Genomic DNA, 144,179 nt, shown 5'->3' with positions numbered 1-144,179 from the left:
TATGTTTGGTTTTTATAATAATGGGGTTTTAACTGTTTTTAGTATTGGATTATTATTATGTGCTGTTTTATTATTGCTGTTAGCCACCCCGAGTCTCCGGAGATGGGTGGCATACAAATCCAATAAATAAATAAATAAATGAATGAATGAATGAATGAATAAATAAATAAACAAATAAATAAATTAAAGTTTTGAGTTTTGCAGGGAGAACTCAACCAATCACCCACACATCCCCCAAATGAGCTACACTTTGAAATGTAATGTACCCAATGTGATGATTTTGAGAATAACAGTTATGCATATACATTTTGCGATGACTATTCTGCTAAGCAAGCAAAAGGCACTAGAGTGAGGAATAGTCATTTCTGCTGCTTGAATTATTGAAGTGTACGAAAGAATTAATTCCCAAGGAGCCCAAGAGAGTTTCACAAAACAGATGTGCTAAACCAGGTGAGATAAGCAATAGCTCTTCAACTCTCAAGGAGATGGGGTTTTGTCCTTCCCAGTACAGTGGTACCTCTACTCAAGAACTTAATTCGTTCCGTGACCAAGTTCTTAAGTAGAAAAGTTTGTAAGTAGAAGCAAATTTTCCCATTGGAATCAATGTAAAAGCAAATAATGCGTGCAAACCCATTAGGAAAGAAATAAAAGCTTGGAATTTAGGTGGGAGGAGGAGGAGGAAGAAGAAGAGGAAGAGGACAATTGCTGCTGAAGGAAGAAGATGAGGTGAGGGGAATAAAAAAAATCCAAAACTTTAAGGCTTAAAAAAAAAGAGGGACTCCTATATACCTAGCGTGAGGCTGCCTCTCATACACTGCACCAGAGAGAGAAACCCAGGTGGGTTTTTTTCTTCTCCCAAAGGAACATGAATCAAAGACAAATGTATTTTTAAATACCCATGCATGCTGTATGCAAAAATTCACATAGCAACACCACTTAGACTTATATATCGCTTTTACAGGCCTCTCTAAGTGGTTTACAGAATCAGCATATCGCCCCCAACAATCTGGGTCCTCATTTTACCCACCTTGAAAAGATAGAAGCCTGAGTCAACCTGGTGACTTGAGCCTGGTGAGATTTGAACTGGTAAACTATCTCCAGCAGTCAGCAGAAGCAGCTTGTAGTACTGCACTCTAACCACTGTGCCACCAAGGCTTTTACATATATATAGCTATATATTCACATATATAGTCCATATCAAGAGTTGTGGAGGATGACCAACATCAAGCGGCAAAATTCACATATCAACTTGCATTTATTGCAGAAACTTTCATATAGCAACACGTCTGGATTTACTTTTTGAAGTTGATTAAAAAAAAATCCCAATACATCTGAATTAAAGAAATATATGTCATACTAACATTGACCAAATTTAGACTGATCTGTACATCCTTGATAGCACAATTGTTTTGAGAATAACCACTGATGAAAATATAGCTACCACTTTTTTTCTTTATTATGCAATAGATCCCTTGGTTTTTTGCTTCTGATCTAGTAATATCAACACTTTGATATTCATTAGCAACCGATTCATTAGTAAGGATTTTTATTAAGCCGGTAGCTTCTGCTTTACGTAGTTATTTTTTAATCATCAGCCTAAAATCAGCAGATCTGGCTTTATCAGTATCTCTATCTCTGTATTTCAAATATCAGCCTGAAAATCAGCAGATCTGATTTTATCAACAAAGGTTGGTTCCTCTTGGTTCGGACCGGTTCACCTGAACCACTAGCAAACCGCTGGTGAAGTAACAATGACATAGAACTGGTTTGGTTGGTGATGGTCTGTGGGTTCTGTCATCTTTTTCCCCCTGATTTTTTCCCACCATTAAAAAGAAAATCCATTTTTTGTCTTCTGCACATGTGCAGAAGATGAGTTTCCAGGACTGCACGTGTGTTGCCATCTTGTTTTTGGCTTTTAATTTTTAAAAAATTCATACTGATCTATACATCCTTGAGAGCACAATTGTTTTGAGAATAACCACTGATGAAAATATAGCTACCACTTTTTTCTTTATTATGCAATAGATCCCTTGGTTTTTTGCTTCTGTTCGAGCAATATCAACCTTCCAGCCTGATTCATTAGTGTGGGAGGAGTGCACATACTTACTTACTTACTTATTTATTTATTTATTGATTGATTGATTGTTAGAGTTGAAAGGGACTATGAAGGCCATCGAGTTCAACCCAAGCAAGAACCCTATAGTACACCAGTCAAGTGGCAGTTCAATCTTCTCTTAAAAATGTCCAGCGTGTTGGAGTTCACAACGTCCGCTGGTAGGTTGTTCCATTGGATGATCGCTCTGATCGTCAGGAAGTTCCTCCTTATCTCCATGTTGAATCTCTCCTTGGTCAGCTTCCAGCCATTGTTCCTCGTCCGGCCCTCTGGTGCCCTCCTCTCTGTGACATCCCCTCGTATACTTGTAGACTGCTATCATGTCCGCTCTGGCCCTCCTTTTCTCTAGGCTATCCATGCCCAGTTCCCTCAGTCTCTCTTCATAAGTCTTGGTTTCCAATCCCTTAATCATCTTGGTTGCTCTCCAGAGTTTCAATGTCTCTTTTGAAGTGTGGTGACCAGAACTGAATACAGGCTCCAGGTGTGGTCGGACCAGGGTGTAGTAGAGTTGTATTAAGACTTCCCTGGTCTTGGAGTGTATTCCCCTGTTGATGCAGCTTAGGATTGTGTTGGCTTTTTTAGCTGCTGCTGCACATTGTTGGCTCATGTTTAGTTGATTGTCCACCAAGACTCCAAGGTCTCTTTCGCAGTCACTACTGCTAAGAGGGGGTTTCTCCCAGGTTGTATGTGTGTCCAGGGTTTTTTCTTCCTAGTTGAAGGACTTTGCTCTTGTTGATGTTAAACATCATTTTGTTGGTGTGGGCCCACTGTGTTGATGTGGGCCCACTGTCTGTCTAGGTCTTTCTGTAATTTGAGCCTGTCTTCTAGGGTATTGGCTACCCCCACCAGCTTGGTGTCGTCTGCGAATTTGATCAGTTGCCCATGAGGCACAGCCAGGCAGTATGGGAGGAAGCAAACTGGCAGCGAGGTAAGTTAAAACCCACCCCTGTTTAACTGTATCTATATTCCACACTTTTTAAAATGTCTCTTTTTTAAAATACATAAGTTATTTAAAAACATAACGTTTAAATTAAAATGTTTGTAAGATATTTCAGGCCAATCTTGCAAAACTGGAAAAAAATAAAATAAAAAGGTTATTCTGGAAGCCAATTAAGCTCATTAAGCTTAGGTTAGACCCATAGAATAGCTTTCCTTTTACTTCCCTTGGGAATAAGTTATTTGTTTGCTAGCAGACGTTATTCTGCAAACACCACATGTTGCAAAGCTGTGATGGACCAAAGAATTTAACATAAGAATATTGATACTCCTGGTTTATATTCTTGATAATTAATACAAGATGACGACGATTTCTACGAAGACTTTTCTTGAAGGATCACATGATGCCTGAACTATCCAAACGCTCTATATTTTGTTGCGTGTCTCTCTCTCTTCCCTCCCCCTCCCCCTCATCTCTCTCTCTCTTCCCTCCCCCTCCCCCTCATCTCTCTCTCTCTTTCTGAACGAAAACCTGAAATGAATTAATACCATTTGTTTCATTCATTTTTCCATTACCTAATATACAAAAGGGAAAGTTCCCAACGGCCATATATTCATGTGGAATTCATCTGTTTTCATTTTTTGAATGGATCAGGTGGGTAAGGGGGCATAATTGTTTGTTGGGCACAATTAAGTGAAGTTTATCCTGAGGACAAAAAAATGCACAAACTTTTAAAGAGAAGTTAGATGTGCCGCTCTGTGGTTTTTAAAAATTGCTAACAAAGACCTCCATATCCCATTCCTGAGAAACTGATTGGTCAGACCCTTTGGAGTAGAAAGCCATATTATTTCATGAGTATTGAATGAGAAACACAAACACTGCATGGATTGGAACAACAGTTGGGTTTCCAATCAAAATCACTGGCAACAACAATAAAACCACACACAAACAATAAAGATAAATAAATGTTAATAAACCAATAGCTGAACATCATTATAATAGAAACATAGAAGATTGACAGCAGAAAAAGACCTCATAGTCCATCTAGTCTGCCCTTATACTATTTCCTGTATTTCATCTTAGGATGGATATATGTTTATCCCAGGCAATATTATGCTGGGCACAATTAAGTGAGTTTATCGCGAGGACAAAAATGTATGAATTGCAAAATAAATAATGTATGAATTGCAAAATAAATAATGTATGAATTGCAAAATAAATAAAATTGGTAAGACCCACATCCATGTGTGTGCAAGCATTATAGTATCAAAGGCAAAAAAAGGGGGTTCTGGAACAGAGATGCAAGCATAGCATCTCTCTGCCATTTATTAAATCCAATGGCCCTCATCCCTAGACCAAACAACAGGTGTGAAGGTCAGCTGTGAGATTCCAGGAGATTCCACACTGTGCAGTCCTTCCTTCCTTCCTTCCTTCCTTCCTTCCTTCCTTCCTTCCTTCCTCCCTCCCTCCCTCCCTCCCTCCCTCCTGTCCAGAGACTCAGTGGCTCACAGTAAACCAAATATAAGCAGATTTAAAACACTTGTAAACTTAAAATGAAAGATAACAAATAATCTTAAATACTTTTATATTCCCAAACTAATGGGATTTTAAAATGATAATCAGATTTGTTGATTATTGTTTCTGTGATAGAACTATATAAAGAACATTATCATGTCAGAAACTGATGCTGTTTCAGTTGCTGCAATGATTAATATTGGTGTAAATATTGAATAGCATTTAGTTACAAAGCTCCGTGGTGATCTGGGGTCAATTACTTAGTTGTATCTCAAATGCTTCCTTGCTAGCAGTTATATCTATGAAGCGTCATGTTACTACAGTATAAGCTACAAACCTTTAAGGCAGGGGTCCCCAAACCAGGCAACTTTAAAACTTGTGGACTTCAACTTCCAGAATTCTGGGAGCTGAAGTCCACAAGTCTTATAGTTGCCACGTTTGAAGACTTCAGCTTTAATGTATTGCAAGATTTTTTCTCTTTCCTCCTCCTCCTTCCACCTTCCTACTCTTTCCATTTTATTCACACAGCATATTTGAAAAAAGAATGACGGTTTTGGACATTGGGAAACAGTCCAAGTCATGTAATCACAAATACGTCAGTACTGAATGTTTAAAAAGACCAAACTGATTTGGAGGTTCTTGAGAAAGCCTGACCTATAAATGTCAATGCAGAGGATAATGTTGTGCCCTATATCCAAACACAACATATTGAAATAAATTGAGTAGTTCCTATTCAATTGTTTAAAGGCACAATTTGCTTTTTTCATTTTTTTTTCCATTGGAAAAAAAAGAATGTTAAAAATAAAATGAAGTAATGAATTAATGGATGGAAGTAAGTGCCATTAGGCATTGTAGGGAAATTTTATTTTATAGAAGTTTCATAACTTCTGCCACCTTCTTCCTTTTTTTTGAAGCAGATAAATTATTGAGAGAATGCTTAAAATCACATCAGGACACTATCTTTATTTGAACTAACCAAACTGTCACAAATTACTGATAACTTCCAAAGGACAGTTGTTAAGGAAAAGTGATCAGAGTTACCCCTGAGTTACCAGGGACATGCGTTTAGGAATGTGGGATTGCAGTAGATGTCCAGTAAATGATGAGTAATTATTCAGTCACAAACAAATTTGTTAGTGCATAAAATAGTTTACTTTTAGATAAATAGCACAGTCCAATTAAACAGTCAGTCATGTTTAGTCAATCAATATCAAGACGTACTATAATTTTCTTACCAGCCTGCCTTCGTCTTAAATATCCAACAAAGATTACAGCTAATGAACACTTCAATACTTTTAGAGAATAACAGAGTTTCACACAGAGCTCTTTAACAGACACACATCAATCATGCATGAATCAGCATTCATCCTCCAACTAAGATCTCTGCCTCCTTCTTATTGCAAACTTAAAACACCATACCCAATCATCATTGCATTCCTGCATTGGCTGCCGATCAGTTTCCGGTCACAATTCACAGTGTTGGTTATGACCTTTAAAGCCCTACATGGCATTGGACCAGAGTACCTCCGGAACCGGTACTATCGCATGAATCCCAGCGACCGATAAGGTCCCACAGAGTTGGCCTTCTCTGGGTCCCGTCGACTAAACAATGTCGTTTGGCGGGCCCTAAGGGAAGAGCCTCTGGAATCAACTCCCCCCGGAGATTAGAACTGCCCCCACCCTCCTTGTCTTTCGTAAACTACTCAAGACCCACCTATATCGCCAGGCATGGGGGAGTTGAGACACCTTCCCCCAGGCTCTTTATATTTATATCATTTATATTTTATGTTTGGTATGTATGTGTTGTTTGGTTTTAAATATGATAGGGTTTTATATGCTTCTTTTAAAATATTAGATTTGTTTCGCTATAACATTGTTTTTTTATTATTGTTGTGAGATGCCCCGAGTCTTTGGAGAGGGGCGGCATGCAAATCTAATAAATTATTATTATTATTATTATTATTATTATTATTATTATTATCATACAGCAGTAAAGTTAAAGTACTCAAATATATACAAACATAAATTGATAGCTTGTTTATATATTAACAAATCAACCGTTTGGACATAGTCCTAACAACAGTTATGTTAATCCGTGCAGCAAAAATTGATTGTTAGCTTTAGTCAAATATATTGAGATTTAAAACCCTCAGAATTATGGACCTCATCAATCTCTGCATCACTACCTGTTTTTAGTTTGATGGTCGGATGTACCAACAAATCATAGAAATACTTCATTCTGGAATCACCATTCTCAGGACTTAGGGGCCATAATGCAGCATCTTATAAACTATGCACTCCCTCACATGCAACCAAAACTAGGGATCTGGTATGTAGGCAACACTATCATAGTAAAAAAAGGAAAAGCAGCAAAGACCCATGAAATAATAACTTATTCAAGGAAATAATATTACACAAGGGAAGAAGAAAACAACCAAATGCTGCCCTTTCTGGATTGTCTCCTCAGCAGACAAAACAACAGCATATTAGAAAAACAACTCAGTTGAAAAACTACCCACATTAACTAAACGCTCAATTGCTAAAGTAAAAACTCAAATTCCCACAAGACGAACTGTGTAAGAATTTTATTTAGATTTGCACAAATGTACCGCAGGGACTCAGAAGACCAGAACAAGGAAGCAGACTGCCTGTACATCTTCCAATGTACCCTCATAGCTTTATCAAAAAATGTCAGACCACTTACCGTATCTTTGGAGTATAAGACGCACCGGAGTATAAGACACACCTTAATTTTTGGGGAAGAAAATAGGGAAAAGAATCTGCTTACCAGATATTCATCTGGCTAGCGTCCTTAGTCTGGTCAGCTTCAGCACATTATTTTATCCCCTGGTTAGGGCTTTAAAAAAACTTTATTCAGGGAGAGTAACAATGAAAGAGCTTGCAAGCCAGTAAGAGCTGGGGAAATCATTACCACCTGGTTAGAAACATTCAGAGCAAGTAGAGCAATAAAAAAAACCCTGCAAAGATTTAGGGCTTGGAAAACATTCTTCACAAAGAGTAACAATGAAAGAGCTTGCAAGCGGTAAGAGCTGGGAACATTGTTACCACCTGGTTAGGGCTGGAAAGAAACATTCAGAGCAAGTAGAGCAATGAAAAACCCTACAAAGACAGGTTTTGGAAAACATTCTTGACCGAGAGTAACAATGAAAGAGCTTGCAAGGCAAGAGCTGGGAAGATCTTCAGCACCTAGTTAGGGCTGGAAAAAAAAAGCTTCGAAAAAGCTACATTCAGAGTACAGTGATCCCTCGATTTTCGCAGGGGTTGCATTCCCAGACTGCCCATGAAAGTCGAATTTCCGCGAAGTAGAGATGCGGAAGTAAAACACCATTTTTGGCTATTGACAGCCAAAAACTACCCCCGCGCACCCTTTTCCAAGGCTGCGCAAGGAGCCAGGCTTGAAGTTGGGGACAGGAAGCGACGAAAGTGTGGAGGCCGGCAAAGATTGTTTTGAATGTTGGCCGCCCCTGCCCCCCCAGCGCCTCCGGCCCCCTCACCACTACCCCCCACCCGCCCGATCCGCCCCTCTCACCGGCTTTCTTGGGGCACGGGTCCTCCTGCAGCAGCGCTGGCTGCTATGGCTTCTCGTCCACCTCATTCGGCCACTAGCCGCTCTGAGCGCTTTGACAATGCCCGCCCCATCCCTCTCGCAGTCCCTTAGCTGAGAGCGCTTTCATCCCAACTGTCAGCGAGGGGGCTGCAGGAGAGGCGGGGCAGGCGTTCTCACAGAGAGAGAGCAACAGACAAAGCGAGATAGAAAGGAGAGAGGGAGAGAGAGAGGGAGAAAGAGAGAGAGAGAGAGCAAGAGGGGGGGAAAGTGGAAGGTAGAGAGAGAAAGAGAAATGATAGAAAAAAGGGGAGAAAAAAGAGAAATGAGAAAATGATTGAAGCAGAGAATGACAGGAAAGAGAGAGAAAGAGAGAGAGAAGTGACTCTTGATGATGACATATGATGTCATCGGGTGGGAAAAACCGTGGTATAGAAAAAAACCAGTGGAGTATTTTTTAATTAATATTTTTTGAAAAACCGTGGTATAGCCGTTTCGCGAAGTTTGAACCCGTGAAAATCGAGGGATCACTGTATAAGATGCACCTGAATTTTCAGCCTCTTTTACGGAGGAAAAAGGTGCGTCTTATATTCTGAAAAATATGGTGACCATTACACAACCAATGCAAACTATGCAAAGCATAAAACTATCTTACCTCAAAAAACATTTAGGAAATAACCTACAAACTATTACAACCACATGGTATCACTACTGCACACTAACCAACCAAAGGCCTTCAAAACTTCCTAAGAAAACCAAAATAACCAGTAGCCCAAGAAGAAAAAAGTCATCTAAAACATACAACATACTGACTGTAACAGCCATTGTGTAGGACAAACATGCAGAAGACTAGCCAGGTGAGTCAGAAACATCAACTAGCAAAAGAGAAAATGAAAACTTCTTATTCTCACAACACGTGAACAGACTCAACTATAGTTGCAAATGGGGAATTCGTAGACCAAGAGAAGCAGGAATTGACATCAGACAATCAAGGAGGGAAAAAGTTATAATCAAGGAACTACCAAGTAGAAACATACCCCCACCTACTCTGACAAGAAAAGCTACAGTATATAAATACAGAGAAAATCGCACACTCACCAACACTGATGACATAACCTAGTTGGGTAATTAAATATCTATAATCAGCCAAGCTCAGAAAGCACCATATATTCCACAGTTCAAACCTAAGCTATATATACAGTATTTACTTCTAGTGGAATAGATACAATATCAGAGTAGTTATGAAATAGTTTATCCTGAACCATAGATACAAACATCTGGTTATTATATTCTATAATCTGACAAAATAGATTATAGTTTTAAAAAACCTTCACTATAATAAATTTGTTAGGATTTAATGTACCTAGGACATTTCTTAAATCAATTTTTTGCAACAAGTACTTGAATGTTTTTATAAAATAATAATGTTATTATGCTAATGATGTTTGAGTTCCCTAGACAATCATCTAAGCTAATTATTCAATAAAACTAGGTTGGTAGAATGTGTGATAATGATTATAATGAAAATTCATCATTTATCTTTACCAATGTACAGTATAAATTAAAACATATGCATGATTGCACAATTCCACCCAATAAAATTAATTTACAGCTTAATAACCAAAACAATAAATATTCACAATTAAAACATATAAAGCCCACCTTTGTTATTTAAGGAAGAAGTACACAGTTTTGCAGAATAAATGTAGATCCATGATTATATTTTTAAAGCAAAACACCAATCTGGACAGTGTCAATATTACATCAAAGAGAAAAAAAGCAGCACATTAAGTCCCACAGCACCCACTAGTGAAATAGGAGATCTTTAAACCCCTTTTCAATGACAGTCAGCTGTTCATATAGTTGAAGAGGATTAGTGAGCTAATTTAGATGGTGGTGGGGGTTGAGAGATGGTGAAAGGGGATTATAATCAGAAGGATGGAAACATATGAAGGAAATATAAGTTTGGTAGTTTGAACTGGGTTCTGGGTTCCAGTAGTCATCAAAGAGCCTTTTAAGGTTACAAAGCATGGAAATGTTGAAGATCCAGAAAATCCTCAATTGCATTATTCTGCATTCACATCAGGATCAGGTGGAGGAATTTAGAACATTTGCCAGGGCACTATTGCTTTCATGTAAGTATGAAATGGCCAAATCATCCATAAACCCCATGTCCTCCATTAGCCACCACTACATCTTAAGAACAATGATGTTCATCCATCATGTTTGAAGATGAACTTGACATCTAAGAGGACCTTGACATCTAACAGGTTGCCCATGATGTTGGCAGGTGGCTGGTAAGACTTATATGGGCATGAAATGTTCTACCACATGTTGGCCTGACATGTGTAGGCACCATTGTTGCAGCATTTGCAGATACAGTATAGCTTTGCGAAGTCCCTTCTCTTGTGCTATGATTAGTCTTCTGTCCTTAGATGTCTGGCAGCCTTTCTTTCTTTCTTTCTTTCTTTCTTTCTTTCTTTCTTTCTTTCTTTCTTTCTTACTTACTTACTTACTTACTTATTTATTTATTTATTTATTTATTCAGTCCAATACACTATGAGGGTTTTAATGGGTGTGTATATATATACACACATAGTAAAATACATGATGAAGGTTATAGAGGAGATACTCATAGTAAAATATATCTATGATAGAATAGAAGAGAAGATATAGTAATAGAACATATCAATGAAAGAATAGAAGAATATAGGAATAGAAGAAAGGTATAGGAGATATAGGTGAGCAATAGGACAGGGGACGGAAGGCACTCTAGTGCACTTGTACTCGCCCCTTACTGACCTCTTAGGAATCTGGATAGGTCAACCATAGATAATCTAAGGGTAAAGTGTTGGGGGTTAGGGGATGACACTATGGAGTCCGGTAATGACTTGGTGCATCAGAATGTGCCACGTTGATTGATCTTGTGCCAGGGTTTCCCAGGAGGTGGAGTTGATATCCAGGGACTTGAAGGAGGCCTTCAGCATACTTTTGTATCACTTCCTTTGTCCCCCATGGGATCACTTTCCTTGAGACAACTCACCATAGAGGAGCTGTTTGGGGATATGATGGTCTGGCATCCTTGCAACAGGGTCTGCCCAGCAAGTTATGAACTGATGTCAGGCCTGCTTTAGAGAGGACTTTGTGTCTGGCACCTTATCCTGCCACTGGATCCTAAGAATTCTAGGGAGACAGGTCATGTGGAAGTGGTTCAAGTGTCTAGGGTGCTTCCTGTATACAGGCATACACCAGGGTAGTTAGCACTACTGCTCAGTAGACTTTGAGATTTGTAGCGAGGCTTATTCCACGGCAGTCCCACATAATGGTCAGTAGTCTGCTAAATGCAGAACTTGCCTTTCCTCTTGTAGAGGTGTATGATGGACCCCTCTTTCAGTTCCTGAGGAATGGATCCTTGATTCCAGAAAAGCTGGAACAGCTAATTGAATTTGTCAACAAGCACTGCACTTCCATCCTTATAGACCTCCACTGGGATCACTTCAGATCAAGGGGCCTTTCCACTGGACAGCTGGCTGATGACTTGTAGGGATTCAGGCTTTGATGGTGGGGAATCTATGCTGTGGTTGATACCCACCTTTGGCATCTATCAATCACCTCATTGTTGAAGGAAGATGGTGGTCAAATGAATGTCCTTGACATAAGATCAGTAAATGGGAGCAAAGCCAGTGAATCGCTTATGAAGATTTGGAGTTTACACAGGAAGGATAAACCAAGAATGTTGGAGACACGTAGGGTAAAAAAAATACAACAGAGGCTGGGAAAAGTGATCAAGCCAAAGGACAACATTCTCCATTTTACCTTCATCTTTATGTGATGAGAAGTCATCTAATTTGAAGTCTACGTTGGTCACACATCATCATCAAGGATGACAAAAGACCAATGGATCTGAGGAGCATCAATATCAGTATCAATGACAATACTGAAAGCCTCTCACCATAAAATCAGGGGCACCCAAAAGACAATAAAAGATGAGCAAATTAGGACCTGGAACTGTTCTTTGATGGATGCTCATTATAAAGGGACGCGGAGGGGAATCCAAGGCTGCAATATACCATGAGGTTCCAATGAATAGGGTAAAAAGGGCTTGATCCAAAGACAGGTGATTTTGCCCCACCCTTAAGATTTCTCTCATCTCACTTTTTGGACTCAGCACTGCCCATTTCCAGCACATCTTTCCACAACAAGAAATATGGATCTTGATAGAAAAAATTACTTGCATGCAAACCAGTACGGTTTTTTGCCTCTATAGTTTTCTCCCTTACAGGCTGGAGTAATGTATTCTGGCTTCTGCTGACATTATTCCTTTACAAAATTATTTTAATATATCACCTGACTAAACTGTTAAAATTCAGAATAAGCTTTCAGTGATGTAAATCTAAATATTCAGTGATCTAAAATTAATCTATCTTTAATTTAAATCCCTCGCCCAGCAAGTCATCTATGAAATTATGGAAATAAATACCTAGTTTAAGAATTACATATTCAATTATATCTTACACGTGTGGGTGGGGAAATGTTTCAGAAAAAATGTTATTTTTCCTTCTCCCATTAAAAGAAAATATCTGCATATGTTATGCCGTACAGCTTCCGTGTCCACCAACATATTACAGTATTAGATAACATTGTCAACATCAATCTGACTTGAATGATATAAACGGAAAAGTAGTAAATGTTGCTTTCAGATAAAATGGTGTTGTGATTCAGCCTGAGGCTCCTCAGGGGACCGGCTGCATCTCTGCTGGATCCATGCCCAGAGGAGGAGGACAGTGAACAGGAGGGGGGGGACCAGGCAAGACGGGGGAGAGGAAAGTCAGGAAGAGGAGGAGGGAGAGCAGCCTGAGAGCCCCCGGGGGGGGGGGGGGGGGCTCTCCCCCAGCTAGTAGCCCTGGACTCATTGGATGAAGAAGCACAGGCTATAATTGACATTGAGACAGCGACGTGCAGCTCAGAGAAGGGACCAATTAGAAAGGTATTTGCATCACTGAATTGGCCAACAGCTGGATTTGGGTGTGGTTCTCCTCAGCAGGGTTTAAAAAGGCAGACCCGCCCTTGCAGCCTTGTGGGAGCGTTATCAACTGGAAGTTTTGGGTGTGGTTCTCCTCAGCAGGGTTTAAAAGGCAGACCCGCCCTTGCAGCCTTGTGGAGCGTTATCAACTGGAAGTTCTGTGACCCTGCTTCGCTTCTCGGCGTCTCTGATCTTGGCTTGTGGCCTAGAAGTCTGGAAGACTTTGGGGAGGCGTGGGTTTGTTATCTCCAGCGTTGTTTTTGACAGCAAGAATCCTGTTTTATTTCATGGCCTTCGTGAAACCTCTGTGAAGTTCCAGCATGTTCCTGTCTGTAAGAACATTTTCTGTTACCTGTGTTTGCTTTGAATTATATAAACTGCCTTTGCTTTTTACCAGTGTGTCTGGATTCTCTTTTTGGTTGGTGTTGGCTTCTGGAGGGACCCAGACAGAACAAATGGTAAAGTTATTCATGATATTTTTACAAACAGATGTAAGTGTGGGCTAAAGGAGACTATAGTCATATAAATGTGTTGAACAATCATATTTCCCATAGATGGTTGCCCAGTGAATCTAGAGCAGTGGTTCTCAACCTGGGGGTTGGGACCCCTTTGGGGGTCGAACGGCCATTTCACAGGGATCGCCTAAGACAATGGGAACAAATTTCCCATGAGATTAGGAACTATAGCTTCTATTCTGGCACCTTGGAACATATTTTTACAATCCAACCAATCAGGTGTTTACAGTGGGGGTATCCCTCTGACCTTCCTACCAATCAGCTTACAGCTCTGTTGGGAGAATTGGCACTAGACTTATGGTTGGGAGTCACAACAACATGAGGGGTTGTGGCATTAGAAATGTTGAGAACCACTAGAGGAAGGAGCCCAGGGCTCCATCCTTCAGCCAGTACTGTTCTCCAACTTTATAAGTGACCTAGAGCAGCGTTTCCCAACCGGTGTGCCGCGGCACACTGGTGTGCCGCGAGACATGGCCAGGTGTGCCGCCAAGCTCCAGCTGGGCGGGGCGCTGCCGGTACTTCCGTCCTGGGGCTCCCGCTCACAGCTGTCCCCCGCCTCCTGCTCGATGCCGCGGTTTTCGGCGCTCTCCTGCTGGGCCCCAAAGAAGGAAGGCAGGAAGAAGGAGAGCTCCGTTCTTCGCACCTTTTTCCCGCCTTCTTTCTTTGGGGCCCAGCAGGAGAGTGCTGAAAACCGCGGCATCAAGCAGGAGGCGGGGGGACAGCTGCGAGCGGGAGCCCCAGGATGGAAGTACCGGCAGCGCCCCGCCCAGCTGGAGCTCCTCTGGCGTCGACGGCAAGTGTCCGATGGGAGTGCGGGGGGGGGGGGGGCGCAGCGGCCGCAGGCAGTTGGGGGAGATGGCGGCAGCGATAGGGATCGCTCGCTCGCTCTCTCTCTCGACGGCAAGTGTCCGATGGGAGCGGGGGGGATGGCCGCAGCGGCCGCAGGCAGTCGGGGGAGATGGCGGCAGCGAGAGGGATCGCTCTCTCTCTCTCTTCGACGGCAAGTGTCCGATGGAGCGGGGGGGTGGCTGCAGCGGCCGCAGGCAGTCGGGGGAGATGGCGGCGGCGAGAGGGATCGCTCTCTCTCTCTCTCTCAGCTGACTGCAAGTGGGAGCCCTGACGGTGGCGGTTGGACGTGCTGCTGGACATCGTACATGCTGGCGCTGCGTGCCTGGCATATACGGTGTCCAGCACCACGTCCAGCTGCCGCCGTCAGGGCTCTCACTTGCAGTCAGCTGAGAGAGAGAGAGAAAGAGAGACATATAAGAGGCAGAGAGAGAGAGAAAGAGAGACATAGCAAGTGAGGCAGAGAAAGAGAGATAGAGAAAGAGAGAGAGAAAGAGAGACATAGCAAGAGAGGCAGAGAGAGAGAAAAAGAAAGAGAGACATAGCAAGAGAAAAGGAGAGACTTAGCAAGAGAGGCACAGAGAGAGAGAGAAAGAGAAAGAAAGAGAGACATAGCAAGAGAGACAGAAAGAGAAAGAGAGATAGGAAGAGAGGCAAAGAGAAAGAAAGAGACATATAGCAAGACAGTGAAAGAGAGAGAGAGAGCAAGAGAGAGAGAAAAAAGCAAGAAAGAGATAGCAAGAGAGACAGAGAGAGAGAGCAAGGAGAGAGAAAGACATAGAGGAAGGGAAGGAGGGAGAGAGAAAGAGCAAAAAAGAGAGGAAGAAAGAAAGAAAGGGATGGAGAGAGAGAATGAAGGGAAGGAAGGAAAAGAGAGAAAGAGGGAGAAATAGAGCGAAAGGGAGGAAGAGAGAGGGTTTTTTTGTCCAAACTTTTCTTTAGCCCGCCCCCCCCTTTTCAGTGTTCCCCAGGATTTTGAAAATACGAATAATGTGCCGCGGCTCAAAAAAGGTTGGGAAAACACTGACCTAGAGGATGGAATGGAAGGATTATTCATAATTTCTGATGCCAAACTATGAGGCTTGGCTAAAACTCTAGGCACAATAATTATAATTCAAAAAGATTTTGGCACATTTGAATAATGGGCCCAATCTAAAAGGATGAAGTACAATTGTGATCGGGGAAATTTTCCCAGTTGGATGGGGGAATCAAATGTGTGTATGCAAGATTGAGGCTACCTGGTTGAATGACCATTCATATGAAGAGGATTTAGGGATTCCAGTGAATGGTCAGTTGAACATTCATCAGGAATGTGATTCAAAGCATGCAGGTCATAAGAGTTAATAGTTGCATTAGTTGTATTTTATTAGGGGCACCACTCTTTTAAAAAGGCATGGAGAAGCTAAAATGAAGTAACAGGAGAGCCCTTGGGAAATTTAAGCTAAAAGGCAGGTGGGGATAGCAAATCCCATTCAAAAAAGTTAAAATGAAAATTATTTTGCCACAATTTACTTCCGAATAAATTAGGGCACAAATCAGACCTAAACTATTCCACCGTAGTTGGTTAACAAAATTGAGGGCTGACTCTAAATAGGCTGTCCTAGCAACTAATCACTATGGTATGATCAGTAATGGGCTGCTGCTCCCACAGACGGGGGGGGGGGGCACAGTGGAGGTAGTAAGTTTATGCGCTATTTATTGAATATTTAATAGTTTTTAAAATTGTCCTTCCTTCTCTAGTACCTTAGTATGGTCCTTAATTACTTTTAAAATAGGAAATAATTAAATAGAATGTTTTTACCCATAAAGGCTTTAATCATTTTAATCATTATCTAGAACTGAACTTTTATAGCAATTAAAGAAAATTGAGCTACTTGCCTAATCTGTTATCATCCTGAACCTTGTGGGTTCAGTACAAAACCTTAAAATGTTACTGTGCTCCTCAACATATAATGCTGTCTATCATTTGTCCTTGTGGCTATTCAAATAATGTGACTTAATCAACTGAAAAAGAGTCCAAGCACCTATTTGAAAACTTACCTTGGTTGGTAAGGCACTCCCACCCAGTCACGTGACCTTTAAGCCACCCCCTGGTCACATGACTGTCAATTAACTCCCAACTGGTCACATGGCCGGCAAGCCACTCCTACCCGGTCACATGATCATCAAGCCTCACCCAAAAAATAAGCCACAGTGTGGTAGTAAAAATTTTGGCAACCCATCACTGGGAATGATTCAAATGGAACTATCCATGATTTGGTGTCTTTATCCTATAGTGCATAAGGAGAGGCTGCTATGAATAGGAAGATCTTAAAAATTGGAATAAATTATTATTTTTTGGAGGGGGGGGGGATACTGTCCAGTTTTGAAAAATAATGTTGTTCAGGATTAATTTAAGGAATCTGGTCATTTTTCATATGAACACTACAGATAGCCCTTAACTTTAAAGAGTTAATTTAATGACCATTCAAAATTACAAAGGCACTGGAAAAAGTGACTCATAACCATTTTTCACCTTTGCAATCACTGAAGCATCCCATTGTCACAAGTCAAAATTTGGATGCTTTGGGCAACTGGTTCATATTTATGTTGATTGCATTCTCTCAGGGTCATGCCATTCCCTTCTGTAACTTTTGGACAAGCAATGTCAATGGGGAAGCCAGATTTACTTACCTTTAAAAAAAAAAAAGTTATTTACATTTAAAAACAACACACAAAACCCCCATATAAACAGAAAATAAACAAAACCAAACAATACATTAATATACATTCAACTAGAAGTCACTACAGCTTTGATATTAAGATTATAAGATGTGAAAGATATTGATTTTATCAATAGTTTATGGAATATTAATTATGGACTTAATTAGAGATTAATGGAGATTTATCTGGATGACGAAATTAGAAAGAATGGAATAAGGGGAGTGTGATGATAAATGAAATTAAATAGATGGGATTTAAGAATGTATAATTTGATTATGTAAGATTTACTAATCCAAAACTATTTTATTGTAATGAAATAGAAGGTATATTGTTTTTTGTATGTTATGATGTGGAGAAAACATTTAAAAAAAATATTTTGCAAACATACATTCAACTACATTATGTAACGTCTCTAGGGTTATCATACAGCCATTTATATCAATGGTACATTCCGGCTTATATATTTTCCATAATTAACATAATTCTAAATCTTTTTTGTTAACATTCTTCATTTTTTATTTTATCAGTACAATTATATTAACTATATATTATATATTATAATATATATTAATTTAAAATAGTTAAGAGTAATACATACACCACAAGGTTAAATGCTTACAAATTTATTTTGTTTCCTCTTTTCAAGCCAATCATAAAATATGTTCCAAATTTCGTAGTACAGTATTCCGAATTCTCCTTTTCATTTAATTCCATTGTTATTTTGTTTAGTTCAGTACAATTTTTTTTCTTATTATATTTTCATTTGGTACATCCTTTTGTTTCCAATATTGTGCGAGACTGATTCTGGCTGCAGTAAGAATGTGCAATATAATATAATAATGTTTTTCTCCACTTTCTGGTCTAGTGTTCCCAGTAGAAATGTTTACTTATCAACTATGTGAGTAACTTGAAAACTACAGTGATTCTCTTAACAACTGTGAAACTCTGTTTCACTTGGCAACAGAAATTTGGGGCTCAATTGGTGGTTGTAAGCTGTATTAACAGAAACTTAAAGTCTTGGTCAACTTTTGGCAATTGGACAGATGCATCCATTGAAGGATTTTGATTAAGTGGAGTATTTTTCTAGGCAGACCAAAGGAACAGGGATGTGTTGTCACTGCTAATGACACTGCTCTGAAAACACATTTTGGGTTTAGATAGGACCCTAATGAAATAAGAGTGGAACAGAGTATTATTTTCCCCACTCTAAGAAGAAATTGCAAAGAAAATAGGACACGCAAGAAAGGTTGCTTTTGTAAACATATATCTTTGCACCAAAGAAACAAACACAAAATAATAAATTCCAAAGACAAGTTAAGGAAAGAGGAAATTTGAAAAGGAAGTTATACGATAAAAATAAACTTTAAAGAGACTAGAAGCAGGAGAGTAGGTAGAAAAGTCTAGGATCATTTCATGGTATAGTTTTGTCATCTTTTTACACGGCCGCTCCCTTCCTCCAAAGAATGATTTTCTCAGCAATAAATAAAATTATAAATTTGAAGAGAGTTTTAAAATTAGCCTCATAGATGCTGGGGTTTTTTGTTCATTCCCAGCTAGCACAGAGCACATGGTGGTTAATTAGAATCCTGTCCTGAGTATTGGATAGATTATTGTCTTTGGGGGTTGCTCTGTTATATTCTTTTTGTATGCCTTTTTTAATCATATAGGTAGTTCTTTTTTAATTATCTTTTTCTCATTTTGGTTATGTATCTGAAAGAACTCCATATCAGTGTTCCTAGGAACAAATTATACAAGTGAGAATCATGACAAATGGTGCTGTATGGAGAATGAAAACCTCAAATAAAAGGCAACACTTTCCCTTTATTCAATATCCAGCAATAATCTATTTACTTTAACATAAGAACGAATTCTTTATCAGTGGCATCAAACTTCAGCGAAGTGGTACAAAATGTATAAACATGGACTATATCAACCTTACAAGGGCACATATACAGATTTTTGTCAGCAGTGGTAATGTCAGAAATGACATTTTCTTAAATGGTTCAGTGAAACTATCTTTCAGTATATGATGTTTTTTTAAGGATATAAAGGTTTTTGGAGGCATTGAGAAGTTTGGGACTATACTTTGCATTATCTGTTTTTATTGGCTTAGGATGATGGGTCTTGGTAGTCTGCATAACTGTGAACATTCAATCTACCTATCTCTGTATCATGGGCTTCCCTGGTTCCAAGCCTCCCAAAATTATAAAAGCAATACTGCATTGGTTGCCGATCAGTTTTCGGTCACAATTCAAAGTGTTGCTTATGACCTATAAAGCCCTTCACGGCATTGGACCAGATTATCTCAGGGACTGCCTTCTGCCGCACGAATCCCAACAACCAGTTAGGTCCCACAGAGTGGGCCTTCTCTGGGTCCCGTCAACCAAACAATGTCGCTTGGCGGGACCCAGAGGAAGAGCCTTCTCTGTGGCGGCCCCGACCCTCTGGAACCAACTCCTCCCAGAGATTAGAATTGCCCCCACCCTACCTCGCCTTTCGTAAGCTTCTTAAAACCCACCTCTGCCACCAGGCATGGGGGAACTGAGATATTCTTTCCCCCTAGGCCTTTACAATTTACGCATGGCATTTTTGTATGTATATTTGGTTTTATAATAAGGGTTTTTTTTAAAAGTTGTTTTAGTATTGGATTGTTACATGCTGTTTTTTATCACTGTTGTTAGCCGCCCTGAGTCTACGGAGAGGGGTGGCATACAAATCCAATCAATCAATCAATCAATCAATCAATAAACAAATAAATAAATACTGTTGGATGTGCAATATCATGATATAGGTACAATAGAAGGAAATTCTGTTATTCTGATTTTCCTGACTGTGGCTACTGCAGTTTGGTTCAAATACTTCTATAATACTGGAATGTTTAATATTATGCCAACATGACATTCCATAAATCAGCCTATTTTTTCTTTTTTTTGAAATACAAAAAAAATGTTGCTTTGGAAGTAATAATCTCATAGCAGCATTAAAACACAGTTAGCAATAATTGGCTAAATTACTGTACATATTAAATTAAGAGATGGAACTGAAAAGGAAATGTTATGACAATTGGAATCTTTTCATTCAGTTTAGGAAGATTAGGTATAACATGGATATTAACTGATACGATTCATTTATAATAACATAATGAAATAATTTGGGTCTCATTTCTAAGAGTACATAGATTGCTATGTATAAATTGTTTAATAAAACAGATTATCCTTTTGCAAAGCTAGTGACAGTTTGTGCACATTTGAAAAATGATGATCTATTATGATTTAATAATAATACAGACATATTTATTGATAATTTGTTGAGTAGTGTATTTTTGTTAAATATTTCTCTATTTTAAAGATTGTTATTCCCTTGGCAATAACTTAAGTCGTTACATTTCAAATACAAAGAGGAGGAGGTAGAGGAGGAGGGGAAAGAGATAGCTTCACAGGGAAAATCAGCATGATTTTGAGTGACTTGTGTTCGGTCACAATTTCCAATTATGTTTTCAGGCAATGAACCATTTCCTTCCACAGGAAAGGGCATTTAATTTAATTTATCAGCATGTAATCAACCTTCTTGAAGATACAACCAACAGACAGATTGGGACTTGATTGATGTGCCATCAAGTCATTGTCAATCTCTTAGCAATCACGCACACACACACACACACACACACACAAATCCATGATGATCTGATCCCAACCTCGTGTTTCAGATATTCCAATTGTCCATTGATTGCCACGATAACTGAAGATCATCCACTTGCTGCTGGTTATTTTCTCTTTTCTTCCATATTTTCCAGCATCAGAGCCTTCTCTAGGAAGTTAGGCAGTAATGGGCAGCCAAATCTTTTACTGCCACACTGTGGGTGTGGCTTATTTTGTGGGTGTGGCTTAATGGTCATGTCACTGGGTAGGAGTGGTTTGCTGGCCATGTGACCGGGTGGGAGTGGCTTGAACGACCATCATCGTTCAAGTGAACTGTTAAGTCCTCCACTTACAACCTTAGCAGTGTCGCTCGCTGGAGTGACAATTTGTTTCGCGTTTCCCACGCTCTCCTTCCTGGGTCACCTCCACCCCGACTCAGGCTGCATAGCTAGGCGAACAGGCGCTGCCAGAAGCATAAATGCTGCCAGTGCCGCTTCCACCCACGCCTTCTGCTTGTACCTCAGGTGGGAAGGGGCCATGTGATGCTGGAGGGGAGCCGGGCAGGAGAGAGGGAAGCTCGTCCGAGGCCAGGAAGGAGGAAAGAGGAAAAAAGCAAGGAAAACAGATGCTGCAGCAGCAGCAGGGAAAAAAAGAGAGCCAAACTGAGACCAGTAATCCAGGAAGTGACAGCTGCCGATCAGCTGGAGCTATGCATGCATCTTCATTTCCGTTGGTAGAACTGCTTTCCACCCCGTCCTGCCTGCTGCCCACCTCTGGAGTTAGGTCTTTGCATAGGGTGCCTAACAATAGGATGATTTGAGAGCATGGTCATTTGTGACCTGGGTGAGAACTCTGGGTTATTTGATGGGTCCTCTTGTCTGTCTACAGTATTCTCAGAAGCCTTTTCCAATACCAGTGTTCAAAGGCATTAAAACTCTTCCTATCCTAAAACCTCTCCATTGTGTTGGAAATGTAAGAAAGAAATAGGAACCTACTACCATCAATGGTGGACTTGTGGTAAAGCTAAAATATATTGGAAGATGATAGAGAAAATAATAAAAGCAATAGTAAAGCAGGACATAGAAAATACCCCAGAATTCTATTTATTAGGAATTACCAATCAGACTTATAAGAAATAAATTTTATATTTAATTATACACATATTAACTGCGGCTAGAATTACATATGCGCAAAATTGGAAGGGGGAGGGAATCCCCAAAGAAGAAGAAGTTATAGTAAAATTATTAGATTGCGCGGAAATGGATATGATGACAAGACGTTTAAATGATCAAGAAGATACTAAGTTTTATGAAGCATGGAACAATGTTTATAAATGGATAGATAAGAAAAAATAAGATATATAATCTATTTTTAGTTAACTTGTTGTACTTGTTTTTACTTGGGTAATAATAATACTAATATTAGTTTAAATTTATTGTTTAATGACTAAGGTAGAATTAGTTTATATACTGTATAAGAATTAGTTTATATACAAGTAATATAGTAAGAATTTTGGTTTTATATATATATTAGTAACAATGTGAAAAACCTTAACTCAAATTTAGTAAATTTTTTAACATTCAATATATATCTAATTATGTATTCTTTTTCTGTATTTGAACTTATACTTTCAAGATAAGCGGGGGAAATGTATCCCCATTTTGTGTTCAATGTTTGTTTGTGTGTCTGTCTATTTTAAGAAAATTAATAAAAATATTTTTTTTAAAAAACTCTTCCTATCCTCAGAATTTCCAGCCAGATCTGTTTGAAGTAGTTGAGCTTCCGAGTTGCCTGGGGAAATATGTTCTAGAGCAGGGGTCCCCAACCTTGGCAACTTTAAGACTTGTGGACTTCAACTCCCAGAATTCCTCAGCCTGCAAAGTCTTAAAGTTGCCAAGGTTGGAGTCCTCTGCTGTAGAGGACATCTCTAGAACTTTTAGATTCAATTTTTTACCTCCCTTTGTTGCTAGATGATGGGATCACCACCACCACCATCAATCATATTTATCCTATCTCAAGGAGCCTAACAAATTATGAATTTGGTTTAAACCAACAAGGCAGTTCTTACAATTGCTCAAGGATTAGGATGTGGACCTATAACTCTCCAGATGTTGCAGAGCTTTATTCCCTATAACTTTCCTCACTGTTGATACTTTCTAGGGTTTTGGAGTCACACAGCAACATCCAGGATGTTATAGGTTTCCCTACACTTGCTAAGCATTTTATCCAAGGGACTGTATCATAAATACATAGTTTGTGTAGGTATGTACTTAATGCAGGTACAGGTTACCAAATTAGTCCCCTTTAGTTCAGTTTTTGACTTTTGATGGCTTTGTGAGTGGAACTTCCCATGACCACCTTATATACGGAAGTGCTTTCTTTTGAATGAGCCTGGGTGGCACAGTGGTTAGAGGGCAGCACTGCAGGTTACTTCAGCTAACTGCTAGCTGTAGTTCAGCAGTTCAAGTCTCACCACCATCTCAAGGTTGACTCAGCTTTCCATCCTTCCCAGGCGAGTAAAATGAAGCCCCAGATTGTTGGGTGCAATATGCTGATTCTGTAAACTACTTAGAGAGGGCTGTAAAATCACTACGAAGCGATATATAAGTCTAAATGCTATCCTCACTATTTCTGGAGTTTTTCTGTCATCCAGGTCATGGTTGTCCCAAAGGTGCTTTTTCAAGAGGCAACTGGATTTTCTTTCTTTTTCTTTGAAGACCTTTCGCTTCTCATCTAAGAAGCTTCAGAGCTGAAGAAGCTTCTTGAATGAGAAGCAAAACATCTTCAAAGGAAAGAAAGAAAGTCCAGTTGCCTCTCAGAAAAAGCATCTTTTAGAGTTTCATCCTTACCATTTAGCTGACAAGCTCGGGGGGTTTCAAGATGGCATCCTAACCCGAGTAAAAACTGGTGGAAGCCCATCTGAGGGGTGTTTTTTTTTAGGTTTAGGTGATTCTCTCTCCTAGTGTAACAGACAGGGCACTTTTTAACGGAACCACAGTCTAGTCAATCTCAAATGTCAAATGTCAATCTCAAATGTCAATCTCAAACATTGCATAACTGACACCAACACAATTCAGAGAGTCCACAAATACTTCACAAGAAGAGTCTCCTTCACTCCTCCTCTCAAAACAAAGTACCGTACTCTTCCAGACTTCAAATACTACGGCTAGACAATTTACAACTACTGCTCCTCCGAACTGATTTAACTGTTGTTCATAAGATCATACATCATAATGTCCTTCCAGTTAGTGACTACTTCACCTTCAACAACAACACAAGAGAACGTACTAGATACAAACTAAAAATCCTGCCTTTCAACGACTACTTCAGCTTCAACCGCAATAACACAAGAGCATGCAACAGGTTCAAACTTAGTATCAACCGCTCCAAACTTGACTGTAAAAAATATGACTTTAGTAATCGAGTTGTCGAAGCATGGAACTCATTACCGGACTCTGTGGTGTCAACCTACAATCCCCAATATTTTTCCCTTAGATTATCCACGATTGACCTCACCAGGTTCCTTAGAGGTCAGTAAGGGGCGAGCATAAGTGCACTAGTGTGCCTTCCGTCCCCTGTTCAATTGCCCCTCCTATATTTTATATATCTTTTCTTCCATTCATATATCTTTTCCTCTATTCTTCATTGACGTATTCTATTCTCATGTCTTTTCTTCTCTCCTTTCTCTGATATTTGCTACTACATGTTTTTATTCTCTTTAACTTTCAATTTGTATTGGACAAAATAAATAACTAAAATAAAATAAAATAAATAAGTAAACAAACAAACAAACAAACAAACAAACAGACAAACAGACAGACAGACAAACAAACAAACAAATAAATAAATATAAATCGCTCCAAACATGACTGCAGAAAATATGACTTCAGCAACAGAGTGATCAATGCCTGGAACCCACTACCTGACTCTGTTGTTTCTTCCCCCAAGCCCAAAATCTTCAACCTTAAATTATCTACTCTCCCCTTTTCTAAGAGGTCTGTAAGGGGTGTGCATAAGCGTACTATTGTGCCTACCATCCCTGTCCTTCTGTCCTATTATCCTTTTTATCACTTCTTTATACTTTGTTATGTTAATACAAACTATAATTCTATACTTGTTGGACAAATATAATAAATAAATAAAAATAAATAAAATCTCAAATTGGTCCAGGGAAGCTCTTCGCTGCGTTGCAATCCCTCCAACGAGAGGGTGTGTGTGTTCCCCAAGCCCTGAGTCCGGGGCGGGGCGGGGCGGGGCGCAGAAGACTCGGTCTGCCGAAGCCACCCAGTCGGGGGATTCCCAAGTTTTGCCGAGAGGCCCACGGAGCTTCTTCTCCCCAAGGTCCGCCTGCCTCTGGGGTCGCGGTCTAAAAGCGCCATCCTGGACCACATTGCTGGATGGCTGGGACAAAGAGACGAGGATCCCAGTCTGGTTACTATGGCAACAACAGAGGAATAGTTTTTTTTAAAAAAAAAGGAAAAAAAAGAAAAAGAATAAAAGAGGAGGGTTTCCAAACGCCCCCTCCGTCCCTTGTCCAATTGCTGCGCAAGAAGCCTCTTTTAAAAATAAAAATAAAAAAAACAAAAATCCCCAACGTGCAAAAAAACGCGTTTCATGCAAGCCTGTCAAAACGCCACGATTATTTTTATTATTATTATTATTTTGCATTTAGTTTAGGACAACGGAAGAATACAGAACCCGCGCGCGGGCCACCCTTTCTGCACGTCGAGTGCGTGTGTGTGTGATTGTGACTGTGTGTCTGTGTGTTTTCTTTAAAAAAAAATCCAGTGGTTGGCTGTGTGTGTGTGTGTGGTTTTTGTTTTTTTTAAAAAAAAGCCCGGACATGATGTGCTGGTAGGAAACTGCCGCCGTAATGGAAATGCATCGCTGTAGCTATGGTAAATCGAGTTTTCTGCCCGGTGCTTGAATTGCATTAGTCTAATGAGACGGCTGCAGCTGGGGAGGGAAGCTTGGCGCGCTAAAAACACCGAGGCGGGGAGGGCAAAGATGACTTGTGGCGGGGGCGCTGCACACGTGCTACGACTCCGCTCTGGGGCAGAGAAACGGCAGGCCCGCTTGTAAAAGGAGCTGATCCAGCATTAAAACCTGAGCCGCCAGGTAAGGGGAGGCGGTGATATGCAGTTTCCCCCCCCCCACCTCCCTCCGCTGGCTCGGCGCAATTGCGCTGCCCTGCTCTGCTTGCAAAGCAACCGAGACGCGTGTGCACGGCTCTCGCCTGTCACCTCCCCTCGCGCGCTCAGCTTCACGCGTGTGCGTCCTGGGCACGCGAGCATCCGTGGCACGGGTGTGTGTGTGTGTGCTTCGAGCCACGGCTGAAGTTTCTCCAGCTTTCGAGCTAATTGACAGCGTCTTCTTTTTGGAACTGTTGGTGCCAAGCAATTTCCAAAAAAAACCCAACAACAGACCTTCCGCGGTTTTTTTTTACACGTGTCCGGGGAGATTGACACTCTGTGGGCGTGTGGTGAGTTCCATGGTTTGTTTGGTTTTTTTTCTCCTTTGGAGTTCTTTAAATGCTTTAGAGATTGCGCGGGTCCGTGGAAGTCCACTTTCCTTATTTTATTTTTTTTTGAGAGGTTGGCGAGGGCATCCGTTTAATGCAGGAAATATATATAGTGCCTTCTCATTGATTCTCTTCCTAAAGACTTAATTTCCTTGGAGCTGTTCTTTCTCATCTGTTTTATATACCTGAAACGTTTGGGTGCTGGTTTACCAACGTTGCGAGAAGCTCTGGTTGAATTTGGGTTGGAAAGCTTGCTGGTTTTCCGCCGAGAGAATATGAAGCGGAGAACTTCTATTTTTTTAAAAAAATATCTGTGATTTAATTTAGCAAATGATGTGCTTGCTGCCTTTTTGTTGTTGTTGTCTTTTGCAAATGTTTATCTCAATGTATGTTTTTCTTTAAACCGCTGTTTCATTTTATCTCTTGGAATGAAGAGAGCTTTTTAACAGTTTTCTTTTGTGAGCAGTGAAAAGCCTCTGTTGTTTAATAAAGCACATTATGTACCTTTATTACTTATACCGAAGAGATAATGTGAGTAATTGAATAATGAGCATCTTTAGAAGTTGGCTTTCATTTCTCTCCCACCCACCCCTTGTCATAATAGTTTGTAAATAAGCACCCATGAATGGATTTTTAGGTGTCAGTACTGTATAGATATTTCCCCCCTCTTTGTGTGTGACGTTTTTCTGGAAATGCAGATTTTAGTTTTGAACAAAATGCTTTTAGGTTCGTAATTAAATAATCTGGAGAAGCAGATGCTTTTAAGATGTGTGTGAGTATTTGTGTGTGTTTGTCTGTGTGTGTGTGTGTGAGAGAGAGAGAGAGAGACAGAGACAGAGAGAGAGAGAGAAATCTATCTAGTTTCTCAGACTGAATTTGGAGGAAAAGCAAGGCTAGGAAAGACATAAACAAGAATCTCATGTAGTGAGTTGGAGTGTACGGAGACAATCTTGAGGGGAAAAAACACCTTGGATTAAAATATTCCCACTGTTCCTAGATTTATAGTTGTGGCTATTTCTAATATAGAAAAGCCTTTGGAGCCAAAATACCACATAAAGGGCAGTTGTGGTCTCTAACCAGTGAAACTACTACATGGTTTGGATTTAGATCCAATTCATATATATATATTATTCATTAGTTTTCTTCCAAATTGTTTTGATATAACCTGTCTGGGAATCAAAGACTGACATTTAAAATTTCTGCTTTGAGGAATGCATTGTTTAATATACTGTATTTCTGTTCTATTTATTTGAGTGTGCATGTATTTTTAAGAAGAATTTTTTGGAGATTTCACTTTTCTTAAATATCTTTTCATATTACTTATTCATTGCTGGGAAAAGGACTAGGGCAGCAGTTTAATTTCCATATCTGGAACCAAAAAATGTAAACATGTCTGGATTAGATCAAAAAATCAAAATGAATCTCCCATTAGAATCAATTCTAAGTCAGAGCTTTGTATGAATGTAGCAGATGGATGCACTTGGTATTTTCAGAAACTTATTTGAAACATTTGTAAGCTGAATACTTTTTACTACACAGGTGGATGCCCTGGAGAACAGGATAAAAACGACAAATGGATATATGAGTTTGAGCAGCCTACAGCAAGAGTTTATATTGTGAATGAGCAGATAATGACTGCCCAGCATAAAAGTGAGAATTTATTTGAGGCACTTCCTAGTTTAACTAATACATTTCCCCAGAGACAGTTCCCAGTTAATTTTCACCCTTGTTTTTCTTTGCTGCTTCTGTCTCTGGGTAGACAAAATAGATGATTGAAAATGAAATAGCATGCTGTCCTTTGCAAATCCTTTTCTTTTCCTCTTAGAGATGGAGCTTACTGAGTTTATGTTGAAAATGAAGTAATAAAAAGTGTCTTTTTCCTAATCAGTCATGCTTGAAAATGGGTGTTCTTCAATAATTTAAACTTTTGAATAATGGTATATTGGACTTGAAAGATACTAACATTTTTAGCTTCTGAACACCTTTCTTCCCTCAACCTACCCAGGTAATCATGATACTATTCATCATCATCATCACCACCACCACCATCATCAATCACCTTTATCATTAATTACAGGTAGGATTTTTTTTAAAAATCTTCATTTGGACAAAGTTCTTTTTCTTACCTTGTGCCTTAATTTCTTTAGCATGGTATTTCATACTTTTTTGTGTACTAATCTTTATGCTTTGCCTAATAGGGCTTACCTTGAAAGTGAACTGTGCAATAAAGATGCTGTACACACAAACAAATACCCACACCCCTGTGTACTGCAATACAATTTTCCCTCTCATGTATTGATTTTAATATAGTTTCCAAAGGATTGGTGCAAATTACAAATCATGCTTCTATCACGCCATGATAACTTGTGATAACTTCCACGTTTTGAGACAGTTTACCAGATGAGAGGGGCAGAAACTTTGATTCACATGCCAATGTTGGCAAGATTTGGTTTGGCCTCTGTCAGAGGTAAGATGCTGGGTGAAGCAGTTATTTAAGTGAGGTTTTTCCCCCTAATGGAGGCATGTGCCTTTCCTTTCTTATCAAATGAATTATGTACCCCTGTTTTGTTATATCTGCAAATTGAATGCAATTGGACAAGAACAAAAGCATGCTTTTTAAAATATACACTGCTCCCAAAAATAAAGGGAAAACTCAAATAATACATCCTAGATCTGAATGAATGAAATATTCTAATTGAATACTTTGTTCTGTACAAAGTTGAGTGTGCTGACAACCAAATGAAATTGATTGTCAATCAGTGTTGCTTCCTAAGTGGACAGTTTGAAGGTTGATTTACTAAGAAGGTTGATTTACTTGGAGTTATATTCTGTTGTTTAAATATTCCCTTTATATATTTTTTTTGAGCAGTATAGTTGTTAAATGTAACAGGTAAGCCCATCCTGGGTTATACAAGGGTGCTCCTTCTCTGTTCTTTCCTTTGATGGCATGAATTGCTACAGGGCAGTTTTCTTTCCTGCCACCCAATCCGGTGAAGTTGTAATTGAGGAACTTATGCCACAGCTTGAATTAGGGTATTTTTTTTAAAGTCATGCTTTGTTTCATTATTGTATTAGCTTCCACTTCTGCATAGCATACACAAGGGTCCCTTCGCAATGGTCCCTTTTGCTTTCATAGGTACTTTCTTTTTTGAGTAGATTTCTCTGGCTTTCCCCCCAAGAATTTCCACTTCATGGGCTTTTTTTTTGTTTGTTTCCCGATTATTTTCATAACAGCCTTAGGAGTTTTATTAGACTGCCACTGAAACAGAGTAACTGCCCCGAGGTGAAGAGATAAGCTTCAAACATGGTTGAGGATCTAACCACAGCATTAATTTGGTTCACTGGGAAATCAGTTAGATGCACATTTATATATGCACATACAGAGCAGAGAAATAAGAGAAACCATTTAAATTTTCAAAGGGATTCACTGCAGAACTTTATCTACATCTCCCCCCATTCCCATTATTAATTACAGCAAGAGTGATTTATAAGGAAGTCAGAAGCCAGTGACACTGAAAACTCTTTTAAACCTTCTGGCTGATTAGTAACACTTACAATTCTGCCTATGGAAATCCACTAAATTCTGCAACTAATCATTCAAAATTTTATTTTTCCTTCCTTAGGATGAACATGGTATGTAAAAGAAAATCTGGTTTAATTATACATTAACAAACTAAAACATTATCTTCATGGTCTGAACATTAAAATACTAAATACCCTTGGAGTTACAGTATAATGTAAACATATCACTGTTTCTCTTGCTGTATTCACTGGTTGGCTCAACCCACATTCTCAAGTTAATTATTTTATTCAATGTACTATTATTGCACTTTTGCACTGTGTAAAATGCACAGGGACCAATAAATTGGTACAGATCACCTGAAAATTTATATTATGGAAATCCCAATCAAGAGTCAAGAGGAAGATACCATCTGGGCCATGTAGCCGTTTCAACAGGCCAATTAGTGTCCTCTCAAACCATGTTGTTACTTAGTCCTCCAACAAAAATATACGTAACAAGGATTTATAATATTTGCCGTCAATAAGTTCCAACCATAGAACACTCTTGCAGATTTCTCTTTTTGCATCTATATATTTTAAAGCTGCAGATAGAGAGAAGATACAGTCCTTTACAAGTATTCATTCCTGAACAAAATGCTATTTATTTTTATATCCTTACAAGCCCAAGATACACATTAATGCCTAATATTCATAAATCATACATATATAAACTTATTTTTCCATTGTCAGATCTGAAAGTTACGTGCATGGCTAACGATTGAGAATCATTGTAGCTACAGTTATGTATATATGTAGGTAAATCAGAAAGTACCTGATATGCATACCTTAGAATTTAAGGATATTTTCTCTATGTACTTCATGAAAAAGCAGAACAAAATATGAAATTGTAGATGAAATATCTCAGCAGCATAAAAAGATCCCACTGAAATGTTAAGTGGGCAGTATGTCAACAAAAACATTGCAATTTTCACTGAAGACTGAAATATCCAATAAATATTTTAAGTCATTTATTTAACGCATCAGTAAAAAGCAGAATAAATTGATTATGTAATGATATAAAAATTAAAAACTTAATAAAATGGAATTAAAATGTATAAATTATGGGCAGAAGGAATCATCCCCACTGCAGGTAATATTACTACCTTACAATTGGAAGCTAATTGTGATGTAGGTTTTTTTTTTAAAAAACCCTTAAAATGATGCAGAAGACCTTTTTTCCCTGAACAAATTACATCACTTTATTTTGGTCATTGGACCAGTGATCATGACTTTGTTTACACAATCATGTTTTACTATGTGTGATCTAACTGTAGTTAAAAATAACTTCCCTTTTTGTGGACTGATAGATAATAATTCCAGGGATCATGAGCATGTTTTATTGTTTTATCACTTGTTGTGAGCCGCCCCGAGTCTTCGGAGAGGGGCGGCATACAAATCTAATAAATTATTATTATTATTATTATTATTATTATTATTATTATTATTATTATAGATTCAAATTCAAATATTTTTTTTCAAAACAGCTGGCCTTTTAAGGAATTTCATCTGTTAAGAAAACAGACCAAAGGAGCTTTAAAGAAAATACAATCTTTAATACATGCACATCCCCCTTTGGGCTATATGTTAGAACTTTATATTTATTAAAACCTATAGTGTTTTCATATAATAGATACCAAATTGCCAGTTTTCAACACCACCACTGGATATTTCCCTGAGGATAAATGTTATGTGAGAGAAACATAGTCAAGTCCATACCATTGTGCTACAAAATGGACTTACACTATTGGAAAATGCTAATGCGATGAAAAATGTTCTAATCACAGGTATCACCTAGGTAACCAGAGATTGTAAAGAAACTTTAAAAAGATTAGCTATTGCTATGTTAATTAGTTCATGAAAGATGACGGACGTATCTTTATTGCATTCTGAAGCCGGCAGGATATGAAGCCAGATTCTGTGACTCTGCTATAGAATGCAGGTTGTTATGTCAATATCAGGTGAATAATTCATTTTGTAGTTCTTCTAGCCTCCAAACACAATTCATGCATTCAATTGGAAAGATTGCCTGCAAGTGATTCCTACCTCTCAGATGGGGAAATCAGCCACTCAAATGCTGGGACAATTCCTTTTTTTCCCAAAGGGCCAAAGGGAGAAGCAGGTGACCAAAATGCCCTAAGCAAGTGTAACAGTTATACCGAGTATAACTCGGTTAAAAACCTCGGTATACTAATAGCAAAAGATTTAAGTGCCAAAGCCCACTGCAACATAACCAAGAAGGCTTCAAGAGTTGTAAACCTAATCCTACATAGCTTCTGCTCTGGCAATCTCACACTACTTATCAGAGCTTACAAAACATTTGCCAGACCCATCCTCGAATACAACTCATCTGTTGGGAACCCATATCGCATCTCAGATATGAACACCCTTGAAAATGTCCAAAGATACTTCACCAGAAGAGCCCTTCACTCCTCCACTCGAAACAGAATACCCTACAAGACTAGACTTTCAATCCTGGGCCTTGAAAGCTTAGAACTAAGACTCCTTAAACAAGATCTAAGTATTGCCCACAAGATCATATGCTGCAACGCCCTGCCTGTCGGCGACTACTTCAGCTTCAACCACAACAACACAAGAGCACACAACAGATTTAAACTTAATATTAACCGCTCCAAACTTGACTTCAGTAACCGAGTTGTCGAAGCGTGGAACTCATTACCGGACTCCATAGTGTCATCCCCAAACCCCCAACACTTTACCCTTAGATTATCTACAGTTGACCTATCCAGATTCCTAAGAGGTCAGTACACTAGAGTGCCTTCCGTCCCCTGTCCTATTGCTCTCCTATATCTTTCTTCTATTCCTATATCTCTTCTTCTATTCTTTCAATGATATGTTCTATTACTATACCTTCTTTTCTATTCTTTCTTAGATATATTTTACTATGAGTATCTCCTCTATAACCTTCATCATATATTTCACTATGTCCTATATATATATATACCCACTAAAACCTATATATATATACCCACTAAAACCCTCATTGTGTATTGGAAAGAAAGAAAGAATGAATGAATGAATGAATAAATAAATAAATAAATAAATAAATAAATAAATAAAGTTTCCCCCAACCATCTTCCATAGCAGAAACATTTGCATGGAGAGCCTAGCTTCTTTTTCACCACTCCTCTATCTTTGCAGGCACATTTACCCTAAGTATAGATATCTCCAATCCTACCCTCCTGGCTTGCCATAAGTCATACAATAGCTCTGTTGGTCTGGTCACAACTTAAACTTCCAAGTAGAATCGATCCTTGGTTTCCTTTGTTGAGAAAGGCATAGTTTATTAGAGATCAAGAGTATTGCAGCATTGCGAACCCAGGACTGAGAATCACGTGCCAAAATCCTTAAGTTCTATTTTTCCCTCCCTTAATGATTTCTCATTGTCTGCCCCAGTGTAAGCAATCAGGCAAGATGTTTTCATAATAGTCAGTCCCAATGTAGTTTGGTATGTGGTTCTCTCCTCTTTCAGCTGGGGTGACTTTGAGGCAGCATCTTGAGGAGATATAGCACTTCCTTCATCCCTTCTCCCCACAGTTCATAGTAGTGAAGCACAAGCCAGCATAAGGTGGCAACTGACAAGCTCTTTTCTTACTATAAATTGCATTAGTGTCCAAATATGGCTAATGTTAGACCAGATTTGCTGTGGTCTGGATAAGCCAAAATATATGGGGTAACAGATATATACTGCTCAAAAAAATAAAGGGGATACTCCTAGATCTGAATGAATGAAATATTCTCATTGAATACTTTGTTCTGTACAAAGTTGAATGTGCACAACAGCGTGTGAAATTGATGGTCAATCAGTGTTGCTTCCTAAGTGGACAGTTTGATTTCACAGAAGTTTGATTTACTTGGAGTTATATTGTGTTGTTTAAATGTTCCCTTTATTTTTTTGAGCAGTGTGTTTGTATGCAACACTGTGACATAAAAATGAAAGGGCTGAGTTTATTATTATTTTATTTATTTATATTTATTTAATTGTCATACAAATATAGTATTGTATTGTAGTATGTTTAACATAATATAAGTATAAAGTAGAGATAGAAAAGATAAAAAAGACATTAGGACAGGAACGGTAGGCACAAAGGTGCACTTATGCACGCCCCTTACAGACCTCTTAGAAAAGGGGAGAGGTCTATTGTAGACAACCTAAGGTTGAAGATTTTGGGATTGGGGGAAGAAACAACAGAGTCTGGTGGTGAATTCCAGGCGTTGACCACTCTATTGCTGAAATCGTATTTTCTGCAGTCTAGTTTGAAGCGATTTACATTTACTTTGTATCTATTGCATGCTCTTGTGTTGTTGTTGTTAAAGGTGAAGTAGTTGCTAACGGAGTACATTGTGATGTATGATTTTATGAACAACAGTTAAATTACTTGTGTAAGTCCTCATTTGGGTCTCATCATGATTAGGAATAACGCCTGAGATGACAGTATTTTTTTCTAGACTGCATCCCACAAATGATCTTTAGCTTGACAGCATGTACACTGGGTTCATTTTTAGCTGGCTTTTAGATATAATATCTTTATTATTTTTCAAAAGACATACATTACAGACACAACACATAACATAAAAAGGAGCTACATTCACTCCACTCAAAATAGAAGTCTTCATTGTACAGCGGGAAAAAACCCTTATTATTGTTTTCAGAGAATTATAGAAATACCTATTACAATTTGCTATTTGAAAACAAATCCAATAATATATTGAACTATATATATTTTCTAAAAATAAAACTGATTATAAGTTAAATCAAATCAAAGAAATACGTTCTGTTATAAAACATCACTACCTAACTTATTTTTTCTAGTAAATTTAACTTTTTGAATTAATATTTCAACATCCTTATACATATTTTTATATCCCACCAGATATATACCATATGCCAAATATTATAAAATTCCAATTCTTCTTGGTTATTTAACCACCTTGTCATTATATTGAGCACTGCACATTCTATAATTTTCCTAAGTACTTCTTCTTTCGATGTCTCCGTTTCTTTCCATATTTGTGCAAAATGTTTTATTTGACTTGAGTGTCCATGTATATTTATTTTTAGTTCATTTCCTGGATGCATACCTCATTTTTCCTTCCTGAAGTATACAGTACTTCCTCCACTTGTACATACTAAAATGCACATGTTTATCATTAATGTTATTGTAACTCTGCACTAGCCATAGCAGGAGAGGAGTATTTTGCATATGTTCTGATTCCATCTGATAACCTTCATGCATTTTCCTCAATTAGTGACAATTGAGAGGCATCCCTAGTATGCTCCGTCATGGCTCAGTAAATATTGGAATCTATTTGCATATTAAGTTAGCTGAAAAAGAAAATGTATCATTTTTAAAAAACTTCATAATGTGTCTAGTTCACCATCTGTGTGAAGAATTACGTTTCTGAGAGCCTATAGCATTTGCAAAAGATAACTATATAATATTAAAAATCTGTTAAGCATGCACACACACACACACACACACACACACACACACACGTATAAATATAATTTTTAATTGGGTTTTTTATCCAAAGATTTTAAACTAAATGTTAGCTAAAAGCTAAAAGGGAGAAGATCTCACCTTTGGGTGTATAAGAAGCCTGAAATCTTCTCTTTAGTGAGGATCTCATAAACTAACTGCACAACTCATGCTAAATCATAGTTTGCTTATAATGTAATATATTGGGGGGGAAATGGCTTGGATCATCTATAGCAGTGTTTTTCAACCAGTGTGCCGCGGCATACTAGTGTGCTGTGAGACATAGTCAGGTGTGCCGTGGGGAAATTAAACATGGGTCCCCAAATTACCATTCCTGCCAGGATATCCCTTTTGTGTTCATTGAAACAGGCCCAGGTTTCACACTGAGTATAAATACATTTAGAAACTATATTATTAACTATATGTATAATATGTACTGCGTTAGAGTATCATTTTGTGTCATTTTGGTTGGTGGTCTGCCCCAGGATTTTGTAAATGTAAAAAATGTGCTGCGGCTCAAAAAAGGTTGAAAATCTATAGTACTGAGGCATAAACTTATAGTGAGTGGTTGGGTTGACCCACTGCATAAATCTAAAATTAAATGACATTATGTCCCAATGTTTAAACCCAGTAAGTAGATGTTTGAATCCAACAATGGAACAGCTCCAAAACTGTTAAATTTGAAATTATTTTACATTATTGATACAGCAGGAAATATGTATAGATACATATTTATCCCTTTTCTCAGCTGAGCACCAAGGACGTGATAAACAACTTCCAAGACTTATCAAAGTCTGATTTTGAAAATTATCTACTGCTCTCATCCATGTGGGAACAAATAACTATGTAACAAATTACCGTATACTGCCACAATATTGAAGCAGAAGCTAGAAAACTATTGATGCTTTAATCTGGATTCTTGAACTGAATCAGGACTCCATTTGATAGATGCGACGCCTTTCCCTTTTTCTAGGATTATACAATAATAAATCTGGGCTACTAGTTTAGAAATACACCTTCAATCCGAAATATATATCTTCATTGAATAAAACAGATCCATCACTAGGATTAGTACATCTAGGGGAGATAAAACAAATATTCACATCCATTCCAACAAAGGATATGTAGACTGAAACATAAATTGATGGAAATTAAACCAGGATATACTGGAAAGTAAAAAATTATTTGCAGTAGATCTGTAAAAGCCTTTGTCTCTTAATTATGTGAAAATAGAAGCAACAAAGTGGCTCCTCACTCCAACCTAAATTATACCCTTGATATGAAGAAAACTTGACAAAACTAAGAATGGACTTTAAATTTATTCAGACATTTTAGTTCTGGTGGTGGAAAATTTAGTTCTGGGTTCAACATTCTTGAATTCTACTGCTTATTTTTTCAGATATTCACTGGTGAATATCTGAAAACATGACTAGCCTTAACTAGGATATGCCATTTTATACTTAAACTCAACTTTGTTTTTATTGAATGTTTGAGGGATTATGTAGTCCAACCCATTCAGAGGCACTTAATTGAAGATGGTTACATTAATGTGTAGCATATGAAGGATACCCTGAATTAAACCACATTAAATATAATTGTTCTGAAAGGATGAAATTGTTTCTTTAAAATGGGAAAAGAAAATTGAAAAAAAAGACATCAAGAAATGAAAACCTGCTTCTTCTGCATACTGTATGTAAATACCCAAGATGACTATAAAATGCTGGATTTAAGAGTCTGCGGAGATGGGTGGCATACAAATCAAATCAAATATAAATAAATAGATAGATAGATAAACAAACAAATAAACAAATAAAAGAAGGATGTTCTCTGATGTCAAATAAGTGCTTATATCCATAGAAATGAGAAGATAGGGGATTATGCATATAATGTAGATTTAATCATATGTTAAAGCGTGAGCTCTTAACTTGTCCATTGATAGATTTAGATAAATTTCAGGGAGTTCATGGATTTGAATAGGAAAAAGACACCTTTTATATTTATTAAATTCTGAAACTGAATAGTAGCTTTTCATTCAATAATTTAAATTGGTCAGGAAGTAATTTATGGTGTTCAAGCATCCAAAAATGTTTATTAAATTCAATAAATCTCACTATCTAAAATTATTATATCTTATAAAAGCATGTTGTTATTGTTATCGATTTTGGCTGTGGAGAATGATGACCTGTCAAAAGAATTGAAGCTTTTCAGCATGGGAACATTCTGTACCTGAAACATCAGAGCAGTTAATCGCATTTGCTCACAATAGTTTGCATTTTATGTTTCTTTCATATGGCCCTGTTTTTATGTTGGGGCAAAATAAAAAATTAAAGTAATCTCGTCTTGATAGCAATAATCTCTTTTGCATCTTCCACCATTCACCCTCATGGTTTTCATCTTAATTGATGTTATTTTTTGTGAAACATTTTAAACAAGAGAAATGATTTCTGTTAAAAGATATTTAAATATAAGACTTGGAGAAGACATTTGTGGACACTCATCCAGGCCAGTGTAAAGCAAACTTTTGCTTCAAAGCCGTGGTATCATTTATTTCAGAGCTTGAAACTAGAAAGAGTTGGCACGAGGATCAAACCACTAGTCCAGCCTCCCCTGAGATTGTATTACACAACTGTTCTTCCTTACAAGTCTCTTTTATTGCTTGTGCTACAGTTACAGTCTTGCAAGGCTTTAATCACATTTGCCCCATTGGCTGTTTGTATTTTCTGTTTATATTCTGTGCGCTGGCTTTCATTTTATTTCAGAATAAAAAACGGATGTGGTACATTCTTAAATGCTATGCTCCAGACAATTATCGTCTGTCTGAATAAGCAGAAAAGCAATGAGTACATAAATTTGCAACACAGTTAACAATGATGTGTTAGATTGCAAATTAAATTTGATCTCTTACAAATTTCAGTGAGATCCTTCAACCCCTTTTGTGTCCCTTTCTTGTCAGAATGGCTTCGTTCATCTGCCAGATATATCTGCAAATAGCTGGGTTGTATTCCCAAGTTTCCCTATGGAAGACTTCTTAAGATTAGATGGTCTCCTGCTCCTGTTTGCTCTTTATAGTGGCAATTACGATGGTTGTTCCAGGAGAATTCTCATGCTTGAAAGGATTTGTCGTGTATTTTTAACAAGAGGCTTTTGTGTTTTACCTTACTTGTTTTCCCCTCTGGCAGAAAGTTTGATTGCATCTGAATTAATCCCATGTCTTTTCAAAGTGACAGGAAATATATTAATTGTTGTGAATGTTACATGTCTGAGGTAAAACAAAACTCCAGCGTGATCTAAAGCAATGTCACCTATTATATAAATCTTTGGACTGGAAGAGAAATATGGGACAGCAGTTCTATTCTTCACATTGCTCTTGAAATTATTCTGTGACCTTGAAAAATGTCCTTGAAAATGGAGCATCTTCTGCTCATGAAATGTTGCTAGCTCATCTGGTCTGGTGTCCACTTGGTCCTGCATTTTGTCTGATCTCCAAATCACTGAGTTATTTTTGGTCTCCTATGCACAGTTGGAGAATCTCTCTTTGATGTATATCTCATTCCATTGCCTGTTGATTTACAAGTGTGGTGACTTTGGATGCACTTTTACTTAGTAAACCAGGTTATTAAGCTGTTCAACTTTTAAAATTAAGATATTTTAGTTTATTTATTTATTTATTTACTTACTTACTTACTTACCTACCTACCTACCTACCTACCTACCTACCTACCTACCTACCTACTTACTTACTTATTTATTTATTAGATTTATATGCCACCCCACTCCGTAGACTTGGGGTGGCTCACAACAGCAATAGAACAATTCATAACAAATCTAATAATTTAAAAACATTTTAAAAACCCCCATTATTAATCAGACATGTATACAAACATACCATACATAAATTGTATAGGCCTGGGGGAGATATCTCAATTCCACCATGCCTGGCTGCAATTTAGAATAAGATTCATAAGATTATTTTGTTAATAAAGTACAATTTTCTTATTATCCAGTTATTAATAAAATTAGTATTTCTATTTTCCCCCCGAAACAATTGAGCAAGTATAGATACTTCTTGTGGCTTCTTGAGAAGCATGGGCTCCAATGATGTTTGGTTAGTTCGAGCTAATTTTCTGTTCTTACATAAAGCAATATTTATTTATTTTTAAAAAGTATGGTTGTCTGCTTGAAATCTGAAATGGCTGCAACCTTTTTCTATCTCTTAAGCCATTCATTACTGTAGCATTTGAATCAATCCTAGCACTTAAATGAGAAGGCACTTTTCTTACTGAAGTACAGTACTTCCAGGTATTTCCAGAGGAAATGTTATGGATGCTACAAATACATTTTACTGGGGAGGTGGCAAGAAGAGTCCAGATGTCATCATCTTCTTGTAATCCTTTAATATTTTCCACCCTTTCTTCCCCTAGGAATACGTGAAGGAGGGAAAGATGGATTAACTGCATAGTGCTTTCTGAATGGTGATACCCAGAATTGCTTGTCTGGAATATCTCTTAATCCCTGTCCCCTTCTTTGAGCTTTGCCTCAGATGATGTACTATCTGGACTCTGCTGAGACCTGATTAATCTATTTTGTTTAAAGAACTTGGCACAAAATTTAATTTTAACTATTTCTGTGAATTAGAGACCATGTTCCCCATCTGAGAATATTCCCTAATTAGCCATTTCTTTTCTGTTTTTATAGGTAGACAGGTTCCTTAGATCAGTGTTTCCCAACCTTGGCAACTTGAAGATATCTGGACTTCAACTCCCAGAATTCACCAGCCAGCATTTGCTGGCTGGGGAATTCTGGGAGTTGAAGTCCAAATATCTTCAAGTTGCCACGGTTGGGAAACACTGCCTTAGATGTTCACAAGGAAATTGCCATTGGATGGAGTAAGCAGCCAGGTAGTGAATTAGTGTTAACAGTTTTAAACAGGTGTTTTAGCTTGCCTTTTTTTTATTAACAGAAGTGATACAGATGGTGACATTTGTGTAAAGTCAAGCAATCAGCATATCTGTGCGAAATTTATTTTCTGTGAGTGTCATACACCACTTTTACTGGACAAGGTTCTGCAGTTTGAAGACAATATTGCAAAATGAATGTCTTTCTTTGTGTATCTTTCTGTCTCTCGGTATATATTGCCAGCAATGTTTACCCAGTTAAGAGTTTCTTTATGGCCAGAACCATCAGCTGTATGAACGCTACCCAACACATCAAATTATGGATACTAAATTGTTACTAAAATGCATGTCCACTCAGCGCTGCTTCAATTAATCTGTGTATGTCAAGCTTTTAGAAGTTATAGTATTAAAAAAAATCCATAAAATCACCAGCTGAGCTCCCCTGAATGAGACTTATCTTTATATAAAGAAAAATAATAGTCAATAAAGTATAATGTTATGAAGGTAGGATAAAAAAGCAAATAAATTATTTCTTTCCTTAATTTTACCTTTAGTAAAGCATCAACTAAAAGTACATCTCATAGGTTTTTCTGATGTCCTTTCCTATATGCTTTCCCCCACCATCCACTTTTCAATTCAATCGATTTATTATGGTCTTAGACCAGAGACCAGAACAAATAAAAACAATAAATATACAATTAAAAATTCTAGTATAAAATAATAACAGCTAAAATCTATAATGCACATCCATATTAAGCATTTAGCAGTTTGCCACTAGGCTGATGGACTAAATTGCTTCCATCTAAATTCGACAGTTATTTTTATGCTTATTTCACCATCCATCATCTTACATATGCATAAAATAATAGTTATGCATCTACGTATGTATTTGGATAGAATGAAATCTGAAAAACTATGGATTAAAAAAAAAAGATAAATGATTTTTAACCAAGCCCTTTGACTTACATTTGTTTTTTTTTCATTTCATGGAAGTAAACCTCTTGCTTTCAAGAGCTTGTCTGATGTTTTCGTCACATATGACAAAAATGTGAAAAATAAACTCCAATCACTCTTTGAATAGTAAACAAATGCAAATTAGGGCTAAGGAAATAAAAGAACATAAACTAGTAAATATTTGAACCCCTGCAATTGGTGGTGGTGGTGGTGGGTATTGTCAGTCGGGTGATGGGCACATGAACTATGCACTGTTTTATGTTTGTTTTATGTTATTTTCAAATGTGCAAAGCCAATAAATATATATATATATAAAAAGAGCTTGTCTGATGGATGCAACAAGTTGTATTTTTTAGCTTGGTTTTATTTTTAAAGGAGTGGTTTTTATCTGCTGATTTCAACAGCAGTGGATTTGATGACCTGCTGAACAAAGTTCTTATGCTTTTTGGTATGCCTGGAAAGACATATTCAATTAACTAGTAAAAGCAGGAATCATAAATGTCAATCCAGCAGTTGTTCCATCAAGTGCTCAGTAGGCCTTATCTAAGAGACCTCTCCTCCCCACCTCTGTTTGTGGTCAGTGTTGCAAAGGACAGTTCACTCTTTCGGCAGCCTCTCTTTTAATTTACCTTAACTTTGTTAAAGTTGGAATAAAAGCACTTTACTTCTACTTTCCAAAGTTGGCTTTTGTCCTTGGGTGCAAAAGTCAAGTGCTGCCCTGCTGTTAGTAAGAGACAAAGTATTTTGTGCTGTGGGAAAAGTCACTTAGTTACATTCTATAGATAGCTGTGTGCTTTCCCTTAGTATGGATCCCTTATTTGAAGGGCTCTCCAGTTCAGCTTTAGATTGAAGTAATAGAGAGGGGTAATAGAACAGTGTCTTGAAACTGCTCGTTCACAATTAACACCTGATACTAGCATGAGGCTAAATGTGTAACCAGTTTGGTCATAATCTTCCCTGCAATAATGAGATACACCTTTCTATTTATATTGTAGCCACTCTTCCTAAATTTGCAATTATGCCTGTCAATTAACATTCATGCATAATGTAAACTTTTATTTTATTTTATTTTTTGAACGATGCTTTTTCTTTTTAAAATTCAGTTGTCTGAATGATTGAATCTCACTGTAATAACATCCTCAGCTAATCAGTCCTTCTGCAGAGATACAGATGTATTCTTACAAGGCTGTTACCAAAATAGAGTGCTTTTGAGTTACACACTGGGCTAATGGATACAATTCCTCAACTGTAAATTATCTGTGTGTAATAATAGCATAATCAGCTAGTTCATAAAAGCAAAAAAAAAAAAAAAATTAAAATGATGACTTTTCAATTAAATGATAGAGAAACTGTTCTTACCTTCTGTGTGATCAACCTACAAATTTGGAGAGTACAGTATGTAGAAGTATGGACAGGGGGCAGGGGTAAAATGCTCCCCGTTTGCTCATCCTGTCAGTCATCGGAGAGCTGGTCATGAAGGGAGTATGAGGCTCCACATGCACAGAGGGCAAAAGAGCCCAAATGGTGGCATCCGGGCAGATAGGCGGAGCCTCGCTCTCTCTCTTCACGATCGGTTCTCCAACGACCAATAGGCATGAGCCAACTGGGAGCATTTCACCCCTGGGACATCGGTGTGGTGCAGGCATACAGTCCCCTTCAAGAGAATTGAGAAGCGTTAGGTAGAGTGGTACCTCTACCTACAGACACCTCTACTTATGAACTTTTCTAGATAAGGATCGTGTGTTCAAGGGCTTTTTGCCTCTTCTCGAGAACCATTTTCCACTTACAAACCCAAGCCTCTGAAACTGTAACCGGAAAAGGCAGGGAGAAGCCTCCATGGGGCCTCTCTAGGAATCTCCTGGGAGGAAACAGGGCCGGAAAAGGTGGGGAGAAGCTTCCGTGGGACCTCTCTAGGAATCTCCTGGGAGGAAACAGGGCCGGAAAAGGTGGGGAGAAGCTTCCGTGGGACCTCTCTAGGAATCTCCTGGGAGGAAACAGGGCCAGAAAAGGTGGGGAGAAGCCTTTGTGGGGCCTCTCTAGGAATCTCCTGGGAGGAAACAGGGCCAGAAAAGGTGGGGAGAAGCCTCCGGGGGGCCTCTCTAGGAATCTCCTGGGAGGAAGCAGGGCCTCCACCCTTCCTGTGGTTTCCCCAATCGCACACATTATTTGCCTTTACATTGATTCCTATGGGAAAAATTGCTTCTTCTTACAAACTTTTCTACTTAAGAACCTGGTCACGGAACTAATTAAGTTCGTAAGTAGAGGTACCACCGTATTTCCATGTTACCTAAGGTTTACTTTTTTTTGGAAAGAAAGTAACAAGCTAGAGAAGTGCTCCTGGGCTCATTTTTTACACTTTTTAAAGGTAGTGACTGGTTAGGTGAGCACTGTGCTTTATTGTTCAGGCTTGGAGCCTCTGAGGAGTAATTCAAGCTTGGAATCCAGCAACAAAAAGCATCTCTTGTTTACCAGGTGGTAGCAATAATGCTGGTAAAGTAGCTTGGTTGATAACTTAAGTAGCTTGCCATCCAGAAACTCAGTTGCAGCCTTACTTTGTCTCAGTTGATGTCGTTTGTGCCATCGGGGACAAAAGAAAGAAAGTGTGTAGCATTTGAAAAGTTAAAGAGCATTGCCGTTTCTTCATCTTTTCCCTCTCAAGGAGACCAGCATGTGGTCATGCTTCTTGCTAATAAAGACCAAGCTTATGTTGGGCATTCAAAGAGTGAAAAGAGAGCTGCCCTCTGGGTTACTGTTTTATCAAAGGTTGATTTAAGCGTCTCCAATTCCAGGCATGTTTTTTCAGAGCATTGTGTTTCCAGATTAGATTAAACACTTAATCTTGTTTCAAGGTCAAGGAGGGTTTGATTAAGTTTTCTGGTCTGACTTTATGAGATTAGAAACCACAACTGCACCTTTTCCCTTCCGGAAAAAGCACTGGTTGTATTTCACTCGCTACTGGTCTGGAGTGGTGGTGAGGGAATGCTTTTGATTTCAGAGAAGACAAGGATGGAGATGGGCACTAACTACACTTTAAGAGATGAGCTGTGATTTTCATCTTCATTTTAGGGAGAAAAATACTTTGAATTTGTTCTTTGAAAAACTATTTTTAGATTTATTTATTTATTTTTAAATAACCTCACTGGTTTGATTTCTAATTCAGCAGAATAGTTTAACAACATAGTTGAATTCATTTCTATCCAGAATTTTTTTTGTGTGTGTGAACCTGTTCAGGAAATTGAGGATATGATTACAGCCTAATTTTGAACAGCAAAAGGCTGCATTTGATTTTACAAAGAGTTCTTGGCATGAATTTTCAAACAGTGGTTCTACTTTGTAATATCTAATGGGGATCTGATTTTTACCAAGAAAAAGAGGAAATGAAAGAAAAAAGGGAATGTAGAAGTCATTTTCTAGGTTTTGAATCTGTCTTTAAAGGTTGCCTTCAATTATTTTGGTACTGAAAATAGTAAAGCATGATCCAATTTGATTGGTTTTTAATAAAGGCATTGTACACTATGTAGTTTCATTGTTGTATGTTTGTGATTTTTGATGCTCAAATAAAATTAGTCAAAACCAGGGAAATTTACAATTTAGCAGCACAATTGATCAAAGCTATTTTATTTCTGTAGTGGGAAGCAACTGGCCTTTTAAATCACAAGCCAGCCTTAGATGCCCAGAGAGAAATCACTTATTATTATTATTATTATTATTATTATTATTATTATTATTATTATTTAGATTTGTATGCCGCCCGTCTCCTAAGACCTAGCCCCTAAGCATCAATAAAGGGAAAGCAGGAGGTTCGGTCAGATTTTGGGGGCCAGGAAGACTTTTGGGGTTTGGAGAGAGTTGGCTGAAGTTTTGGAGGATTCAACAATTGAGTTTGGGTGTGGCTAACCTGGCATCATTTAAAAGAAAATAATTTCTTTTTAGCGGTGTGTTGTGTATGTTACATCTTATCCTCTTTTGACTCCTTTAATAAACTTTATTTTTGTTTAAAACCTGAAGTTGGCTCTTCTGGCACCCACCTCCACTGGGTTGAGCTGTAGAATGATAAAGTTATGTTTTGATTTCTCTTTCAATATTTAGCCAAACTCAATGTGGAGTGAGGGTTCCTGTTTCAACCATCTCTTGGCTCACAGAGGGCAAAACTGGTTTATAATGAAAGTTCCCTAGCTGTAGGTCACCCCGGAACTGAAGTACATTGATCCCTCATTTTTTATGGGGGATGCGTTCCAAGACCACCCGTGAAAAATGAATTTCCGTGAAGTAGAGGAAAGATATTTTTTTATGTATTTAACGAGTATTTGGACTTTTAAAACCCACCCTTTGTATTAAATAGTTATTCTATAATGTTTCTCAGCTGGAACAACATGTGATATCCTACCAGTTTCTTTAATAGAGTACAGTAGTACTGTAGAAGAATTTTAATGGATTTAAAATTTTCAATGGATTTAATGGATTTAAGCCCCCTTTGAAAACCCGTGAAGTAGCGAGAGATTACTGTATTGCAGAGGAAGGAGTTGGTTTAACCCTAAAGGTATCTTTTCCCTTATTATAGTTGTCCAAAAAGTTGCCTGACTTATTAAGAATTGTGCTTAGGTTAGGATAAGACAGGGCAGGACAGAGCTGGAAGAGTCTTTGGAGAGGGGCGGCATACAAATCTAATAAATAATAATAATAATAATAATAATAATAATAATAATAATAATAATAATAATAATTATTATTATTATTATTATATTTAAGCTTCAGATTGTGAAGGGCCTGTTAGCTGAGAACATTTGCAAGCTATATCCTAGGTCAGTGATGACGAACCTACGGCACGAGTGTCACAGGTGGCACGCGGAGCCGTATCTGAGGGCACCCGAGGCTTTGCCCTATTTCAACTCCAGCGTGCATGTACATGCTGGCCAGCTGATTTTCATCCTTCCGGAGGGCAGGAGAAGACCGTTTTTACCCCTGGGCTGTTTTTGTCCTCTCAAGACTTCAGGAAAGCCTCTGGAGCCTATGGGTGGTGAAAAATGGGCAAACAGGCCAACCGGAGGTTCAGAAACCTGGGGGCAGTACGAGAGTTGTGTGTGCATGCACAAGGGGAGACCACTGCATTATGGGAATGGGAAATGTGCCATTGCACCATCATGTGTATATGTGCACCATTTTGACACCCGAGCAAAAAAATGTTTGCCGTCACTGTCCTAGGTTCTTCTGCCTTGCAGCAAGAAGTCCTGACTCCAAATACCTTGGAGAATGAGTGTGCTGTACCTCTTTTTTTTTAAATATTATTATTATTATTATTATTATTATTATTATTATTATTATTAATTAGATTTGTATGCCGCCTCTCGGGGTGGCTCACAACAGTAATAAAAAACAGTATAACAATGGAACAAATCTAATAATAAAAATTATATAAAACCCCCAACAATTAAAAACCATACAACACATACATACCAAACATAAAATATAAGAAAGCCTGGGGGAGATGTCTTAGTTCCCCCATGCCTGGTGATATAGGTGGGTCTTGAGTAACTTGCGAAAGACAAGGAGGGTGGGGGCGGTTCTAATGTCCGGAGGGAGTTGATTCCAGAGGTCCGGGGCCACCACAGAGAAGACTCTTCCCCTGGGGTCCGCCAGATGACATTGTTTAGTCAACAGGACCCGGAGAAGGCCCACTCTGTGGGACCTAATCAGCCTCTGGGATTCGTGCGGTAGAAGGCAGTTCCGGAGGTATTCTGGTCCAATGCCATGAAGGGCTTTAAAGGTAATTACCAACACTCTGAATTGTGACCGGAAACCGATCGGCAGCCAGTGCAGGCCACGGAGTGTTGTAGAAATATGGGTGAATCTAGGAAACCCCACAATAGGTCTTGTGGCCGTATTCTGCACAATCTGAAGTTTCTGAACACTTTTCAAATGTAGCCCCATGTAGAGAGCTGTATGAGTGTGCTGTACCTCTTTTCCTGGATCTACGGATATGTTTAGATGCTGAAGTTGTGGTCTTTGTCTTTTAAAAAAAAATATTATTTGTAAATACTTTTGGGTTGCACATCATATAGGCCAGTGAGGTCGAACCTTTTTTTCCTTGAGTGCTGAAAGAGCCTGCGTGCGCATTATTGCGCATGTGTGAGTGCCCACACCCGTAATTCAATGCTTGGGGAGGGCAAAAACAGCTTCCCCTGCCCCTCGGAGGCCCTCTGGAGGCTGGAAACGGCCTGTCTCCCAATTTCTGGTGCACCTAGTAGTCTTGTGTTTTGCCCTCCCGAGGCTCCAAAGGCTTCCCTGGAGCCGGGGGAGGGTAAAAACACCCTCCCCATCCCCCTGGAGTCTCTCTGGAAACAAAAAATGCCCTCCCAGAGCCTCTGTGTCAGTCAAAAATCAGCTGGCCTGCACACACATGCATGTTGGACCTGAGCTAGGGCAACGGCTCATGTGCTAGCAGATATGGTTCTGCGTGCTACCTGTGTGCCACCACATGCTTTGATTGCCATCACTGATATAGGCAATTAAGGCATGTGGCTAGAAACATAGAAGACTGACGGCAGAAAAAGACCTCATGATCCATCAAGTCTGCCCTTATACTAGGGCAGGGGTCAGTAAGCTGTGGCTCTAGAGCTGCACGTGGCTCTTTCACCTTTCTGCTGTGGCTCCCTGTCGCTGGTCAGTTCCACAACTGATAGGGCTTTTGGTTAAGACAGGTAGAGGAAAAAGGATGCTGCGCTAGGAGGAGGTTGTATGTTGAGGGGACCAGACTTCTGATCGACTTCAGAATTGAATGGGGTCTTCTGGTTAGGAACTTTGTGGCTCTTTCAGTGTTTTACTCCCCTGAATTAGGGAGTAGAGAGCTCCCAGCCAATGTGTATTTGATCTCACCTCTGATATTATTAATACTTCATTACAATAGTGCTCACATACTTATTTCTGATCTGAAATCAAAGTTGCAGAGAAGAGGAGCGATACTGCTTCTTCCTCATATTATCCATACATCCAATGTGCATCCCAGACATGTCATAGTAATATGAATATAGACACAATGATAAAAATGATAAGTTTTCAAGAGGTGTGTGTTCAGGTTACTATTTTGGGGGGAAATACCTTCTTTATGAAAACTGATTGATGCCTGTAATGTGATTTATAACACATTACAGTCATCCCCATTTTTGAATTCTAGAAACAAAGAACACTTATTTAAATGTTTGTTTCTTTTGAAAATGTGCCTGTAAAATTTACTGGTGCTTTCTAATATTTCAATTTATGTAAAAGCATTCAAGCAGAAGGCAAACTCCACATTGTTCCATATCTGCACTGGGGCAGCAACTATATTAAGATGATAACAGAGCAAAGTTCATCTTTCTCTTCTTCTGGCCAAAAGCTAAAAACTGAAACATTGATATTTTCAAAAGCCAAATGTCACAAGCAAGATAAAACATCATAGACTATTCCATTTCACACTGTTTGTCTGCAATACTTAGCAATCCAACATGTTCTTTATTAGTTGAGGGATATAAAACAAATACCATTCTGATCGTTTGGCTGATCCTTTATTGAAAAACAGAGATTTTGTGTAAACCAATAACAGGTCTAATAGCTTCATGCATTAAGAGACTGCAAGGAGAACATGGAATGAAGGAGCCTGCTACAGGCAGCATTTCAAATGTAAGAATTCTGGCAAGGATAGAAAAGAACCAACAAGATAAAAAATAGTAAAAAATTAAAATTAAAAAAAGAAAAGAACCAACAATCCATCTAGAAGTTTGTGTTATGACACAGCAAGTACTGACTTTGTGGAGTGCCTTTTTTCTAGTCTTTTACAAGCCTGGAGGGCATGTCTAAATAAAGTATGAACATTTGATATAAATCCTTCCATCACTGTTCTTGAGAGATATGAAAAAGCTAAGAAATTTTAAAACTCTATGAAAGACAGAAAGAGTGATGGTTTTAACAAAGAAATTTGGGACAAAAATGCAATTATTTATTTATTTATTTATTTATTTATTATTTATTATTTTTATTATTTATTATTTATTATTTATTATTTATTGTTTATTGTTTATTGTTTATTATTTATTATTTATTATTTATTATTTATTATTTATTATTTATTATTTATTATTTATTATTTATTATTATTTATTTATTATTATTTATTTATTATTATTTATTTATTATTATTTATTTATTATTATTTATTTATTATTATTTATTTATTATTTATTATTTATTATTTATTATTTATTATTTATTATTATTTTTTATTTTTTATTTTTTATTTATTTATTTATTTATTTATTTTTTCATTTTTTCATTTTTTCATTCATTCACTCACTCACTCACTCACTCACTCACTCACTCACTCACTCACTCACTCATTTATTTATTTATTTATTACTTAGATTTGTATGCCGCCCCTCTCCGAAGACTCGGGGCGGCTCACAACACGTGGAAACAAATCATAAATAATCTGACAATTTAAAATATTAAAGATTTTAAAAAGACCCCATATACTAACAGACATACACACAAGCATACCATACATAAATTAGACATGCCCAGGGGAAGATGTTTCAGTTCCCCCATGCCTGACGGCAAAGGTGGGTTTTAAGGAGTTTACGGAAGGCAGGAAGAGTAGGGGCAGTTCTAATCTCCGGGGGGAGTTGGTTCCAGAGGGCCGGTGCCGTCACAGAGAAGGCTCTTCCCCTGGGGCCCGCCAACCGACATTGTTTAGTTGACGGGACCCGGAGAAGGCCCACTCTGTGGGACCTAATCGGTCGCTGGGATTCGTGCGGCAGGAGGCGGTCTCGGAGATATTCTGGTCCAATGCCATGAAGGGCTTTAAAGGTCATAACCAACACTTTGAATTGTGACCGGAAACTGATCGGCAGCCAATGCAGACTGCGGAGTGATGGTGAAACATGGGCATACCTAGGTAAGCCCATGACTGCTCTCGCAGCTGCATTCTGCACGATCTGAAGTTTCCGAACACTTTTCAAAGGTAGCCCCATGTAGAGAGCATTACAGTAGTCGAACCTCGAGGTGATGAGGGCATGAGTGACTGTGAGCAATGAGTCCCGGTCCAGATAGGGCCGCAACTGGTGCACCAGGCGAACCTGGGCAAACGCCCCCCTCGCCACAGCTGAGAGATGTTTTTCTAATGTGAGCTGTGGATCGAGGAGGACGCCCAAGTTGCGGACCCTCTCTGAGGGGGTCAATAATTCCCCCCCCAGGGTGATGGAAAGACAGATGGAGTTGTCCTTGGGAGGCAAAACCCACAGCCACTCCGTCTTATCCGGGTTGAGCTTGAGTCTGTTGACACCCATCCAGGCCCCAACAGCCTCCAGGCACCGGCACATCACTTCCACCGCTTCGTTGACTGGGCATGGGGTGGAGATGTAAAGCTGGGTATCATCCGCATATTGATGATACCTCACCCCATGTCCTTGGATGATCTCGCCCAGCGGTTTCATGTAGATGTTGAATAGCAGGGGGGAGAGGACCGACCCCTGAGGCACCCCACAAGGGAGAAACCTAGGAGTCGACCTCTGGCCCCCCACTAACACCGACTGCGACCGGCCAGAGAGGTAGGAGGAGAACCACTGAAGGACAGTGCCTCCCACCCCCAACCCCTCCAGCTGGTGCAGAAGGATACCATGGTCGATGGTATCGAAAGTCGCTGAGAGGTCAAGGAGCACCAGGACAGAGGATAAACCCCTGTCCCGGGCCCGCCAGAGATCATCCATCAATGCGATCAAAGCGGTTTCCGTGCTGTAACCGGGCCTGAAACCCGACTGCTGGGGACCTAGATAATCGGCTTCTTCCAAGGACCGCTGGAGCTGGAGTGCCACCACCTTCTCGACAACCTTCCCCATAAAGGGAAGGTTGGAGACTGGACGATAGTTGTTAAGCACAGCTGGGTCCAGGGAGGGCTTCTTGAGGAGGGGGCGCACGAGCGCTTCTTTATAGAGTGATGGAAAAACTCCCCTCCCCAAGGAAGCGTTGGTAATCTCCTGGGCCCAGCTCCGCGCCACCTCCCTGCTGGCCGAAACCAACCAGGAGGGACACGGATCCAGTAAACAGGTGGCAGAACTCACAGCTCCAATGGCCTTGTCCACTTCATCAGGTGTCACCAGATCAAACTCTTCCCAAACAGGTGGACAAGTACGTGCCCCAGTCACCTCGACTGACTCACAATTGGAGTCGAGGTCGGCCCGGATCCGAGCGACTTTATCAGCGAAAAACGTGTTAAAATCCTCGGCACTACTCTGCAAGGGCTCCCCAACTCCCCCCTGGTTAAGAAGGGAGCGGGCGGGATTCCGCTGATGCAATCAAGGCGGCATGGTACGCGCATCTTGCCGCCTTGAGCGCCACTTTGTAAGTCTTAATAAAAGCTCTTACAAGTGTTCGGTCGGATTCAGACCTACTCTTCCTCCATCGCTTCTCTAGACGTCTCTTCTGGTGTTTCAACTCCCGGAGCTCCTCGTTGAACCATGGAGCTCTACGGGGTCTAGCGCCTCGGAGAGGTCGCAAAGGCGCAATCCGGTCAAGAGCCTCCGCTGCGGCCTTGTTCCAGGCTTCCGCAAGAGACTCTGCTGAACTGTGGACAAGTGCCTCTGGTATAACCCCAAGCGCCTTCTGAAAGCCCTCTGGGTCCATCAGGCGTCTGGGGCGGAACATCTTAATTGGTTCCGCCTCCCTGCAGGGAAGGATTGGAGCCAGTAAGTCAAGCCGTAGTAGGAAATGGTCTGACCATGACAAAGGCAACGCATCTAAGCCCCTTAGTCTCAGACCATTACTCAGTTGCTCGGAAAGGAATACCATGTCAGGTGCGTGCCCTCCCTCGTGAGTCGGACCCTGTACTACTTGAGTCAGGTCCATGGCTGTCATGGTGGCCATGAACTCCTGTGCCAACCCAGAGGTTTCGCCGAGTGATGGCAGGTTGAAGTCCCCCAGGACAATAAGTCCGGGGAACTCCACCGCCAACCCGGCTACCTCCTCGAGTAGCACAGGCAGGGCTTTTGACACGCAGCTGGGAGGCTGGTACGTGAGAAATAAGCCCACCTGAACCCCTAAGTCCAACTTCAGCAAGAGAGACTTGCAACCCGCAATTTCCGGAGCAATGAGTCTACGCAGGCAAAGGCTCTCCCTGGCTATAATAGCCACTCCTCCCCCCCCTTCCCTGGGGTCGAGGTTGATGCCATATCTGAAACCCGGCTGGGCAGATTTCAGAGAGAGGAACACCTCCCTCCGGGCCCAGCCAGGTTTCAGTAATACATGCCAGGTCGGCCTCCTCATCCAGGATCAAATCCCGGATGAGGAGAGCTTTATTTACCACCGACCTGGCATTAAGCAGCAGCAACCTGAGCCCAGGGCCAGAGTTACACTCATCACCAGTACCCAAGATTGGGCTCACAGAGCCAGAACAAGGGACCGTTATTAAGCAACGATCCCTCGTTCCCCTGGAACGGCTAACTCTGTGGCCCTCGCCATATCTGCCTCTCCCCAGCAACACTGGAATATTCCGACCCTCTGCCACCCCAGAGATCAGTGCCCCTTCATCTCCTGTCTCCCGAGCGTCAGGTGGGCCAAAACTCCCATTCATACTATTATCAATCAACTCATCCATACCATAACCCCACCCACCCCCACCAACCCAGTTATACCAATCATTCCATTCATACCCACAAGTATACTTATCCCAGTCATCCATTACTTAACACCCCAATTATATTAAAAAACAATTAGATTAATAACAGTATAAAATAGCAATTGATAAAAATTTAAAACACAATAACATTAAAATTATACTTATATAAATATAGGATAAAAATTATAAATTAGTAAAAATTGGTTTTCGTTTGATGGTATAAAATCAGATCTTAAAACATTTTATAATCATCAGTAATCAAACAGTCAGTCCAGGTGCGGTGTTCCTCGGTCTCCATGGTCTAAGGTCTTAATCTAGTTCAGTTCAAAGAGTCTGGATGTTAAACCTCCTCTCTTTCTGGTTGTCTTTTAAAATCAGACCACAAGGGGGCATTTATTTATTTATTTATTTATTCATTTATTTATTTATTTATTTATTTATTTGGTTGGTTAGTTAGTTGGTTAGTTAGTTAGTCCAATACACAATACACATTGAAGAGAATAGATAACTAGTAATAAATATAAAGAAAAGGATAGAAGAAAAGATATAAAAATAGAGGAGAGGATATATGAAAGGAAGAAAAGATAAATGAGATAAAGGAGAGACAATTAGACAGGAGACAGAAGGCACACTGGTGCACTTATGCACACCCCTTACTAACCTCTTAGGAACCTGGAGAGGTCAATCATGGATAGTCTAAAGGAAAAATGTTGGAGGTTAGGGGTTGACACTACTGAGCCAAGTAATGAGTTCCACACTTCGACAACTCGGTTGCTGAAGTCATATTTTTTACAGTCAAGTTTGGAGTGGTTAATATTAAGTTTGAATCTGCTGCGTACTCTTGTGTTGTTGCGATTGAAGCTGAAGTAGTCGTTGACAGGTAGAACATTGCAGCATATGATCTTGTGGGCAATACTTAGATCGTGTTTTAGGCATCGTAGTTTTAAGCTTTCTAGACCCAGGATAGTGAGTCTAGTCTGGTAGGGTATTCTGTTTCAAGTGGAGGAGTGAAGAGCTCTTCTGGTGAAGTATCTTTGGACATTTTCAAGGGTGTTGATGTCCGAGACATGGTATGGGTTCCAGACAGAATTCTGAATCCCAATAAACCGTTTTGAAAAATCAACAAACTATGCTCTCAAAGCTGGATCTTCTTGTCAATTAACAGTGCATCAATGCTGTGTAGAATGTGCAGGAAGAAAAAGACAAGCACACCAAGGATGCTGACTATTTTATTCTGACTATGTAATTTTTTTTTGTCCTGAAGACTGCCACAAAAACAATTAACCAATTATGATCTATTAGGTTCCATAACAAATATTATCAATACTAAAATACGTCACTAATTACATGATTTACCTGCAATTTCATTTCTTTTGTGATTGTGAAGCAAAAGAGGAACAGGATGCTCATTCTACAAAGCATAATGGCATTCTTTGGCATCTTCCGCATTTGTTACTAAAGCAAGCATATGTATGATGTTGTGATTAAGGAACTGGATTAGGCGCCATCTTAGATTAAGTCCACTTCAGCTGTGGAAGTTCATTGGCTGATTTGGGGTTACTGTCTCTTGACTTACACCCCCTTATATTGTAATGTTGCATGGTGTGGATCAGTGTTTCTCAACCTTGGCAGTTTGAAGATGTGTGGACTTCAGCTCCCATCTTCAAACTGCTAAGGTTGGGAAACACTGGTGTGGATAAAGGATGAAGGGGATTTCACATATATGCCTCTGAACTTCTGGAAGGAAAGATAGGGCAGAAATCTAAGAAATGCAGACGAATAATAAAGAAAATTCTGTGGCAGTTCTGTGTTAGCAAAAACTTCAGAAGAGAAGGATTTAGGGGTAATGATTTCTGATGGGTGAACAGTGCGGTCAGGCGGTAGGGAAAGCAAGTAGAATGCTTGGCTGCATACCTAGAGGTATAACAAGCAGGAAGAGGGAGATTGTGATCCCGTTGTATAGAGCGCTGATGAGGCCACATTTGGAATACTGTGTTCAGTTCTGGAGACCTCACCTACAAAAAGATATTGTTAAAATTGAACGGGTCCAAAGATGGGCTACAAAAATGGTGGAAAGTCTTAAGCATAAAACTTATCAGGAAAGACTTCATGAACTCAATCTACATAGTCTGAAGGACAGAAGGGAAAGGGGGGACATGATCAAAACATTTAAATATGTTAAAGGGTTAAATAAGGTTCAAGAGGGAAGTGTTTTTAATAGGAAAGTGAACACAAGAATAAGGGGGCACAATCTGAGGCTAGTTGGGGGAAAGATCAGAAGCAACGTGAGAAAATATTATTTGAAAGAAAGAGTAGTAGATGCTTGGAACAAAAGTCTAGCAGACGTGGTTGGTAAATCCACAGTAACTGAATTTAAACATGCCTGGGATAAACATATATCAATCCTAAGATAAATACAAGAAATAGTATAAGGGCAGACTAGATGGACCATGAGGTCTTTTTCTGCCGTCAATCTTCTATGTTTCTATGTTTTTAAAATGTGGTTTGACAAGGGAGTGTTAAAGGAAAGAGGAAAGTGCCAGAAACACTTCCTCTGTTGTTATTTAGCCTACCTCTGGTTCTAAAAATTGTTTATACGCAAGAGCATGATTTAGTTAAAAGCAATGTTCTCAAAACAAAACTAATTTGATAGAAAAACATATGGTTTGTTTTCTGTCTGCTTGACATTTCTCCTGTAATTTTGTATTTGGAAGGCTTCCATGGCTTGTAGATTGGGCATCTTCTAAAATACATGGATATGTTCTTCAAAATGTGCCTGTGTGTGTACAGGAGCCCAAATATCACACATGTTGGTAACATCTTAAAGCAGCCCTGGATCCAGATGGCTCCCATCTTAATGGTGTTCTGGAAGGACATGAAAAAAAAAGTGGGTATGGAGGCTAGTGGATTCAGAGTTTTATGTTCTCCGTATTGCTAGCTATTTTCTATTTTGAAATTACTTTTGGTTTTTCAAGTTGTATTGTTTATTTATTGTTCTGTGTTCTTTTTACTTTATAAGTTTCCCAGGGTTGGTTGGAGTCAACCATCCATTCCCGGCTTGGCAAAGTGAAGGACGGCGCTGGTCTGAAGCGAGCTGAGCGGGCGGCGGCTTGCAGCGAAGGCGCTCGTCCCAGCAACCGACCCGCTTCCCCGACACGCGTCTGGAGGGGAGGAGCCGCTCTGCGCAGTTGGGCAGCCCCACCTGCCTGCCGGAAAGGAGGCGGGCGAAGGAGGGCGCAGCTCCGGCCGCCCGCTCGGCTCGCTTCGGACCAGCGGCGTCCTTCGCTTTGCCAAGCCAGGGAAGAGGCGGTGGCGCCGCGGCGAGGCGAAGGACGGCGTTGGTCCAAAGCGAGCCGAGCGGGCGGCGGCTTGCAGCGAAGGCGCTCGTCCCAGCAACCGACCCACACCGAGGGAAATCCTTTGTGCCTTGCCGCCGAGCTCTCCCACCTGCTCGGCGGTCGCAAGCCTCTCCCTGCCACCGCGCTGCCGAGGCAACCGCCACCAGGGCTGCTGCCGTGCTGCCGAGCAGATCAGCTGCTGGGCGGCCAAAGAAACCTTCCCTGGGTCTTCCTGACGTCATCGGGCTCCCCCCCGGCAATACCCCCGTGTTTCCCCAAAAGTAAGACATATGTCTTACTTTTGGGGTACGGCTTACTTTTGGGGTACCCCCTGAAACCCCCGATACGTCTTACAATCGGGGGTGTCTTACTATCGGGGAAACACGGGGTATATATATATGTTTTCGTAGATTTTCACGGGTACAGGTATGACGGTCTTGGTATATTCGGGTTTCTTCCTGTGTAGGATTTGGATCCTGATATCACGCCTAATCTACAACCATTAACTAATCAGCATACCTCTGCTACATCAACGACCCCAATTGTTATCCCACTGACTCACCAGGAAGTTTCTACACAGCAGGCAATTGCTGAGCCATTAAACCACACCCAGCCACCAGTATTTATAGAAGGAAGGCAGCTCAGGTCTCGCAGTGTTCGCCTGAGAACAAGGACAGAAACACCAGGCTGAAGATGACGAGTGAGACCTTGTCGAAACGTCGCCAGAAATTTCCAAATCCTACACGGGAAGAAACCCAAGACAATAAGCACAATAAAGAAAAGGCAGATAAATTTCAAGGAGGTATTTGTGATCTGCAGATTTGTGTCTGGCCACAGATAATAAAAGCTGTTAGGGCTTTTGAAAAAATACAGCACCATTTATTTTTATTTATTTTATTAGCTTGTTCAAACAGTGCTCTCACAGAGCAACTTGTAAATTATACTGACACACTATATGATTAAGGCCATAATAAGGTCCTTTGTGCTTGTGGTCACTTGACTGAGAATATGAAATGGAGCTTAACATACCAACCTTCCAATTTCAGTAAGATATTTTACAGGTAAGGTTAAGATTTAAAGGCCCAAACTCTGTTAAATTCCAAGCAGCGCTTTCATTTCAGTGTCAAGTCATGAAAAACAACTAGCTTGGTTAAGTAAATAGTTCTGATGTCTTCCTAAAAAAGGCAGATGCTTAAGGCTGGCCCAGGAATTTAATAGATGAAGCATTTGTTTTCGCCTTTCAACCTTGATATAAGCATCCTGTAATCAGTTGTGAGGAGTACCAGCTCCCAAGAATATCTTTTTTATCCTTGGCCTTTCCCCTGTAGAATCCTGTTCCTTCTGGCTGCTCTTAAGTGTCAGATTTCTATATCTGGCGTATTGGCTTTATAAGACTCCTTGTAATCATAAAAAAAATAAGAACTGGGGTTTCATTCTACCAGTAGATGCACAGACCATCAATCACATATGGAGGTCATCTTGAACAAGTGGTTAAGGCACCAGGCTAGAAAGCAGGAGGCTGTAAGTTCAAGTTCTGCCGTAGCCATCAAAGCCAGCTGGGCGACTTTGAGCCAATCACTCTATTTCAGCTCAATTTACTTCATAGGTTTGTTATTGTGGGGGGAAATAGGAGAAGGAGGGTATGTTGGATAGGTTCATTACATTGAGTTATTAGTAAAAATAATAAAGATAGGACACCAACCAACCAACCAACCAACGTCCATCCATCCATCCATCCAACTATCCAGCCAGCCAGCCAGCCATTCATCCATCTATCCATCCAACTATCCATCCATCCATCCATCCAACCAGGGGTGGGCAGCAGGCAGGATGGGGTGGAACGCAGTTCCACTGGCGGAAATGAAGATGTGTGCGCAACTCCAGCTGATCATCGGCTGTCACTTCCTGGATTACTGGTCTTGGCTTGGTTCTCCTTTTTTTCCCTGATGCTGCTGCATCTGCACTCCTTGCTTTTTTCCTCTTTCCTCCTTCCTGGCTTCGGACAAGCTTCCCTCTCTCCTGCCTGGCTCCCCTCCAGCCTCATGCAGCCACCTCCCGCCTGAGGTGCAAGCAGAAGGCATGGGTGGAAGCGGCGCTGGCAGCATTTATGCTTCTGGCAGAACCCGTTCGCCTAGCTACCCAGCCTGAGGACCCAGGAAGGAGACCACAGGAAACGCAATGCAAATTGTCACCCCAGCGAGCAACACTGGGAAGGTTGTAAGTTGAGAACTTAACAGTTCACTTGAATGATGATGATCATTCAAGCCACTCCCACCTAATCACATGGCTGGCAAGCCACTCCTACCCGGTCACATGGACATTAAGACACACCCACAAAATAAGCCACCCCCCACTGTGTGGCAGTAAAAATTTTGGCTCCCCTTTAATGCATCCAACCATCCATCTATCCATCCATCTTGCTGGATCACGGTTTCCAAATTCAAAAATAAATCATCAAAGAGAAGACCAGAGAATAAAGACCAAATCACCAGTCTCTAGTCAAATCCCCACAAAATAGGAAACAACATCTTGGCAAAGCTGTTCCTGAACTCCAACATTACATCAGTCAGAGGTTTAAACTTGGGAACCAAAATAAAGTATTACAACCCACTCCTTCATTAAAATATGAAGTCATAATTTGAGTTGGCTCCTGGGGACTTGCCAGCAATACAGAAGAAGGTTGCTGTTACCTGTTCTCAGCTTGCCAGGCTATTCTAAAGCCTTAGATGCTTTTTTGATTTAGAGATGAAGACAGCTCTTTTAATGGTAAATACTCCTTTGACAACAGTTAGTTGTCTGTCAGTTTATTGCTATAACAATAGTGTCAACAACATTATTGCAGCCTTTCTTCTTTTCAACAGAATTCCTGTAAATTACACACACACGTTGGTAAGATTTCGATTCTCTGACAGAGCAAAAGGTTATGACTCATTGGTAGAGAAAATTGTGCTTTATAAACCAAAGAGATACATAGAGAAGAATATAAAGAGTACAACTGGAAATAGTTGGGAGTGAGGACTAATGAGTTGAGCAATGAGCAAAATGGCATCCTCAACTAAGTCTATGCCATGGTTGTCCTAAAGGTGTTTTTTCAAAAGGCAACTGGACTTCCTTTGTTTTCCCCTGAAGATGTTTCCCTCCTCATCCCAGAAGCTTCTCCAGTTCTATGGATGAGAACTGAAGAAGCTTCTTGGATGAGAAGTGAAACATCTTCAAGTAAAAACAAAGAAAGTCCAATTGCCTTTTGAAAAAGCACCTTTGGGATCATCCCCAAAGCACAACAGTTGCTCTTTGCTATGTAATGGAAAGCCATAGAAGTTGAGGAGTAAAATGATAGAGACATAATGGGAAAGTAGAGAAGTATAAAAAAAATCTACAGCCAGAACACCAAGCCAGCTATAATCCAAGCTGTCATAAATGTGTTTAGAAAATACTTAAAATTCCAGCAGTGCAAGTGCAGCCTGGGTTTTACAAGACAATATATTTAAAACCAAAACATGGTAATGTGGTCTGAAACATATTGCAAGATAATAGAGTGAGACATAAATGTTTACTCTGATGCAAAATCTCTTTGAACTGTCCTTACACTTCTCCTATCTGTCTTTGTGAGTATATCTGTATATGTGTACATGTATGTGTATTTTTGAATAGCAGTATGCTAAGATAGAAAGTGATATCTTGGAACTGGTATTGTGCAATGTGTTTTTAAAGACCTTAAAATATCAGAAAATCTTCTGAAGCTACATTTGGTGTATTTCATTTATAATGTTGTATACACTGGTGCGTGTGTGTGTTTGTGTGTGTATCTGAATTTGCATCTGTTTTCTTGTCCTCTAAAGTAATGATTGAAAATTTAGTGAGCATTTATCACTGGGTTTTTTTTTAATGAACCAATAATTTTGTAACGAGCAATTTGTTCAGAGCACTTTTAATCCACTTATAACCTTTGCAAGCATACACTGCAGAGCTTTATCTTTATAAAGGTATAAAGATAAATACTTAACATTAAGAATGAAAAAGGCTCTTGAAGATACATAAAACTATTGGGCAGAAATTACCTAGTGCTAGGTAAACACAATTACTATTGTAATGTTTAGATAGAAAATTAAGATTTGTTTTTAAAATAATGAAATTAGCCTTACATTTACAGAAAGCCGTAAAGGAGACTGTTTAGTCTGTAGACTGAAATACCGACTCTATTGATTGACTGGCCCATTGATTAGATTTAGATTCTCTTTTTACCTTTAAAAGGCATACAAGGTGGCAAAAAGAAGGGAGGAAATGCTTAAAAAAAATTAATCTACAACACAAATAGAAACACAGAACACTTGTCTAAGCTATATGTGACCCTTATTAGCAGCAGGATGTGGGTTTTTTCATTTTAGTTTCTCTGACAGTGGGAAACAGTTTGAAGTCTCAGGAAAACCACTGTTTTTTTCCTCCCATCACCACCTATTGTTGTGGTTAGCTCTGGCCCAGCTCCTGCCCCAAGGACTGTGGATGTGGGGCAGACATCCACATGCTGCAGGCCTGTTTTGCCCCCCCCCCCGTGGAATCTGCTGATGAAGGCTCCTCTGACCAAGAAGACATGAATGACAGGGAGGAGGAGAGTGTGGCAGACAGCTCAGAAGGAGATCAATTATCTAGCTCTTCCTTGGATTCAGAACAAGAGTTGATGATACAGCCACGCATGCGGAGAGCGATGCATAGGCAACAACAACTGAGAGATTATTATCAAAGAAAATGAGGCCACCTGTGGTTGGGTGGGGCTGTGGTAATTAGTGAGGCTGCTATAAAGAGCAGCCTGTGGGTTTGGCCATTGTGGAGGATTATCTGATCGTTGTGTTTCATGACTGCTTTACTGACTTTGACCTTTTGTGTGCTGATTTTTCCCTGCTTTGAAACTAAACCAGAGCAAAATGTGTTTCGCTTTGTGAAAGAAGAAGGACTGTGAATTGCCTCACAGCTGCAAGCTAAGTATCACAGAACTGATTAGATTAGATTAGATTTATTGGATTTATATGCCGCCCCTCTCCGCAAACTCGGGGCGGCTCACAACAATAATAAAAACAGTACATAGTAACAAATCCAATTCCCACCAATCTAATTACAATTTTAAATTAAAAAATTCATAAAACAATCCCAATATATATTAAAAAAACAGACACACAGTCAATCAATCAGACGGCAAAACAACATGGGGAGATATTTTAGTTCCCCCATGCTTGACAACAGAGGTGGGTTTTAAGGAGTTTACGAAAGGCAGGGAGGGTGGAGGCAATCCTAATATCAGGGGGGAGCTGGTTCCAGAGGGTCGGAGCCCCCACAGAGAAGGCTCTTCCCCTGGGTCCCGCCAGATGACATTGTTTAGTCGACGGGACCCAAAGAAGGCCGACTCTGCGGTCGCTGGGATTCGTGCGGCAGGAGGCGGTCCCGAAGATATTCTGGTCCGGTGCCATGAAGGGCTTTATAGGTCATAACCAACACTTTGAATTGTGACCGGAAACTGATCGGTAAGGGACTTGTACAAATTATCAGTTTGTTTGGAGACCAGTGCTCTTTGCTATACCCAAAGAGAGCTTGGTTTAAGTGAATTTTCATTATAAAGAACATTGTTTTGAATTTTCAAACGTGTGTGTGTCCGAAATTGTATCTGTGCATTTTTGGGGGGATTCTACCAGAGAGCTCGACAGAACATCTATGAACACTTAATTGTGTGTCTGTCCAACAAATGCAAGATATAGCCTCAGAGCCAGGCTACCCAATTGTGGTCCTTTCCCTGCTTGAGTGTAAATGAAATAAAAATTATTTAAAATAGCAATGATTAAAATAGTAATGAAAAGTTTTTGATGGAAGATTCTTGCAATTGAATAAGAAGAAAAAAGTAACCATACCCCCTTCTTCCTCTATTTTTTAGTAATGTTGGTATTCATTGTGTACAACACAAAGATGCTTCTTTAAATATTTTTTATTTTTACGTGCCCCCCCCCATGCATGGCAAACATAGAGATCTACTGTATGTCACCTTGTCAGCTAAAATTTTAATATATTTACTTTCAAAAAGAAAAAATGATTCTGTCTGCACCTTTCTTGCCTGTACCTTTCTTATATCATCAATTCATTGCCATAGGCTGCTAGTCTTCAATAAAAATGTCAGACCAAAAGAACAAAGGTAAATCTGCAGCGGTGGAAATTGGTCACTTCTCCTCCTCCGGGCTTCTCCCTCCAAAGATGCTTCCCAGCTCTTCTGGTTCATTAACCCAAACCTTAGTGAGAAGCATATTCAGTTGCATCTCTTCTTTCTGTCACCTGAGTGTCAAATTTCAAAGAAGCATCTCCTGAAGGACAGCAAAGTGTCATTGTTGGTGAATATGCCTTTTAAAAAGTGCTGCCAAATATCACCCAGGAGGACCCATTTGCTTTGATTTCTTTCCATCCATAAGAATAGAGCAGAGGTATTCAGAAGTAATCTGTCAGGAAGTCCTAATAGATCTAGGGAGGATTTGTCCTCCCTGTTGGGATGACTCCCTTGAGTTTTAGCTTTGCTTTAAAAAAAAAGTTTAATTGTGAAGTCTGAGGGTGTGTCCAGCTTCAATACAATTACAGAACAGATAATTTGGAGACCCATGCAGTGAAGACCAGAAAATACTTGTTAGCCAAGTAAGAAATAACCCCAAACTGGTCAGGTGTTTGAAAAATCCCAATGGGGTGATAGAAAGCATCCCAGGGACTAGTTTAATTTTGGTAAATGGTCCTTTGGTAAATCCTCCACTCCTACCATGGCAGCCATTTTGTAAATGGCAGCCATTTTTGAATGAATCCACGGCATGCATTTAAAGTTCCAAATATGTATTGTCCCCAAAAGTTGCCTACTACTCAGCAGTGAATCTATGCAGAAGCCAAGATTGAAATCCATTCTCTTGCCAATGGGTTGTTAACTCATCTTTGGTTTTGCAATATATATACACACACAACAATTTTCATATCTGCCTGGCTGCTCTGGCTGAACGCTGCTGCTTGTTTTATTTTATCTCCACGTTAATTTTATTCTCCAAAAATAAATACCCCAATGAAAATAGCTAATCCCAGTAGAGAGAGCTTTTTGCTCAGTGAATTATTTATAGCTGCCTTGTCTACATATGTTACACTTCACTATTCTACACTCACAGGGAGCTGCGCTCATGTTGGAATAGTAAGAGGCGAAGCTCTCGGTGTAGTGTCAATGTGCGTGGAAATTGCTAGTCAACCATGCAAGCACAATATAGGACTATTTAGCATTTTCTTAGGACTTCAGTTCTGGTCGTTTGCTTTGTGTGCATCCCATTTAAGTTCAAGGGAGGGGAGCTGAATTGCAACAATGGGGAAAAAGTAATGGAGGCACAGTGCATCTTCCCGACAATAAATTGCCATCACCATATTTTAACGAGCTAGGCCTGTACTGTGTATTTTTTCATCTGAAGATCTGAAGTAATATAGGGTGGAAACCAGCCAGTCAAATATCCTGACATGACTTTGTTTAAAACAACAACAACAACACAAACTCAACATCTTTAGGAAAATAGGAAATCTGGCTTGCATCAGGAGGTAGCCAGAAACATGGTGGCTGCACATCTGTCAGGTACTAAAACAATCAAATGGCTAAAATAAGGAGGAAACCACTGGTTTCACCATGCCGACTGTCCCCCAGTTGAAAAATTCATAGCCTAAGAGAGGGAAAAGCTATTAAGAATGAAACAAAAACAAATATAACAGTCTCCTTCCTACATTGGATCATGGGAGATTTCGCAGGACAATGTGGTGAATGTAATTACTTCTTTAAAATTAATTTTCTGGGGGAAAAATGAACAAGGAGAGTGGAAACAAAACATCTGTTAGAGAATATAGTCACATTTCCTTTGCACATAAATATAACCTTGAAATAATGTGTATTTTTCTTTGTTCAATATTATGGGATTTTAAAATGGCTGCAACACATAGACCTGCGTAGTCCTTATTAACTAAGACTGAAAAGCAAAGAAAAAGAATGCACAGAACTGTAATATATTAATAAAGCTGTGAAAAGAAACAATTTATAGAGAACTTATAATCATAGATTTACATTACATACGCATTACATGCATGATGTACAGTGAACTGCTCAACGAATGGAAATCATAATTCATTTCAGTCATCCCTAGCTAATCTATATTGATAAGATATTGATTTGTAATTTGCTGCTAACATCAATTCTGCAGACCACTGAATAGTTGGAACCACATATTTGTCTTTGCAGTGCTGAACAATAGGTTATTTAGCTGCAGGTAAGATGTGGAAAATCCCCATTCTTTCATAAGCTCAATTCCCATGTTATAGGAATAAACTTCCAAAGACTATGCACATCTGAAAAATACTGAATCTTGAAATTAAGTTAATGCATGTAATAACTTCTTTCCCCAAAGGAACAATTGCTGGACATTGTAGAAATCCATATTTAAGCAAAGCATTAATTTCACTGCCTCTTCAACAGCATAATCACTTATTCATGCTTTTCTACAGAAATGAAATAAAAGTCCCTTTAAAAGATATTATTAGGCTTCTTTAAATGCCTTCACTTAGTAATGGGTTACTGGGAAACACACTATTATGTATTTAGTGGAGGTTTTCCGATCTTGTCACAAATGGAGTGGAGAACATCCACTGTGTCTGATTTGGTGATATTTGCATCTAAATGAAGACCTCTGTTAGAGGACAACAATTTTGAATGGATTTTCTACAGCTGCCATTTTAAATTCTGCATCCCTTGGTTTTTGTTTACAGCTGTAAACATAGTTCCCTCTAAGCTGAGCAGTGAGCAATCGCTCACTTAAAAATCATCATCAACTCAGAGTTTTCCAAACCTGCCCAGAAGCCGAGAGGGAAAGAGTGAGAGGGAAAGAGAGAGAGAGGAAGAGAGGAAGAGAGAAAAACAGATAGAAAAAAGAGAGGAAGGAAAAGAGAAAGAAAAAGAATAGGAGTAAGGAAGAGAGAAAGAAAATCAAAATCTAGTTTGAAACTAGCTCAACTATTTAAGTGGCATTTGGATATTGATAGAGTTGCCCTATTATGAGCTCACTGTTATAGACACACAGTACAGTATTTTATTTTGAAATTCTCTGAGGCAACACAGGGTGGGTTTTTTATTTGTTTGTTTGTTTATTTATTTTTTCTGTGCCGCCCAGTCCCGAAGGGACTGCCGCTCAGACACTATACTTTTCTGCCCACCCCCCAAAAAAATTAGAGGGAACACTGGCTGTAAATCTCATAGAACCCATAAGCACACTGGGCTACTAAGGGTTCCTGCCCAAAACTATTTTCAGATGAGTGTATATATCTGTACATATGGGGAGAGGGGGCTTAACAAACTTCAGCAATCATTCCTTGGATTTGACCCTTTAAATTTATGAATTAGTGCTTTAACAGTTGAAAGATTAATGAAAACTTGAGCAGAAGGTTATTACAGCTCATTTATAATTCCACCATCGACCTTTTGCGAATGATATCAAAAATCCATTAAGCCATTAAAGCTACCTATTACAACAGGTTAATTTATGTAGCACTACTCACATTCATGAAATTTGGGAACATAAATGGAATACTCCTTTCATGTATTATTTTCTGCATATCAGATTTCTTGTCCTTTAATACTATTACACTAACTATATTTTAAAAAAATCCCTGAAACAGAATTTCAAAATTAACAGTCTTTACATTCCCCAGACTGGCCCTAAGATGTTTTTTTTAAGCTCATAACTGACAATGTTTTTCTTACTGAAAATTTGCCTTTATAGCAGCTTCAACCTGGCATATTTAAAAGAAAGGAGGAAGAAATAATGTATTTGAATGAAGGTTTAATTTTGAGGAGTGGAGTTGATGAAGTGATGCGGGTGTGTGAAGGTTTAAATATAATTACAAATGAAAGGGCAAAATTGTATGCCAGAAAGTATGAATGTGTCACTGAGATTGTTTTAAGTGCATGTGAAAGTGGGAATTACCATATATTGGTGATAGTTTCATATTATGTTCCAATGAATGGAAATAGAAACATAGAAACATAGAAGACTGACGGCAGAAAAAGACCTCATGGTCCATCTAGTCTGCCCTTATACTATTTCCTGTATTTTACCTTACAATGGATATATGTTTATCCCAGGCATGTTTAAATTCAGTTATTGTGGATTTACCAACCACGTCTGCTGGAAGTTTGTTCCAAGGATCTACTACTCTTTCAGTAAAATAATATTTTCTCACGTTGCTTTTGATCTTTCCCCCAACTAACTTCAGATTGTGTCCCCTTGTTCTTGTGTTCACTTTCCTATTAAAAACACTTCCCTCCTGGACCTTATTTAACCCTTTAACATATTTAAATGTTTCGATCATGTCCTCCCTTTTCCTTCTGCCCTCCACACTATACAGATTGAGTTCATTAAGTCTTTCCTGATACGTTTTATGCTTAAGACCTTCCACCATTCTCATAGCCCGTCTTTGGACCCGTTCAATTTTGTCAATATCTTTTTGTAGGTGAGGTCTCCAGAACTGAACACAGTATTCCAAATGTGGTCTCAACAGCGCTCTATATCAGGGGATCACAATCTCCCTCTTCCTGCTTGTTATACCTCTAGCTATGCAGCCAAGCATCCTACTTGCTTTTCCTACCGTCCGACCACACTGCTCACCCATTTTGAGACTGTCAGAAATCACTACCCCTAGTGATGAAATGAAACTGTATTAGTAATAGTAACTTGGAAGGGACCTTGGAGGTAATCTAGTCCAACTCTCTGTCCAGTATCTTCTTAAAAGGCTCTAGTATTTGGGCACCCATGTAGAGATGGAGGCTATGTGAAGGTTGTGTGCAGCAAACTGCCTACCTCTATTGAGCCTCTCAGGTTCTACATGTTCTCACCCAGTTCATATAGCCAGGATGATTTAACACACTATCCCTGGCTGGTACGTGATCTCATCTAAGTTGTATCAACAGGATGTTCTTAAGCATTGGCAGGGAGAATTCACCAATAAAAATGCTGTTACTTTCTTCTACATTTTGCTGCTTGGAAAACTGTATAAACAGCAATAAACACTGCAAAGGCAGTCAGGCATCTTAGTATCCTGCAATGCCTTGTCTCTAACTCCATCACCCCCATGCTTTAATGGAAAAACAAAAGTTCTTTAAATTTCAGTCAACTGAAATTCAAGAGCAAGAGTTGAAATTGTGCAACATACTGAACGAATTGAGTTCAGGAAAAGTAATCATGTTAGATGACAAAAATGGGTAGATGGGAACACGGTGAGGATACAGAAGAAAATAACTGGATCATTAGGAAAGCCAAGAATGAATGAATAACAAAGATTCTTTTTTGACTATCTGGGTTTTTTTAAAGTCTGTTTCTTCCAACTGCATAAGGTAAAAAGAAGCCTATGTATATGTACATGTATATGATAGATAGAGATGGCAAAAGAATGAATGTAGATCTAAAAGCATCACTGTTTATAAAATGGGATACTAATATTGAAATAATTACTAGATATAAGCTGGTTAGGTCCTTGGTTGTGGGATAGAACCATTATTTGAAAGTATCAAAAAATGGTCCATGAACAAATGGATGTGGATAAAGGAGGAAGTGAAAGAAATAAGACTAAACTAGAACAATTTCATGATGGGAAAGAATAAGTCCTATGTGAAAAATTATTCCGTGAAAGAAATGGAGACTAGACTGAAAAAAAGAGAAAGTGGCTACTGTTCAGAGCCAAATTTAAAAAGTTATAAAGTGGAACAGTAGGGGGTAAACTAAGAAGGATGAAGAAGAATGCTTGAAGGAATGATGAAGAGAAAGAGACTATGGATGATAAAAAATGTTGAGAATGATTATTAAAAGCACAGTTATGAGAGAAAGATGCTGTATTATGTGTATGGAGAGTAAAAGTTAGTTGCAAAAAACATAGACAAAAAAGCCAATCATTGAAACAGGCAAAATAATAATAATAATAATAATAATAATAATAATAATAATAATAATAATATGTGGAGCCGTTTTGGTGAAAATTTAAAAAAAAGTTTCAGAAGTGGGTAAAGAGGACTAATCAAAATACTTCCATCAATATGAATGAAGTAATAAATGAGCATGATGCAGTAGTTTGGGGTGAATCAGAAATGAAGGAATTCTGAAAGAATCTGCATGAGAATTCTGAGAAGCATGTTTAGAAATTGGAGGACAGGTCTAGTTCTGGCTTAGACACAAAACCAGCTGTGACTTTGGGCCAGTTGTTCCCTCTCAGGCCTTGGAAGGAGGCAAGGAAAAATGAAAATCTTACCAAGAAAATTGCAGGGACATGTCCAGCTTGGATTCAAAAGCGAAGTGGAAATGCTAGTTACATAAATGCGGAAATATTAGTGCCCATGAATTGCCTATGAAGAAATCATTGACAAATAAACATTTATTTTATTGATTGATTGATTGATTTTGTCCATTACACAATGAGGGTTTTAGTGGGTATACACATAGTAAAATACATAATGAAGGTAATAGAGGATATACTCATAGTAAAATATATCTAAGAAAGAATAGAAAATATAGAAATAGAACATATCAATGAAAGAATAGAAGAAGAGATATAGCAATAGAAGAAAGGTATAGGAGATATAGGAGAGCAATAGGACAGGGGACGGAAGGCACTCTAGTGCAGTTATGCACACCCCTTACTGACCTCTTAGGAATCTGGATAGGTCAACCATGGATAATCTAAGGGTAAAGTGTTGGGGGTTTGGGGATGACATTATGGAGTCCGGTAATGAGTTCCACGCTTAGATAACTTGGTTACTGAAGTCGTATTTTTTGCAGACAGGTTTGGTGTGGTTAATATTAAGTTTAAATCTGTTGTGTTCTCTTGTGTTGTTGTGGTTGAAGCTGAAGTAGTTGCCGACAGGCAGGATGTTGCAGCATATGATCTTGTGGGCAATACTTAGATCATGTTTAAGGCGTCTTAGTTCTAAGCTTTCTACTCCCAGGATTGAAAGTCTAATCTCATAGGATATTCTGTTTCGAGTGGAGGAGCGAAGGGCTCTTCTGGTGAAGTATCTTTGAATATTTTCAAGGGTGTTAATGTCTGAGATGCGATATGGGTTCCAAACAGATGAGCATGTGAATGAACATGTGAATGAAGAGTCCATATAGAGCAGACAATTGGAAGTACACTTATTGTTCTCCCCATCCAAAGGGGCAGGTATTTATTTGTTTGTTTATTTGTTTGTTTGTTTGTTTGTTTGTTTGTTTATTATTGGAATTTATAGGCTGCCTAACTCCTTACGGACTTTGGGCGGTAGTATGAGGTAGTATGGACAAAGGCAAAAACTGCATGGGAATGGCTTATTAGGTGTGCCTGGGAACATATTTGGTAGACTTTTGATTGAAAGGATATGACTGATGGCAAAGAACAATATTTAGGACATGCAGTGTAGCTTTGTGTCAGAAAGGCAACCAGCATGCCAAACATTTGTTCTTTGATGAGTGACTGAGAAATAGGTGAAGGTAAGAAGGACAGCTTATTATTCATGTCTTCATTTAATTTAGGTGAATGATAAAGCAAATGGGCTTGAATTACAGAATGTGTGGAATGAATATGAAGTTTAAAGTTGATTGCTAGTGCAATAACATCTGTCCATGCATTGCTCTGGAGGGGGGAGGTTCTGATCCCCTCAAATAGGGTTCCTAACTTGGGTGTCCTCCTGGATCCACAGCTAAATCTCGAACTCCATCTTTCAGCTGTAGCCTGGGGCTACCTTTGCCCAGGTTTGCCTGGTGTAACAATTACGGCCCTATTTGGACCAGCGCACAGTCACTCAGGCCCTCATTAACTCCCGTCTTGATTATTGCAATGCGCTCTATATGGGGCTACCCTTGAAGAGTGTTCAGAAATTGCAGATAGTCCAGAATGCAGCCACGTGAGCTGTTATGGGTGTATCTCGGTATGCATATATAACACCAACACTCCGCCTGCTGCACTGGCTACCGATTAATCTCCGGGCACAATTCAAGGTGTTGGTTATCACCTATAAAGCCCTACATGTTTAGGGCCTGACTATTTACAGGACCATCTCCTACCACATACCTCTCAGAGGCCTGTTAGATCACAAAGAGGGCCTTTTCTGTTGCTGCCCCGACTCTATGAAACCAACTCCCCCCCCCCCCCCGATGATTGCACTTCTCCCACTCTATTGGCTTTTTGAAAAGCTGTCAAAACCTGGCTTTGTTGACAGGCCGGGGGCTGTGAAGTTTAACATCAGATGTGCCCAAATTATGTTTGTTTGCTATGTATGTTTGTATGTTTTGGGATTTATAATGGATTTGTATTTGTATTTTGTATTTATTAGATTTGTATGCCGCCCCTCTCCGTAGACTTGGGGCGGCTTGTTAGGGTCATGGGGTTTTATTTACTGTTGTTGTTTGACTTCTTTTTTATTATTGTACTATTGTATTGTTTTTATTGCTGTAAGCCGCCACAAGTCCTACGGGATTGGGCAGCATAGAAATTGAATAAATTTAAAAAATAAAAAATAAAATAACGGTTTATCTGATGGAAATAGGACATTTGGGAAGATGAACAGAATGCTTAACTAAAGGGTTAAATGTTGAATATGAGATAAGTCAAATATTATATTTGGTTATTTAATGTATGTGTGGCTAAATATATCAGGAATGTTTGTGGTGATATTAGAGAGCTGCTAGTTGGAGACATGAATATGCGATTTCTTTTGTATGCTGATGATATCATTTCATTGGCTGAGAACAGCAAATATTTACAGCAAATTTTACAGCAAATATTAAAGAAATGTATAATCCAACAGGGAGCATGGATCTGAAAATCAATGTTTCAGAGCATAAGATAATGTGTTTGTGTTTGACAGGGAAAATGATGAGCAATTGCAAGTTATGTATAAATGGTGAAATTGTGTATGTTGATAGAATACTTATCAAATATGAGAAAATCAGTGGGAAAATTTGAGGATGCACAGATACTAGTAGAAAGTTAGAATTAGTACCTTTGATCACAAACGCTTCTGACCACAACCAAATTAAAGCAAAAAATTCACATTTTCCCCCCGTCACAGCAGATTTTCCTTTCCAGGCCATTTTTTTTTTTAAGCATCAAATTTCCAAAATTAGGTTCAGGTCATGACCAAATCAGTTTACGACCAAAGTTATGAAATGAATTATGGCTGTGACCATAGGTTCTACTCTATGTATCTGTTATGAGGAATACATGGCAAAAGAGTGAAAAAGGATGGATATAACAGCAGCTTTTTGCCTACATTATTATTATTATTATTATTATTATTATTATTATTATTATTATTATTATTATTATTACTATTTATTAGATTTGTATGCCGCCCCTCTCCGAAGACTCAGGGTGGCTCACAACAGTAATAAGAAACAGGGTAACAATGGGACAAATCTAATAATAAAAATATATAAAAACCCCAACAATTAAAAACCATACAGCACATACATACCAAACATGAAATATAAAAAGCCTGGGGGAGATGTCTTAGTCCCCCCATGCCTGGCGATACAGGTGGGTCTTGAGTAACTTGCGAAGTGAGGGTATATGTGGTCAGTCATACGTTGAATGTAGTGGAAAAAGAGTTGTTAAGAACTGTTTGTTGTCAAACAAGAGAAACAATCAAGAATCCAACCTGTGTCAGTCACTAGGACCAGAGGTATAGTCTCCTGAACTTTCAGACTCGCAGAACTTCGGATAAAGTCTACGGAGAGGGGCGGTATACAAATCTAATAAATAATAATAATAATAATAATAATAATAATAATAATAATAATAAAGAGAGGAGTTCCCTGAGAATGGGTTCCAGCACACGTCTGAATGCCTGGAAGGCTAAATCTTTAGTCCTGTGATTGACCCAGATTGGATCCTGCAACATTATACCAGGACACAGAAGTGGATTATGTTGAGTTCCGATACTGAAGAGACAGGAGACTGGTGGAGAGACTTCAGTTCTTTATTAGGTTACCGAGAGTAACTTGCAGCAGCAATATACAAAAGGTGGGGTGGGTGGGGGTTAAATAGAGAGCCAATCCGGCATGGAACCAATCAGAATTTTCCTACTTTACTTCCCTGTCGCAATAGAGTGAAAACTTCCCAATTTCTTCAAGACATAACAGATTCCACTTACATTCGCCACCAGTTCGCATCGTGAAGTTGTGTGCATCCCGCCATGCACTTCTCCTTCCGCGCATACTCACTAGCCTGATAGAGCCCGAAACACAGCTGAGGAGCTGGTCAGCTGTGCTTTGGGCAAAGAAATAAAGCTCAGGATTCACCCATAAGCGGGCAGGTGAGAGAGCCTTTTTTCAAGTAGAAGAAGAGGAAAAGCCATCCGAAAATGGAGAAATCCGCCAAAAATTCTAAAAAGAAGATGGTGGTGCCCACGGACTAACACCGACAGAACCAAATCCGTGATGCTATTGTCACATCACCAGTGGGTCAGTAATGATTTGGGTGATCTGGTCTGAATCGAGAGGAACCCAACCCTGCTGGGACATCTATATTCGCCTTCATTCATGAGAACGCGTGCCGCAACCCAATCAAATTCAGGCTTGACATATTGAACATTAATTAATGTAGATGAGTAATCAGTATGAAAGGAATCCATGCAGATGCTTTAGTCATAGAGAGAAAGTGAATGGAGAGCAAATTGCAAAATGTATGTGTGAACACAGTGAAGGGGTTGAGAAGGAGACCAAAAACAGTGCGGCGAGAGAGAATGGAAGTGAGCAACAAAAAAACAAAACTCCACAAAAAAATTCCACAAAAATGTTTAAAAGTCAAAATTAGGACTTCAAATAGTGCATGGTCATGATGAAAGAAAGATAGTTTGCAAAGATTAAAAGATATGGAGAGGTATAGTAATGGCATCTTTCTTTTCCTTCTTTCTTTTGCTTACTACAGTATTTCTTATTCTTTATTCACAAAATGTCACTTATCATGCTGGGAAATAATGATGGTTGCATTATGCATGCTAAATATATCCTCACTCTTCAATGTTTTTTTTTTTAAATTGCAGCTCCTTTACTTATGAATCATTTGCCGTTCCTGCCTCCGAGACTGGATTCTGTTGACATGCAGTCTTCTAGAATTCCAGGTCGAAAAAGAGGAAGACCTCCGCTCCATCCCAGCCCTATGAAAATGGCAGTTCATAATCTTTACACTTCATCTACTGGTTCTCTGCCAGTTGTGAAAGTCCCAAAGAAGCGAGGGAGAAAACCTGGATATAAGGTACAATATTGTCTGCTTATGTTGCTGTTGTTGTTGCCGCTGCTGTTGTTGTCTTCTTCTTCTTCTTCTTCTTCTTCTTCTTCTTCTTCTTCTTCTTCTTCTTCTTCTTCTTCTTCTTCTTCTTCTTCTTCTTCTCCTCCTCCTTCTCCTTCTCCTTCTCCTCCTCCTCCTCCTTCTTCATCTCCTCCTCTTCCTCCTCCTCTTCTTCTTCTTCTTCTTCTTCTCCTCCTTCTCCTCCTCCTCCTCCTTCATCTCTTCCTCCTCCTCTTCTCCTTCTCCTCCTCCTAGTCCTCCTCCTCCTCTTCTCCTTCATCTCCTCCTCCTCCTCTTCCCCTCTTCCTCTTTCTCTTCTTCTTCATCTCCTCCTCCTCCTCTTCTTCTTCTTCTTCTTCACCTCCTCCTCTTCCTCTCCTCCTCCTCCTCTTCTTCTACTTCTTCTTCTACTACTACTTCTTCTTCTACTACTACTTCTTCTTCTTCTTCTTCTTCTTCTTCTTCTTCTTCTTCTTCTTCTTCTTCTTCTACTACTACTACTACTACTACTACTACTACTTCTCCTCCTCCTCCTCCTCCTCCTCCTGCCTCTGCTTAGATCCAGTCCTTGTGCAAAGCTTTAATCAGAGTACTTTGTTCAGGGTATTATCAAAAGACGTAAAATCTTCTAGCTGGCTTGCCTAGATCTAGGGAAATTTGTAACGACCTGTCTGTTGAGTTTTATTAAACCTTCCAAAAATCATCGTACAGTAGAAACTACCTATTCTGCATGAACCACAATTAGTGGCTTAGGAAATGGCATAAAGATATTTCCCTCCACAGGACAATTTGCTGCTGCTGAACAAGCTTTTCCGTTCTATGACCCCCATGCCATTTGACTTTCTTTGGCAACTGAGCTAGTTTACTCACCACTTAGCTGTAGGGAAAGAGGAATTGGTTTTCAGATGCAATAAAAGGTGTGTGTCTATGTGTGTGTGTAGTATCTGGAATTTGGATGCAAGCTGCTTCCCCATTGAGGGAATTCATGCCTCAAGTTTCTTCCTCGGATCCGAGGTTCAGCTGCCTTAGCAGATTGTGTTGTGAAATTTTTCTTTGGAAGCTCGGCAGCTCTTCAATGGTAATTCAGGTGAAAGGAGCAGAGGTGAAATTGACAACATGCTGCACTTCTCCCTTTTTTCTTTGGCAAGTATCAAGCTAGGTATTAAGCAACAAATTGCTTTGGTCTTCCTTCCTTCCTTCCTTCCTTCCTTCCTTCCTTCCTTCCTTCCTTCCTTCCTTCCTTCCTTCCTTCCTTCCTTCCTTCCGGTAAAGTAAAGCATGAAGAATTTAGCTGTTATGAACTGTGTAACAATATCGTCCTTGGCAATTTCCAGTAGTAGAAGTGACTGCAGGTCATTTGTGAAGGTTTTGAGGGATAGCTGAGTGGATAGTGATAGTGTATAAGTGACATTAATCTCTTTGCATAGCATTGTTGACACTAATCATGAGCAGCTCCCTAGAGTTTCAAACCAATGGGTCCCCCCCCCCCAGCTCCATTGGCCATTAATTCATTTTGGGAGTTTCCTGCAACAAAACATTTTCTTTGCTTTCTTTATAGTATACGGAGTCTACGGAGAGGGGCAGCATGCAAATCTAAATAATAATAATAATAATAATAATAATAATAATAATAATAATAATAATAGTATCACCGATTGCTGAACAAGCAAAACACTACTTTAAACCAAATAACTAACACCTACATTTAACAGTATGTTGTCAATGCTTTTCATTCCAGGAATCAAGCTTTGTAGAATATTTGCTAATACAGTGGTACCTCTACTTAAGAACTTAATTCGTTCCGTGTCCAGGTTCTTAAGTAGGAACATTCTTAAGAAGAAGCAATTTTTCCCATAGGAATCAATGTAAAAGCAAATACTGTAATGCATGCAAACCCATTAGGAAAGAAATAAAAGCTTGGAATTTGGGTGGGAGGAGGAGGAGGAAGAAGAGGAGGACAGTCGCTGCCGAACGAAGAAGGTGAGGTGAGGGGAATTTAAAAAATCCAAAACTTTAAGGCTTTTTTAAAAAAAGAGGGGCTCTGAGATGGTGAGGAAGAGCACATGCCTCCAATACACCCAGCACAAGGCTGCCTCGCATACACTGGCTGCTGTTGCTACCTGCTGTCTCTTCCTTCCCATGCTGAACGGCTCCCCTCTCCTCTTGCTCGCTTTGTAGCCGGCGCCTTTCCTCCGCTCTGGTGACTCCTCAGCTGCCAGGAGTGAAGGGAGCGTCTCTTTTCTCTGGGCGCTGGCAGAAAGGAAAATGCTCCGTTCACTCTGGACTGCCAAAGCCTCCTTAACGCCACCAAAAGGCTCCTCTGGCACCCCAGAAAAGCCCGAGATGCCTGGGATTAAAGGGGGAATGGCAGAAAACTGGCCAGGCCTTTGTGCACTCTCAAATTTCCTGGGAAATTTCTCCGGGCTCGGGTTCTTAAGTAGGTAGCTCTCCTTGGTAGCTTTTTTATTAGAATATTGCTTTGTGCCTGAATGTTTGTTTAGTATTGATCTCTGTTTATCTGTGATAATGCCCGCTCCCTCTGCCTTGGAAGGGAAAGTCATTGTGTATAAGCAGGGAGCAAACCCCACATTCACCAGGACTAATAATATTGAAATATCTTAATGAAACCACCAAATTCAGAAAGCACCACGAACCCCACACTTCAACCCCAAGCTACATATACTGTATTCTCTTCTTATTGATACTTTTTAATATACAATATGAAGATGCCTACGGCTGAACAGTAGAACTTGTGTTTTATAGGGAACAATCCCCAGTAATTATGGAGGCTGTAAGTTAGTTTAGCACCTAAATCTTACTGAGTAAATTTTACAAAGCTCCATATTTTACAAGGATTTTTAAAAATGTAATTATATGGTACAGCTTTTCTGCCTTATATTTTATAGCAACTAGAGGGGAAACTCAAGAAAAAAGGGATAAAGTGATAAATAGATAATTTCTTATTATTGGGTCTGGAATAATTCAGGCAATTTTTTATTATTATTATTATTAATAATAAATCTGGATAGTGGATGTGGTAATATCTGGAGATAGCAGAAGAGTAGAGAAAGAAGTGGAGAAAATAACAAAATTATAAAGACCTGACAATAGAAATAGAACAATTATTTCTAGCAAGCAAAAGTAGTACCAGTAGTAATAGATGCCCTAGGCGCAATCCCAAAACAACTGGACCATCACTTGCATTCCATCGTATTGACAAAATCAGCACCAGTCAATTGCAAAAGGCAGCTTTACTCAAAACAACTTACAGCCTGCAAGGATATCTTAACACCTGTCTATCCCAAGTCCTTGGAAAGGACTCAATAGGTAGATAAAAATGCCAAATCTAGACAGAACATCTGGCTGAGTGCATCAAACCATAATTACTCTACATTCCGTGCCCTGGAGTGATGCAGAACAGGTTGTGATTTCTATATAGCATCCCTTTCAGGCTACTATTATATTCTTTCAAGGACACTCTCATCTCTTTCCATTTTCCTTAATAGGATTTACAGTAGTTTCCAGGTCCCTGACAATGTTTGCTACCTTTCTCTATATCTGATGTAGTTTGTTGAATCCTTTGTAAACTGAGATACCCAGAACTCAAGATAACATTTGCAAAGGGAGGAGAGGGAGAGGGAAGGTGGTCGTTGCAGAATAAGGAGGAAATTACTTGCCTTGGAAACTGTAGTTCGATGGTGCAGTCTAAAATTGCATTTGTTTTTCTTGGAGATTGCCGATTTATATTCAGTTTATAATCATGCATCAGAGGTGGGTTTCTACAAGTTTGGACACTTATCATAGCTAACCCTCAAAACCTTTACAAATAACCTGCAGTCACTTCTATTGGAAGTGATGTGCCGGTGCCTGGAGGCTGTTGGGGTCTGGATGGGTGTCAACAAGCTCAAACTCCATCCAGACAAGACGGAGTGGCTGTGGGTTGTGGACAATTCCATATGTCCGTCCATTACCCTGGGGGGGGGAATTATTGACCCCCTCAGAGAGAATTCGCAACTTGGGCGTCCTCCTCGATCCACAGCTAACATTGGAACATCATCTTTCGGCTGTGGCGAGGAGGGCGTTTGCCCAGGTTCACCTGGTGCACCAGTTGCGGCCCTATTTGGACAGGGAGTCATTGCTCACAGTCACTCATGCCCTTATCACCTCGAGGTTCGACTACTGCAACACTCTCTACCTGGGGCTACCTTTGAAAAGTGTTCGGAAACTTCAGATCGTGCAGAATGCGGCCGCAAGAGCTATCGTGGGGCTTCCTAGATTCGCCCACGTTTCTACAACACTCCGTGGCCTGCACTGGCTGCCGATCGGTTTCCCATCACAATTCAAAGTGTTGGTCATGACCTTTAAAGCCCTTCATGGCATTGGACCAGAATACCTCCGGAACCACCTTCTACCGCACGAATCCCAGTGGCCGATAAGGTCTCACAGAGTTGGCCTTCTCCGGGTCTCGTCGACCAAACAATGTCATTTGGTGGGCCCCAGGGGAAGAGCCTTCTCTGTGGCGGCCCCAGCCCTCTGGAATCAACTCCCCCCGGAGATTAGAACGGCCCCCACCCTCCTTGTATTTCGCAAGTTACTCAAGACCCACCTATATCACCAGGCATGGGGGAATTAAGACATCTCCCCCAGGCTTTCTTATATTTTATGTTTGGTATGTATGTGTTGTATGGTTTTAAAATTGTTGGGGGGTTTTAATGTAATTTTATTATTAGATTTGTTCCATTGTTATACTGTTTTTATTGTTGTTGTGAGCCGCCCCGAGTCTTTGGATAGGGGCGGCATACAAATCTAATAAATTGAATTTAATTTAATTGATTGCTCGGAATAACCAACGACATTGCCCTGCCCAAGCTGTTACACAGTTCACAACACTTACATTTCTGTGCATGCATCTCTGATGTGCACGTATGCACATCCGAGTAAGAGTTTGCTTCTGCATCGTGAGGGGATATGCGCGCGCGAGATATTTTGTGATTTTTTTGCTTCCGTGCATGCACAGAAGCAAACAGGTTGCTCAAATCTCACACCTGTGCATGTCCCCTCATGAAAATTTGCTTCCTGCACATGCGCAGAAGCAAAAATCTCGTTCAGACACACGCGACGGAGTTACAAAGCTATGTGTGCAGCTCAATTTTTGCTACTGGGATGATGGTGCTGACCATACTGGTAGGGACCCTCTTCTGCTCCCCACCCACCACCAGTCAGCAAGGCTGGAAATGTTGGGCAACAATGGTATACAGTAATCCCTCGCTACTTTGTGGTTCATCTTTCACGGATTCACTACTTCACGGGTTTTAAAAGGGGACTTAAATCCATTAAATCAATTGAAAATTTTAAATCCATCGAAAATTCATAAACTTCTTCTACAGTGTTCTGGTTTCTGGTAGAACTTTAGCTATTACAAATAACTCTTACTAAATGCAGTATTTCATAAACAAAAAAACTCCATCTTTATTTCTCTTCCCTTCTGTATTCAAAATACAGTTCATACTAGCACAATCCTCTTCCTCCTGTTATCTTTCTTAATTGCATTCCTCATACATTCCTCCCAGCCTTCTCCATTTAACAAGATTTATGTACTCATAGCATGATTCAAAAACAGCAGAAGTGACTGTAAAATAACACAGCATGCATTTGCTTTCTTGGGAGCTGAACGGAAATACCTTTCATTTTAGCCCTACAACATTGAAACTCCACCCTTCTTCCCCACTGACCCCCTGACGTACCAAATACATCACTCCAGTATTTAACCCATTCCTCCCCTTAATATCTTCTTCCAAACACCTGTTCCTTACGTTTTTGGACCCTTCTGAATTTAGGATTGACCCAGCAAATGTCTGATTCTTCCTCGCTAGATTCTGGACTCATAGTCACATCCTGTGGCTGGCCTCCCACCTGTTCTACTACCTGTAACCCCGGGCCCACCACTAATTCATAAACACTATCTGTATCACAGTCCTTAATTTCTTCATCATCCTCCAACTGACCAGGAGTATGTACAACATACAGTACTGTACTCTATTAAAGAAACCTGTAGGATATCACATGTAGTTCCAGCTATTTCTCTGGAAATAGTTTTTGTATTTGGCTTGTTGGATCATTCTTAGAGGAATGCATCCCTGGAACTTGTATTGTACTGAAAGCTCCTCAATATTATTTTGAGATGTAGTAATGCTCACACTGAATATTATATTTAAGTGTATCTAGATTGAAAGTATTGAAATGAAGAAATGAATTCTTACCCATGGGATTTATACAGTTTTTCATTTTCCATTATTATTTTCCATAGCTATTGCATTAAGAATTCAGTAAATTCAAAACTAAGCATGCCTATTGCATTAATCATTCTATACATCTCTGCATTTATAATTATACACCATTCAAAAAGCATACAAAATCTTCATATATTGTACCTATAAAAGACCATTTTGTTTTGAATTTGTTTTGAATCGCTACATAAAATTTGATAAAAGTCTAATCTGCCTGTAAATAAATTGGACATTGCCACAAAATTCTTGAGTTCTTTGTGATAGAAGTAATTCTCAAGTACAGGTAGTTTTCAACATATGGCCACAATTGAGCCCGTAATTTCTGTTGCTATGTGAGGCATTTGTTAAGTGAGTTTTCTCCCATTTTGTGATCCTTCTTGTGACCTTCCTAACCAGTTCTGGGGGACTGTTGGCGGAAATTTGATTAGTTCAGAGAACCGGTAAATAACATCTCTGACTGGCCCCATCCCCATTTATTCTCTGCCTCCAGAGTCCCAGCTGATCAGAAGGAAATACATATTTTTCAGTAAACTTCCCCTGGGGGGCAGAGGTGGTAATCGAGATTTTACAGTATCCTTCCCCTGCCATGTCCGCGAAGTCACACCCACAGAACCGGTAGTAAAAAAAATTGAATGCCACCACTGGTTGCCCCATTAATATCTCTTAACAGTAATGTAGTTTTAGCTGTAACCATTAAAATATGCAGGGCATCCAATTTGGAATTGCCCACATTTTATAAGCCAAGAATGGATGACAGCTTATAAGAAGATTAAAGACATCAGCAAAAACCATATACAAAGGAAACTCTTCCCTAATTATTTCAGCTTGTTCCTACAATCTGATTTCACCTAGGATAATGGGAATGTCAATTTTATCTACAGATTTGATTACCACTTTGAGGATGTTTTATTTCTAAAACCGGTTCTGTTTTGATAGGTCATTATTTATTTTATTCCTGATTTTATTATCTTCTAACCTTCGGAATAGGAAAGGACTGTTTTAGTTGTTAATGCTCAGCAGACTAGAGAAATTCTCAGGCTCTGTGGAGACAGAATACTGTCAAGTCTATCGCTGGCAAACCACGATAAGACAAGGATGTGATATTCTGTAGGCACCAGATGTGACAATCCACACAACCACCTTTTCTAAAAAAAACCAGACTTCCTCCTTGATCAACCCTGGAGAGAAGAGTTACCCCAAAAGCTGCATGCAGGCAGTCAATAATATGAATCACCCACGAGGCAATCATGAGACCACCAATGCATTAATTGTCCAATGGGACTCTGTAAGCAGGGCCGCCGATAGGGCGGTACTACTGGTAGTGGCGTCAGGGGCCCGGCCAAATTGACAAATAGGGGGGCCCCGGATGGTTTTGCCGGACCCCTGGCGCCCGCAGTAATTTGTGCCCAGTGAGCAGCGCCAACACCGAGCTCCAGCTCCTCGCTCGCACAGGCACAGTATCGGCCCTCTCTTGAAGCGCGCGGCGAAGGTAGGAGCCCCTTCGTGGTGGCGGCGTTGGGGAATGAGGCCTGGGCAGCTGGGGCGTTCCCTGTAGCTGTAGGCTGCACACGCCTTAGCCAGCGCACCCCAAACTGCCCCCCCGGCCCCGCACACCCCTTTTCCAAGGGCCCGCACACCGCGGCCGCCCCCAGCCCCCCCGCGCCTTTAGCCCCCTCGCGCCCCTGGCTACTCACACTGCCCTCCATATGCCCACCTGCCCACCCGATCCGCCTCTCTTTCTCCTCTGCCGGCCAAGGTTTTTCTTGCCGAAAAAAAAAAGAAAAAGAAAGAAAACCTTTGCCGGCTTCCCCCCCCCCCTTAATTTGAATGTTCCGGGCGGGCTGGCAGGGACATTGAAAATCACTTTCGCCAGCGTCCGGAGAACGAGAGAGAGTGAGAGCGACAGAGCAAGATAGAGAGAAAGTGAGAAAGAGAGAGGGAGAGAGGGAGAGAAAGAGATAGCAAGAGAGAGAGAACGAGAGAGAGAAAGAGTGAGAGAAAGAAAACAAGAGAAAGTGAGAAAAAGAGAGAGAGAGCAAGAGGGGGAGAGATAGAGAAAGAGGGGGAGAGAGAGAAAGAGAAAGAAAGAAAAAGAGAGAGAGATGAGAGAGGAAGGAAGAGAGAGAGAGAGGAAGAAAGCAAGATAGAGAAAGAGAGAAAGAAAGAAAGATGAGAGAGGAAGGAAGAGTGAGAGATGAGAGAGGAAGGAAGAGAGTGAGAGAGAGGAAGAAAGCAAGATAGAGAAAGAGAAAGAAAGAAAGAGATGAGAGATGAGAGAGGAAGGGAGTGAGAGAGAGGAAGAAGGAAAGAGAGAGAAAGAAAGAGATGAGAGAGGAAGAGAGTGAGAGAGAGGAAGAAAGCAAGATAGAGAAAGAGAAAGAAAGAGAGATGAGAGGAAGGAAGAGAGAGAGAGAGGGGAAGAAAGAGAGAGAGAGAAGAGAGGAAGGAAGAGAGAGAGAGAAATGATAGAATAAAGGGGAGAAAAAAGAGAAATGAGAAAATGATTGAGGCAGAGAATGACAGGAAAGAGAGAGGTGACTCTTGATTTAAAGCATATGGTAAAAGCACTTAAATAATAACAGAAAAAACCCCCAGCCCTCACCTGTTTTTATTAATAGTTTTGCTGGTTGTTTTAGTTTTAATAGTAATGGATTTTGGATTTTTTAATTATTAATTTCTTTTAATAAAAAAGAAGGGATTTATTTATATATTTATATATTTATATATTTATATATTTATATATTTATATATTTCTATATTTCTATATTTCTATATTTCTATATTTCTATATTTATATATTTATATATTTATATATTTATATATTTATATATTTATATATTTATATATTTATATATTTATATATTTATTTATTTATTTATTTATTTATTTATATATTTATTTATTTATTTATTTATTTATATATTTATATATTATTTATATATACTGTATATGCCGCCCAGTCCCAAGTTTTTCCTTATTTCCAGATTGCATTTCCTCTTGGTGAGGTTGCTTCTTGTACTACCTTCAGGTGGCATGGGGAATAAATAGATGCCATCTGCTCTGTGGCAGCCCTTTAAAGATTGGGAAACTACTATTATATTCCCCCTCAGTTTTCTATTTGTTGAGCTAAACATACTCGTTCTCTTAGCCCTGGTTCATAGGATTTAGCCTCTAGGCCAGGGGTGTCAAACTCAATTTCATTGAGGGCCACATCAGGGCTGTGTTTGACCTCAGAGGGCCGGGGAAGGGCTTGCCCAGGGTGTGTGGCCATGGTGGGCATGGCACGGGATTTGGGGGCAGTAGTTTTAAAATGGCGGGGGGGGGGGCAGACACTTAGGCTGTATGGGGCCCCAAAATTCCTGATGGCGGCCCTGTCTGTAAGTATCTCCAATATCCAATGAGATGTAACTTGATGTCTAATGGATGACAATAAAAAGGGGTGCACGGTTTTGTCCAGGAGAAGTTGTGCCTTCCCCAACAACATGCATTCTTGCCTCCTGTCTCTTTGATTGACATCAGGGTTACTCAGAACACAAAAAAACATTTTGCAAAATAAGCAATTGACAATGTGAAGCAAAGACGTTTACAGTTACGGTCGGATTCTGGACCTGCATTTCTGTGCTGCATTGTAACTCATAACTGTACAGGTATCCGTGTTATTTACAGGAGGTGTTTTTACTTATTCCTTGTGAATTTATTTGGCAATTCCATTATACGAGGCATCAGTGTTTACTCATTTTGACATCGGTTTTTGGCAGAATATTTTTTTTATTCATTCATTTCATTCATTTCATTCATTTTATTGGATTTGTATGCCGCCCCTCTCCGTAGACTCGGGGCGGCTAACAACAGTAGTAAAAACAACATGCGACAATCCAATACTAAAGAAGCTAAAAACCCTTATTTTAAAACCAATCATACATATGAACGTACCATACATAAATTGTGGAAGCCTAGGGGGAAAGAATATCTTAATTCCCCCATGCCTGACGACAGAGGTGGGTTTTAAGGAGCTTGCGAAAGGCAAGAAGGGTGGGGGCTATTCTAATCTCTGTTTGAAGAATGAAGTTTTCCCAAAATAAAGTTTAGTTTGAAGAATAAAGGTTTCCCCAATGTTTAGCTCAATAAATAATCACTATGAATGTTGGCCATTGCCTTCATGGTTTCCTTTAGTTCACACACATTGTCTCCCTGGAAGCCAAAAAAAAAAGCACTCGTTTTGGTGGTTTTGCTGCACATTGGATTTTTATTTTTTTGGCTTGCCACCTTGCGCTCTCTCTTGACTGGAGCAAGTGGTGTGATTGTGTGTAGCCTTTTGTGCTGCTGTTCTATTTGTAAATTAAATATATCAAGAGTCCCATCCCATCCACATTAAAGCTGCAAGTTCATCTAATCTCAATTTGGGGAAACATTTCAGCTCACCTGACAGGGTTGTATCTTGAGCTTTGCTCTCAAAGTTTTGCTAAAATAGCTTTTCACAAGTACCACTCTGGAGATCCAGATTTATTACACTTTGCCCCTTATCTACATATTTATGAAGCCGTCTGTTCCCCACTACCATCTCCACGCTGCTTATGCATACCTAATGCTATTTTTGTGAAGGAGCCATGTTTAATAAAGTAGTCTATTTCACTCCGACATAATGATTTCTAGTGGCAATGATGGAGGAATGGCAATCTAGTTGAAAAGAAGGCTAAATGGGCCCATAACAACCTAAGAGAAGGATTTCTATGTCCTTGGGGGAAAGTATGTAGCAGTCTATTTATAATTTAAATAAAAAAAATAAAAAAATGTTAATACAGTATCTCTTCCCTCCATTCCTGCTCCTCTCCCCCTGCCCACTTTCCAGCACCAGCAAACATCCAATAGAAATATGTACAGTCATTTGTTTTCCACAGAAGAAACCAGATGCTCTCGCATTTGCTGCTACATTTATTGTCAAGTAAGCTGTGTGATTCACAATTGAAGTAATAGTTATCCAAAGAGAATTTTTGTAAGCTTTAAAATTATCAGGTGATCTGGCCCAGCTAATTAGCAGTAATGAAGCCCCAATGAAGACTCGGAAGTAAAGTCACTATGTATATTTGTCTATTTACAAAGAAATGTGCTGGAAACGGCAATGAAATTAGAGGAATGTCAGTTCGACTGCCAAAAGTCCAACGTTATCGGCACAGCTGATAACAAGCGTCCAAAAAAAAGTCATAAATTCAAGTCATTCATTCTCGGCATGGACAGGAACTCACAAATGCCTTCCAAAACTAGGTTTGCAGGATTGCAGAAGGATTTAAGAGAAAGACTCTTTGGCTGCTAGTTCTCTCTCTTCAAGGTTGACTCAGCCTTCCATCCTTCCGAGGTGGGTAAAATGAGGACCCGGATTGTGGGGGCAATATGCTGGCTCTGTTAAAAAGTGCTATTGCTAACCTGTTGTAAGCCGCCCTGAGTCTAAGGAGAAGGGCGGCATAAAAAATGAATAAATAAATAAATATAGGAATGTTGAACTACTGCACTGGAAATTCCCATCAACCTCCTCTTTTATATTATCTGTATGACAAGCTATGCAAAGAAATATTCAATGCCTAGATCTACGTTGCTGGAGATACTCTTGTCTCCCTTGCATTCTTCTTACTCTAGCGTTTAACATTGGGTTCACAATATCCCCCCTCCTCATCTGATTCCAACATTACCACAGCTGGGGGGGGTCTGCAGCCTCTGGAGGGTCCCCAGGCTTTACCCTCCCTCACTCTCCTTTTCTGACTCCTCTGATAAACAAACTGGCCTATGATACCCAGATGGGCCCAGTTCATTCTCCTCAAAGTCCATGATCAAAGGAGCCATAATAGGCAATACCACTGTGGCGGAAGAATAGTCCTGACACTAGTATTTAACTGAAATGTTTGTGCATGTGTATGTTTGGGGGGGGGGGGGCGTGCTTAGCATCATTTTCCAAATGCCTTAATTCAGGGCCAAAGCTAAACAAATGATTTATTCATTGCCAAGAATATAAGAGACATGGTGGCTCAATGGCTTAATGACACGGGAGATGGTTTCTGTTCGAGATCTGGCACTGTGTGTTTGAGGTGAGCTCCTGAACAAGCTGGTGCTCAGTGCAGGCAGTCGGATTCCTGTTCTCTGAACCTTCTCACATGTATTATGTAACATCGCGATGCAAACCAGTGGGGAAAGTAAGTGGAACCCACTCCTGATGCATATGCTCCAGCAGATATTGAGTTCAGACGAGTGAAGAGTTGTTGGCTCCCACCGCTACCAGTGGGCTCTACGCCATGCGCCCATGTAAGATTTTGCTTCTGCGCATGGCTGGGTTCTTATTTTACTGACTTCAGAAAGATGGAAGGCTGCGGATGCGTAGAAGCATAATCTCATGAAGGGATGCACACACTCATGAGATTTCAGCAGTTTTTTTGCTTTCGCTCATGCACGGAAGCAAAAAAATGCCAAAATTTCATGCAACCACATGTTCTCTCACAAGATTTTGCTTTCTGCGCATGCGCAGAAGTGAAATCTTGCTCGGGCGTGTGCACGCATGCACCAGTCACGTGGATCTGTGTGCGCAGCTCCATTTTCGCTACTGGAATGTTGTCCCCCACTGTCCAGATAGGAACCCAATACTGGTTCAGCACTACCTACCATTGTTTGTAACTCTTCCTAATACAGGAACAGACATGCCCAAGGGAAGGTCCAAAGACTAGCTCAGCATTCCAGGAAATAAGATGGTGCTTTAATATGGGGCTGCCCAGAAGTATTAGCAATAGAACTTAGATTTATATACCACTTCATGGTGCTTTTACAGCCCTCTCTAAGCAGTTTATAGAGTCAGCATATTGTCCCCAACAATTTGGGTTCTTATTTTACTGAATTCAGAAAGATGGAAGGCTGAGTCAACCTTGAGCCAGTCAGAATCAAGCTGCTAACAGTGAGCAGTGAGTTGTTGTTGTTGTTGTTGTTATTATTATTATTATTATTATTTATTAGATTTGTATGCCGCCCCTCTCCAAAGACTTGGAGCGGCTCACAACAACAAAGCACAGTACAAATCCAATAACTAAAACGGTTAAAACCCTTAATATAAAAACAGTCATACACCCCAAACAAACCATACATACCATACATAAAATGGAACGGCCCGGGGGAATCAATTTCCCCATGCCTGGCAGTAGAGGTGGGTTTTTAGGAGTTTGCGAAAGGCAAGGAGGATGGGGGTAGTCCTGATCTCCAGGGGGGAGCTGATTACAGGGTCAGGGCCGCCACAGAGAAGGCTCTTCCCCTGGGTCCCACCAGACGACATTGTTTCGACGACGGGACCCGGAGAAGGCCAACTCTGTGGGACCTAATCGGTCGCTGGGATTCGTGCGGCAAAAGGCAGTCCTGGCGATATTCTGGTCCAGTGCCATGAAGGGATTTATAGGTCATAACCAACACTTTGAAGTGTGACCGGAAACTGATCGGCAACCAATGCAGACTGCGGAGTGTTGATGTGACATGGGCATATCTAGGAAAGCCCATGATTGCTCTCACAGCTGCATTCTGGACGATCTGAAGTTTCCGAACACTTTTCAAAGGTAGCCCTATGTAGACAGCGTTACAGTAGTCGAACCTCGAGGTGATGAGGGCATGAGTGACTGTGAGCAGTGAGTCCCAGTCCAGGTAGGGCCGCAACTGGTGCACCAGGCGAACCTGGGCAAACACCCCCTCGCCACAGCCCAAAGATGGTTCTCTAATGTTAGCTGTGGATCAAGGAGGACGCCCAAGTTGCGGACCCTCTCTGAGGGGGTCAGTAGTTTCCCCCCAGGGTAATGGACCCCAACAGCCTCCAGGCACCGGCACATCACTTCCACTGCTTCGTTGACTGGACATCCTGCAATACTGCATTATAACCACTGTGTCACCAGTTTATTGACCTGTTGACTTGATCATCAGGATGTATAGCTTTGAGTGCAAAGCTATATAGCCCATCTGAACAGTGCCAGACCAGGGAAATCTATTTTGCTTTGATAGACCATTCACTGGGTATGGCCCATTCACTAGATAGCAAATTTTAGATTTTGGGAGAGATTAGACTTGCCATAAAATACTACTTTAAGTGGATTGTTATTTTCCTAGAGAAAGTATTTTTGTTTCTTTATGTGTGTGCACTCATACAAGAACGTGTGTGTGCAAGAAAGAGTATGTTGAACTCAAGGGACAAAAAAAATAGGGTTAAAGTTGCATAAGTTAAAAAAAACCTATATGAGGTTAGGCAGTAGCATGTAAAGACAGATTGTTTGTATCTGGTGATTTTCATTTCGGCAGACAAAAGAGGTCATTTCATTTATTGATTTACTGTGTTCTATAAACTCTACATCAGATCTAAATTAGGACTTCTAACATGCAATTTTCTTCTCCATTGCTTTTGATTGTCTTTGTGAAAGTCTGTTTAAATCAGACAAGCCCCCCCCCCCCTTTAGTGCTCTGGATTGGATTTGTGGGTTTATAGCATTATGAAGAAAATATTTTAAAAATATATATTTGGGGGGGGGGGAACCCACAAATAAAAAGCTTAAGAAAAAAATCAAGTGCCATTACAAAGATTCTGGGTTGGACTTTCTTTCACACTATTTATCCCCCATTTCCTTCTTGGAGCAATATAAAGTCACAATTTCTGGAGAGTTACTTGACTCTGGGTGAATCTTACATAATGCTTGTCTAGCCTACCATTCATTATAATTTGTCTTAAAAATAGCTTCTGTAGAGGTCTGTGGAGCTTCTCAGTCATCCAGGTCATGGTTGTCCCAAAAGTGCTTTTTCAAGAGGCAATTGGACTTTCTGGATTTTTGGTTTTTTTTAAGGCATTTTGCTTCTTATTCAAGTAGCTTCTTGGATGAGAAGTGAAACATCCTCAAAGAAAAACCTGAAAGTCCAGTTGTCTCTTGAGAAAACGCCTTCAGGACAGCTTCAGTAGAGATGTAGAAAGGTATTATTTTTATCCGTATATATTCTGAAAAAAATATTGTAGGTTCAAAGCCAGCAGGGTGATCTTGGGTCAATCACACACTCTCAGCCCAAGTAAAGAGGCAATGGCAAACCATTTACAAAAAATCTTTACAATTTTTTTTTTTAAAGGTTGGATAATGTTCTGCCGGGCTCTCTGGTAGGAGCCTCCCAAAAATTCAAGGGTACAAATTTCAGACACACACACATTTGAAAATTCAAAACAATGTTCTTTATTACAAAATTCAAAATAAACTAATCACTCTTTTTGTATTGCAAAGAGCACTCATCCCAAAACAACCGGGTAGTCTGTACAATTTCCCTTAAGCAGTCATTAAGTACTTAGCTAGCAGCTGTGAAGAAACTTCACACCCCTTTTTCTTCCAACAAAGTGAGACACACACACACACACACGTTGCTCTGCTTTGGTTTCAAAGGCATGAAAAATCAACAAAGTCCAGAAAACAGCAACACACAATTCCTGAAGAACTGCGATCAGATACTCTTCCACAACGGCCAAACCTACACACTGCTATTTATAGCAGCAGCCCTAATTACTGGAGCCCCACCCAGACACAGGTGGCCTCTCTTATCTCCTGTAATATATCCTTACTTGGTCTCTTCTGCGCATAATTCTGCACTTGCGTGGCTCTTCATCCGAATCAATGGAAGATAATGGAGATTGACTGCCTGGGCTGTGTGCCAAGCACCCCTCTTCCAAGTCACTCCCACCTTCTTCTTCGTCCGAGGAAACTAAACTCTGAACTGACTCTGTTGGCAAAAACACAGGCCTATGACATGTTGACGTTTCCCCTGCATCCACCTCCACATTCCCTGGGGCAGGAGCTGGGCCAGAGCCAACCACAACAGATAACTATTTGTCTGAAGTAGTGTAGGGTTTCCTGCCTAACCAGGGGGTTGGACTAGAAGACCTCCAAGGTCCCTTCCAACTCTGTTGTTATTATTAAATCTGCAGAGGCTAGTCCAAAACAATTGCCAAGTGTTAACACTGACACAAAGGCACATATACATTCACACACTCTGAAGACCTGGATGGGGGGAGAGGAAACTAGTTGTGTCTTTTTTTTCCTTTTTACATGGAATGTGGTGAATACATTTTTATTCTTTCAGGAGATTTGGCAGTTCAAAGAGTAGGGATGTGGCATTCTCTGGTGGTCCTCAGCATTTCTAGCTGGGTAGAACTGATGCGGAGAAAAAAATCAGCTGCAAATTTTGGATTTTGTGAGGGATTAGGGGGGTGGAAATAGAGTGAAAAGCATGCTTGGTGGAAGTTCCCCTTGGTTGCAATATTGCTGTATAACTGTAATTTCTTTAGTAAAGTCTAGACCAGGGATGGGTTCTAAATCCCATCACTACTGGTTCATGTGCACACTTGCTAACCATTTGTGTTAGCACCACCACTGTTACTGGTTCATAGAACCAGACTGGACCAATAGCAACCCACCACTGGTCTAGACGGGAGGTGGGGAACTACTACCCCTTTATGATTTGTGGACTTCAACTCCCAGAATTCCTAAGCCAAACTCAACTGCCTCAACAATTTTGGGAGTTGAAGTCCATAGGTCATAAAAGGGTCATTGTCCCCAGATCTAAATGATTACAGCCTACAGAATCTGAATGATAGAGCCAAATTGGACTTAACTGCAGTTGAACTAGAGCTGTAGTTGGACATGGGATTTGTACTCATCTGGAACTCATTCATACTCTTGCAACAAAGGGAAATGGCAACAGAAGTTAAGAGCAAGGAAAGAAAAACCTGTAGCAGGTCATTCCAATTTGGAGACAGAGGCAGTCTTTGCCAAACTGCAGTAGGTTCAAACTTATTTTCTCCATCCCAGATATATGAAAATCTGTTTCGCATTATCCTGCTTTAACTTATGATACGATCTTGGCTTTGGATGCACATCTATAAATTACATATTTGGTTCCCAATTCTGTCTCAGTAGATTGCTAAATGTTCCTGTTGTTTACAAAGACATATGTTTTGTAGCATTTATTGGAAAAAAACAGATGGATTTAATCATATCAGCTTTATCACTATTATTTATTGACACTTGTGGCAGCCTGGTGGAAATATATTTAGAGAAATTTCATCTAGAAGGATGTGGGGATTATGACAAGCATATAGTTTTTAACTAGACACAATATCTCTGTTTTGAGTAAATCCTGCAGCTCCCACACGGTGCCAGATTGACATTTATAAAAGGGGGAAATGTGTCTTTGAACGTGTAGATTTTACATAACTAACTTTTAATAGGTCCCTTAGTAGCAGCTAAATTGTATCTCAGTATATATGAAAATAATTATATTGATAAGAATAATTGATAGTTAATTATACTTGACACTTGAGGCAGCAGGATGGAAATATAGTTGCAGAAATTTCATCTAGAAAGGTGTGGGGATTATGACAAGCATATAGTTTTTAATTAGATACAGTATCTCTGTTTTGAGTAATTTCTGGAGGTCCTCACATATCATGCCAGACAGACATTTATAAAAGGAGGAAGTGTGTCTTTGAACACGTAGATTTTACATAACTTACTTTTAGTAGGTCCTTTAATAGCAGGTTGTCCAAAAAATTAGAGGGAAAGGAAGATTCAGATTATTATAAAATATGTGGGAAACTTTATGACTGGTTAAAGGAAAGAACAGTGAAGAAATAATTAAAATTCAAGCAAAGCAACATGTCAAATAAAAGAATTAATAATATGTGAAAGAAGGGAAATTCTCTGATCGAACATTCAAAAAAAAAGTGGGGAAGCTTTCGTTTCCCAAATGTTGTATGTATATGTTGTGTTTATGTCTTTTTTGTTATATTTGAATAAATAAATAAATTTTATTAAAAAGAAAATAGCAGCTAAATTGTATCCCAGTACACTGTATATGAAAATAATTATATTGGTAAGAGTAATTGAAAGTTAATTATACTTTCCAGCTAAGATACACATTGTGAATGAGACTATAGAAAACTTGATGACTCTTCACTATCCCCTTTTCTAAATTCTGGAAGAAATAAATTCTGGGACAAATTACATCTTAAAGTAATATTGTGCATAAGGTGTGTGGCAATTTAAAACACAATTTGTTTTTGTTGTCTTCTTCATCTTCCTCATATTTCTCTAATTATTAATTAGAAAAATTAATCAACGCTTAGCCGGGCTGAACCTTGGAGCTTATCTAATAAAATGAAATTCAATATAGAACAGGCCTGTCAAACTGGTGGCCTGCGGGCCACATGAATCATGCGCAGACCATGCCCAGACATGCCCGGCAAAGGCAAAAAATATCACAATATGTCACGATAAATCATGTGATGTGATCAAGTCTGACACTCGTGATGTAGAGAGAAGCGAGGTTTTACACATTAGCAAGAAATACCAAATGTACAAGTACAGATCAGGTGAAACTTGGCTCAATAGCAGTAACGGAAAGGGATCTTGGAATCCTAGTAGACAATCATTTACACTCGAGTCAGCAGTGTGCTACAACATCCAAAAAAGCCAATGTAATCCTAGGCTACATTAACCAATGGGTAGAATTAAGATCACACGAAGTAGTAGTATTTTATAAGGACATGGTAAGACCACACTCGGACTACTGTATCCAGTTTCGGTCATCACCATATGAAAAACAAGTTGAGACTCTAGAAAATGTGCAGAAAAGAGCAACAAAGATGATTAAGGGGATGGAGTTAAAACATATGAAGAATTATTGCAAGAATTGGGTATGCATAGTCTAGTAAAAAGAAAGACTGGGGCACCATTAAAGCAGTCTCCTAATATTTGAGGGGCTGCCACAAAGTAGAGGAGGCCAACTTATTTTCCAAAGCACCTGAAAGTAAAACAAGAAGCAATGGATGGAACCAATGAGAGAGGTAAACTAGAACTAGCCAAGAAGGCTTCAAGAGTTGTAAACCTAATCCTACGTAGCTTCTGCTCTGGCAATCTCACACTACTTTCCAGAGCTTACAAAACGTTTGCCAGACCCATCCTCGAATACAGCTCATCCGTTTGGAACCCATATCGCATCTCAGACATCAACACCCTTGAAAATGTCCAAAGATACTTCACCAGAAGAGCCCTTCACTCCTCTACTCGAAACAGAATACCCTACGAGACTAGACTTTCAATCCTGGGCCTAGAAAGCCTAGAACTAAGACGCCTTAAACAAGATCTAAGTATTGCCCACAAAATCACATGCTGCAATGTCCTGCCTGTCGGCGACTACTTCAGCTTCAACCACAACAACACAAGAGCACACAACAGATTTAAACTTAATATTAACCGCTCCAAACTTGACTGTAAAAAGTATGACTTCAGTAACCAAGTTGTTGAAGTGTGGAACTCATTACAGGACTCCGTAGTGTCATCCCCAAACCCCCAACACTTTACCCTTAGATTATCCACGGTTGACCTATCCAGATTCCTAAGAGGTCAGTAAGGGGCGAGTACAAGTGCACTAGAATGCCTTCCGTCCCCTGTCCTATTGCTCTCCTATATCTCCTATACCTTTCTTCTATTCCTATATCTCTTCTTCTATTCTTTCATTGATATGTTCTATTCCTATATCTTCTTTTCTATTCTTTCATAGATATATTTTACTATGAGCATCTCCTCTATAACCTTCATCATGTATTTTACTATGTGTATATAGATATATATACCCACTGAAACCCTCATTGTGTATTGGACAAAATAAATAAATAAAAATAAATAAACTAAAGAGCAATTTCCTGACAGTGAGAGCAATAAACCAATGGAAGAGCTTGCCTTCAAAAGTTGTGAGTGCTCCATCTCTGGAGGCTTTTAAGAAGAGCTTGGACCGCCATTTGCCTGAAAGGGTAAGGTCTCCTGTTTGAGCAGGGGGTTGGACTAGAGGACCTCTGAAGCCTCCCTTCCAACTGTTATGTTCTATGTTCTATATCAGGGAAAAGAATGCCAAACGCAGATTTCAGGGAGTTGAAAGAGCTCAAAGTTGTGGTATAACAACATATATTTGATACGTGGGTTTTTTTCATGACCAACATCTGTTGTGTCTTCCAGCTGAAATCTCGTGTTCTAATGACTCCTTTAGCAATCTCCCCACCAAGAAGCACCCCAGAACCTGATATTAGTTCAATCCCCCAGGACGCAGCTACAATTCCCAACTCGGCAGCACCGCAAGCCCTTACAGGTACGTGGAATCAAATCCACCAAAAAAGGAAAAGCCTTGTTTTACATCCAAAGCTTTCCTCCCTGTCCTTCTGACAGCCCCAAGACAGCTTATCAATTAATTTGCCAGCTGTCTTTCCAAAACTGATGTTTTCCTCTATTTTTGTTTTCGGTATTATTTGCTCCTTTGGTTGCAGTGCACATAATAGAAAAAGAGATGCGCAGAAGCAACTTGTGCACTGCCTGATTTAAGAGACCCTGTGCCACAGGCTGAAAGTAAAATATGGGTGCTTTTGCATGAATAGATTCATCATCAGAACTTAGAAAAGCCATCTGTGCCCCTCGTTTGTGCTTACAATGGGTTCTCCTGCTTTGTTTACATCTTCCGCTTTGTTATGTAGGCTTTTAGTGGCTTACAGAGCTGTGTGATGCTATTATTGCCATTATCCCCCTATTTATCCAGAATAAAATGCTTTGAGACTTTTTATTGTTCAGTCTGAGTAGCTGTTTAACACTTCAAGTACTACATTTTTATTATGGTTATAATAATTGTCTATTATCCACAGCATTGCACATCTATCTTCTTTGCTATGTAACAATTTCTTTGTCACCTCTCTAATTTCTGTCACAGGATGATGATCTATGTTCTGAATGATGACAACTCTAATACTTTTGTGGGCAGCAATAATAATGTGTCTTGTTTTAATATGACTGAGACCAGGTCTGTTAAGACATAGTCATAAATAGACCTGCATACTGTAGAACATCTTTTTTAAAAGGAAAAAAACCTCTGGTACATCAAATGTTAGCGTTTTTGTTCTAGAAAAGATCAATGTTGATATTACAAACTACTCTATTAATCTGTGCAACCACATAATAAATTGGATTAAGGTAATTTTCTATTTTATACTAAAAACATCCATTGAAAGCTTAAACCCAAGTAGTGTGGAGTATAAGACTCAGTAAAATTCTTTATGTTGACCTCTGGAATAATTAGAGAAACGTGGATAAAGAAAGAGTCACAATCTCCTTTCAAGAATTGTAACTTTAAAAAAAAACCCTTAATTTAATAAAATTTTAACCATTTATATTTCTTGCTTTCTTTCACTTTTTATACTCAGGATTTTCTTCATTATATAGAATCAGGGTTTTCAGCTCCTTCTATAAGCCTAAAATTTCCGGCTTTAACTGGACAAATCCTTCAGAATTGTAGACTGTTCTTTGGACACAAATCAACAAATATATTTCTATATGTCAATCAAGATTCTCAGTCATCCAGGTTGTGGTTGTTCCAAAGGAGCTTTTTTAAAAGGCAACTGGGCCTTTCTGATTTTTCTTTGAAGACATTTTCTTCTCATCCAAGAAGCTCCAACTCAGAGCCAAAGAAGATTCTTGGATGAGAAGCGAAATGTCTTCAAAGAAAAATCAGAAAGGCCCGGTTGCCTCTTGAAGCCTTTCCCAACCTGATGCCAATTACGAGGGGTCTGCAAAAGCCTGAATCTCCAGTTTACACACCCGAATCAGGGACACAGGAAGGAAATGATGTTTTATGAAGTCTTTAGAGATCCTTTTGGACAATGACACCGACTTTTTCCTTCCCTGCAGTTTGCCTTTATGTCAACAAGCAAGCGAATGCAGGGCCGTACCTTGAGCGAAAGAGACTGCAGCAACTCCCAGATCATTTTGGACCTGAACGACCTTCCATGGTGCTACAACAGGCAGTTCAGGCGTGCATTGATTGTGCCCACCAGCAAAAGACCGTCTTCTCGCTTGTGAAGCAGGGCTATGGCGCTGAAATTGTGTCAGGTAAAACTGGAACTGGTGCATTGCAGTAAACTTATTTCTGCTTTCAGGAATGCTAATCAGGGTCATGGGCCTTGAATAGTCCTCTAACCAATGTTCATTGATAAAAATGATTAAGAGTCGAGTCGGTAGGGCTTTGGTTTATGCCTGTAATGATATTCCCCTGCAGCTAATTCCATATTTGAAAAAATCTGATTTAAGCCCCTTTCACCTTACAGAGCACTGCACATCAAGACAACTAGAAAGAAGAACAGTTTTTTCCCGAACGCCATCACTCTACTAAACAAATAATTCCCTCAACACTCTCAAACTTTTTACTAAGTTTGCACTTCTATTTCTACTATTTTTTTCCTCATCATTCCTATCACCTTCTTTTTCTCCCACTTAGGACTGTATCACTGTAACTTGCTGCTTGTATCCTAAGATTTTTCTTAATATTGATTGTTTCCTCATTGCTTATCTGACCCCCTATGACAATCATTAAGTGTTGTACTACATGATTCTTGGCAAATCTATATTTGGGGGAAAGATCAAAAGCAACATGAGAAAATATTATTTTACTGAAAGAGTAGTAGATCCTTGGAACAAACTTCCAGCAGACGTGGTTGATAAATCCACAGTAACTGAATTTAAACATGCCTGGGATAAACATATATCCATCCTAAGATAAAATACAGAAAATAGTATAAGGGCAGACTAGATGGATCATGAGGTTTTTTCTGCCGTCAGTCTTCTATGTTTCTATGTTTCTTTTATGTACGCTGAGAGCATATGCACCAAGACAAATTCTTTGTGTATCCAATCACACTTGGCCAATAAAGAATTCTATTCTATTCTTTTTCAGGGGCGAGATTGGCTAAAATGTTCCCTAATATCCTATCAACCTGTTGGAAATGTAAACAAAATCAGGGAACATATTACCACATATGCCCCAAAGCAAAGCAGTATTGGAGTAAAATTAGAACACAATTAGAAGAGATAACCAAATAGAAAATGGAGATGAAGCCTGAAATATTTTTATTAGGAATACTCCCCAAGACCTATGAGAAAAGAATATTTATTTATTTACAATATTTAATTATACATGTAATAATAGTGGCAAGGATAATATATGCACAAAATTGGGAAAATAATAATATACTGATGGAAGAAAATTTGATTAGAAAAGTTTTGGAGTGTGCAGAGATGGAGAAACTTACAAAAGAAATACAAGAAGAAAAAGAGGAAACAGAATATTATAAAATATGGGAGAAATGGTATGAATGGTTAGAGAAGAGGGATAAAGGATAAGGAGTTGAAAGGTAGCAATAAATAAATGAAAAAGGAATGGATACAGAATATATAATTGAAATTGAGTACATTGTTATCTCTGTGCTTATAAATTAACATTAGAATTATATGTACATGGGGAAAATTGAAGTAAGAGAAAAAGATGGTGTAGGAAATGAACAGTATACTGATGCAAAAATGTTGAAAAGAAGATTTATTTTCTGTTTTAAAAAACACTGTCTAATAATTTTTTTTAAAAAAAGAGAAAGTCTGGTTTGGTTTTAAGTTGCCTAGAACAGCTGGCTGAAGAATTCTGGGAGTTGAAGTCTACAAATCATAAAGTTGCTAAGCTTGGAAACCCCTCTTCTAGGATCATCTTTAAGAGAGATGGGTGGTATTCTTCCTGACTGAGCTCAGGCAATGTGTAACAATCCAAGGAAAAGAAATCAAACACACACGTGCTCTTCTAATCAGCAAACTTGTATTAAACAAACAAAAAAGGGTTACTCAAAACAGTCCTTAGTGTCAGGAAACAATGATAGTGCAAGGCTTACTTCAGCCGCATACAAAAACACAGGAAAAAGCAAACAAAGACAACCTGGAATGAGCAAAGACGTTTCAGGAGTACTTTTGAATCTTTGGAGTAAACAGCAAGTCCCAGAGGTTTCATCTCCCACGTGTCTGAAAAAGCTGGGTTGAAAACTCCAAAGGCACGGAACAGAAACTTCAGAGCAGGAACCACAAAATAACACAGATAAACAGCCACAGTTTGCCTTGTGCCTCTGTTCCCTTTTATACCTTTAGCCCTCATTAAGGGAACCACATCCAGCCCTCAGTATAAGAACCACACCCAACCCAGGTGCTACTCTGATGACTTGTAATAATCCTTCAATTGATCCCTCCTTTGCATCACTCTTCTGCTACGCATGTCTATGAATTGTGCTGCAGAGGAATCCAAGGACGAAAGACTGTCTGAGGGACTGCATGCCAAATCCCCTGGGCTGTCTGCTGAGTCCTGCGAACCAGTGGCCTCATCCTCCTGGCTGTCTGCCACGTCTTCCTGGCTGTCAGCCAGGCTTTCGCACTCACTTTGTGCCACATCTCTCCCATCTGTGGGAGCAACGGCTGGCCCAGGCCCAAACACAACAGGTGGCATATAAATTTAATAAATGAATAAGCAGAACAAAATCTGAAAAACCTGTTCAACAATGGAAATTCGTCTCCACTTTGAGTTGTCATGCAGCAAACATATAAACAAATTCAGTATTTCTTGCATTTCCAATCCACCTGATTTCACTGTTCAATTTGTTTCTGTGCCTGTGCCTATTTGTCTGTGACAGTGAATAATTAAGTAATTCCACATTTATAATGTGCCATTGCTTAAGGTAAAGTCTTGAATTTGTCTCCTTGTGACTATAGGAAAAAGTAATTTTCGTTCTCTTTCCTGATTGATCTATCTTATAATCCTTGGATTTCTTGATAGTATCCTGGTAGTACAGCAGTAATCAGCTATTACTCTGTTCAGCTTATTGATGTAAGCTAGGTTCATGCAGGTACAGCCAGCTGCTGTGACAAATGCAGCTATTTTATCTACCTTCAACCACAGAAACTCACTAGGTGACTTTTGAACCAATCATTGCAGCAGAGGCGGAATAACAACGTGGACACAGAGCTGGATTTAAAACTGGGTCATTTTTATTAATTAAATTATCATTAATTTAATTCAACCTAACATGGACCCACAGAGGTCAACTGAATTACTTCCGGGGCAGAAATGATGACATAAAAACTTCCGGGGCAACATATGGGCGTAGCTCCATGGTGATCCAGGTGAAGGGACAATGCCCTCACCTGTATCCCAGCCATGCCATGCATGTGGGAGGTCTCGCCGTCCAATCCCTGAAAGGGGATTGAAATGGGCGGGACCCAAAGGCAGGCTCTCCCCAATTGCTCAGATCGATTTAAAGGCACCATGAGCCCTTGGAGAGAGTCTGCCAATCATCCCCAAAGATGCCCAACGGAGAACATGCAGTTGCTAAACACCACCCAATTTCTGCCCCTAACCTGCCAACCCAATGACCAGAGGTAAGCCAATTAGAACTAATCAGGGAGCGAAGCACCCCCTAACCATCCATCCCGCACTGCAGTGTGGAATAGGTGAAAAAACGGTTGCAGCAAACTACCAAGACCGCCAAAAATTCCTATTCAACCCCCTAAGGGCGACCCCAGTAGCACACTGGAAGATAGGGAGGGCGGGTGGGTGTTCGCCTGCTCGTTGTCAGGGGCGAAAAGGAGGCCCCGAGCCTGCACAGCCCTTTTTATAGGGCTGGCAGGCTCCGCGCCTGACAACGTCATCGGCCATGGCCGATGACCAGACAAGGCCTGGATCTCGCGAAATCTCGCGAGATCCCAGCCATCCAAGATGGCGGCCGCGCCAAGAGCCATATCTTCCTGGCCCTGCTGCAAATCCGGGCCGGAGGGTGAGTCGCTGGCCGGGCATTCTCTCTCAACACATCTGACTCCAAGGGTTGTTTTGAAGGAAAATGGGAACAGGATATGCTGCGTCCATTGTTTGGAGCTTCTGACTAATAATGAAATGAGATATAAATCAAATGCATACATACATACATTACTCTGATGAAAATATCATCAGTGATCACTCTAACTGCTATCCCTCAGATCACATTCTCTTTAAGAGATATTAAGTACTTATTATACAATACTGGAATACTAGGATGCTAGCTTCTGTTTTTTGATGTGCTTTAATCCATATTTCATGTCTTTAAAATTGATCATACTGTATTTATAAAAGTTTTGAAATACATGTCTGTGGAGATTCTCAGTCATTCAGGTCATAGTTGACCTAAAGGTGCTTTTTCAAGAGGCAACTGGACTTTCTATTTTTTTTCTTTGAAGACATTTCACTTCTCATCCAAGAAGTTTCTTCAGCTCATTACTATATTTTGAAATACATTAATGAATCACAATATTTATATTATCCTTTTTAAAATACAGATGGAAATATGCTTTAATAATTTTTTTTAAAAAATATTGACAATTACCTTCTTCATTAAATTTGTTTTACTTCACCGTAGGATTTGTCATGTTGTGCAATTCTAAGCTTTATCTCACAGCGCAACGTTTATTTATATTCTGTTTCCATTTTCATTTCCCTTCTGGGCATTTTGGTCCTATTTGCACCTGTGCTGAAAGAACAAGAAGCTAAACATAAACATACAAAAAAATACTTCAGCTGAATTCTGAAAATATGCCAAGTTGTTATATCTGGTAAAATTATTATTTTCTTGTATGGCTAAGGCTGAATTATTATAAATGAATGCACTGGCAGTTCAAAGCATCTGATAGAATAGAATAGAATAGACATAGAAGAGAAATAGAATAGAGTAGAGTAGAGTAGAGTAGAATAGAATAGAATAGACATAGAAGAGAAATAGAATAGAGTAGAGTAGAATAGAATAGAATAGAATAGAATAGAATCTTTTTATTGGCCAAGTGTGATTGGACACACAAGGAATTTGTCTTTGGTGCACATGCTCTCAGTTTACATAAAAGAAAAGATACTGTACATTGGTCAAGAATCATGAGGTACAACCCTTAATGATAGTCCGGGTACATCCTGGCTTCTGTATGTGAAATAGATCTTGCAATTCCTTTTCTGTGATCACCAGGAGTTGTGAACCCAATGGGAAGGGTTCAATTGTAGGAGGCTTGGCTGTTGTTGGTGTGTTTGGGATGGGGATTGTGGAGATGCGTGGCTGTAGCTTCCTTTCAAACCTGCAGTAGAACACATTCAGGCCATCTGCCAGTTCAGTTCAATGTAGTAAATTCAGTTCAATGTCGCAAAGGTGAAATATAACTTCTGTTTATAAGATCTCTGACATCCTTTTTATTTCCATCAAAATTGACAGAATTGAGAAACTACTAGTATAAACTCCAACCCAAAGCATTCTCCTACCACAACTTTAGAGTGGCAGCACATCAATAACAGAAATCAACACAGGAAATGGATAGTGTAGCAACTTTTGATAGTGTAAAAATGGCTGTGCTGACAGGAGGTCATATTAGGCTGATATAGGCCCTAAATGTATGCTGAGAGCATATGCACCAAGACAAATTCCTTGTGTGTCCAATCACACTTGGCCAATAAAATTCTATTCTATTCTATTCTAATTTCACTATGCCAATGATGGGGAACTCAATCAAGGGGATTTCAGCTTGTTTTGCATGTAAGTCTGTAACTACTGTAAGCTGTAACTATCTATATTTTTTTCCTCTCTCCATCAGTTTCTGCCTCTTTTGAAGGAAAACAGCACCTATTGAGTCTCCCAGTTGTGAACAGTATTGGTTACGTTTTGCGATTCCTCAAAAAGCTTTGCCGTAATTTATTATGCGACAATCTTTTCAGCAATCAGCCTTTTCCACATTATAACAGTTCTGAAAATCCAGAAGAGTACGAAAATGGTCAGATGGAATCAGGTAGGTTCAAGATTCATAAAGATATGAATCTTCCAAGAGTGGGTCAGTTGTTGTAGTGGTTAACGTATCAAGCTAGAAACAAGGAGACAGTGAATTCTAGTCCTGTCCTTTCCACAAAGCCAACTGGGTGACCTGGTAATTTTTTCTCAGCCCTGGAAGGAGGCAGTGGCAGATCATTTCTGAAATAGCTTGCCAAGAAAACTGTAGCGACCTATCCAGGCAGGCTCCAAGAATCAGACATGATGGAATGGAAGAAAAGTGACCCACTAAGTTACTTCCAATTTACTACTTGACTATTCCATCATACCGGTGAGGTCCCACAGAGTGGGTCTCCTTAGGGTCCCATCGACCAAACAATGTTGGCTGGCGGGACCTAGGGGAAGAGCCTTCTCTGTGGGGGCCCCTGGCCTCTGGAATCAGCTCCCTCCGGAGATTCGCACTGCTCCCACCTCCTTGCCTTCTGAAAGAACTTAAAAACTCATCTTTGTCACCAGGCCTGGGGTTACTAGATCTTCCTCCTGAGCAATGAATTTTTTTAGGCTGATTGTTGAATTATTGTTAATGGAAGTTTTTTAAGTAGATTTTTAAGGATTGTTTTTATGTACATTAATTGGATTGATTTTACTACCGTTTCTTTGTATATGTTGTGAGCCGCCCGAGCCCTCAGAGAGGGACAGCATACAAATCCAAATAAATAAATAGATGATAGATAGATAGATAGATAGACAGACAGACAGACAGACAGACAGACAGACAGACAGACAAACAACCAAATACCAAAATACAGTACTGTATATAATGCAACTTTTTGCACCTCACCAACTAAAATTATTTTCATACATATTTAAGTTGCATCTCAAATAAGATGTGATATAGGAGAACTCTGACTCAGTCTTCACTTCTAAGATATATATAGGGGTTGGGATTTTGGGGGGGGCATTTTGATGGCAGCAGCATATGGAAGACCTTTGGCTGTTCTGCTGCATGGTAGTTTCCAGCTCTTAAGTTTCTAAAAACAGGCAAAACTAGGGGGGGAAATAGATACTGTCATATGATTAAAATCTTCTTGGAGTTGTGTTTCCATAAACTTTCCTTGACCATAACAAGGTAGAACTTTGCCGTAAGTTTGCATATTGTTCATTTTTCATTTTCATTTCTCCTACCGAAGGAGTTTTGGATTTGACCCTGCTTAGTTTTTGAGATGAGCCAATGTTAGCTAGGTGCTTCCATCTAATTTAGATTCTCTTGCCAGTATTTTCTATCAATTATATAATTAACGTCAGTTTCAGGAAAGGAAAAAGAATTTAACTGAGGACTATTTACCTATCGTGGACAGTGGACACTTCAAATGAAAAAACTAGAGGTGGGGAATGGGTTCATAGAAACTTTTTCCCATTTCTTCCATTTGTCATTGCAAATTGTGATGAAATATCTAACAGGCCTTGGGAACAGAGAGGATAGACCTCTGGTAAAGAAGAAAACAGATCAAATTAAGGTAAAGGTTCCTTAATGATAAGGCAGAAATGTGAGAAAGAGCCTCAAGTACACTAGGTATAAATTGAGCTGGAGAACTAGTTGACAGAGTTTCAAGATTAAGGTCAAGCGTATGCTGAGCAGCCTCAGGAAACAAAAACCATTTGGGTTTCTGGGGCCAGCTTTATTGATAGCAGAGTATTGTAGCAGAATCTTGCCCTGTCTGCTTTGGAATGGCATGAAGTGAGAGAAAGCAGAGGTTGAACGGAAGAGTAGTGAGCTACTTCTTCAGTGAGAAGAAGTAGCATTAGTGAGGAAGGGCTGAGGAAAGAGTTATAAAGATTATGAATAAAAAACAAGGGAATGTTTGTGATGTCTGTGTAAGAGAAAAGGAGAGTGTTAAATTCTTTTTAAAATAATGTAGGTAATTGGAGTACATGAATTTTGCTGGAGGACGAAGTAAGACTATTTTGAAATGATTAAAAATAATAAAGCCTTCGGAAATGAATTGGGTTGTAGGTTCTGCTCTCTTCTATATTTGTGTGTGTATGTGTGAGAGAGAAGAGAGAAAGAGAGAGGGGGGGTGTTGTTGTTGAAATTCAATATAACTGTTGGCCCTTCTGTGAAATATGTTTTTGTTAAAGTAAAAAGAAATCTAATTTCAACAGCATTTGTGTTATGCTTGTTAGGCCTTGCTTCTGCTATGTATTTAGACTTCTAGGCAAATATAATTTGAGAGCTAGGGGTTATTTTTTCTTTTTATGTCATTTTTTAAGTTTGCAAAATATGGAATCTTTCACAGAACGTGCTGGCAAAGGGGGCTATGAAATTTAATGTCATTGTTTTCTTTTATCCAAACTGTAAAATGCATTAAATGCTTTGAGGGGTTCATTTAAAACATATTTTAACGGCTCAACATAATAGTCAGATATGTTTTTTACTTGGCTTCGAAGTGTTCTTCCGAAGGCAGAAAAACCACAACAAATAGAATCTGAGTTCAGTTCATTGTATGCTACAAATGTGATGTTTTGGTCTTCCTTTCACTTAGTCCTGTAGCATTCGATCTTCTTTCCCCCATACAATAATTGCTGCACATAGCTTTGGAATAAAGTCAAACTAAATGGTTTTTATGGTTATCAGTATTTCTGGCTTTGGTTCGTCATTTAATTACCTGCACAATTCATTTATTGCCTCATAGATTCCTCTGCCTGGAACATTATCTTTTAAAAAATACATAAAATATTAAGGTCAGGCTTAAAGGGGGAATGGGAGATCTGTGCAATCTAGTCAACCACAACGATATTTAATAGAAAGCTATTTGCCTGTCTAAAGCAGTTTGTGAAGGGAAGGCAGCTAGGTTGTTTTCAGCATTTGAAATGAGATGCAGTGGGATGATTTGAGAGACCAGATTTTTCATTCTTTGTGAAAGCTGAGTTTTGGTCAAAAGTAGAATGTGGATCTGCCGCCTCTGCCTCCCCTGGACAGCTCTTGAATGACAGTAATACAGTGGTACCTCTACCTACAAACGCCTCTAGTTATGAACGTTTCTAGATAAGAACCGTGTGTTCAAGATTTTTTTGCCTCTTCTCAAGAACCATTTTCCACTTACAAACCCGAGCCTCCGAAACTGTAATGGAAAATCAAGGAGAAGCCTCCGTGGGCCACTCTAGGAATCTCCTGGAAGGGAACAAGGCCAGAAAAGGTGGGGAGAAACCTCCATGGGGCTTCTCTAGGAATCTCCTGGAAGGGAACAAGGCTGGAAAAGGCAGGGAGAAGCCTCCGTGGGGCTTCTGTACAAATCTCCTGGGAGGAAACAGGCCAGAAAAGATGGGGAGAAGCATCAGTGGGTCCTGTCTAGGAATTTTCAGGGAGGAAACAGGGCCGGAAAAGGCGGGGAGAAGCCTCCACGGGGCCTCTCTAGGAATCGCCTGGGAGGAAACAGGAAACCTCTCTAAGGTTTCCCCAATCACAAACATTATTTGCTTTTACATTGATTCCTATGGGAAAAATTACTTCTTCTTACAAGATTTTCTACTTAAGAACCTGGTCACGAAACAAATTAAGTTCATAAGTAGAAGTACCACTGTACAGCCAAGGGGCAGGCTATTACAAAGGCAACTGCAAGAGGGTAAAAAAAAAAAGTCAAGATAGTGTCCATGACTCATGATTGAACACCCTTCTCTTTTTTATACGGAAACAGTGGTGGGATTCAGCCGGTTCACACCGGTTCAAGCGAACCGGTTGTTAAATTACCCACCCCCATCTATCACAGTGGATCCTGGATGTTGTGCTACAATGAAGAAATGGGCAATGGAGCGGCTAGCGCAAGGTAAGAAGAAGGTTGTTTTCCCTCTTTCTTCTACCTCCTCCTCCTCTTTCTCTTGAGCTGGCTGCTTTGTGGCCCATTTCTCCATTTCAGGACAGCGGCCAGGATCCACTTTGATAGCAGGAGGGAGAAAGGGAATTTAACAACTGGTCAGGTCAGCCATTGTGGGAGGCCATTGTGGGAGGCCATGTGTGCGGAAGAGCTGGAGGATGGGGATGGGCCATGCCTCCTCGCACGACAGCCAACCAGACCCTGCATAAATCGGTTGTTAAATTATTTGAATCCCACCATTGTAAACAGAACACACACACAACACACATATTAAAAGGGCAGGGCGGTGATGGTGAACCTATGGCATGGGTACCACAGGTGGCATGCAGAGCCATATCTGCTGGCACACGAACCATTGCCCTAACTCAGCTCCAATGTGCATATGTGTGCCGGCCAGCTGACTTTTGGCTCATACAGAGGCTCTGGGAGAGTGTTTTTGTCTTCCAGAAAGTCTATGGAGAGATGGGGGGAGGCATTTTGACCCTCTCCCCAGTTCCAGGGAAGCCTTTGGAGCTTGAGGAGGGCAAAAGACAAGCCTACTGGGCCCACCAGAAGTTGGGAAACAAGCCGTTTCCAGCCTCCAGAGGGCCTCTGGGTGGTGGGGGAAGGTGTTTTTGCCACCCCATGCATTGAATTATGGATGTGGACACTCACGTATGTGCGATAGCACACCCGCACACTTTTGGCATCAGAGGAAAAAAAGGTTCACCATCACTGGAGTAGGGTTTCAATTTAGCGAACACAGAGGCTGTCTTCACTCTTTTGAATGCTTTGTATCGTCCTCCCCTCGACATACTTCTTCTGTGACCACAGTGTCATTTTGTAAACACGTTCCCTATACCAGTGTTTCCCAACCTTGGCAACTTGAAAATATTTGGACTTCAACTCCCAGAATTCCCCAGCCAGCGAATGAAGTACTTGGCACGCTGGGCGCAGGGCCAAAGGATCTCAGCGGACATTTGAAAACCATCGGAATTGACAAAATCTCCATCTGTCAATTGCAAAAGGCCGCTTTACTGGGATCGACAAACATAATTCGCCGCTACATCACACAGTCCTAGGTGCTTGGGAAGCGCCCGACTGGTGATGAAATACGAAATCCAGCATAGTGATTCATTTGCTGTGTTGTACTGACATACTACTACTACTACTACTACTACTACTACTACTACTACTAATAATAATAATAATAATAATAATAATAATGGCCAGCAGTTGCTCCTGGTTTGGCAAGCGGGGTAAAATTCCAGCTACCGATTCTATAGAATTGGTCTGAACCAGGAGCAACCCACCTCTGATCTGAAGGGAGAAGGCTATTACGGAGGCCCCTAACATAAACATGGGAATATGGTTAGTTGCCAAACTGATGAACCCTTCACCCTAGCCTCAGCACGTGACTTTCAAATTTGCATATAATATTATGAAGACTCTTTCTTATCAGAGAGAAATCATCTACCGAGAAAAGAGAGGTCTCCATTTGCTCCTGTAGCAAATTCTAAATCCCCAGGCAGTCTTTGTTTCTTTATTGTTTTAATGTGCATGTGCAGAAAATGTGATAATATTCTGGACATAATGCACAGCCTAGTTCATTCGTGTTTCTGAAATTAAACTGTCAAGAGCTATCTTCCCTGGTAGCATTTTAATGACTAATATTTTTGTCATAATGGCTTGCTAATGCCAATGAATAAAAGAAAAGACTATAGTGATGCAGAGAACAGCGATGGAAAATAAAATCTGAAATATTATAACCCCTGCTTTGTTTTTTTTTAAATCAGAGTATCAGTATTTTGCAGCAGCAGGTATCTGAGAATTAGCGTTCAAGTGTAAGGTGAAAGATAAGAAGCCTCTCCAATATTTCCATGGGTCCCAATCTTTGATTCTGCTTCCCATAATTATGGTATCACGCCTAAAGCATTCTAAAATAGTAACTTACACAAGAATGTTTCAAACTGTGTTTCACAGAAGTCCATAAAAACTTGATGAGGCTAAAGGCAAAGGAAGCCTCAATCCACACAGACAATTTTCGATCATTAGAGCTTTGCCTCCTGAGCCTGGATCCAAGGATTATTTTAAAAACTTTTTTTAATAAAGAGGTTTTACAGCCTGAAAAAGTTTCAAAACTCTAAATTAGACAACCGCTGCCAAAAAATCACCTCAGCTTCCTCTCCTCTAATTTGCTAACAAAGCCCCATTTCATAGACATAGGGCTTGTGCCAGCAAAAAAGTATTTTCTCTGGGGAAGATTAAAGATCTGTTTAAATCCATTTTGCTTATTCTCGTGACTCAAAATCTAGCACAAGGTTTCACTAATGAAGTGCCCCTTTCACGCCTTCCTGTTGTAAGTGCAAGCGAAGAGAAGAATGAATAGTCAGTAATCAACTATCTCAGACATTTGGAATACTGTGTCACATTTGGAATACTGTGTTCAGTTCTGGAGACCTCACCTACAAAAAGATATTGACAAAATTGAACGGGTCCAAAGACGGGCTACAAGAATGGTGGAAGGTCTTAAGCATAAAACGTATCAGGAAAGACTTAATGAACTCAATCTGTATAGTCTTGAGGACAGAAGGGAAAGGGGGGACACGATCAAAACATTGAAATATGTTAAAGGGTTAAATAAGGTTCAGGAGGGAAGTGTTTTTAATAGGAAAGCGAACACAAGAACAAGGGGACACAATCTGAAGTTAGTTGGGGGAAAGATCAAAAGCAACATGAGAAAATATTATTTTACTGAAAGAGTAGTAGATCCTTGGAACAAACTTCCAGCAGACGTGATTGATAAATCCACAGTAACTGAATTTAAACATGCCTGGGATAAGCATATATCCATCCTAAGATAAAATACAAAAAATAATATAAGGACAGACTAGATGGATCGTGAGGTCTTTTTCTGCTGTCAGTCTTCTATGTTTCTATGTGATGGCAAACCTTTTTTTCGTCGGTGCCAAAATAGCGTGTGTGCACGCTATCGCACATGCGTGAGTGCCCACACCCATAATTCAATGCCCGGTGAAGGTGAAAACAGCTTCCCTCACTTCCTGAATGTCCTCTGGAGGCCAGAAACAGACTGTTTCCCAACTTCTGGTGGGCCCAGTAGGCTCATGTTTCTCCCTCTTCAGGCTCCAAAGGCTCCCCCCACCCCGGAGGCCCTCTGGAAGCCAAAAACGCCCTCCCAGATCCTCTGTGCCAGCCGAAAATCAGCTGGCTAGCACACACATTCAGGTTAGAGCTAATCTAGGGCAACAACTCACGTGCCAGTAGATATGGCTCCGCGTGCCACCTGTGGCCCCCGTGCCAGAGGTTCGCTATCACCGACGTATCTGCTCTGTGATTTATTTTGTGCCATGGAGCCAGGATGGGAACTCTGCTCCATTGCCCCAGAAAGCTATTGAACTTACATATTTTGTTGTTTTTAGTTCTTAGAAGTCATGTCCGACCCATCACCATCCCATGGACAATGATCCTCCAGGCCTTGCTGTCCTCTACCATCTTCTGGGGTCCATTTAAACTGACATCTAAGCCTAATAATACCTTTCCTGCTTATGTTCAGTTAATCATTCCAAAGCAATTTAAGCTTCGAGTTTCAGATTGACAATGATGTTAGTATTCATTTAATTTCCAAACTAGATAGCTGCTGTCTTAAAAATATTTTTATTTTATTTATTTTAATTATTTTCTCGATTTTCGCGGGGGATGCGTTCCAAGACCGCCCACGAAAGTCGAATTTCCGCGAAGTAGAGATGCAGAAGTAAATACACTATTTTTGGCTATGAACAGTATCACAAGCCATCCCTTAACACTTTAAACCCCTAAATTACAATTTCCCATTCCCTTAGCAACCATTTAGATTATTACTCACCATGTTTATTTATTAAAGTTTATTTAAAAATATATATATATTTATTAACACAATTTATAACAAAAAACATGAATAAAGTACAAGAAAACAATTTAGAACGTATCTCTGGAATACAAATAGTTAAAAAAAGTAAAGTATTTGGGAATATGGTTAACAGCCAAAACAATAACATTAAAAAATGATAATTATATAAAGTTAATTAATGAAATTAAAAATGATTTAGAAATATGGAACAATTTAAAAATATCTTTTCTGGGAAGAATTGCCACAATTAAGATGAATATCTTACCCAAGGTTTTATTTTTATTTCAAGTGATCCCAATAAATCCAGGGGCAAATTTTTTAAAAAATTTAACAAATGTGGTTAGAAAATTTCTATGGCAAGGTAAAAAGGCAAGAATTAAGATAAATATGTTAGAAGATATAAAAGAGAGGGGAGGTTTTTCCCTCCCAAATTGGAAATTATATTACCAGGCAGCCGCCTTAACATGGATTAAAAATTGGATAACCTTAGAGGATAAGAGAACATTAAAATTAGAAGGACATGACCTTATGCTTGGCTGGCATGCCTTCGTATGGTATGATAAAGATAAAAACCTTTCTTATTTTAAAAGACATACACTAAGAAAATATTTATTTGATGTATGGAAAGATATAAAGAAAAACCACTTTCTAACAATTCCGGATTGGGTTGCCCCATTAGATGCAATAATACATCCAAATTCTATCCAGGATACAAGAATAATAAGATACAAAGACTTGTTAGACGATCAAATGAAATTAAAAACTAGAATTAAATTACAAGAGGAAGGGATACAAATCGATTGGTGGCACTATGCACAGATTAGATCTAGATACCAGAAAGACAGCATACTCTACATATTTAATAAAAATAAAAATTTATTAAGTGACTTAATTACTATAAATCAAAACAGAGTAATTGGGAAAATATACAAATACTTGATTGCTCACAAGAATATCGATTTAACTTTAAAAGACAGTATGATACTGTGGTGTAGAAATATAGGCAAAGAAATAGATATAGACACATGGGAGAAGGTTTGGATGCACAACTGGAAAATGACAAAATCAGTTTCTTTAAAAGAAAATCAAATTAAAATGTTCTATAGATGGCATCTCCCACCAAGTAGAATAGCAAAAATGTTTCCCAAGACATCACCTTTGTGTTGGAAATGTAAGAAAGAAATAGGATCCTACTACCACTAATGGTGGACATGTAACAAAGTTAAAATGTACTGGAGAATGATAGAGAAAATGACAAAAGAGATAGTAAAGCAAAACATAGAAATTACCCCGGAGTTCTGCTTACTAGGAATTACTAACCAAAATTACGAAAAAGAAGTTTTGTATTTAAGTATACATATTTTCACAGCGGCAAGGATTATTTACGCGCAAAATTGGAAAGGGGAAAATATCCCCAAAGAAGAGGAAGTTATTACAAAAATATTAGATTGCGCGGAAATGGATATGATGACAAGACGCTTAAACGATCAAGAAGAAACGAAATTTTATGCAACATGGAACAAAATTTATGTATGGATAGATAAGAAGAAAAAAATAACAGAAAATTAAAAATAAATATAGATGTTTTGGTTTAAATTTTCCTTTTTCTGTTTAAGAACAATACTAGAATTAGTTTATATACATAGAATTGATAAGACTGTTTGGTTTTATATTAGTTACAACTATTTTTCTTTTTTATAATATCAACTTTTCCTTATTAGATATTTTTGTATTAGTAGTATTGAATTATGTACTTAACTATGTATTCCTTTTTCTGTATCTGCATTTATACTTTTGAGAAAAGCGGGGAAGATACATCCCCACACTTTATGTTGAATGTTTGTAAGTCTGTGTGTCAATTTTAAGAAAATTAATAAAAAAAATATTGGGGAAAAAATATTTATTAAAGGCAGACAAAGGTTTGGTGATGACATATGTCATCATCGGATGGAAAAAAACATGGTATAGGGAAAAAACCCACGAAGTATTTTTTTAATTAATATTTTTTAAAAACCGTGGTATAGACTTTTCGCAAAGTTCGAACCCGCGAAAATCGAGGGAACACTGTGTATCCTTATTAATAATTTGTCTATAATACAACTCTTTCCGTTTGCAGTAGCTCACACTTTAATTTGCTAGTGGGTTTTTTACTGTCTGCTTGGTCTTTAAAACAGAACAAGTTTCAAACTTCAAAATCAATTCCGTTGCTTTAGGAAATAGGAACGTGTTCCACAATAACCCCATTCTCCTCTTTCAAGCAGAAACAGTTATACCTGAAGATTATCTGGTTGATCCGCTGGCTACAAAGCATTACAGCATCGATCCCTCGGATTCAGCATTTAATTGCATGGGATCACTGTACTCCATGAGGCAGAGTTCTGGAGAGGGTCGGCACGCTGGAGGGTCGTCCTCCTCCTGCAGTCATCGTTCTGCTCAAGTGGCTTCAGGAGGCCCATCAACCGCTACACTGAGGCATCAAACGTCAAGCCCAACCAGAAATGGAACCATTCTGGAAGGAAACAGAAACGGTAATGTAACACTTTCCCCCTTTCTTGTAACGATTTTATCACCTTACTGATTTTCGTAGTCTTTATTTCAGGCTTACATAGAAAAATAGAAACATAGAAGTCTGACTGCAGAAAAAGACCTCATGGTCCATCTAGTCTGCCCTTATAATATTTTCTGTATTTTATCTTAGGATGGATATATGCTTATCCCAGGCATGTTTAAATTCAGTTACTGTGGATTTACCAACCACGTCCGCTGGAAGTTTGTTCCAAGGATCTACTACTCTTTCAGTGAAATAATATTTTCCCACGTTGCTTTTGATCTTTCCCCCAACTAACTTCAGATTGTGTCCCCTTGTTCTTGTGTTCAGTTTTCTATTAAAAACACTTCCCTCCTGAACCTTATTTAACCCTTTAACATATTTAAATGTTTCGATCATGTCCCCCCTTTCCCTTCTGTCCTCCAGACCAGAGGTCCCCAACCGCCGGTCCGCGGACCAGGACCGGGCCGTTGGGGGTTTTCAGCCGGTCCGCGGCGGCGCTGCCCTCCCGGCAGAGAACATTATGCAGGACGGGGTGGGGCGTCGGGCGGTGACGCAGCCCTCCACTCTTCTCCACAGGGCGGGGAGAATCAGGAGGCTCCTTTGGCGGCTGGGGGCTGCCTGGCTTTGTGATTTTGGCTGGGGGGGAGTTAGGAAGGTCCTACTTCTCCCCCCCCAGCCAAAAATTCAAAGCCTATCTGCTGGATACGGGCGATGAGTGGGACAGAGCGGTGCGGAAGCCTCTTGCAGCAGCTGCCACAGCCACCGGCTTCGGCGCCGTTCGTCCCGCCCATCGCCCGTATCCAGCAGAAGCTGCTGCCCGAGTGCTCTTGGCCGGCGGGATTCAAAGTGCTGGGGTGGGGGTGTCCTGACAGCCCCCCCACCCCAGTGCTTCGCCTCCCGCTGGGACACCCCCCACCCCAGCACTTTAAATCCCGCCGGCCAAGAGCACTTGGGCAGCAGCTTCTGCTGGATACGGGCGATGGGCGGGACGAACGGCGCCGAAGCCGGTGGCTGTGGCAGCTGCTGCAAGAGGCTTCCGCGCCGCTCTGTCCCACTCATCGCCCGTATCCAGCAGATAGGCTTTGAATTTTTGGCTGGGGGGGGAGAAGTAGGACCTTCCTAACTCCCCCCCCAGCCAAAATCACAAAGCCAGGCAGCCCCCAGCCGCCAAAGGAGCCTCCTGATTCTCCCCGCCCTGTGGAGAAGTGTGGAGGGCTGCGTCACTAAGCTCCACCCCTCCATAACCCCACCCCCATATGACCAAAGCCCCCCCCCCCCACCGGAACGGGGAAAACTCGTCTAACTTAAAGCCGGTCCCTGGTGCTAAAAAGGTTGGGGACCTCTGCTCCAGACTATACAAATTGAGTTCATTAAGTCTTTCCTGATACGATTTATGCTTAAGACCTTCCACCATTCTTGGACTAGTTCAATTTTGTCAATATCTTTTTGTAGGTGAGGTCTCCAGAACTGAACACAGTATTCCAAATGTGGTCTCACCAGCACTCTATATAGCGGGATCATAATCTCCCTCTTCCTGCTTGTTATACCTCTAGCTATGCAGCCAAGCATCCTACTTGCTTTCCCTACCGCCTGACTGCACTGTTCACCCATTTTGAGACTGTCAGAAATCACTACCCCTAAATCCTTTTCTTCTGAAGTTTTTGCTAACACAGAACAGTTTCCTCTTGAGAAAGCAATTGTGTGTGCAGTAATTGCAGTTAGACGACAGTAGGATTGTGGCCAAAAAACCTTGACACCCCACCCCACACACAACCTTTGTGCAGTAACTGTACAATGATAGAAACCCTGTGCAAAGTCTGCAGACCTGCCGGGCTTATTCCTGCAATCTAATGCACGTACGTCCATGGAGGTTATGCTTAATACTGGGACATAAACCCGCACAACTTATCATAACTGCATAAGTCACAATTATTTATTTATTTATTTATTTATTTTATTTTATTTATTTATTTTGTCCAATACACAATAATACACAATGAAGCTTATAGAGGATATAGTAGAGAAGAAATACGAGATATAGGAGAGACTATAGGACAGGGGACGGAAGGCACGCTTATGTATGCCCCTTACTGACCTCTTAGGAATCTGGGGAGGTCAACCGTGGATAGTCTAAGGGTTATGACAGTAACTTTAGATTTACTATTCAATTCATTTGATTGCTCTGATGAAAACAATGATTTAGGACTCTGATTTAGCTCCTTTTGTGTTTCATGAAATAGTGGAAAATTTATTTATTTATTTTATTTATCTATCTATCTATCTATCTATCTATCTATCTATCTATCTATCTATCTATCTATTTGTTTATTTATTTGTTTGATTTTTATGCCGCCCTTCTCCTTAGACTCAGGGCGGCTTACAACATGTTAGCAATAGCACTTTTTAACAGAGCTAGGCTATTGCCCCCACAATCCAGGTCCTCATTTTACCTACCTTGGAAGGATGGAAGGCTGAGTCAACCTTGAGCTGGTGATGAGATTTGAACTGCTGACCTTCAGATCTACAAGTCAGCTTCAGTGGCCTGCAGTACAGCACTCTACCTGCTGCACCACCCCGGTTCATTGCTCATGCCTGTCAGTCATCAGAGAACTGGTCATGAAGGCAGCACGAGGCGGTGGCCACCTGAGCAGACACCACCATTTCGGTTCTTTTGCCCTCTGTGCATGCACAGAATGCATGTGCAGAGGATAAGAGAATGCAAATGGTGGGCGGAGCCTCATGCTGCGTTCACGACCAGCTCTCTGATGACCAACAGGCAAGAGTGAACTGGGAGCATTTCACTCCTGATTAATTCTTTCTTATTAACTGTTATTTTATAAAGACACTGGCAGTATTGAGTGTAGCTGTATCTATTAATGCTATGATTGGGGGTTGGATAAGATAGAGTAGGAATCTCATACCTGGGAGCTACCAAAGAAGCCTGAAGGGGTCAGTTAAACATAATAAAAAATCAAATCAATCAATCAATCAATCAATCAATCAATAAGACATAGATTGTTGGTGTACTTATTTAACTTCCCTGCAAGCCCCCTCCTCACCTTAATCTTATTATGGAAGAAAATGACATCTATATTAATAAAAATATAAATGTATCTTTGTTAGGGACAGTGAATCTTGAAAAGTACTTCACCAATTGCTTTGAAATTTTGACACAGCATTCCATTGAAACAAAGCCCTTTGGATATATCGATATTATATACATGTCACACCTGTGACAGCTAAAGAAGGTGAAACACATGGGATTGTCTGGTGAAAATCATAGGAGGAGCATTTTGATTGGCTGGTGAAAAGACAGGGAGAATAATCAGCAGCAAATCAAAACATGCCTGCTATGTTTGTCACCAGTCTCCATGGCAGACTGGTGACAAACATAGCAGGCACATTTTGATTGGCTGCTGATCAACTGCCACAGGAAAGTCTCCTCAGAAAATAAAGGAACCTGGTTTGGCTGCAAACTGTGGGGTTTGTCCCCCATGCTTCGGTGAACCAAGAACCCTGCAAGGTAGGCTGGTGTTATCGTATTTTGGTAGATGGGTCGAGCCAGTCTCTTAAACCAGGGGGGGGGGACAGAAAGGGAGAGATATGTACAAATATCACCCTGTTCTCTAATGTTAATCCTTTCAAACTCTATGATAAAATTGAACAGGGGGTTCCAGGGGGATCCCTTCCAACTCTGTTATTCTGAATAAATTGAGCAAGAGTTTCAAAAACGTAAATGTGCACTTTCTCATTTCTTTCTTTTCCACTTAAACAGACTGAGCCACAGCAACGCGTGGCCAGGTACAGCTGGTTATAAATAAGAACATTTAAAAGTTTCTGACATCAGACTTAGGTATCAACTATTATTTGAAAATAATAAGCAACTTTTTTTCAAAATGAAGGAAAATTGGACCCTATTGAATGAATATAATACTCCTCCTCCCCAGTCTACCTGTAGAAAAGAGTGGGGAATCTTTAGCCTTTCAGAGATTGATGGGATCTATTATACCAGTTGAAGCTAATGGGGGATGGAATCCCTTCTGCTATTTCAAATACGAGAAGGAAACTAGGATTACCAAAAACCCAAATGGCCATTGGGGGGCAGTAAAGAATTTGAGTTTTCTGTACAGTATTTTCTTATTCCACTACCACCTATGTCAAGATTGGGAAACACTGCTTTATAGGTGGAAAAAAGCAGCATTAATGGGAACTCTTGAAATGCTATGAGTCAAGTTGCTAAATTCTAACTTCCTGCAGCTTCTGATTCCCAATAACGGGTGTTTATGTAAATCTAAATCTGCTAGTTGATGTTATCATGTTTCTGTGTACACTGTTTAAGAGTGGATAAATAGGTTCCCTTTCTTTTTGAAATGCTTTCTAAGTTTTTAAGCACCCCATAGTTCATTTGCATTTTTCCTTCCCACCTGCCAAAGCCAGGAAATTGGATTTTATCTAAATTATGATCTTTATGGGTAATTATTGGTGGCAAACAGTCCTCTCTCTTTGTAATTTGAGTATTCTTTATCATCTTGATTAATTCTGATGACAAGTGCCCTAGGATACCTATGACATGTGGGAGATGAGATTGTTATTAATGTATTTAATCCCTGGTGTGAATAATTTCAGATGCATAAATGCAGGATTTATATACAGGAAGAACTCCTACAGCAAGAAAAAAAAATAACAAAAAATAACTGCATACAATATTCATGAAGAAGAGTGGTGCCAACCAGATCTACATTAGTTCTGTTGACTATCAATTATAACTCACTTCATGATGTTGAATTTAGTTTCTTAAACTCTTTATGATGCGAGTCCAAAATTCTCCTGGAAGGCTTTTTATGGAATTTATTTTCTGGGTTATTTATTTATTTATTTATTTATTTATTTATTTATTTATTTATTTATTTATTTATTTATTTATTTAATTAATTAATTAATTAATTAATTAATTAATTAATTGGATTTATACGCCGCCCCTCTCCGAGGACTCGGGGCGGCTCACAGCATGTACAGAAAAACAGGAAACAATAATAACAATCCAATTATACCTTAAAAAACAATTAAAATTCTAATTAAAAACTATCAATATCATCCATTCAGCAGTCAAACTAAGCATTCATCAGTCAGGGGGGAAGGTCTAAGGAACCCCAGGCCTGATGGCAAAGATGAGTTTTTAAACTTTTTCGGAAGGCAAGGAGGGCAGGGGCAGTACGAATCTCTGGGGAGCTGATTCTAGAGGGCCGGGGCCCCCACAGAGAAGGCTCTTCCCCTAGGTCCCGCCAGCTGACATTGTTTGGTCGACGGGACCCTAAGGAGACCAACTCTGTGAGACTTCATCGGTCGCTGGGATTCATGCAGAAGAAGTCGGTCTCGGAGATAATCTGGTCCTATGCCATGTAGGGCTTTATAGGTTAGTTTAAGAGATCAAATAAGAAATGAGGGAAGGGACAAACTAACTGCAAAGATATAACTATAGCATTAAAACAGAAATATAAATGTGCAAGACACATTGTGCATTTATCAGACAGAAATGGACACAAAAAGTAACATGATTATGGCCCTATAAATAACACATGTCCACTTGGATTACCTTAAATGGGCTATGAAAATATCTCAGTCCCAATTGGGATGCCATCGCAAAAGATTGAATGAAGCTGTCATTTCATATATTATCTGAATTTCAACATTATCTGGATGAAAATGACAGTGAAGTGATAAAGTGAGAATGATCTACACTGAATGCAAGTTCCTTGGAATTTAATTGAAAGATGATATGAAATAGCAATAAAGCAAAATATGTATAAAAATCAATGGCTGAGCTAATTTAAATGTTACTGCTTTTTTAGATACGTTGTAGGCATAGAATTGTACTTACACTAAACACTAAGAAAGATCTTATCAGAAGAAAGTATAGGCTGTGTTCTAAGGAAATCCATAGTTTAATTAACTATAGGTAACTAATTGATTGGATTCGCATAACATACTATGCCACGTTCTGCCACAACCATTTTAGGTTGGTATATCAGCCTTAGATATTAATAAATAAGCAAGTTGCAGCTATTCAGTTATTGCTGAATTAAAATGCTCACCATCCTTCATCCTTAACTACTGAATGTCTAAACCAGCCTCCCTCAATCTTGGAGACTTTAAGATATGTGGACTTCATCTCCCAGAATTCTGGAAACTGCAGTTTAATGTTTCCAAATGTAAAATAATGCACTTGGAGAAAAAGAATCCTGAATCTGAGTATTGTATTGGCAGTTCTGTGTTAGCAAAAACTTCAGAAGAGAAGGATTTAGGAGTAGTGATTTCTGACAGTCTCAAAATGGGTGAACAGTGCGGTCAGGCAGTAGGGAAAGCGAGTAGAATGCTTGGCTGCATAGCTAGAGGTATAACAAGCAGGAAGAGGGAAATTGTGATCCCGCTATATAGAGCACTGGTGAGACCACATTTGGAATACTGTGTTCAGTTCTGGAGACTTCACCTACAAAAAGATATTGATAATATTAACCGCTCCAAACTTGACTGCAAAAAATATGACTTCAGTAACTGAGCTGTTGAAGCGTGGAACTCATTACTGGACTCCATACTGTCATCCCCAAACCCCCAAAACGTTACCCTTAGATTATCCAGATTTCTAAGAGGTCAGTAAGGGGCAAGTACAAGTGAACTAGAGTGCCTTCTGTCCCCTGTACTATTGCTCTCCTATCTCTCCTATACCTTTCTTCTATTCCTATATCTCTTGTTCTATTCTTTCATTGATATGCTTTATTCCTACATCTTCTCTTCTTTCTTAGATATATTTTACTATCGGTATATCCTCTATAGCCTTCATTATGTATTTTACTATGTGTATACCCACTAAAACCCTCATTGTGTATTGGACAAAATCAATCAATCAATAAAAAATGGTGGAAGGTCTTAAGCATAAAACTTATCAGGAAAGACTTAATGAACTCAATTTGTATAGTCTGGAAGACAGAACGGGAGGACATGATCAAAACATTTAAATATGTTAAAGGGTTAAATAAGGTTCAGGAGGGAAGTGTTTTTAATAGGAAAGTGAACACAAGAACAAGGGGGCACAATCTGAGGTTAGTTGGGGGAAAGATCAGAAGCAACATGAGAAAATATTATTTTACTGAAAGAGTAGTAGATGCTTGGAACAAACTTCCAGCAGACGTGGTTGGTAAATCCACAGTAACTGAGTTTAAACATGCCTGGGATAAACATATATCCATCCTAAGATAAAATACAGGAAATGGTATAGGGGCAGACTAGATGGACCATGAGGTCTTTTTCTGCCATCAATCTTCTACGTTTCCATGTTTCTATGAAGTCCACACATAGCATTTTCATGAGTGCTATGGGTTCCTCACCTTTACTTTACATAATTGTAAAACAGAGATTGATCATTGTTTTCAGGCCCCGGATTCCTCCCCCAAATTACCTGAAATCTGGCGAGATTTCTCATTTCAGGAGTCTTTTCCAGGGGTTAAATCTCACAAAGATTGGTGATTCTGTGACATTATATCTATTTAAAAATCCTATAAAATAGTTTAGTTTGGGGGAATGACATTAGTGCATTGCCAAGAGTGGATTTTCTAGGCTGGTATGTTTGGATGTGTTGGGATCTGTTCTGTCGGGCTCTCTGGTAGACTCCTCCCAAAAATTCACAGGTACAAATTTCAGACACACACACGTTTAAAAATTCAAAACAATGTTCTTTATAATGAAAATTCACTTAAACTAAGTCCTCTATTGGTATAGCAAAGAGCACTGGTCTCCAAGCAAACTGGTACAAGTCCCTTATCAGTTCTGTGATACTTAGCTTGCAGCTGTGAGGCAATTCACAGTCCTTCTTCTTTCACAAAGTGAAACAGACTTTGCTCTGGTTTAGTTTCAAAGCGGGGGGAAATCAGCACACAAAAGGTCAAAGTCAGTAAAGCAGTCACGAAACACAAAGATCAGATAATCCTCCACAATGGCCAAACCCACAGGCTGCTATTTATAGCAGCCTCACTAATTACCACAGCCCCACCCAACTACAGGTGGCCTCATTTTCTTTGATAATAATCTCTCAGTTGTTGCCTATGCATCAGTCTCTGCATGCATGGCTGTATCATTAACTCTTGTTCTGAATCCAAGGAGGAGCTAGATAATTGATCTCCTTCTGAGCTGTCTGCCACACTCTCCTCCTCCCTGTCACTCATGTCTTCTTGGTCAGAGGAGCCTTCATCAGCAGATTCCACCGGGGGCAAAACAGGCCTTCAGCATGTGGATGTCTTCCCCATATCCACAGTCCTTGGGGCAGGAGCTGGGGTAGAGCTAACCACAACAGGATCTATGGTGGGTTCCTACAGGTGTGCTAGGCAACTCCATTCTGCTAGTGGCTGCCAGATTGTGCAATCTGCGCCTAACCACTCCTGTGCCGTCTTCGCTGGTCCATTGGGTGGCATTATCTTTTTTCTCTCTCTTAATTTTTGGGCCTATTTTTCTTCCTGCGCATGCACAAAAGCCAAATTTTGCAAGGGAACATGAGGTTTCTTGTGGTTTTTTTGCTTCTGCGCATGTGCAGAAGCACAAAATTGCAAGTGCATGCGAGTGTCCCCCCATGATATTTCAGTGTATGTTTGCTTCCTGTGCATGCCCGAATCAGAAGGATGTGTGCACAGCACACCGTTATGCAGTTAGGTGCAACCTGCCGCTGATTGGGATTACAATTCCCAGAATTCCCAGCCAGTCATTCATGGTTATTCTGGGTAGAAATTAAGAGTTGAATTTTAAAACAAGGATGGACAGCTTAGAATTCTCTAGCAATGTTGGTCTGTGACTTCTCCAATGCCTTTTATGTTTGTCTCTATTAGCTGATGGAGCTGAAATAGAGCAACACCTCGTGTGCCTTCAGATATGGCTTGGATTGCCCACCTGTGGCACACGTGCCATAGGTTCGCCACCACTGTTATATAGACTTCAAATTGTTCAGTAGGGCTGGTTGGACCTGACGCGCTACTGTTGAAAGAGTGAATGAATTGTCATGTGTTATTCTCTCCCACTGATTGCTACTTCACCCCTATAGCCTCCAGTCCATCTCCAGAAAGACAGGACGGCACAAGACCCACAAGCAAAAACCCTTTGACCTGGACTGTTGATGACGTGGTATGGTTCGTTAAAGACGCGGATCCTCATGCTTTAGGACCCCACGTGGAACTCTTCAGAAAACATGTACGTAGGATGCATTCTGCGACAAGGGACAAGATCCAAATTTAACCTTCTAACCAATTGCTTTGGTCTGTACTTGAACCAATGTAAATTGAAATCCTGATGAGTCCATCAGGAGTTGGGCGGCTTTATAAATCTAATAAAATAAATAAATAAAAATAAAATAAATTGGACAGCTGACAAAAATTAGTCAAAGTGAGTCTTCCTACAGGGAAATAGAATTCATCCAGGGCAGTGTTTGCGTGAAGTTCAACTCCTAGAATTCCCCAGCCAGTGTAGGAATTCTGGGAGTTGAAGTCCATGCATTCCCCAGCCAGCATAGGAATTCTGGGAGTTGAAGTCCATGCATCTTCAAGTAGCCAAAGTTGAGAAATACTGAACCCAGATCTCACGCAAAACTTGATGGCACTCATATCTTAGAGAGCCTGAAGTGGGGCTTGGATGTATTCAGAGAAGATCTAAAGCATGTTTATTTATTTATTTATTTTATTTATTTATTCGATTTTTATGCCGCTCTTCTGCTTAGATTCAGGGTGGCTTACAACATGTTAGCAATAGCACTTTTTAACAGAGCCAGCATATTGCCCCCACAATCCAGGTCCTCATTTTACCCACCTCGGAAGGATGGAAGGCTGAGTCAACCGTGAGCCGGTGATGAGATTTGAACCGCTGACCCATAGATCTACAGTCAGCTTCAATGGCCTGCAGTACAGCACTCTACCTGCTGCACCACCCCGGCTCAGTTACAGCTAAAGAAGGACTCCAGGGGTGTTGTGTATCCAGAGGTCCCCAACCTTTTTTGCACCAGGGACCGGCTTTAAGCTAGACCAGTTTTCCATGGCCCGGTGGGGGGGGGGGAGCTAGCTGTCAGCGGCGCCGTAAAAGGGGCGATCAAGAGAGGAATGGGTGAATGGATGGACGGAGGGTGGGAAGGAAGGAAAGAGGGAAGGGAGAGGAACAGAAGAAGGGTGAAAAGGAAGCAAAGAAAGGTGTGAAAGGGGAGAGTAAGAGAGGAAGGAGTGAAAGAAGGGAATGAGGGAGGAAAGAAGGGAGGAAGGAAAAGGAAAGCAAGAAATGGAGGGAGGGAAGGAAGGAAAGAAAGAAAGGGGGAAGGGACAGGAACAGAGGAAGGAAGCAAGGAAACTTATGAAAGGGGAGAGTAAGAGAGGAAGGACTGAAGGGAGGGAGGGAGGGAAGAAGGTAGGAAGGAGAAAGAAAAGAAGAAATAGAGGAAGGAAAGGTAAAAGAGAGAAAGAAAAAGAGCAAGAAAGAAAGCAAGAAAGAGAAAGAAAGGCAACTTCAAAGAAAGGCTCACTGAGCATCTTTCACTCTCTCTTTCTATCCCTCTTTCTTTCTTTCTCTTCCTTTCTCTCCTCTTCCTTTCTCTCCTCTCTCTCTCCCTCTCTCTTTCTCTCCCCCCTCTCTCCCCCTTTCCCTCTCTTTCTCTCTCTCCCTCTCTTGCTATCTCTCCCGCTTTCCCTCTCTTTCTCCCTCTCCCTCTCTTTCTCTCCCCCCCCCTCTCTTTCTCTCTCTCTCCCCCTCTTTCTCTCTCTTCTTCTCACTTTCTCTCTCTTGTTTTCTTTCTGTCTCTTTTGCTTTCTCTCTCTCTCTCACTCTTTCTCTCTTGTTTTCTTTCTCACGCTCTTTCTCTCTCTTGTTCTCTCTCTCTTGCTATCTCTTTCTCCCCCCCTTTCTCTCACTCTCTCTTTCTCACTTTCTCTCTATCTTGCTGTCTGTTGCTCTCACTCTCGTTCTCTCTCCGTTCTTCTCAGCGGTGACGCGCGCACGCCCTGCCCGCCTCACCTTTGCGAGAGCACTTTCGTCCCAGGCTCTCAGCAAGGGGGTTGCAGGAGAGGCGGGGGCGGCGAAGGTGATGTTCAATGTCGGGGGCGCTCCCTATCCCCCTGCTAGCCCACTCGGAATATTCAAAATAAGAAAAACCTTCGCCGGCAAAGGTTTTTCTTATTTTGAATATTCCGAGTGGGCTAGGAAGAGAAGGGGGAGAAAGTAGAAAGGAGGATGGGGACCAAGAAACGAGGAGGAAGAAGAGGCGCGCGATCCTTCCGAAGGGCCGAGGAAAGACCGGAGCGCGCAGCCTAGCGGGGGCTTCTCTCCGCTCCGCCGGCGCCTCCAGACCTCTGAGTTCCTCGGGCTGCTTGCGGACAGGCTGGCCTCCTCGCGTGGAGCCAGCCAGGCTGATGTCAACGCGTAGGGCTGGTCTTGCCCGGCCATGGGGCGGAGGGGGGGATAAGACTTGGGGGGGAGAGCTTTTACAAGGAAGCGCGGGCGAGAAGGGGCGCGCGCAAGGCAGAGATGCCGCTCTCCAGCGGCTGGGGAAAAAAAACAGGGCAGGGGGTGGCGGCCACGGCGCCCTATGTCGGGTGGTGGTGGTGGCCTCCGCTGACAAAAACCTTTGTTTTTGGGACGCGCAGCGGCGGGCGGAGAGAGGGAAGGGGGGGCAGCAGCATCCCTTCTGGCCTTGGCGGGCTGCCCGACCCTCCCCACCTCCTGCAAACGCGGCGGGCGGCGGGGGGAGAGCGAGGAGCCGGTTCCGGCGGGCGCGGGGCTTGGCTGGCTGGCGGGGGGAGCGCCGCTGGTGGTGCGGAAAGGCCGAGGGGGCCCTGGCGCCGCGGACCGGCTGAAAAACTCCAACGGCCCGGTCCCGGTCCGCGGACCGGCGGTTGGGGACCTCTGGTGTATACTGTTCAGTTTGGGGATTTTTCAGATTCTGATTCAGAAAATGGTTATGAATTAGTGGTAGGGCCTGATTCAGGCATGGGGGAATTGAGACATACTTTCCCCCTAAACCTTTATAATTTATGCATGGTATGTTTGTTATATAGATGTTTAGTTTTATAATAAGGGTATTTTAGTTGTTTTTAGTATTGGATTTGCATGATGTTTTTTATTACTGTTGTTAGCCGCCCCGAGTCTATGGAGAGGGGCGGCTTACAAATCCAATAAATAATAATAATAATAATAATAATAATAATAATAATAATAATAATAATAATAGAGGCAGAAGAAGTAGGAGACCAACAACAGAACAGTTCTATGGGTTCAGATTCAAGTGAAGAAGAAGTAGATGCTAGATGGGTAAATCCTTATTTCAGACGCTTGCAGCGGCGAAGAGAGCAAGTGTCAGGGAAGAAATATTAAGGAGAGGAATGGGTTAATTAATTAATTAATTAGTCATGTCTGGGTGTCAGCGGAAGAGAAGAGTTGAGTCGTCAATCTGCCGTTGAGAAAAATTGAGGGTTTTTCAAGCATCTCCGAATGTAAGCTATGCCTTGTGTGCTTTTAACTGCAGTTTTTATGACTCTGGGCTAACTCTGACTAGCCATAAATCTTAGAATGACTTGTGGAATGTTTTAATGATTTTGATGTTGCCTTGCATACCAAAGTTTAAGATTAGCGCTGCGTGCTGAAATGATTCAGTGTGGAACAAAGGAAAGAAAAATAAAGATCATGTGATGTTTTACAAATATATGCATTTAGCAATCCTTGATTCCAATTATCAGTGGCCTTAGCCGGAGACCAGCCAAGCAGCCTGCTGCTGAGGGTCAATTGCAGGAGAATCGAATGGCAGAACCATTTATTTGTGCACTCCCCAGAAATGCTACTTCAGTTGTTGTGGGGAAAAAAGTCTGCTGGACAACCAACTGCTAGATTAATGGGTAAATCTTGTTTTGGCTTTTCGGTTTCAGTCAGAAGAGTATCCAACAGCTAGGCTTCCTAGCATTTTTGAAGAATAACAATCCTTTGTAAGAAAGATGAGATTACAAAGATACGTTGGTTTTAAATCCTCCCCACCCCCACCCCGCCCGCACTCCGGCACTCGCTCACCTCCTGCTTATAATTCAGCCAGCTTCGCAGGGAAATGTACAAGAGGTCTAGTAGTTGATTAAAACTATCACCCTATTCAGCTCAATTATGCCTTTGAATTACTCATTTCTAAGCAATTGTTAACCTTCATAGCTAAACTGGATTAACGAGAAGACACCAGAGGTGAGAGACAAGTGATTACTCCATTAACCTTAACCACAGTTTTCAGCATGTTAAATCATTTTAAAGTGCAGGTGCATCATTTAAACTGATGTCCTGAATGCTGCTGACATTCCCAGCTCCTGACGTCCCTTTCTTGCATTCAGCTAATTTGACTGTGACACTCCACCACTGTCCAATGAGAAGAATGATTCATTTAACTTATCACAACAGAGAGAGATCAGCAATGTATATACTGAAAACAGCATCCGTGATATCAACATTGCATGTCTTAATTATGGCATGCTTCATTACTCTTGGGATGGCTGATCTTCACCAGATTATTATTATTATTATTATTATTATTATTATTATTATTATTATTATTATTATTTATTAGATTTGTATGCCGCCCCTCTCCGTAGACTCAGGGCGGCTCATAACACAATAAAACAGTTCATAACAAATCTAATAATTCACAATTTAAAATATTTTAAAAACCCCATTATTAAACAGACATACATACAAACATACCATACATAAATTGTATAGGCTCAGGGGAGATATCTCAGTTCCCCCATGCCTGACGACAAAGGTGGGTTTTGAGGAGTTTACGAAAGGCAAGGAGGGTGGGGGCAGTTCTAATCTCTAGGGGGAGCTGGTTCCAGAGAGTCGGGGCCACCACAGAGAAGGCTCTTCCCCTGGGGCCCGCCAAACGACATCGTTTAGTTGACGGGACCCGGAGAAGGCCCACTCTGTGGGACCTAATCGGTCACTGGGATTCGTGCAGCAGAAGGCAGTCTCAGAGATATTCTGGTCCGATGCCATGAAGGGCTTTATAGGTCATAACCAACACTTTGAATTGTGACCGGAAATTGATCGGATCCTAAATCCCTACATTCAGTAGATATTCCTTGCCGGTTGGGCCAATCAATGCACTTTCTTTTTTGTTTAAAGAAATAATCTTTATTAAATATACACTGCTCAAAAAATAAAGGGATTCCATTTCCCAATATTGGGTGTATATGATTCTGGCTGCTGTTAAAATGTATAAAATTATGTACCTGTCTTTTTTGTAGTCTTTTCCTAAAGATGCCTAGTAAAAAAGAGTTCTGGCTTTAAGAGGATCGTTTTAGAAGTGATTTGTTCAAGTCAGTTTTAGATTTTTATCCAAAACATTTTCGCATGATGTCAAACCCAATCAATGCACTTTCAAAGGAGAAGTAGAACAATAAGGGGAAAGTTTCGGCTGGGTTCAAATAATGGTTGAGCGCAACAGTCACAGCTTAGGATATTTAAACTCTGCCCATTGTTTCTAAGCCAGGATGTAGAGCTTAGTATATTGTATAAACTTAAATCACTTGTGACTTGTTCAAAAAGCTGTATGTAAAACAAATGGTGGTTGAGTGTGGAAACAGAGTTCATGGGTACAGTTAAAAATTGAAGCCATCAAGCTAACTAACAAATAAGAAAGTCAACCCAAAAGTGAGATTTTGATGCAATAGAATTCTCACTGAATTCTGATTTGGGACCGAAAAATTAATACAGAAGAGAAAGTGCAGCTTTTGAATGAAGACAGATTTAACCTGTTCATTCAGAACTGGAACCGCATCCTCCAAAAATGCATAGAACTGAAAGCATACGTATTTGTTGAGACCCAACCATCTCTGTGTTCTGTTCCAGAACCGAGCACCCCCAGAAGTCATATGTACACCACCGGTTTTAAATAATAGAGGATTTTACTATGTACAAGAAGTTAAAGTCTTTTCAAAATGAAACTAAAATCTTTTAACGGCTTTGCTGTACTACTTACAAAGTCTTATCAGCTGGCTAAAGTCCCAAAAAGAGATAAGCATGACAATAATTACCCAACTGGAATAATATTTAGAAGCGGAGATGATCAGAAGTTAGGTGGAAGCCCGTAGCTCCTCAGAAAACCCAGAATGTGTCTCTTTAAATCACAAGTCGAAGAAACAAGCACTGGAAACTAGATGCATTTAAAAATGTTAAAGGGTTAAATAAGGTTCAGGAGAGAAGTGTTTTTAATAGGAAAGTGAACACAAGGACAAGGGGGCACAATCTGAGGTTACTTGGGGGAAAGATTAGAAGTAAGTGAGAAAATATTATTTTACTGAAAGAATAGTAGATGCTTAGAACAAACGCGGTTGGTAAATCCACAGTAACTGAATTTAAACATGCCTGGGATAAACATATATCCATCCTAAGATAAAATACAGGAAATAGTACAGTATAAGGGCAGACTAGATGGACCATGAGGTCTGTTTCTGCCATCAGTCTTCTATGTTTCTATGCTAGTTCCTACTTCTCTGCACAGAAGCAGCATGTTAACCTTCTTAAAAACCCCGAGGGTGTGGCTCATTAGTCAGCAGTGCTACTCATGAGTAAACCTCCTTCTGAGTAACCACTCATGCCTCCTAGAGGCCCTGCAAATCCTAGCATCAATAAGAAGCTCCTCCTCTTCTCCTGAGTCACTCATCTCAGGAAGTGCAGAAGGCCCTGGTTTTTCTTCAGCCTCTGACAACATGTCCTCTTCGCTGTCAGTCTCGAGTGCCAGGAACACAGGACACCTTACTGTCTCTGCATCCTCTGGGTCCATGACTAATTGGCAGGACGTGAGCGGGACAGATTTTTTAAGGGACCATCTCCTGCCACATACCTGCCAGAGACCAAATAGAGCGCACAGGGTTGGTCTCCTCCAGGTCCCATCAGCTAAACAGTGCAGGTTGGGGGGACCACGAGGGAGGGCCTTCCCTGTTGCTGCCCTGACTTTATGGAATCAACTCCCGCCCCCGAGGTCTGTACGGCCCCACCCTGCTAGCTTTTCGTAAGGTTACAAAGATGCTGGCAGGCCTGGGGGCCTTAAATCAACCACTAGCTTGGCCATATGTTTGAATTTGGTATGAATGACTAGTACATGTGTTGTTGAATTGTTTTTTAAGTTTTAATTAGGATTTTAGAATTTTTTTCCTTTGACTTCTTTTTATTGTTATTGTTATTTGTAATTTTATATTGTTGTGAGCTGCCCTGAGTCCTTTGGGATTGGGTGGCATAGAAGTCAAATTAAATAAATAAGATAGATAGATAGATAGAGAGAGAGAGAGAGAGAGAGAGAGAGAGAGAGAGAGAGAGAGAGAAGCCTGCGGAGAGGGGAGTCATACAAATCTAATAAATAAATAAATAAATAAATAAATATAATAAATATAATAAATATAATAAATATAATAAATATAATAAATATAATAAATATAATTAATAAATAAATAAGTCTGCAGAGAGGGGAGTCATACAAATCTAATAAATAATAATAAATAAGTCTGCGGAGAGGGGAGTCATACAAATCTAATAATGAATAAATAAATAAATAAATAAATAAAATAACACTTTGCATAGATTATTTTAGCTTTATTTCCAATTAGTTTACATCTCCTTTAATAGAGTGATAATACTGCAGGGCAGAATAAAGTTTGCCTTTCCAGTTGTTTTAAAAACAGAGCAAAGAGGTGGTGGAGGGGGGGGCGGGAGAGATGGCAAAACAATCCTTCCATTTCTGTTCAATTACCAAGCAGAATGTTTTACACTTTAAGAAGCCACAGCAAAGTCAGCCTTGTGATTTAGAGCTTGTTTGCGTTGGTTATTGGGCTCTTTCGGAGAGCTTTACACCACCCTTGAAATATTAAACCTGACAGTCAGTGTTCACAGGATTAGATTGTAATAAAGCAACATGAAACATTTCCAGTTGCTTTATACTTTTGCAGCCTCACAGCAGAGTTTGAGAAGGCAACGCATCTTATTGAGCTCCGGTGACCATTATAAACCACCCCCGAAATGATTAATATAGTTCAGCTTTATAAATGAACCAAGCCTGTGATGGAAGAATATGTACTCAATCACTGCCTGGCGTGCTGTTTCTGCTTTACAAAATTCTCCCGAGCTTTTTACATTAACCCCAGCTCGCTGAGTGGTTATTTAGTTGTCTTTTGGATTGCAACGCACCCTAGATTTTCTAGTTGATGCAATGTACCTTTAATGAAGGAGATCCCAGCAAGTGAAACATGGAGAGGAGCATCTGAGAAATACATTCTCTTTACAAGAAACATGGGGGCTTTAGGACTATGCATGATCCTCCTGGCTGTGAGAACTTATTTTTGCCTCTGCCTGGGCTCTGGAACTAGCTGGTAAGGGCTCCCTGTCCTTCCTGTTTTTACTAGGGGTTACAATTTCCCATTTCACGAAGAGGACACTTTTTGCACTGTGGATATTATTTCATTATTATTTTATTTTTATTTTATTTATCTTGTTAAACAATTATAGGGTGATAATTTGTACACATTAAACATTAGATAAGTAATGATAAAAAGTAACAAAAGAAGACAATAGGACAGGGACGGTAGGCACAGTGCTGCGCTTATGCACGCCCCTTACAGACCTCTTAGAAAGGGGGAGAGGTCAATTGTAGATAGTCTAAGGTTAAAGGTTTTGGGGTTAGGAGTAGAAACCACAGAATCAGGTAGTGCATTCCAGGCGTTGATTACTCTGTTGCTGAAGTCGTATTTTTTGCAGTCAAGTTTGGAGCGGTTAACATTTAGTTTAAATCGATTTCGTGCTCGTGTGTTGTTGTGGTTGAAGGTGAAGTAGTCATTAACAGGTAGGACATTTTGGTATATGCCACCCTGAGTCTACGGAGAGGGGCGGCATACAAATCTAATAAATAATAATAAAAATAAAATAATAATAATATGATTTTATGAACTATAATTAAGTTGGAACGGAGACAACGGAGTTGTAAGTTGTCTAAACCAAGAATTTCAAGTCTGGCGGAGTAAGGTATTTTGTTGTGAGAGGAGGAATGAAGGCCTCTTCTTGTGAAATATTTCTGGACTCTCTCAATTGTGTTTTATTTATTTTTTATTTATTTATTTATTTTGTCCAATACACAATGAGGGTTTTAGTGGGTATATATATATATACATAGTAAAATACATGATGAAGGTTATAGAGGAGATACTCATAATAAAATATATCTAAGAAATAATAGAAAAGAAGATATAATAATAGAACATATCAATGAAAGAATAGAAGAAGAGATATAGAAATAGAAGAAAGGAATAGGAGATATAGGAGAGCAATAGGACAGGGGACAGAAGGCACTCTAGTGCACTTTTACTCGCCTCTTACTGACCTCTTAGGAATCTGGATAGGTCAACCGTAGATAATCTAATGTTAGATATGCAATGTGTGTTCCCTACAGGCGAGCTGTATTCTAGGATTGGTCTGACAAATCTTTTCTAAGCTCTTGTTAGCAGTTCAAAATTGCCAGAGAAGTAGCTGCGAAGGATTAGGTTAACAACTCTTAAAGCCTCTTGGGCAATGTTGTTGCAGTGGGCTCTAGGACTTAGGTCATTATCTCCACAGTCTTTCAAATGTAATAGAAGCTTGTCTTATTGTAACTGGCCAAGCATGTTTTGTGTCTGGTGACAACCATGAGACTTGAAGTCTCCACCCCACTTATCTGATTACAGACACAGAACATATAAAAAGAGGACAGAGGTTCAGTAGTGCAACCAAGGTTGCCATCTTGACTTTTTTTTTTGACATCTCCTGCAAAGATCCTGAAAGAGGCAGCTTTTATAGTTCATTTTTGAACCAGTTTGCTTTAGTGCATTAGTTAAAAGTCCTTTCCTTTGCCGTTCTTAGTCTGCCGACTCTGAGCATAAAAGCCTTGGTGGCACAGTGGTCAGAATGCAGTATTGAAGGCTAATTCTGCCGGCTGCCAGGAGTTCAATTCTGACCAGTTTAAGGGTGACTCTTCTATCTCCCAAGGCCGGTAAAATGTGGGCCCATATTGTTGGGGGCAATATGCTGACTGTATAAACAACTTAGAACGGGCTGTAAAACACTATGAAGCGATATATAAATCTAAGCGCTTTCGCTATTGGGTGCTTGTAGAAGTTCCCATCCCTATTACCTGATTTGTTAGTTTGTAGTTGCTGCTGCTGCTGTTGTGAAAGATCATATTTCCTTGTGACTACGTAGTCCACCAAGAACAGAACACCTGACACTGGCTCTGTACTCAGAGGACTTGATGGAAGGGGCGAGTACAAGTGTACTAGAGTGCCTTCCATCCCCTGTCCTATTGCTCTCCTATATCTCCTATACCTTTCTTCTATTCCTATATCTCTTCTTTTATTCTTTCATTGATATGCTCTATTCCTATTCCTTCTTTTCTATTATTTTTAAGATATATTTTACTATGAGTATCTCCTCTATAACCTTCATCATGTATTTTACTATGTGTATATAGATACAGTGGTACCTCGAGATACGAGTTTAATTCGTTCCGGACCTGGGCTCTTAAGTCGAGCTGCTCTTATCTCGAACAACTTTTCCCCATAGGAATTAATGTAAATAATTTTAATTGGTTCCAGCCCTCAAAAAACTCACAAAGTTAGTCTAAATTATGCAGAAAGACATGTTTTTAATGAAGAAATGTACATGTACATATAAATGAATAATGAAGTTTCTTTCACTTAACTTGTAAACTTTCTTAAACTTTTAAATTTACATATGTTCAACTTCTCTGCCACCCAATCCTGTAGGACAGAGGTCCCCAACCCTTTTTGCACCAGGGACCGGCTTTAAGCGATCAAGAGAGGAATGGGTGAATGAATGGATGGAGGGTGGGAAGGAAGGAAGGAAAGAGGGAAGGGACAGGAACAGAGGAAGGAAGCAAGGAAACTTATGAAAGGGGAGAGTAAGAGAGGAATGAGTGAAGGGAGGGAGGGAGGGAAGAAGGTGGGAAGGAGAAAGAAAAGAAGAAACAGAGGAAGGGAAGGTAAAAGAGAGAAAGAAAAAGAGAAAGAAAGAAAGAAAGAAAGAAAGAAAGGGGGAAGGGACTGGAACAGAGGAAGGAAGCAAGGAAACTTATGAAAGGGGAGAGTAAGAGAGGAATGAGTGAAGGGAGGGAGGGAGGGAAGAAGGTGGGAAGGAGAAAGAAAAGAAGAAATAGAGGAAGGGAAGGTAAAAGAGAGAAAGAAAAAGAGCAAGAAAGAAAGAAAGAAAGGGGGAAGGGACAGGAACAGAGGAAGGAAGCAAGGAAACTTATGAAAGGGGAGAGTAAGAGAGGAATGAGTGAAGGGAGGGAGGGAGGGAAGAAGGTGGGAAGGAGAAAGAAAAGAAGAAATAGAGGAAGGGAAGGTAAAAGAGAGAAAGAAAAAGAGCAAGAAAGAAAGAAAGAAAGAAGGGGAAGGGACAGGAACAGAGGAAGAAAGCAAGGAAACTTATGAAAGGGGAGAGTAAGAGAGGAATGAGTGAAGGGAGGGAGGGAGAGAAGAAGGTGGGAAGGAGAAAGAAAAGAAGAAATAGAGGAAGGGAAGGTAAAAGAGAGAAAGAAAAAGAGCAAGAAAGAAAGAAAGAAAGGCAACTTCAAAGAAAGGCTCACTGAGCATCTCTCACTCTCTCTCTCTTTCTATCCCTCTCTTTCTCTCTCTCCCCCCTCTCTCTTTCTTTTTCTCTCCCCCTCTTTCTCTCACTCTCTCTTTCTCACTTTCTCTCTATCTCAGTGTTTCCCAACCTTTTTTGAGCCGCGGCCGTTAGCCCGGCCGATTTTCCCCTGCTGCCATTTTCGCGCAAAACTGTCCTGGACTCCCGGATTGCTCGCTTCTCCGGACCCCTCAGGCTGCTCCGCTCGGGATGGGGATCCTCCGGAGGGGCGCACGGGAAGGGCTTAAGCCACCGCCTTTCCCCTTCCCCGTGGGAGCGCCAGACCTCTTGTCTGCCCGGCCCGAGGCACGAAACCGCTGCTTATGCCGGGCGGATCGCCTGGAACACAAGCAATGCCGCCCGGCATAAGCAGCGATTTCGTGCCTTGGGCCGGGCAGACAACAGGTCTGGCGCTTCCACGGGGAAGGTGAAAGGCGGCGGCTTAAGCCCTTCCCTGTGCTTCGGAAGCCGCCGAACGCCGTCAGAGGGGCGCATCAGCGGCTTCCGAAGCACAGGGAAGGGCTTAAGCCGCCGCCTTTTCCCTTCCCCGTGGGAGCAAACCTGCTTTGCACCTTCCTAACTCCCTCCCCCCCAGCCAAACCCCCAAAGCATGTTTGCTGCCACACGATTTAGCCAGGACAGGAGCGAAGTAACGTGGAGGATTGGGGAGCTGAAACCGGGCGGTTTCAGCTTTCCAATCCTTCACGTTACTTTGCCGCTAACTCCTGAGGCGCGGAAGTTCGCCTTTGGCGTTTGGCTTCAGAAGCGGCACGGCTGTTTTAAAACGTCGCTGCCGGCCTGGGGGGCTTTCCAGAACACCCCCAACCTGGGTTCGGTGGGGGGCTAGCAAGCCCCCCAGGCCGGCAGCGACGTTTTAAAACAGCCGCGCCGTTTGCGAGCTACCTCCTGAGGCACGGAAGTTCGCCTTTGGCGTTGGGCTTCAGGAGTTAGCTCGCAAACGGCGCGGCTGTTTTAAAACGTCGCTGCCAGCCTGGGGGGCTTGCTAGCCCCCCACCGAACCCGGGTTGGGGGTTGGGGGTGTTCTGGAAAGCCCCCCAGGCCGGCAGCGACGTTTTAAAACAGCCGCGCCGTTTGCGAGCTACCTCCTGAGGCACGGAAGTTCGCCTTTGGCGTTGGGCTTCAAGAGATAGCTCGCAAACGGCGCGGCTGTTTTAAAACGTCGCTGCCGGCCTGGGGGGCTTGCTAGCCCCCCACCGAACCCGGGTTGGGGGTTGGGGGTGTTCTGGAAAGCTCCCCAGGCCGGCAGCGACGTTTTAAAACAGCCGCACCGTTTGCGAGCTACCTCCTGAGGCACGGAAGTTCGCCTTTGGCGTTGGGCTTCAGGAGATAGCTCGCAAACGGCGCGGCTGTTTTAAAACGTCGCTGCCGGCCTGGGGGGCTTGCTAGCCCCCCACCGAACCCGGGTTGGGGGTTGGGGGTGTTCTGGAAAGCCCCCCAGGCCGGCAGCGACGTTTTAAAACAGCCGCGCCGTTTGCGAGCTACCTCCTGAGGCACGGAAGTTCGCCTTTGGCGTTGGGCTTCAGGAGATAGCTCGCAAATGGCGCGGCTGTTTTAAAACGTCGCTGCCGGCCTGGGGGGCTTGCTAGCCCCCCACCGAACCCGGGTTGGGGGTTGGGGGTGTTCTGGAAAGTCCCCCAGGCCGGCAGCGACGTTTTAAAACAGCCGCGCCGTTTGCGAGCTACCTCCTGAGGCACGGAAGTTCGCCTTTGGCGTTGGGCTTCAGGAGATAGCTCGCAAATGGCGCGGCTGTTTTAAAACGTCGCTGCCGGCCTGGGGGGCTTGCTAGCCCCCCACCGAACCCGGGTTGGGGGTTGGGGGTGTTCTGGAAAGTCCCCCAGGCCGGCAGCGACGTTTTAAAACAGCCGCGCCGTTTGCGAGCTACCTCCTGAGGCACGGAAGTTCGCCTTTGGCGTTGGGCTTCAGGAGTTAGCTCGCAAACGGCGCGGCTGTTTTAAAAGGTCGCTGCCGGCCTGGGGGGCTTTCCAGAACCCCCCCCCCAACCCCCAACCCGGGTTCGGTGGGGGGCGAGGAAGCCCCCCAGGCCGGCAGCGACCTTTTAAACAGCCGCGCCGTTTGCGAGCTAACTCCTGAAGCCAAACGCCAAAGGCGAACTTCCGGAAAGTAAGGAAGGAAAGTAAATCAGCCCGGCTCTTCTCGGCTCGTATCTCGGATTTGAGCTCAGGAGACGAACAAAAATGTCTCTCCTCTCCCAGCTCTTATCTCGAGTAGCTCGTAAGTAGAGCAGCTCGTATGTCGGGGTTCCACTGTATACTGTATACCCACTAAAACCCTCATTGTGTATTGGACTAACTAACTAACTAACTAACTAACTGTTCTGTTGGGCTCTCTGGTAGACTCCTCCCAAAAATTCACAGGTACAAATTTCAGACACACACACGTTTGAAAATTCAAAACAATGTTCTTTATAAGGAAAAATTCACTTAACCTAAGCCCTCTTTTGGTATAGCAAAGAGCACTGGTCTCCAAACAAACTGGTAATTTGTACAAGTCCCTTATCAGTTCTTGCAGCTTGTACAAGTCCCTTATCAGTTCTTGCAGCTTGCAGCTGTGAGGCAATTCACAGTCCTTCTTCTTTCACAAAGTGAAACACACTTTGCTCTGGTTTAGTTTCAAAGCGGGGAAAAATCAGCACACAAAAAGTCAAAGTCAGTAAAGCAGTCACGAAACACAACGATCAGATAATCCTCCACAATGGCCAAACCCACAGGCTGCTATTTATAGCAGCCTCACTAATTACCACAGCCCCACCCAACCACAGGTGGCCTCATTTTCTTTGATAATAATCTCTCAGTTGTTGCTGCCTATGCATCGCTCTCCGCATGCGTGGCTGTATCATTAACTCTTGTTCTGAATCCAAGGAGGAGCTAGATAATTGATCTCCTTCTGAGCTGTCTGCCCCACTCTCCTCCTCCCTGTCACTCATGTCTTCTTGGTCAGAGGAGCCTTCATCATCAGATTCCAAAACAGGCCTGCAGCATGTGGATGTCTCCCCCACATCCACAGTCCTTGGGACAGGAGCTGGGCCAGAGCTAACCACAACACTAACTAACTAACTAACTAACTAACTAACTAACTAACTAACTAACTAACTAACTAAATAAATAACTAAATAAATAAATAAAGGGAGACCATCAAGAAATTCAACAGCTGCTTCTGAAATTTGACTTCAGTTTAGACTTATGCTCACATGTTTAGTGTTTGTCTCTTCATGGTGGTGGTGTTTCATTATTCAGCGATTTCATTACTTTTGTGTTCATTTACATTTTTATGGAAGGCATTTTAATTTTGTATTCTGCCAGATGTTGCATGGCATGGCAAGGTTTCATAAACGAATTTTAAATAAAAAAAATTCACCAGTACTTCAGTTTAAATGGATCCAATCCTGGGAGGGCAGAACATTCGGGAATTGAGGTGCTACTTTGTTGAATTTCTCAAACATGTTTACTATTGTCAGAGATGTGCGGGTCAATTCTTCCTACAGCATTGCAGCGAATTGTTTTATTTCTTCTGCAAGCACAGTTCCAAATTATGATTTATGCTTTTCATTCCGTCTTCTGTCTTTCTTTTTGTATTAGGAGATTGATGGCAATGCTCTCTTGCTACTGAAAAGCGACATGATCATGAAATATTTGGGTCTGAAGCTGGGACCAGCACTCAAACTCTGTTATCACATCGATAAATTGAAACAAGCCAAGTTCTGATGCTTTTTTAAAAGACCAAACAATTCCAATATAAATCAAGGAAGTAGACGAAAGGTAACAAGTTGCCTTATGGAAAGATAATCCGTTTCCAAGCTACTTCTCCTCCGTTTTGTACTGATAACCTGGCCTTTCTAAAAGTGTTCATCTTCACCATTTTAATTCAATGAAGTGGAGGGTGGGGGACTGACGTGTTTTGTTTATTTGTGTGAATACCTTTCCCCCAAAAAAGTATACAATTATAATTATTTTGTATTATTCATATTGTTATTGTTAACATTATTATTATTAAGTCCTATTTTTGTAATCATAAAAAAAAAATGTACGCCAAAAGATCTTCCCTAATTTTTAGAAAAGAAGAAATTTTAAAAGCTTTAGGAAACTTTCTTCTGGGCTGCTTCACTTAAATCTGGCCATTGCACCTGGCCGACTTACCTTATGAATTTGCTATTGGAGTCAAAGCGCTCTCATATCACCTCAAACAGAGTGGTTTTCAGTTGGAATCGATGAATGCATTTAGCTGCCAGTCATCAATTGTAGTCTAGCAACATTCATGCATCTGCGAACACATTCATAATCCAATTCTTTTGTGTAACCACACATGCATTCCTTTAACAGGAGACCATCTATATATATTGCCCAGTGACCTGGGAGGATCACAGGATATTCTGAGAATATGAAGATACAAATTGTGCATTTATTGGGAGATACACTGTGAATTTAATTATATTTACATGGCATTCAGCCTGTAAACAGATTATACAGCTAACTGTATGCCGTACCCCAGATTCTTCTTTGCTACCCTAAATTATAGGCTTTCCTACATAGTCATACAGATATTGCCTATCTGGACTTCAGCAAAGCCTTTGATACAGTTCCACATAAAGAGCTGATAGATAAATTAGCGAAGATTGGACTTAAGCCCTGGATAGTTCAATGGATTTGCAGCTGGCTGAAGTGTAGACATCAGAGAGTTATTGTTAACGTCGAGTATTCTGAGCAGAGTCAGGTTACAAGCGGTGTGCCACAAGGGTCTGTTCTGGGTCCTATTCTTTTTAATATGTTTGTGAGTGACATAGGGGAAGGTTTGGTAGGGAAGGTTTGCCTATTTGCCGATGACTCTAAAGTGTGCAATAGGGTTGATATTTCTGGTGGCATCTGTAATATGGTAAATGATTTAGCTTTACTAGATAAATGGTCAAAGCAATGGAAACTGCAGTTTAATGTTTCCAAATGTAAAATAATGCACTTGAGGAAAAGGAATCCTCACTCTGAGCATTGCATTGGCAGTTATGTGTTAGCAAAATCTTCAGAAGAGAAGGATTTAGGGGTAGTGATTTCTGACAGTCTCAAAATGGGTGAACAGTGCAGTCAGGCGGTAGGGAAAGCAAGTAGGATGCTTGGCTGCATAGCTAGAGGTATAACAAGCAGGAAGAGGGAGATTATGATCCCGCTATACAGAGCGCTGGTGAGACCACATTTGGAATACTGTGTTCAGTTCTGGAGACCTCACCTACAAAAAGATATTGACAAAATTGAACGGGTCCAAAGATGGGCTACAGGAATGGTGGAAGGTCTTAAGCATAAAACGTATCAGGAAAGACTTAATGAACTCAATCTGTATAGTCTGGAGGACAGAAGGGAAAGGGAGGATATGATCGAAACATTTAAATATGTTAAAGGGTTAAATAAGGTCCAGGAGGGAAGTGTTTTTAATAGGAAAGTGCACACAAGAACAAGGGGACACAATCTGAAGTTAGTTGGGGGAAAGATCAAAAGCAACATGAGAAAATATTATTTTACTGAAAGAGTAGTAGATGCTTGGAACAAACTTACAGCAGACGTGGTTGGTAAATCCACAGTAACTGGATTTAAACATGCCTGGGATAAACATATATCCATCCTAAGATAAAATACAGAAAATAGTATAAGGGCACACTAGATGGATCATGAGGTCTTTTTCTGCCGTCAGTCTTCTATGTTTCTATGTCATCAGGTTTATAACATAATAAGTATACAACATGTCACCATTTGAAAATAACGAGGACATATTCCTTCTCTAGTCTGCCCCCAAAATCTAGGACGTAATGAAGAAACCCACATTTTGTACTTAACTCTTGGCTGCACAAACTCTAGATGAAAGATGAAACTCTATATGAACTATACTCTTTCAAAATGTTATGTGACAATTATTAACATCACTGGAACAAAAGTCACAGATGATAATTTGCTTAGTCTGACCTAAATGTGCAGAGAAACAGACTGGCAGGAGCTAGGGGTCACATATCTCCCAAAGTTTTGAGGTGAAGAACATCTGCAGCTCCAAGCTTGAAGTAACTCAAGGGAAGTATATTTTTGGCAACTTGTAATGGAAAGATTGCTTGTTGCTGGCCAGGAACCATTACCAGTGACTGCTTAGCACTCCAATTTGTGGAGTTTGTGTCACATTTTATACCAAACGTTGATGTGATTTGGTTAACTAAAATAATACTGCAGTTACTTATCTGATGCATGCACAGCAATCATAGAATGATTAGATAAGAACCAGGAAAACTGCAAATTTGTATCCAATTAACTGAACACATTATTTTATATCATGGTATTGTGGGAAAACTGTCCCAAGGTTTGCACTATTTTAAAAACTTGAATTATTTCCATAGAAACAGGAGTATTTCTCGCTCTTATCTGAGGCATCCTGTTTTGTCACCAGAGGATTTGATATTAATCAACTCCAGTCTTGAGCTGTGATAGCATCATTGCATTCTAAGAAGCAACTTTCCTTTCAGTGATATCTTACCTGTGATCAAAAATGAGCTTATAGCTTCTACTTTAATCAAACCTTCCTGCTGCAGATGGTACTTCTACTTTTCACATGTAGAAGACAGTTTTTGGATTGATATCAGAACAGCAAATGAGAGTCCTATGGTCAGGAGTTTTGGTTAGGAAGCCTACAAAACCAAACAAATTGCTTGACTAACAATTTTCCTTCTTGATCTGCTCCTATTCTGCAAATATTGTGTATTTGAAATGTGGGGGGAGGGGGATGACTCACACAAATAATGTATCAGGAAGAAAGGTAAAATAATTAAATGCTGCACTGTGGACATACAATGATTTTTACTCTAGCAGAAACATACATTATCATTCATTTTATCTTGTGGCTGAAATTACAAAAATTGCTTTAATTATCAACCGATGTATTATCCTATACAGTTGTACTTCATACTGTATCTGCCATTATTCCATCCACGTGCTACATCTGATAAACCATGGGAGAAGGGGAGAACAAGATCTTTTAAGTGATAAATTGGAAAAGATGAACAATACTTTGTTTTTCTTGGTTTAAAAATTGTGTATAAGTACGGTACATCTCAGAGAAAAAAAGATAGTGTTTTACCCTAATATTAGGAATGTAATGGGAATGTATATTGGGAATACATTACAGTTATTCTAACTTTTTTGTTTAGATTAACATAATCTCAAATACCTTGGAAATATTGAGAGTATTGGTGTCCAAAAATAGAACAGATACATATATAGTGGTACCTCTACTTACGAACTTAATTCGTTCCGTGACAGATTCTTAAGTAGAAAAGTTTGTAAGAAGAAGAAATTTTTCCCGTAGGAATCAATGTAAAAGCAAATAATGTGTGCGATTGGAGAAACCACAGGGAGGGTGGAGGCCCTGTTTCCTCCCAGGAGATTACTAAAGAGGCCCCACAGAGGCTTCTCCCCACCTTTTTTGGCCCTGTTTCCTCCCAGGAGATTTCTAGAGAGGCCCCACAGAGGCTTCTCCCCACCTTTTCCAGCCCTGTTTCCTCCCAGGAGATTCCTAGAGAGGCCCCGCAGAGGCTTCTCCCTGCCTTTTCCTGTTACAGTTTCGGAGGTACAGGTTTGTAAATGGAAAATGGTTCTTGAGAAGAGGCAAAAAAATCTTGAACACCCGGTTCTTATCTGGAAAAGTTTATAAGTAGAGGCGTTTGTAAGTAGAGGTACCACTGTATTCTTATTGTTATTAACTTGAAAAAGGTTACGTCTTGTTGCTTCAAAATATGGACCTTTCTACATGCATCAGATGTTTTACAGGTAGGGAAAGAGGCCACTTGGAGCTTATCACTTGCACAATGTCAGCATATCCACCACTACTGGTCCTTAGAGGTCCATAACTTGGCATCCTGTTAGCATAATTGAAGGATGGGTCCCACAGGAGCCTCCCGAATGCAAACGAACAGTTGTCTTTCAGAATTGTCTTATTATGTGTAGATCACCTTCTCATTAGACTGAGGTACATATATATATCTTGATCTCTAGGGGTTTAAACTATTTTTGTAAGCACATTTAAATCAGGTCAAGTCCTCTGAGTTTTTGGTCAATTAAGATGAAATACATATGTGAATAAGCTTAACAGTGTATCCAATAACTGAAGAAGTAAGTGCTTGAGCTCTGAGGTGGCATAGGGGATTTATTCCTTTGACTTGAAAATTTGAGAACAGATGGACAAAATATTTGTACAGTTGTACAGTTAAGCACAATTCTTGCTTTTTAAGACAAAGTGTTCTGTTCATCTGAATGTATATAAAGTTGAATATAACTGTACTGTTGAATTCTGCAAATCCCATGACAATCTTGTCTCATTCTTAATCCTCATTGGGGACATGGATTTGTCCTTTAAGTGCAATTCTTTGTTCTTTTTCATGGGAATAACTGTGTGTAAATATTGTTCCTCTTCAACAAGCATTCAATTTTCATTAATATGTCTCCTATTTTGATTAATCCTTGCGATTTAAAAAAATTAATCAAGATATCCATCTCATTATGTTAGCTTATTAAGCTTATCCCACATTATTGGTTTCTCCGAATTTAGATTTTATTTCCTTTCCACCATCACCCCCAACCAATGAACGACTTACAAGTCTGAGCTGCACCACAAAACCGCTCTTACAGATCTGTTGCCATTTACTGATAGCTCATAGCGGCTGTATAGTCTTTCCATCTACTGTGTCACACTACAATTCTGTGCATGCTTATTTGAAAATAAAGTCTATTGAGCTGAGGGCAGTAAGTTCTGAAGAAATATGGATTGGATTTCTGTGCATGAACCTAGCATATAAAATGACTACCTCTGTAAATACATATGGGGCAGTGCCATTTAGATGCCCTTAAAAATAAAAAAACGCAGACGCACATAATATCATAAGCTGGATTTATGGCTTTGAGCACTCAGTCGTTAGTAATAGAAGGTGGGAGAGAATTGTGTAGATGCTGATGCAGTAATTAAGGTGGCTTAACTTTGAGATGGATGCAGCTGAATAACCCAGGTTCACATATCAACCTGAGCCATGGTTTTTTTCTTAATTGGGGATTATTGGATAAATTATCAACCATGCACATGGCTTGATTCACACAACATGCTAAGAAAATAATCTAAGAAATCACCCTTCTATGGACCCATCTATGGAAAGATAATTTTTACAATTGTACAGTGGTACCTCTACTTACAAACTTAATTTGTTCCGTGACCAGGTTCTTAAATAGAAAAGTTTGTAAGAAGAAGCAATTTTTCCCATAGGAATCAATGTAAAAGCAAAAAAAAAGTGTGCGATTGGAGAAACCACAGGGATGGTGGAGGCCCTGTTTCCTCCCAGGAGATTCCTAGAGAAGCTCCAGAAGCTTCTCCCCGCCTTTTCTAGCCCTGTTTTCTCCCAGGAGATTCCTAGAGAGGCCCCACAGAGGCTTCTCCTCGCCTTTTCCGGCCCTGTTTCCTCCCAGGAGATTCCTAGAGAGGCCCCACGGAGGCTTCTCCACACCTTTTCCAGCCCTGTTTCCTCCCAGGAGATTCCTAGAGAGGCCCCATGGAGGCTTCACCCTGCCTTTTCCGGCCCTGTTTCCTCCCAGGAGATTCCTAGAGACGCCCCACGGAGGCTTCTCCACGCCTTTTCCAGCCCTGTATCCTCCCAGGAGATTCCTAGAGAGGCCCCAAGGAGGCTTCTCCCTGCCTTTTTCCGGCCCTGTTTCCTCCCAAGAGATTCCTAGAGAGGCCCCACGGAGGCTTCTTCCTGCCTTTTCCGGCCCTGTTTCCTCCCAGGAAATTCCTAGAGAGGCCCCATGGAGGCTTCTCCCCACCTTTTCCGGCCCTGTTTCCTCCCAGGAGATTCCTAGAGAGGCCCCATGGAGGCTTCTCCCTGCCTTTTCCGGTTACAGTTTCGGAGGCTCAGGTTTGTAAATGGAAAATGGTTCTTGAGAAGAGGCAAAAAAAATCTTGAACACCCGGTTCTTATCTAGAAAAGTTCGTAATTAGAGGCATTCTTAGGTAGAGGTACCACTGTACATTGCCGGACTTTAGAGTTACTTGCTGCCCTTGCCTTCCAGAGTGAGAGTGACATTACAGATAACTCCTCGACTTACAACCGTTCATTTAGTGACCGTTCAAAGTCACAACCACAGTGGAAAAAAGGGACCTATGACTGGCCCTCACATTTACGACTGTCGCAGCATCCCATGGTCGTGTGATCAAATTTGCATTTGCAACGTTCCCAGCCAGCTTCAGACAAGCCAAGTCAATGGTGGTGGAGTGGGGGGGGAAGCTGGTTTTGCTTAATGACTGGGTAATTCACTTAACAACTGCAGTAATTAGCTTAACTGTGGGGAAAAAAATGCCGTAAAAATCCAGAACGACTCCCTTAACAGCCACCTTGTTTAGCAATGGAAATTCGAGTCCCAATTTATTTATTTATTTATTCATGGCGTTTTATGCCGCCCTTTTACTTAGACCCAGGGTGGCTTAAAATATTGTTCTGTTGAGCTCTCTAGTAGAATCCTCCCAAAAATGCACAGATACATTTTCAGTCACACACACATTTGAAAATTCAAAACAATGTTCTTTATACCGAAAAATGCAAATAAACGGAGCACTCTTTTTGTATAGCAAAGAGCACTTGTCTCCAAACAAATTGGTAATTTGTACAAGTCCCTTATCAGTTCTGTGATACTTAGCTTGCAGCTGTGAGGCAATTCACAGTCCTTCTTCTTTCACAAAGTGAAACACACTTTGCTCTGGTTTAGTTTCAAATCAGGGAAAAATCAGCACACAAAGATCCAAGTCAGCAAAGCAGTCACGAAACACAACGATCAGATAATCCTCCACAATGGCCATACCCACAGGCTGCTATTTATAGCAGCCTCACTAATTACCACAGCCCCACCCAACCACAGGTGGCCTCATTTTCTTTGATAACAATCTCTCTGTTGTTGCAGCCTATGCATCGCTCTCCACATATGTGGCTGCATCATTAACTCTTGTTCTGAATCCAAGGAGGAGCTAGATAACTGATCTCCTTCTGAGCTCTCTGCCACACTCTCCTCCTCCCTGTCACTCATGTCTTCTTGGTCAGAGGAGCCTTCATCGGCAGATTCCACCAGGGGCAAAACAGGCCTGCAGCATGTGAATGTCTCCCCCACATCCACAGTCCTTGGGGCAGGAGCTGGGCCAGAGCCAACCACAACACAACATGTTAGCAATAGCACTTTTTAACAGAACCAGCACATTGCCCCCACAATCCGGGTCCTCATTTTACCCACCTCGGAAGGATGGAAGGCTGAGTCAACCTTGAGCCGGTGATGAGATTTGAACCGCTGACCTGCAGATCTAGAATGTCAGCTTTAGTGGCCTGCAGTACTGCACTCTACCCACTGCGCCACCTTGGCTCCTATCCATTGTACGTCAAGGAGAGCACCTGCACTGCAATTATCCTTACAGCAGAAGATGGTATTATGTATGTGTTTACTGATCAGTTCATTACTCCTGTTCCGCTGAAGTGAGCAGCACTTAATC

At 40.4% G+C, this 144,179-nt stretch overlaps 1 protein-coding gene across 3 annotated transcripts; it reads left to right on the top strand.

Moving 5' to 3' along the window:
- Nucleotides 1-73,396: 73,396 nt before the first annotated feature.
- On the top strand, nt 73,397-136,729 carry SCML4 (Scm polycomb group protein like 4). 3 transcript variants are annotated; one of them, XM_070739398.1, is made up of 7 exons: nt 73,397-73,567; nt 93,936-94,065; nt 95,649-95,849; nt 101,421-101,612; nt 111,610-111,876; nt 120,982-121,127; nt 136,226-136,729. In XM_070739398.1, exons 1-7 carry the CDS (start codon nt 73,412-73,414, stop codon nt 136,349-136,351), a joined length of 1,218 nt encoding a protein of 405 aa, XP_070595499.1. In that variant the 5' UTR covers nt 73,397-73,411; the 3' UTR covers nt 136,352-136,729. The 3 variants fall into 3 exon arrangements, 2 of the variants coding, with proteins under 2 accessions (XP_070595499.1, XP_070595493.1); XM_070739392.1 differs by having other exon boundaries at nt 111,607-111,876; XR_011558040.1 differs by lacking the exons at nt 73,397-73,567; nt 93,936-94,065; nt 95,649-95,849; ... (1 more) ...; nt 111,610-111,876; nt 136,226-136,729 and adding an exon at nt 115,338-115,422 and having other exon boundaries at nt 120,982-121,061.
- The last annotated feature ends 7,450 nt before the right edge of the window (nt 136,730-144,179 follow it).

Source organism: Erythrolamprus reginae, chromosome 1 (genome assembly GCF_031021105.1).
Source record: "Erythrolamprus reginae isolate rEryReg1 chromosome 1, rEryReg1.hap1, whole genome shotgun sequence".
NCBI lineage: Eukaryota > Metazoa > Chordata > Lepidosauria > Squamata > Dipsadidae > Erythrolamprus > Erythrolamprus reginae.
Note: the sequence above shows the minus strand (reverse complement) of the source record. Positions and strands in the feature narration are given on the sequence as shown.

Bases quoted from the DNA above. Each gene is read 5' to 3' on its own strand.
- SCML4 (XM_070739392.1), top strand. From the start codon at position 73,412: ATGCAGTCTTCTAGAATTCCAGGTCGAAAAAGAGGAAGACCTCCGCTC. The intron at 73,568-93,935 runs GTACAATATTGT...TGTGTCTTCCAG, and splicing joins GGAGAAAACCTGGATATAAG to CTGAAATCTCGTGTTCTAAT. The intron at 111,877-120,981 runs GTAATGTAACAC...TCACCCCTATAG, and splicing joins TCTGGAAGGAAACAGAAACG to CCTCCAGTCCATCTCCAGAA.